The following is a 105,011-nucleotide window of genomic DNA, read 5'->3' as shown; positions in this document are numbered from 1 at the left end:
AATAAAATTTTTCGTTATTATCTTGCTTTACAGACGTATACGTATTCACATTTGCTAAAAATAATGTGTTTCTTCCATACACTCAAGTTTGAATCACGCTCCATTCGTTTTGTAATATTGTTTGTGTGATAAATCATATTTCAGACCCTGATATTTAACCACGACAAATACATTTTAGGGTTTGGAACTTTGAGGGGCGACGGTGCCACCCAACAACTTGGAAGGCCATCACTTCAATTCCCGGTAAAATAAGGGCAATATGGTAAACTCGATGAGTCCGTAGAAGAAGGACATAAAAGCAGCGACAATGACAACAAACAGTAAGCAACAACAAACTTTCAATCCAATAACTCCAACAGAAGAGGAGCGTCGATGACCGAAGCCATGGACGATCGAGATTGAATTTTGAAGGCCCTCCATCCAACTTCTTGATTGATTGTTGACTGATGAGATTATCATAAAAAGCATACAAAAGTCCCAGTTGCTGTTAGAGTTAACAGCGCGTACGTGTTCCTCTTGGAAAAAAAGCACTTCTGTGTTTTTTCACGGAAACCCCCTCTCCAAGCTTACCTTATTTGACCGCCAAATCTCTTGCTCTCTCCCCCTCTCTCTTTCTCCCCTTTTTCTCTTTCTCTGCAGCTCCTTGTTTTGTGTGTTATGAACAACACAAGCTCTATAAGTGGCCCGTTCACATCTGTGAGAAGCAGTTTATAAGTGCTTTTTTCTCAAGCGTTGAATAGATCAAACAACTCGTGGGGTTTGAACCAAAGAAAATAAAAAAGGGAAAGAAAACTCAAACGTTGAATCCAGAAAACTTTCACCTACCTTTCCCTCTTCTGTCTATCTTCCAATTCCACAGCAACCAAAAAACCCAAAACTTTTTGGTTGCCCTGGAATTCAAAGCGTTGGTCTTTTTCCAAATTTTCCATCTTCCAAGTTTCCAATTCCGTCGTTTTGACACGTCTTCCAAGGGGACTAGTGGGATTAGTTGTTTGTTGTTTGTTGTTTGAGGTATATATATTTATATATATATAGCAGTCAGACTCAACTCATATCCCATCCAATTCCATTCAATATCTCTTTGGAGTTTCGGAATTTCAAAAGCACTTTTTAGGACTTCGTGAAAATCCCATTTCAGGTTAGGTAATGATTAATCTCTCGAATCTGTTAACAACCCACTTTGTAGTTTGATTAAATTTAATTGGGTTTTGATTAAATCTTGGTGGTTTCAATCTTTACTCATAGATTTTTATGTTCTTACTAATTAGCAGGTGACGATTTTGCGCCTTTCGACTTGAACTTGTTAGATCTTATGGGTTTATCCCTCTCACTACTTGCCTCAGCCTGGGAAGAAATTGTGAAGCACAGATTCTTTCAATTGACCTACAACATCAGTATAACTCCCAGAGATGGAGGACCACAAGTTATTCTAAGAACACACAGCTTCAAGAGTGAATCCGAATCCTTGGCAGTTAATTCAGACAGTTCTAGCAAGTCGGGCACTACCAATTCGAGTCGCTTGAGTGAATGCAAACCCGAAAAAGTGATGCTCGACAGGAATCTTTCGTTTAAGGGTCTTGTTCAAGATAAACAAGACATGGAGTTAGAGTTCTGTAAAGGCAAAAATGAATTGAAGCACAAACCAATGCCTGCACTTGCTCTCCCTGAACCGGTGATTTTGTTTTCGCCAAGGCCGGTTAGCGAGCTTGATGCTGCTGCTGTTAAGCTTCAGAAGGTTTACAAGAGTTACCGGACCCGAAGAAACCTTGCTGATTGTGCTGTCGTGGTTGAGGAGCTATGGTGAGTCTTCTTGTAATTTCTTGCCATTGATTTGATCAAATTTTCAATTTTTTTTATTTTACGGTTTGATTAATTTTGGTTGTTTGGAATACTTTAGGTGGAAGGCATTAGATTTTGCAGCTCTGAAGAGGAGTTCTGTGTCATTCTTCAACGTTGAGAAGCCGGAAACTGCTGTTTCGCGGTGGGCGAGGGCTAGGACTAGAGCAGCCAAGGTTGGAAAGGGTTTGTCCAAGGATGAGAAGGCACAAAAATTGGCTCTTCAACACTGGCTTGAAGCGGTAAGTTCTTGCGAAAACTCGACAACATTTTATCTGAACTTGAAAAATTGATGATTTTTCGTGCTTATTTAAACACATTACGGGATTCATGATCTAACATTTAGATGTTTCTTGATATTTTATGCAGATTGATCCACGACATCGGTATGGACACAATTTACACTTTTACTATGACATCTGGTTTGAAAGTGAGAGCAGCCAACCTTTCTTCTACTGGTAAGTAGTAATATTTTTATTGTTCCTGTGTTTCCGAGATGATTTCCATGTCAATTACTGATCAATTTGTGTAATGTAGGTTGGATGTCGGAGATGGGAAAGAAATAAACCTCGAGAAATGCTGCAGGGCAGTTCTACAACGTCAATGCATCAAGTATCTTGGACCGGTTAGTCCAACCCCTAAACCCGAATTTCGTTTACAACCAACGTAAAATGCTTGCTAATTGCATACTTACGTGTGTTTTCTTTGTGCTTGCAATATGTTCAGATAGAAAGAGAAGCATATGAAGTAGTAGTCGAAAATGGGAAGCTTTTATACAGGCAGGGTGGGGTGCTTGTGAACACACATGAAGGTTCCAAATGGATATTTGTCCTCAGCACAACAAGGTCTCTGTATGTTGGTCAGAAGAAGAAGGGTCAGTTCCAACACTCAAGTTTTCTAGCAGGTGGTGCCACCACTGCAGCCGGAAGATTGGTTGCCCGTGACGGGATTCTTGAGGTACGAAATTTACCCCTGCACATGTGTGAGCGTGGGCCAAGAGGCTAGTAATACGTTTGTGTGTTTTCTTATAGTCCAAGTAACTTTTATGTCATGTCTTAAACTTAATTTCAACTGTTATTTCAGGCTATTTGGCCATACAGTGGTCATTACCACCCAACAGAAGAGAACTTCATGGAATTTATCAGCTTTTTAGAAGATAATCACGTCGACCTCTCCAATGTCAAGGTAAATGTTTCGTGTTTGTTTTCTTATCCAATGAGTATCGTTAATGAAGTTTGAATTCAGAACCTCGTTAGACCAAGTGTTCATGAGTGTGTGCTTGTTTGTTCACGTTCTAACTTATATTTCTCTTGATTTTCCAGAGGTGTGCAGTTGATGATGACTTCTCTTATACGAAGACCACTGAAGGGGAATCAACAAAGGAGGGTTCAATCAAATCTACCGATCCGACGGTGCAAACAAAGCTGATTCACATGACTTGGCCAGCAAGGCTCCAATCACAACCGTTCAAGAACAAACTAAGAAGGTTGACAGTGCCAATGCCAAGCCACCAGTTTTTGACATGCCCAGGCGCTTGTCATGCAAATGGACAACAGCAACCGGACCCCGAATCGGGTGTGTTCGGGACTACCCGACCGAACTACAATCCAGGGCACTTGAACAAGTTAACCTATCTCCTAGAGTCGGTCCTGGGCCGTCAGTACGTTATGGCCCAATTCCTTCTCCAAGGCCTAGCCCAAAGATCAGGCTCTCACCCCGGCTCGCATATATGGGCCTCCCTAGCCCAAGGACCCCAATCGCCGCTGCCAATTAAGCTAGCCGAAGGGCACATTAGGTTCGTGGGCTGGAGTTAGTTACAGTAGGTTAATAATGGGCCAAAGAAGCCGTACCTGGTGGGTAGTCATCTGCCGGAAGCATGGTGGGCCTTTTGCTGAGTTCAATAAGGATGAGTTAAGGGGACTAACCCAATTTTTTCGTTCCTTTGATTCTTTCATCAAGTTTATTTTGATCTAGGTCATTTAATTTTTTGTATATGCCTTGACTAATCCAAATTGCATTTTTTTTTCTTTCAATTTTGTACCGATTTAACTCATGTAATTTTGGGTCGGGTCGGGTTCAATTTATTCATTTGTATACCGGAAGTTGAGGCCAGTGAATGATACAATTATATTCAAAAGTTCATCCAAATACTAGAGTAAATTTACAGGCAATTTTAGAGATAAATTTTCAGACTATATTATGTATGTGATGTCACAGTTGATGATTGAATTTATTCTTTAAATTATTAAAAATAAGTCTAATTATTAATCGTCATATCATTTATTTTATCTATACGTATCTCACATATTACGTTGTATTTGTTCACGTTTCACATGTGTTACTTATGCTATTTTAACAGAGAAAATAAGCATTTTGCTTATTAAATTCCAGTATCATACATGCCATCTCTCTCCCTCCCCTCCCCCCCAACTCCCCGCCCTCCCCTCCCCCACGGCTCCGCACCCCCCCCCCCCCTCTCTCCTCTCTTCTGTTGATGTGAAGACTCTGTGTACAGCCTCATTCATAACTGCAGGATAGCCTGGGTTGGCTGCCGACGCTTGTAGGGACAAATTTGCAGATATTGTACGATATTTGTGCAAACTTGTCGGCAAGGAAAATAAATGGCTTTCATCACCACGTGTCAATATGTCATGCATCGCCTATATACTATGCAGTATATTTAGCGGTAGCTGCATGCAGGCTATCTGTCTCTCAGTCTCTGTGTGTCGAGGCCTGCGTTTCTGGAGACTGCATCTGCATGCATGTGCCAATTTACTAGTTTTCTTTCGCAATGTCCTCTTTGACTTCGATTTTGGGGTTTATAACTCGATACTATTGGATCATTGACGGAGGGAAAGACCACAACTTTGGATTTACGCGTAACCAATTGAGTTACAATCCCGCTTGATATGCGATATACATAATACATGTTTGGTACGTTTTCGTAAGGGTAATCGGAATAAGGAAAAAGAATTGAATTCCGATTATGGAGTATTCTGGTATTTATTAAATATTAAGAAATAAAGAAAGTGGGGGAACCCATATAAAACAAGGAATCCAATTTCTGAAATTGGAGAAACGAGATTCCCTAGTTTTGTGAGGTATTTGAATTCCTGGAGGGTAAGGGAATCGGGAATGCATCTTTTGTTCTTATTATGCCCTCACTTGTTTCTTATTATCCCCACATTGCCCTTCATTTGACACTCATTATGTCATTTTTAATAAATAAAAAAAAAACTATTTATATATATAGATAATTTTATTTTATAAATTTAATTAAGAATTTAATTTAATTAATTAGTATGAAAATAATTTATTTATGTAAGGGCAATTTAGTCATCAACTTAGTTTTCATTCCGATTGAAATGAATTAGTAAACAACTTATATAGACTCAACATCATTCTTGCCATCTTTTAATAAATAAATAAAACCTATTTATATATGCTCATATAGATGAATTTTATTATATAAATTTAATTAATTAGTATGAAAATAATTTATTTATGTAAGGGCAATATAGTAATCAACCTAGCTTTCATTCCGATTGAAGTAAATTAGTAAAGAACTTATATGGACTCAACATCATTCCTACTCCAATTCCAGACAATTTTAGTAAACAACTTCAAAAGGAATTTGATTCTGATTCCAACTCATTTCAATTCCTTCTCAATCCAATTCCCCCTCAATCCAATTCCTCTAAATTTGATTACAGATTAGTAAACGCGCCAGTTATACGTCATTCATACAAAGTCTCCTAACATGGTTGAGGGGCAGCTAACCGAAAGGAAAGCGGGTAGGCCGTCTACTTATTAAATCAAATTTATGTTTTTATGCAAGTACAAATTGGGCGGAGTAAGATATTTAATAATGTTGGGCTAAAAATTTTCCCTTTTTCATCTAAAGTGACTTGTGGACCTATTTTAATTTTCACTAATTGGATGAACTTCATAAGAATATAGCTCTAAAAAATTCATTTACCAAGATACTCCACCCTTGTGTACGAAAAAACTTAGTTGGCATAAAAAGTGTACACACTTGTAGAGGCAGATTCATGATTCTAACATTAGGTAGTCCCAATAAAAATGCTCTCATCGAAATAACATAAAAAATTAAACAATAAACTATTAACTTTTCATTCATAATCTTTTTACAAACAACATTATAAGTGTTTACCTAAAAAAAAAAACCATTAGAAGTTACAAAGACTAAATTTAATCTCGACGAGGTTTCATACTCTGAAAAACATGTTATAATAGTTTCATTGTTAATACAAGAAAAACCAATGGAGAACCTATAGCTGCTGCTCACTTCTCCTCCACCAGTCCTCAAAAGTCCTGACGGCCACTTATCCGGATTCTCTTTAATGCTTCTGCCGCTGCACTCTTGTGCCTACAACGCTCACGGAGTCTCGAGTTTATGTAAGTTTTTTTTACTAATGAAGCTTGTGTAGCTATGAACAAGAAAACTTTACCATAAATAGTTAATGAGATTTTGATGTGAGCTAGCAAAGTCCTGCTTACTCGCAGGAAATTGAATAAGTCGTTATTGCAACATCATTGAGACTCTGCAAGAAAAGCATCAATCCCAACCCAATAAAATCTTCGGAAAATTCAGACTTTGGAGTGCACAGCCAGATGGACTGTGTGTTCTCCATCTGCCCTTCCTGTTTGAAAACTGATCCCAACTTCAAACTTCATGTACTATTTAGTCGGCTAATTAAATCAGTGCATCGTATTGGTTTAATTAAATTCCAGCCTCTCATCAGTATCATATATGGTCATAGACCACGCTAATCAGTGCATCGTACTGGGTTCGCTACCGATGCTAGTAGGGACAAATTTGCAGATATTGTCCGATATTTGTGCCAAATTGTACGGCAAGGAAAAGAAATGGCTTTCGTCTCCACGTGTCAATATGTCATGCATCCTCTACATACGAGGCAGGCAGGTCCATATATGGTAGCCCGTAGGGCTCCTATGTAGTAGTAGCTGCATGCAGTCTCTGTGTGTGTGTGTGTGTTGAGGTCTGCGTTTCTGGAGACTGCATCTGCATGCATGTGCCAATTTACTAGTTTTCTTTAGCAATGTCCTCTTTGACTTCGTTTTCAGGGTTTATAACTCGATACTATAGGATTATTGGCGTAGGGGAAGACCACAACTTTGGATTTACGAGTAACCAAGTGATTTACAAATTCAGTTTGATATGTAATACACATAATACATATTATGCGTCGTTCATACATTAAATTCATAAATCAGATTTATGTTTTTATGCAAGTACAAGTTAGGGCGGAGTCAGATATTTAATAGCGTTGGGCTAAAATTTTTCCGTTTTCCATCTAAAGTGACTTGTGAACATGTTCTAATTTTCACTAATTGGATGAACTTCATAAGAATATAGCTCCGAAAAATTCATTTACCAAAATTACGAAGAAACTTAGTTGGCATAAAAAGTGTACATACCTGCAGAGACTGATTCATTATTCTAACATCGAGTAGTCCCAATAAAAATGCTCTGATGGAAATAACATTGAAAAATTAAATGATAAACTACTAACTTTTCATTTATAATCTTTGTACAAACAACATTATAAGCTGTTTACCCAAAAAGCTACAAAAACTAAATTTGTCCACAACTAGATTTCATACTCTGGAAAATATGATAGGTTCATTGTTAATACAAGAAAAACCAATGGAGAACCTGTAGCCGCTGCTTTCTTCTCCTTCACCACGTACCCAAACTTGAATGGTCCTCGAAGGCCATGACGGCCACTTGTCCGGACTTTCCTTAACGCATCTGCCACTGCACTATTGTGCCTACAACGCTCATGGAGTCTCGAGTATAGGTTTGTTTTTTTTTACTAATGAAGCTTGTGTAGCTATGAACAAGAAACTTTACCATAAATAGTAATGAGATTCTGATGTGAGCTAGCAAAGTCCTGCTTACTCGCAGGAAATTGAATAAGTCGTTATTGCAACAACATTAAGACTGCAAGAAAGGCATCAATCCCAACCCAATAAAATCTTTGGAAAATTCAGACTTTGGAGTGCACAGCCAGATGGACTGTGTGTTCTTCATCTGCCCTTCTTGTTTGAAAACTGACCCCAACTTCAAACTTCATGTACTTTTTAATTTACTATTTGCATATAATAAAACATGATTGTTTGGAAGACTGTAATCTTAGTGTTCTGATTTTGAATAAATCTCTCCAGTTGAAAATTCTTGTGCCCTTGACCAACTCGTCCAAAGGAACAGGGTCCCATACCTTCACATAAATCAGACAGTTTTCACATTTTCTATGGTATTTTTTGGCCTTTGACTGGAGTGTAGGACTGATTGAGTTGTCAAAAGAAAGAGCATTCCTATCGTGGATGCAAATTTTCGCTTTCTTATTTTTGGACAAAATTGCACCTTCAAAACAATTAACATCTTAGTTCAAGGCCAAGAGCTTCACACGTCCACGATGAATGAGAGGGGCTTTGGCCGAAGAATCTCCGATGCCAAAGTTAGAATTTGAGGGAAAAATGTTTAGAGAAATTTGAAAAATTTAGCAAGAGAGTTGGACTTAGGTTTTTGGAGAAATGAGGTGATGTTTATAGGGGTGTGGCCGGCCCCTATGGGAGAGATGGGAACCGGCCGCATTTGGTGGTTTTCTAGGTGTAATTGCAAGATCTTATGTCAAAATAATATCTTGCAATTACTTAGGAAATTAATCAATTAATTTAGGTAATTAATCCTATTTTGAATAAATATTTTAGAGGTTACCCTGGGGAGGATTTGATGAGATGGATGAAATAGGTTTTGAATAAATACCTATTTTGATCACTTTTGACCTTGATTGAGTTGTGATTGTCCGCTGCTCACGTGTGGGAGTTCCGGTGCCCCTCAAGGGTAATTTTATCTTTTGAACTCAAGAATCCGCATGTTACCTCCATATTTTTCTCGATTATTTTTAGCTCTACACCCATATTCCAATCTTGTCCATGTCATTTGGCTTCTTGGTTTAGGGTTCTGTTTGACAAGAAGGCAGAACAGATATACCTCTCTCTCTCTCTCCCCTGCATCTCCATCCCCCCTGCCTCTCTCTCTCTCTCTCTCTCTCTCCACATCAACAAGGTAACAACCTACTAATTACTGATCCCACAAAACAGTTCATCAATATTGCCATTTGGATATTTCCAACAAAAATGAAGAGAAAGACATGCTGCATTATTCTAGTTGCTACTCTTCTGTGTTGGGTTTCTCTTACAAGCAGGCCTTTTGCATCCTACGATGCTCCACATCAACAAGGTAGCAACCTACTAAATTACTGATACTATACTTCTGATGGGAGGTTCTTGGCTGTTTCCGGAAATTTATCACCATATCTCTATATTTCTTATCACGTGCCAGATATATCTTCGGTTTATGTTAGAATACTGTGTTTTCGTAAAGTTATATGTGTAATAATTGATTCCAAATACCTTTTCTTATAGCTAATCAAACAGAGAAAACCCCATATTCCCAAGGAGCTACATTTGACTCAAAACAGGTACATCCTTGAACTTTGGCCCTCCATATCTCTGGATATATTATATGGATAATTAGGGTTTGTGTTTTGGTATATGGATAATTAGGGTTTATGTTTTGGTATATGGATAACTAGGGTTTGTGTTTTGGTATATGGATAACTAGGGTTTGTGTTTTAGGGAGTCGAGGAAGGCATGGGAGGAAGAAGGTATAGAGGGCTGAGTAGGCTGGGGTCAAGGCCACCCAACTGTGAGCATATATGTGGAAGCTGTGAGCCATGTGTTCCAGTTCAGACACCCACAACCACTGACCACTTTGGACTTCAATATACCAATTACAAGCCTGAAGGATGGAGATGCAAATGTGGTTCTACTTTCTTCACTCCATGAAAGTATTGCTCTATTTCAAGCCGTTTTCCGGTATATGTTTCCGAATATAAGATACACCGGAACATATTATAATTTTTGCAAGCTATCTCAAGCTTCAAGCTCTTGCTATGTATAAACTGAACATTTTCGTTTTTGATGTTTTTTTTTTTTTTTTTTCCTTGAAGCTTTACACAGTTAGGAGTCTACACATTTGTAAATTATTGCAATTGGAAATTACTCCTGCGCATTTGTACAAAATGTTCTTCATCCTCCAAAAAAGTTGAACTTAAAGAAGGGAGTGTTAACCAAACGCTCTTGGTACTGTTCATTCTTAATGTTAATGATATTTTTACTTTAAAAATTCACTTATGATACTATTTACATACAACATCTTTTTGTCATTTTAGCAAACCTTTTTCATTAATTTTCTTTTTAAAGAAAACTAATTTCCCTAATAAGAAAAAAAATGGTTTTAGCAAAACAGTGTTTATTTTCTATTATTTACAGTTGACGCGTATAGACTTGACTAATTATTGCACAAATATTTGTTTTTTATTTTTATTTTTTTTATGATCATGCAAAACGATTATTTGTACGTAAAACATACCTTTTTAAGAAAATAAATTAAATATAAGTGTCCGAGTACGTTTTCTTGTGACGCATCTAACAAAAACATAAGACATTTATCTGAACGATCTCACTTACCAATTAAAAGTGATTTACACTTTTCCAAGTAAATTCGGACGGTGTAATTGAAAGAGAGGTGTGATATCTATACACCTTATTTTACTTCTTATATATCTTTTTAATTTTCGGCCATTTGATCGGTTGAATTGAAAAAGATCAATAGACAAAAATTATCAAGAGGAATGTAAAAAGTAAAATAAAGTGTATGAATAGCACATCTCTAAAAAGGTTATCCAAACTTGAATAAAATAAAGTATGTAAGACACGGCAAACGGAGTGCGTGTCACGTTTTTCATGGGTTAGTCGGTCTTTTGAAATTCAAAAGATCAGATTGAAATCACACACGGTTGGACCACGTGTCAAGATCTCTCTTGCTTTGCGAAAATGTCACGTGACATCATATTCCCAAAAAAAAAGAAAAAAATGAAATTGCTCTCAACCATCTATTTTCATTTTAGCATTCTCACTTCTGCACATACTAAACATAAAAAAGACATTTTCAATCCATTGAACTTTGTTTGTGTGTAATGATATATTTAATGGAGCCAGATAAATAAATTAATTATGAACTCGTTATCTCTAAAATTTGAATGTAAAAGTTAAAAAAAATAAAATAAGCATTTTTCATCTGCTGAACATTAAGCTTCCAAGTGAATCAAAAGTAGAAAAGTAGGATAGAAGCTACCATGCATTGACATGGTGGTATCCCTTCATGCTTTTGTTTTGTCGCGTTTCTTGCCGTGTCGTTATTTTTTGTGATTATATAATAATTCTTCTTGTTAATTCAACATATTCTTATATTGTATCGTGTTGTATTTTTGTGTCTGTGTATTGGATAGGAGGGGGCGGTGGTGGGTATAGATACGAATACTATAGATAACAATAGGCCAACAAGCCCGCTTCTGCTTTTGCTTTTGCCGCTTCTCCTTCTGTAATTTATAATCCAAAAGTGCTTTTAACCCAACAAAAGTAAATAAAATAAAATATAATAATTCAGAATAAAAAAAAGAAAATCTTAACCCTAGATCTCCAACAAGAAAGAACCCACCGAGGCCCCAGCGCATTGCTGTCCGTACAAAATTTGTTTGCTTTGCTTTGCTTTTGCGTAATAATTTTTTTTTTTTTCCTGCTTTGCTTATATTGGATGAACAATCCGGAGTCGTTGCGGTTGAGTCGGCCGACTGCCTTCTGCTGATGCACCTGCGGGGTCGTCGTCGTTGTTTTTGATGTGATTTTTTGGAATAATCTTCCAACTTCTCTCCGAATTTTTTTTTTTTTTTTTTTGGTTTTGTAATTTTAGGGTTAGGGTTTCGATTTCAATTGATTTGGGCTGCTCTGGAAGATATGGAACCTCGCGTTGGGAATAAGTTTCGGCTCGGCCGGAAGATCGGCAGCGGCTCGTTCGGAGAGATCTATCTGGGTTTGTTGCTTCTTTATTCTTCCTGTTAATTGTGGATTTGTATGTAATTTTGTATATTTATGTATGTAAGGAGGTGGTTAATTGTGGATTTGAATTTTTTTTTTTTTTTTTGCAGGTACAAATATTCAGACGAACGAAGAGGTCGCGATTAAGCTTGTGAGTGGCGTTTTTGTTCCAATTCAGCTACGAAGTTTTGATTTTATTTATTTATTTTTGGTTGATTTTGATGCCCATTTGCTAGTTTTTTAGTTACGTGTTAATTTAAGTTTAATCCGTGATCTGAGAATTTGTATGAATGATTCTTTAAGTTCATGGTCTGGTTTTCGTGCTTCGGCTTTCACTTTGCGTTAGTAATGCTGAGGAATCAAGGTTTTGTGGAACGACTGGTCCTTAGATCAATTGATTTTCCCGTTTATGTTGATGCTATTACTGCTAGGAGCTTGTGTTTCAGGTTCTTTCCTCTTTATGGGCAGAGTTCCGAGCAATGTATTGGTTTGATTGATTGATAAGCATCTAGAAACTAATCTTAGGAAGATCGTATTTTCTTGTAAAAAGTGAGGTCTTCAAGTTTTGGTGTTGGTGTTGAAGTTTCCTTTTTGAACTGTTATTAGCGTGAAATATTTGTGTGTTATGAAGTTAATTGTCGTGCTGTTTCTGATACTTAGGAAAATGTGAAGACAAAACACCCTCAGCTGCTGTATGAATCCAAGTTATACAGGATCCTAGCAGGAGGAAGTAAGTGAAACTGCTGCATTTGATAGTTCGTCAGCAGTTTCTGGTGCAAGTTTTTGCTGTAAGTTTTCTGATTTCTAAATTTGGTTTTTGCAGCTGGGATTCCAAATGTGAGGTGGTTTGGAGTTGAAGGAGACTATAACGTTTTGGTTATGGATTTACTGGGCCCTAGTCTTGAAGACTTATTTAACTTCTGCAGTAGGAAACTTTCTTTGAAGACCGTTCTTATGCTGGCTGATCAAATGGTAGGTGTGAGCCTATGCTCAATTGCACATCATTGTATTGGTTTTAGATATTTATGTGGGAGATACTGACCTTTGCTGTGCTTGACATTTATTTCAGATCAGTCGTGTTGAATTTGTTCACAGTAAGTCATTTCTACATCGAGATATCAAGCCAGACAATTTTCTTATGGGCTTGGGAAGGCGTGCAAATCAGGTTTTTTTATCTCAATTTGGTGTACATAGTTGTGTAGGTCTATGTTTCATATGCCATTGAGTCTTTATTAATACGGTAATTGATTTTTCGTTACATGTAGGTGTACATGATAGACTTTGGTCTGGCTAAGAAATACAGAGATAGTACAACGCGTCAGCATATTCCTTATAGGTGAGATTGATTTGTGTTTTTCTGTGTTCCCTAATATGGTCTTCGAATATGATTCTAGAGAAATGTAGCATAAGATAAACAAGAAAAGGACTCCAACTACGAGATATGTGGTTAATGATGTAACTGTACATGGGCATGAATGCTGCAGGGAAAACAAGAATTTGACTGGAACTGCAAGATATGCAAGCATGAACACTCACCTTGGAATTGGTATGTTTTAGACGTTTAGTCTTTCTTTTTGCCTTTTCTATTCCTATTATCTACTTTTGTTCTTGTTAAATCTACTATCTGGTTTGTTGACATTGATTTAGAATTTCTTTTATGCTATTCTGCGCTTTATAGAGCAAAGCCGGAGGGATGATTTAGAATCTCTTGGTTATGTCCTTATGTATTTCCTTAGAGGAAGGTGATTATTTCTGAAGACCCTATTTTTGTTATTGTAGTGCTGTCTGTTGGTGTTTTGTTTAATAATTGTTTTTGCCTTTAGTCTTCCTTGGCAGGGACTAAAAGCGGGAACTAAGAAGCAAAAGTATGAGAGAATTAGTGAGAAAAAGGTTTCTACTTCAATTGAGGTACGATGCTTGTGAATGTTATTGTGGTTTTATACAATTCAGGTCTCATGTCTCGCGTGTTGTGACTAGAGAATTAATGATTTCGCAGGCATTATGTCGGGGTTATCCGACAGAGTTTGCTTCGTATTTCCATTACTGTCGCTCTCTACGGTTTGATGATAAGCCAGACTATGTTTATTTAAAAAAAATATTCCGGGATGTCTTTATTCGTGAAGGTTTGAATTCTATTCTCATTACAATGAGCATTATAAGTGGATTTCCACATTACAGTGAGCATTCTATTTACACTGATTGTATCCATTGGGTTTTGCTTCAGGCTTTCAGTTTGATTATGTGTTTGACTGGACAATTTTGAAGTATCAGCAATCACAGCTGGCTGTTCCTCCAACCCGTGCCCTTGCTGGTGCTGGAACAAGTTCTGGGATGCCCCATGCTGCTGTTAATGCCGACAGACTGACAGGTACGTTGTTTAGGATTGGTCTAGATGAATTTAAACGGCATTCTTATCGATAAGTCTATTTGTTGCTGGTGCTAGAGGATGGTGGTGTTTTAGATTACCACATACATTTTTCACCTATTCGCTTATTTTAAGATTTGACTTCTGTCTGTATGTTAATATATAAATTTAAGGAATTCTTTGTTTATTTTCGAGTGATATAACTTATTACTAAAGGTTTTCTGATATCTGGGTGTCATTTCTCCCATATTATTAGCTTTGGATTTTATAACATTCTGCTTCATGGCTTCCTTGTAGGTGAGGAAGACGGGCGGCCAACTGGTCTAACATCATTGGATTCCTCTCGGCGGAGAATACCTGGACCGGCTCTCAATTCCATGAGCCTTTCGAGGCAGAAGAATCCAATTGCTAATGATGCTTCATTAACTAGAGAGGTGAGTTGTTTGGAATGCATTATTTTATGAATTGAAATCATTTTTGCGGGGTTGTATCAACTGGAATAGTTCTGTGTTTAATACCTTGCGACAAAAATCTCATGGGCATGCTTGGGCCTTGCAGACGTCAAATAGCAACATTTTTGGCCGGTCAGCCGGATCATCAAGGAGAGTCGCTGTTTCTAGCAGCCGTGATGCATTTGGCGGAAGTGAGTCTGACATTCGCCCTCGAACAACTGATGCTAGCCCTGGAGGACACAGAATTTCAAGTGGCCGAAGAAGTTCACCAGTCGAGTCATCGGACCCCACCCGGAGACATACATCTCAGACTAGGAACTACGAGACTACCCTTAAAGGCATCGAAGGTCTGCATTTAGACAATGAAGAGAGGGTTCATTATTAGCGATGCTGACCCTTGCAGGTTCTGTAAATCGAAATTCGATGGTTTTGCCTTGGGCTGTTTTAATATACGTCGAAGGTGAGAGGGTCCTTTCGAGGGAGGCGATTTCATTTGAACTCCGTTGTTTCCCCATGCAAGAGAGCTGCGAGTGTTTGTTGTTTTAACTTGTGCTTTTAACACGATACATTCATTTGCGTGATGAACAATGTAAATTTTCGTTTTCCAAAGAAAAATAACTGAATTGTTCAAACAGAAATGTTCCCCTTAAGCCCTTATTTGTGTGTTTAACAAAATTGGTAAAGAATTGTTAGAAGCTGCATGTTTCACTTTGTTCCCAAAACCAAAGGTCACGCAGCACAATCCTCGTACTCGTCTGATCGCTACGTGCAACCGGAACGCATATTTACGAATATGCATAAAGAACCGGTTACAAACTTTTAATCGAAAATAGAACTGAAGGGACGGAAATTGGGACTTGATAACTTTGGAAGGCCTTTTGACTTCGAAGTCCAAGCGTAGGAAGGAGAGACATCTATTAAGAAGGGTTGCATGATGCATGACCGAGCCTGACCAAATTTTACGCATCGGTTCTATTGCTTGCGTTGTAAGAACTTGGTTGTCCCGAAGGCGAAGAACTTCCATGTCACGAGTCTCCAAGTCGTTTACCGAAACTACTCACGTTAGCAAGATTTCTCATACCGAAACTACTCACGTTAGCCAGGCTCATTATCAAAGTTCGAAGCGGAAACCTCTACAAAAGCTCAATAACGCATACTTACCCCGACAACAGGAAGCCAGCCTTCTCAAACCCCCAACGTCCGCTGCCTTCATCCATTGCCCCCTAAACACACTCAATGCATCAACACAAAGAAGAGAGACGACTAAGGATGCAGAATAGCGAACATTCATCGTTAAATTCTACATATCATCTGCCCGAGTGGCTCTAACACGCTAAGACAACTACAATAAACTTAAAAGTTTCCGACAACATGAAACAGAACTAGTAAATGAGGTCCGACACCCTAAAGGAGATATCTTCTCCACTCTATTGTGAATCAGCCACTTCCATAACGTCGAAAAACCTTAATAACAACCTAATTGGACAAACTGAGCTTAATTGATACGAGAAAATCTATCCAGAAAACTCCGCATTGCCACTCGACAACTCGGTCTGCGTTTCTATCGCCATTTCGTTGCCACTTTCCCGGAAAACTTTCTCAAGAACAACAATTTTGGCAAGGGTTTGCATTCACGAGGGAAGCGGAAACCATTCTGAAATGCATGATATTGGCAAAAACCGAACCCTGAATTCATATTTCGAAACCTCATTCACACCCATTCGTTGAGGGATACGAGAAGTTAAAACACTAAGTTTGAAAGTTCTTTTAAAATGTCGTAAAGTGCTTTTAAAGAAAATATTTTTGAGCTCTAAAAGAACTTAGAAGTGTTTTTTGCAAGAAGTACATAAACAAATGACGCATCAAGTGTTTTTTAGGATTCACTTGCATTGTCACCAAGAATCGATTCCAAAAATATCTTCACAAAAAGCGTTTTTAGTTACAACAAGTTGTGTCCAAAAACAAAATTACTCAACAATAATATGAACCAGCAAAAGAGGCTTAAATTTCATTGATATGATTTCAGATTACCAAAAATCCACAATATACAAATATTCATCAACGAATCACATTAAAACTTCATAATTTCCAACATAATCTTATAAATTAAGAACACCAAGTCAGAAATTAAACAACCAAAAATAAATAAATCTTACCGATTTATATAACATTATATTCAGAAATGATGATTACCGCCCGTAGACGACTCTATCACAAGTTTCCTTGAGCCACCGGAAGCTCTTCCGGAGCGACCCTTTGAGCTTCCCTTCCACCGTATAAACTTTATAGCTCGCCACCCTCTTCTTCCTCTGCAGCTCCGGATCGCTCAAGCTCCAGCTCTTCGTCGCCGACCCGTTCGCCGACTTCCCCTTCCTGAACTTCTCGTCGTTGCTTCCGGCCTGGGTTTGCTGCTGCTGCTGCGGGTGCACTGAGGACGCGTAGGACGCGCTGTAGCACCTGAAATCCTGCATCCCATTGACTCCCGACGAAGCGCCGCTGCCGCCATTGTAGGTCTCCACCTCCGTTCTTCCGTGGCCGCACGATTTGGATCTGAAATCTTCCATGGTAGGATACTAGGATTTCAACGGAGCACGCAAAGATGTATGAGCTCCACCTTCAGTGCCTCGCACTCACTCTCTCTCCTCTCTCTCTGTGGAGCCAAGAGCTCCAGTGCAGCGGAGATTGTGCGTATTCGGTCAAACAGTCAAAGGAGCTTCGTTGGGGGTCGTGGAAATTTTGCATACCAATTATTTACATTTTCATTTCGGCGCTGACTCCCACCCAAGATGCTGATCATTCGTCGGTGATATTATTACAGTAACTTTAATCAAAAATTTTCGATACGATTTATTTTAACAAAAAATTATTTCTGATACTATTTATTTTAATATTTATTTTATCATTTTTATTAAAATTAAAAAATTTCAAATTATTTTCATTAATTTTTCTTATTATTTATTAGAATCTAGAATGTGCAGTGTACTACTACTGGAATCTTCCACGAACTGGAAAATTTTCACTTGATGTTAATGCTCACGAGAGAATCTCGTGTCCAAGGACAGTGGCCCTTATTACATTATTATACAAATTTAATAAATAGTTATGTGATTTAATTAAAAATAAAAAATATATGATTTTGCCTACTAGTACAAAAGTAATGGGCGTATATTTAATATCTATCATTATCTAAAAACTTTAATTTTCAGTCATTCCTTTCTTTTTTTTTTTTTTTAAATCGTTCTAGCTATTATCTGTTATATTTAATTTATGTTCTTTAAAAATTTTATTTTTCAGCCTTTCATTTTTTTTTATTTTTTATAATTGTGTTATAAATAATAATATTATTTAGAAACTTATTTTTTGTGACATTCGGAATTCTGTTATGGTTGGTTTTGGATCACTATACTGATTTTAATTGATTTTTCTGTTTTTAGCTAAAAAATGTGACTCAATACCTCAAGCTTTTTCTTAGTTCGTGTAGAAAAGATCTTAAACAAATAACGTTGAAATCACATCACATCCATATTAGATATCTAAACCTTTCAAGGTAACATGTACCCGGACCCTGTACACACTACTCGTCACACCCGAGAAATGGTTTCACCCCAAGCATCGGACCAATGATCACCCATGACTTCTATTTAACACTAGTGCCACAAAGGCCCTTGGTGGTCATATTGGTGCATACCACGATAGGGTCCTCCACCGGGGTGAAGTCGTAACAAGGTAGCAGAAGGGGAACCTATGGCTGGATTGAATCATTCGTGATGGAAATGCCCTCTTCCTTGAACCCAAACTCAACGAGGCGCAAGCACCTACTACTAACAAAATGAAAAGCAGCAAGCTGCGCAACAAAAGCGAAGCAAGCCCCGCTTGTAGCGTGCCTCCATTTTTCAGCTGGCGTCAAATCTAAGCTTCACTAATTTGGTTGTTTGTGGTTTTTGGAGAGAAAGGAGAGGGGGGGGGGAGGATATATGGAAAACTAATGAAAAATACTTGAAAACTTTGAGTTTTAATGATAAAGACAAAATAAAAGATAAAGTGAATAGTACCAGACTTGATTTTTTAGTGTAAAAATGTGATTCTTTGACAAAGTAAACAGTACTGAGAGCTTTTCGTTAAAGTTCCCAAGGATATAAGGAGGGAGGATGATGTTGACACGATTTCTTCAAATTTCCGAAACTAAATATATACCGGAAAAGAAAAAAAAAACTAAACTAGGATGAAATATATTTAAAAGATTTATATAAAGCCAACTGAATTAGCAAAACTATGTAAAAGATGAAAACCGTATGGAGCATGAAAACGTTGAAACCAAAGGAAGCAGCATGAGTTGAGTTGCCTCGGCGAAAGTATAAAAAGCCGGCATATTTTGTAAGGCAACACCGCTTCCAGAACGATTCGATCCATACTTACGAGACTCAAAACTTCACTCAAGTTGCCCCTTCCGATTCATCAAGTCGTGGTAATACAGAAGCAGGCACATCGGTTGACCGAGGATGCAAAAGATGAACCAGAAGATCATATTTCCGACCTGGAAATAAGATTAAAAAAAATGCGGTTAGAAGAAATATAATGAACATAACCAATATCAAAATCGTACACAGAAAGTATGTGCCCTCAGCAATTCATAGAGCACGAACAGAATCTCCGAACTAGTAAAAATATAAAAGGGCTATAGGAACTCTTGATCGTCGAGTTTACTTTCTAATATGTAGAATTGCCGAATTGGAAACCACAAACGGAAAGGTGGGACATGGAAGTTTGTAAGAAGGATGCTAGCATGATGCCTTGTACCCCTATCTCTCCAGCAGGACCGCCCCCAGGTTTTTAATTCTCTCTAGAAACTAAGACCCCTGTTTGGTATTCAATCCAAATACAGTTTTTATAACTCAAAAACAAGTTTTGAGTTCCAAACTGTAATTCTTGTTTGCCTGGCCTATTTCTAAAAACTGAATTTAAGGACCAACTTAAAAACGATGCCTATTTGATAAAATAACATTTTAAAGTTTTTAAACACAACCACCTCCAAACACAAAACTCTACAGCCCGACCTTCACCCTCTCTCTCCTCTACCCCTCTTCGTGATCTTCGATGCCAGCATCGATCAGGTCCCACTGTCCACAGGCAGTCATTTCGTGTTTGCCATGAGCGCCAACTTGACTCTGCCGTGGCTCCACTTAGTTATTGCTACGAGGAAAGGTTAAGGAGTTCCTGGCGTTGGATGGTTGCAAAAACGGTGAGGGAGGAGGTGGGGAAGGTAGTTGCCAATGAGATCCTAACTTACTTACCTGACCAATACGAAGAAACTGGACTGGAACTTTACTAATTTTAAGATCTAAAACAGTTTCTGAGTTCAATACCTTCGATTTTATATATTTAAAATAAATAAATAAACAAATAAAAATAAATAAATAAATAAATAACCTGTTCTGAAGAGAAGTTCTTAAGAATGATTAAAGGTTTTAAGCTGAATACCAAACGGGCCCTAAATTTTGAATAGAAGGCTAACGCCAACCAAGTGAGTAGGCAAAACTATGCAGCAATAATATGAGACAACATGTTTAAAAAAAGGACATACCATTGAGTTTCTGAATTTATCTTGCAGGAAATTTGTGATCAAGACAAGTGGTACCTGTACAAAAACGCAATAAAAGAAAATTAGGACAGATTGATCATCACTATGAGTAGGACTCCTAAATGAGGCAAGGAAACTACAATGTTCTTACCTGCAACATAATTCCAATAAAAGCCCACAACTTGAATATGTGGCAGGGAACAGCTATGCATAGCTGGAGACGAGTCGAACAATATTGGATAAGATAATAGAAACACAAACAGCTATGCAAGCTTCATTATAGAAACTAGCCATGAGAATTCAGATCCGAGTAAGGCATAAAACAAAAGGGAGAAATATTTCAGCTGACCCCCAGATAATGTTTCACGTGGAGTTTGCGTTGGTGATCATGATGAGGAGCTCTGTATTTAATATAATTATATATTTCCATGCTTGAACGTAGTCTATAGCTTTTGGCCAAAATCAAATGTAAAGAGTTCATTTTGCCATTACCGATGTCCTGACATCAGAATTCATTCTTATGTGTATGGGTATTCTACTCTTGTAAGGTAATCGGAGTGGGTAATCATCTTCCGATAACCAATGGTAGCATAGCCCTTCAAGGTTGTGCTTGATAGCAATTACTGTATCAAGCAAATTACCAAGTGTACACATTCCTGGATGATGTACACCTAAATAGCTAAAAGTCTTGGTTAAATACTAAGATGATGATTCACTTGTTTCTAATGACATGCTTCCAAAGTTATCAGTTTCAAGTCCTACCAACACTCACATTCCAAAGAGAAAGAATGCTAATTAGATTATAGACAACAGAATATGATGAAGGAAGAAGCGATAGAATAGTCGTTATCCAAAGGGAGAGGATCACTAAATAACAACATAAACTCACAGAAACAGAGCAATATACCTCATGAAATACAGCAGATACTAGAAAGGAGATGACGATGGCAACTCCCTGAATTCAAAGCCAGAACAAAAAAACAAATTAATTTTGAACATTCTAAAACAAATTAAAGTTCGTCCATCACGCATCACTTAACATTAAAATAAAGAGATATTAGATACCTTGGGTACTCCATGCCGTATGCATGGAAAATAGATATGGCGAACCATCCATTTATGAACAGGCTGAAATGAATACACCCAATCAGTATTACACTTTCACTTGGGCAGGAGAGGGGGGGGGGGGTTGTGGGTTTGTTATCATTGTAAAATGTAAACATCAGATACCATCTAACTGAGTTTTGTCACTACATGGCAACTTTGATAACAAGGAAATTAGGCTTATATAGCCTCTTTTCAGGCTTATAAGTTACAATGCTTATTAATGATAATGCTAATACACATATTGTTTGATGCAAATTCGAACACATTAAGAACCACATTCACTACAGTCCAATAAGCAACCTAGATTCAAAATGAATATCGAATAGAAGTCAAAACAATAATTTATTGTAGTACATTTTAGTATATGAGAAAAGATAACAACTGAATTAGAGTTCAACAGACATACCATATTCCACATTCTCCAATACTGATGACAGCCACCAGAAGAGCGATGCAACAAAAGTAAATAGTAAAAAATTTCAATTCAGAGCTGTAATAACATAACCTAAGAATAAATTGCATAAACATAAAACGCACCTCCTCAACAGTTTGTGCATTCCACCAATCTTTATAGAACTCCCGATCTCCAAAACAAAGCAGCTCAGCAAGAATATTTAACCTATATTTCTAACACCGGATGTAAGCATAAACTCAAGACTGAAAGTGCAAACTTAGTATAGCTACACATATAAATTGGGAACTGAAAGGTAGGGGATGAAGCAAGACGTACCAGAGGTGGAAAAAGCAATAGAACATGCATAGCCACACATATAAATTGGGAACTGAAAGCTTCAAAACCCTCTCTATGGCATATAACCAGTCCCCCTTCAAAGGATGTTGTGAATTCTTGACAATAGGGTTGATGTACTGCATAAATATACAGGTGTAATTATTAATAATCACAACGAAATAAAAGAGCACTAAAACCTAGTCGAAAACAACAAATGCCAACTTACTTGTTCTACTATAAATCCCATCACTCCAGTAAAAATTATCAACTTCACAAGTTGACGAAACACCCAACCTTTTCGCACAGAAGCTGTGCGAGGGTAACTAGTCTGAAATAAGGGTCAGATAAATCAAATTAAATTCATTTCTCCATTAATGATGTAATGTAAAAGTTAACCTCATAAGATAAGAACCATAAATTAAAGATTAAGTGTAATGTAAAAGTTAACCTCATAAGATAAGAACCATACATTAAAGATCAAGTTATGAGTTATCTATACATGAAAATTAGCCTTCTTTTAATTAGCGGTGCCAATAATACTGTAAGAAAATAATCATATAGTCTTGTGATGATTCATTTAATATCATATTTAAAATGAGAAAAAATAATTTAGTCATCTTAGACATACATATTACTTAAACAATAATGAGTCAAGTGAAAGATAGAAGAGTTATAAAGAAAGTTTGAGCAGAATTCAAACTTGTAACAGGAAAACTCACAACACCAGGTTGGAGCAGCTATGAAGTTTAAGTGACTGCATGACAGTCTATAATTGAGGCAAAATATTTGTTCTGTTTGTAATTAAAAGCCAAAAAACAGGCAAAGGAAAGGCAAACAACATAAAAGAAAAGGTGACTTAAACAGACTAAAGCATCAAAATTCATAAACTTGTACTTTCTGAATAAGGATTGATTAACGGATAAGAAAACCTAGGTTAATTTCTAAAAGAGTAATGCAATTACCTGGTAACATAATGTTGGAGCGACCATAAAGTATGCCAAACTTTTGAAGTTGTTATTATGAGGGTAATCTGTATTCAGAGAACTAGGTGTGGCATCCCCCTGCAATCAGTCAAAGGACTTCAAGAATTAGAAAACAATCATTTATTAAGAAAAAATTGTTGAAGCAAATTAAACATCTACTAAGATTTAGGACCTTTATAAACTTTCTTCAAACTTCATATTTAATCTAAAGCGGCAAAGGAAAAGACTATATTCACGTTAACTGAAAAACTTATTCACAAGTTCATAGCTACCTTCTCAACTGCTTTGTGAAGTAGCTCTCATATCATAGTTTGTATGCACAAAAGATACGAGTTTTAACCACACGATGCAAGCAAAGAGCATCAAAGTAACACCAGATAAAACTGCAGAATCACACCTGGAGAAAATGAAGTAAATCAAATAAATGCAACATTGTCACTGCTATTCACATATTAGCCAACTAAAAGATGCCATCAATCAAATAAAAAAAGGCCTCTCCTGTACTACATATACACACAATCTTTCAGACAGAACTACCATCCAATGTCAATTTCAGCTTAAGAATTTATCCCCTGAAGTTTCTAAGATCTCCACAAAAACAAGCCTATTTTAAGAACTGGGGACAACGGAGCATTCCAGAGTAGTAACCAAGATTGTAAATCCAGAAAATACGCTAATAAATGAATAGCACTTAAACACAAGTAATGGGCTAGAAACGAGAATGTAACAGTGATAGTTCAAACCTAAATCCTCCAATCAGCACCATGGCCAAAATGTAATAAATAGTTTCACCGACTAATACCAAAAAATTGTGGGAATGCAACTAAATGGAAACTTGATAGTAAGTTCAAACTGACCTGAGAATCACCAAAACCGGATACAAAATTGAAGTTGTGGTAATGACTATATGAAGAGAAACAACAGCCTGCAATGCCAGACCAGAAATTCATATTTCAGATACAGAGTTGCAGGAAGCTATTTTTGTTAAGTAGTACAAAACAAGTTGCTCACAGCTTCAGATATACACTTCCGTAGCACTAACTTCTCAACTACAAAGGCCGCAAGCGGAAATATAGGAAGAGTAAGGCTGCAAGTGAAAGAAAAGAGGAGCCGAATAAATATCCCATCACTTGTAATTCAAAGATGGTAATGATAATTAAGTACTTCTTTAACCAAACAGCATATCGAACCATAATAAAAGGAAATATTACCAGCACATAAGAAGTGGCCAATCACGCAATGATCTTGAACTAAACCAAAAACCAGTTTTAATTAACCAACCGTACTGCAACAATAATTGAACAGTAAGAAACCTCTATAAATGCCCTAATTTACAAGGGAAACACGAACAACCAAACAGTGTAAAATTAATCGAAAAAGCAGTGGACACGGGCACATGGCAAACCTTCATTAAATTCTCGATGATAAGCCGGCTGTTTACAGCAACAAGTACTACTATACACAGATTGAAGAGACCTGCATGGCTCTTCAAAAATACACACAGAAAAATAAAAAAAATCAAAGCTTGCAATCAGCATCTTGTTCAAGCTTCAGTGAAAGCTAAAAGACAAAAACTTGTTCATAGCAAACACATATTCATTACTGATAATTAATCATGGATTAGTGGCACTAATTAGAAGTGAAATTAAGCTACGCAAGGCTTAAATACCTGTCTGAAGATGGCATCAGAGCTGAGAGGGCTCTCCTTAACTCTCCGATGAGCAGGAACGGACGGCCGATACGTGAATTTCGCGGCGGAGGGATCAGCGGCCCGATTATTCTCGCCAAGTCCCTTCTTGTCTTGAACAGCATTGACGGACTCCGCACCGCCATCGCCGGCGTCGCAGATTTTGGCGCCAACCGAGTCATCACTCCCCGAGTCTCGAACCAACTGGTTCAAGGAATTGCGTCCTGGTTCGCGTTCGAGTCGAATTCCGCCACGGTGCCGGCTGAGGGTCTGCGACGTAGCGTGTGGTTGAGATCTGGGTCGGCGCGGGGGTTCGTGGTGGCGCCTGCGGTGGCTACTGCCTCAGGCGAATCCGCAATCCCATGAAACAACAGCAAATATATGTAATATATATATATACACACACACTCAGAGAGATGAAGAAAGAGGTGAACAGAGAGAGACTTCAGATAATCTTTATGGTTCGGATTCCAGAGAATTCATGGAGAGAGAGGGGAGAGAGAGATTTCAGATGGAAAAAAAGATATAGAGGAAGAAATGGGGGAGCGAGAAAATTCGCGTAGAGGCGGTGAATGAGTGGGAAGCTGAGAGGTCTTTATATAAAAAGCGACAAAAAACACAGAGGAAAGAGAGAGAGAGAGAGAGAGAGAGAGACGGTGGCGATTGCAGGTATGATGACGAAGCGATGATGTCAGGGGGGGCGGTAGGAGGCGGAGAAACGACAAGCGGCCGCTTGGGGAATTGGTGTGTGATGGTTATGGCGTTTAACCAAAAACTGTGTCGTCCTGTAAGAGTGTGACAGAGGGAGAGGGAGAGGGAGGGGGACGAAGATGCAGACCTGGTCCCGTGGAGCTTTCCGCATACAAACCGCTTCCCGGTTCTTGCCTTCCTTTCCTCGGCTCCCGCTTACCTCCCAACACAAATTAAGTAAACAAATTAGCTTTGGTTAGCATCTAATCGGATAATAAGATGCTGATTTTTAGGTACTTTTTATATTTATATGGGAAAGTACAACATGGGATGAATAAGTATAGAGGTGGATTGTTTGCCCTTTAATTTCCATGCTCTCCTCATGTTCTCTGTGATGTGTAGCAATGATTAAGTCACGTCAATATTTTATATTAATTTTTTATAGAAATAATAAAATAAAAAAGTAATAGGAATATAAAATGTTGATGTGGCTTAACCGTGACTACACAAACAGGAAGACATAGAAAGAGTATGAAAATGGAAAAGCAGACAATCACCTCTGATAAATATTTGTCAAGGGATGTCAGACTATGTGTCTGCACCTCCTAGAAAGAGACCCTTCTTATCATGGAAATTTTTGTGTGCTTTAGAGTATTCGATATTTTATGGAATTTAATCGTTGAATTTTTGTTTAAAAACATAAAATTTGAGATTTAACAGTTAAAATATTAGAGTATTCGGTACTCAAGAGCATTCAAATTTTTTTGTTGTACTATATTTAATCCCATTCGAAGTGAGATTCCTCCTACGATGTAGTTCTATTAACTATTTTCTCTATCTAAGATATTTTTCTAACGTCACTTAGTATTACGGTTAGTTCAATCATAATTTAAACATGTTTGAAACCTTTTCTTCTTGTTAGATTGAGATTTGTAATTAAGGGGTCAAATAATGTTTTACTTAACTAATCACGGTCTTAGAACAACGACATTTTTATTTCATATTAAGGTTTGGGATATGGGGTGTGGGTTAGATCAGAGTCACATAAATGATCATAATAATTAGTCGTCGAACGATATTTAAGTAAATTAAACTTAAAATCCATTATTTACGAATAAAAAAAATATAAATTAACTAAAATACTAGTGACAAGTGGCAAGTGACTAATCACTTGAGCTTTCTATTTATTTACAAATGTTGTTTTCACGAGTCAACTTGGTTAAAAGAATCGTACTGCAGATTACATGACGCAAATGAATATATAAAAATATTGTGCCACTAATCATGCTTTACACTTGGCCAAAGATAGATTAGCAGAAGCTTAGAGTTAAACCGAGAAATTTTTTATTGTGATGGGAACACGAGTAGTACATCATATGTTTTTATGTAATTGATGATAAATTTTATTTTTTAAGTTAATAACTTTTTAACACACATATCCCACCATTTGTATAGTAACATATGATGTACCATATGGTATGTCTGTCACGCTGAAAAATCTCTCGAGTTAAACCCAGGAAAAATGTTTTTTTTTTGTGGGACTTGATTCCTCATCGCATTGCCTTCCGTTTCGAGACTAATTGCAATTGGTGTGTTAATCCTAACGACTATACTTTAGTTAACGTCACCGCTAAGACTACGATAGAAAGCGACAAAAGGGTGAGGTACATGTGAAATCAAAACGCGACCATGTCGTTGTCGTTTCGTATTAGGATCAATGAGGCGGTTCTAAAAACATTTTCACCAATTCTAAATTTACATGGCTAGATTTCAAATTCAACCCAAAATATGTCTACATCCATTTTGGCCTGCCACAATTGATGTCGATTATGAGTCTAAGCCCAAATTCATAGTGCTAGCTTCCGTGGGGCCTTTAAATTCTTGTTGCACAAGTATGTGCACCACACGAGCCCAACCTGGAGAGTGGCACGACAGAATCTAAGCATCTAATATCCATCACAACGGTCGGCTAGGCTTCACTTGACACATGGTGTAATGTTAGATGTTCGATTCAAATTCTTTAATCCAACTGTTATTTTATTTTCTGTAGTAAAAATTTTATTACTACAGAAAATATTAAAATCAGGAAAAATCAAAAGAAAAAAATGAAAAATTTTCAGCAGCTATTTTAATTATTTTTTCTTCTAAATACCAAATCATATTTTTAACTTCCCACGCCAATACTCTACAATCATAGTCACATGACATAATTAGAGATTTATTTTAAATTATTTTTATCTGTGCAATAACTATATACGAGACATCAGGTGCATAAGAGAATACTTTTAAGCATATATAATAGTTGAATTATACAAAATTATATAAAGTTAAACTATGCAAAATTATATAATAGTTGAATTATACGAGACACCAGGTGCACGAGGAAATACTTTTAAGCATATAAAATAGTTGAATTATACAAAATTGACATCCTAGTCTCCTAGATCTAAATCCACCAAGAAGGATGGAAATGCTCTAAAGCATATATAAAAGGCCGACCCCACAAATTAGGTGTTGACTCCACCATCATAGTAAAACTTAACGACAAACCAACAGCCTTCTTCCCTAATCAAGGAAAACTAATGAACTTAAAAATTTTGAGTTTTAATGATAAAGAGGTAAGGTGTATAGTATTATGATTGACTTTTTAGTGTAAAAATATGATTTTTCATTAAAGTGAACATTATCAGAAATTTTTTTGTTAAAGTTCCTTAGGCTTGAAAACTTTGAGTTTTAACGATAAATACAAAATAAAAGGTAAAATGAATAGTACCATGCTTAATTTTTTAGAATAAAATTATGATTTTTCGTTAAAGTGAACAGTACTAGAAGTTTTTTGTTAAAGTTCCCTCAAGCAAAATGCCTTTTTCACATAAACTTTTCTTACTTCCTCTATATAAAAACGAAGAGAACGCTTTCCATTTGGACGTGTTACACCGTGATTTGAAATAAAAGAGAAACGACTCCTCGCATGAAAAGAGCCAATTGGTGTCATACATTTATCATCCCAACCAGATTTGACCATACATTATCGCATAAATTGTACTACTTGGTAGTCATCACTACAGTCAGTATTAAGACTTTAATGACACGAGTACACCGACACTGGCATCCTATGCCAATGATACGACAACATGTGCATGTTTCTCTCAACATGGCATTGTATTATTACCGCGGGACGCCATTGTGGCAATGTATCGTGCCATGTGAGTTGCTCTCATCCAAGGGCACAAAGAACATTCAAAACCAAATTAAAAGCACAAGAAAAATTCATACCTCAAAAGAATACATACATTAATAATATTAGTAGGTAGAAAGTATGCAACAACAGAGTGGCCACCACAACCAATTCAGGCAACGACGGTTTTCACATTGCAAGTTTAACTTGTACCACTTAAATATTAATCCAACAACCATAAATTAAGTAACTAGATCCTAAATAATATAAGAGAAGACACAAAATGGTGGGGGATGTGGAGGGCTCAAAGGACGAAAAACAGAAAATAAACTTCAATACAAAGCAACACTTACTACGCAGATACCGGCTTTTTCCTTGGGTAATTAAGAAGACAAAATCTCTTCACAGAAGATCCGCAACATTTGAAGGCAGCTCCTCCACAACCACGTTATAGAACTTCTGGATGTCAAACAGCATCCTCTCATCATCCTTCGTTACGAAGTTGATGGCAACACCCTTCCTTCCAAAACGTCCACTACGACCAATTCTGTGAAGGTAGTTCTCGGGCTGGGTGGGCAGATCATAGTTAATAACTAGGGAGACTTGCTGAACATCAATACCACGAGCCAAAAGATCAGTGGTGATCAAGACACGAGATGATCCAGAACGAAACTCCCGCATGATGATATCTCTGGTGTTCTGGTCCATGTCTCCATGAGTGGCAGAAACTGTATGGTCTCGGCTCCTCATCTTGTCAGTCAACCAGTCAACCTTGCGTCGAGTATTAACAAAAATGACACTCTGGGTAATAGCCAAGGTCTCATACAGATCGCAAAGAGTCTCAAGCTTCCATTCCTCCTTGTCGACATTGACATAGAATTGCTTTATACCTTCCAGGGTGAGTTCATCACGCTTCACAAGAATCCTTACGGGTTTGTTCATGAACTTCCTTGTGATCTCGAGGGCCTCAGGAGGCATTGTGGCTGAGAACACACCAACCTGAATCTTTGATGGAAGAAGCTGGAATATGTCGTAGATCTGGATCCCAAACAAAATTCGTATTAGATATATAAAATTTTAATTACAAAATTGGGTTGATTTCAGGAAACCAAAAGGAAATCAAATGGACGCCATATCTCAAGGTAGCCCAGGTCAAATAACAAAGCAACATACTGGTGGAGCAAACTACTGTTACTCGCTGCATTACAATCATGCATACAATGTGAAAGTATCTACACAGAACATGAAGACAGCTCAACTACTCAGCATATTTCACATTCCGAAATTTAAATGGATATTTCTAAAAAGCCCGGTAAGCAGAAACATGAGAAGTCGAAAGGAATATTAGGCTACAGTTACAAGATTTTTCCCACCCAACAACCGGGCAGAGTAATACTTAGTCACAAGATATACTATTTATTGTTTCATCATTGCACATGAGGAGTCCAATATTTACGTAAAACATCATTATTCAGAACATAATGCATCCACAAAAATCATGGAACTCATAAAACAAATGGACATAATTAAGTTGAAAACAGACCTGATCCTTGAAACCACGGGAAAGCATTTCATCAGCCTCATCCAAAACAAACATCTTGATGCTATTAGGACGAAGTGACTGCCTTCTAAGCATATCAAAAACACGACCTGGAGTTCCAACAACAACATGAACTCCATTTGACAGAATGCGTTGGTCCTCACGGACACTAGTTCCACCAACACAAGCATGCACCCTCACACCTAGATAGTCTCCAAGAGCCCTCATAACCTTCTCAATCTGTTGAGCAAGCTCTCGAGTGGGTGCAAGAACCAAGGCTTGGCATTCCGTCAAACTATAATCAAGCTGTTGAAGAATACCAGAACAGAAAGTTGCTGTCTTTCCAGTTCCAGACTGAGCCTGTTGAATCACATCAAGACCCTTGCAGAAGGGAACAATTCCTCTTTGCTGAATAGCTGAGGGCTTTTCAAAACCTGCAGAAAGAATTGCCGTTCATTCAATCATCCACCAGTCCAGAGAAAATACAGAAGACTAATTGAAAACTTCATGAAGACATTAAAGTACACCAGTTCTACAACTTTTCCTGATATCATAATACACATAACCAAATAAAAAGAGGGAAAAAGGTAAAGGCTAGTTGTGTATACCATAAGCATAGATTCCCCTCAGAAGATTCTCTTGAAGACCCATAGCATCAAAACTATCATAAACTTCATCATACGATGTAAAGAATTCCTGCCCATCAGTTGCAAGTCTGCAGCAAACAATTCACCAAACACGAGAGAAACACTTAGATCCCAATTTGATCTGACAAATTACATTTAACCACATAATAAAGAAAAAATGGGCAAAATAAACACATAACCACGACATTCAAAAACAGTATTCGTAAAGACCTAAACAGACAGTTAAAAAGTATAAAACGAGAGAATTCTTACATTTCGCTCATTTTGGTATCATACTGACGAGTGTCAAATTGCGATCCTTCAGGTGCTGCTGCCATGACTACAAAATTACAACAAAAACATATTTAAACAACGCCATGAATCTTCTCAACCTGTGCAGACAGCCATTCAAAGACACTTAATTCTCCAAATAATCCCATCGTCACGCTATTTTGAATTAAAAAAATTGTCTCAGATTTCAAAATTCCATGGTTGCCTCTCGAAAAACATACAAAAATGTTCATCGCTCCCCACTCTAGAAGGGTTTACGAACTCAGAACAAAATTTTACATCAAAACTCTTTTCGTCGCCACGAGAATATCAAAGAAAACATGGCCTAAACAGTATTACCAGCAATAATTCGAGAATTTCAAAGATTCACAGGCATAACAAAACGCAAAGATTCACACCAAAATATATGAACAGCACGAACGACAAGATTTATCTAAAACAAATTCTCAAATCTTAAAATCTTAAAACAATTAAAAAAAGCAGAAAATTATGCTACTCAATTTTTAGCAAAATTAAGAAATCAACATCAACGAACAGAAACCGATTCAGAATCTACAAATTCGGCAACAAAAATTGCGAATAAAAAAACAAAGAGAACCGGATCGAACAACAGCACGAGTGCAAAAGATAAAAGCGAAAAGGTGTGAAAGGAAAACCTGCGAGTGATGAGTGAGAGAGTTGAAGGCGAAGAGAGAGAGAGAGAGCGTCGCAAGAGATCTTTGTCCTGGTTTTCTGGGAATTAGGGTTTCCCAAACTCCTCGGATCTAAGCCGCGGAGTTGAGGAATGCAAGAGGGAGAAAGCGAGAGCGAGAGAGAAAGAGGAGTTGGGCGTCTGATGAGTGAAAACTCGGCGAGTGAGGGTTTGCGTATGGTCTTAGCGTCCCTCCAGATTCGATCCGGGTACGTGGCGGGTACTGATTAGCAGGACTGGAATCGGAGAATAAAACGGCCTCTTACACGCTCAAACATATTTGCACGTGTTTATGGGCCGCAAAAGAAAAAAAAATTAGGCCCAGTCGAAATTGTTTTGAAATCGTACAAAAATAATATAAAACTCGTATCCGACACTATTTTTCTTAACTGTTAAGTCACAGTTTAACATAAACACGACAATATATAATTAAAATTAACATTCATTTGTGCACGTTATTTTGACTTGTCTGCAAAGAGGAACCGACAAATATTTCTCTAATAATTGGCCATCTTAAACGGAATCTCGTTCCTCTCGACTTTAGAGTTCAAAAAAATTGCGGTCTTAATCTCATAATGGAAAAGAATTACATGCTACGACTTTTACTGTCCGAAAACTTTTTTCCCGCCAGGGGCAAAAAAGTGGGCCAATTAGTAATTTTACAAGTTTTACAGTTTTAAAATTCTTTCACTCTTCTTTCAAGTGCCCCTTTTAAACAGCAGAAGACGAGTGAACTCTTCCTAAACGCATCGGCAGCCGAATGTGCACAAGTGGCTTCCGAACTGCGAAATAACATCCACAAGACCACCGTAACCTCCTACTGCGGTAACCTGAACAAAACAACGGTTCAATGACGTGAGAACTGAAAAAGAGTTTTGCTAAGTAATGAAGTTAAAAGTTTCATTGCAGTGACCACGGGTGACCAGCCAACAAGGCTCCCCGCTTTGCGAGAGTCGGAGGAGAACGTCTATCGTTCGCAGCCTTACTGTAGTGACCGTGGCAGCTAAAAAAGAATGTTTAAGGTTTACGCTAGCCACACCTATTATTTATAGGAATGAGTCGAGGACAAAATCTATACAAAAGGATTCGAAAAGCCAGATGGTTTTGATTACTTGTGTCACTCAACCTACTTTGAGATACATAATCTTCAATCCAAGGATAATGCTGGTAAGACCAACATTTAAGACAAAACGCTTAAATATTATTAACAGATATCAAAGCGAAAGAGACAGCAAGTAAACATACCCCAGATGGATGTAATGAGACGGAAAAAGCAGACTGAGGAGCACATTGCATTTGTGAAAGAATCGCCCCATTAATGTCAAAACGGGAAAGCAGAGGTTCTGCTCCAACTGCTAATACCTGGAAAGGAGAGGTAACAGTGAGCTTTGGGATATTGGTTTTCCTTTGTACCTCCTAACTACAAACTAGGCATTTCTTTAGAAGTTATAACAGGCAAACTGGGCATAGTGTTATCTTATACTTATTGCTCCTCGTATCTATAAGTATTTAAACAATTTAATTCCCGCCTCATCCGTTGGCATTGAAGATTTAGTGACAGTATAACTGTATTATCATCTAATAGTCTAAAGAGAAATCATTGCTCATTCGCTGATATCTTACCAATTCAACTTATCCTGTTAAGAAATTTGGTTTAATATCCTTATGAAATGAAAACAACCAGAGTTACTGCTCACACCCTTTCTCTTGGAACTTAAATACGGGATATCGCACTATTAGAAAATTAACTAATAGAGGGCTGTGGTGGAAGCTCACTTGGTTTTCATCAAATACTACATCCTGTACGGATGCACATGTTGAAACCCTTGAAATGCATTCAGAAGCAGGAAGGTTCCAAACTGATAAACTCTGACCACTACCGCAAGCCTACGGAAGAAAAAAAAAAAAATTAGTACGTTATAGCAGCAAGCAACTTCAACAGAGAATTAGTTTAGAACACTAAAGCAACTACATTCTCATCACATAATTGCTTACCAACCAGCTTTCACTTGCATCAAGAGCAATGCAACTGACACACGAAAAAAATCCTTTCAACTTAATACCCTTGGCTGGCTCATATACTTGAACGCACTTTCCACTTTTGCAATCTGGGTGAAACCATAAACACATGCTTCTAAGAACAAGTCCATGTGATTTTATACAAAAACATACTAACTGTAAATTCTTAACAACTTTCTGCCACAATCCTTCAAAATTGAAAAATGCTAGGTTTTTACCCCATATCCGTGCTGTCCCATCCTCTGAACCAGTTATGATCTGAATATCGGAAAAGATCAAAAGATCACATTTAACATAACATTTGTCTAGTACCTCAGTGCACAGTGCTACTAATGTAATTGTAATTCTGATACTCGTCACTCTAAATGAACTAAAAGGGGTGGTTGTTTCCATAACATTTAACATAACTCAGAACAAAGAGAAGTGCCAGGAATGATTAACCTGAAGATAAAGAAGAATATGACCTAACCTGATTGGTAGAGTTCCGAGCAACTACAGAATGCAAGTAGTCTGAATGCCCCTTAAAAGTCATTTTGACTTGACCTCTTTCCTGAAAAATTTCAGATACAAATCATGCTATCAGTGCGGCTAGAAAATTATATCGAGAACAATGTAATATGTAAAAATGTTTCTCAACAGACACTTCATAACATGATTGAAAGATTCACCTTGAAAAAATACATACCACATCCCAGCAATAGACGCAAGAATCACCAGCAGCAGAAAAAATGCATCCCCCCTATCGTTGTCAAAGAGATGTTAAACACATTCGTTTGAAAACATACTACTTTCTAAGCTCATTAAATAATCAAAATAGAAAATAAAATATAAAGATGCATAGGACTAGAAAAACCTGCATACCTCGTTATAAACAGCTAGAGCATTGTTTTCTGGGATTGGAGATAAAGCCCCCCATGGACCTCTAAAAGGACAACAGTAATTTACAAGAAATGTCAAAGGAAGTAATGCTGGGGACTTATCATAACCGATGTTCAAATCAATATTAAGACATTCAGGGGAAAGGAAAAAAATTGCCCTCCGGCGGTTTTTCTTTTTGGTGACTTACTTATGTTGGGGATTCACAAGGTCAATTATGGGCTTCACATGCTTTCCTACATAAACAGCAAGAAATGTAAATCCAAAGAGTTAGAATCACATTCAATTTCCACTCGCCAAAACAACAGTATTTTAAGCTGTCAAAAACCGAAATCACCTTGCAAATGAATAGGCACATCTGATTCTTCCCAATCCTTCCACCTCCATCCTTGAATCCGTCCATCATCACCGCAACTACATGTAAAAAATCCGAGAAAACCAAATGGTGTAAACATGGTGAAACTAAAAAATTACTAAAAAAATAGTTCTTTCTAGTCAATAAATCTAGCATGAACATATAATCGAACCTCAACAAAACAGAATCTTCGCCATTTCCGTAAAACTTAACATCATAAGCAGGTCCTTCATGAGCTTGAAGGAAGCAAGTAGGTTCCGCCATTAGCGACCTACAAACACTACTCAAATTCACAAGTAAACCAACCAAAAATCAGCTGCTATCAACAGTCAATACAACGTCGTAGAATCACAAACAATGTAAAGGCCTGGAAATAATTACTTTGGCGATTTCACATTGCTGAAACCCAGTGGCTGCAACCAAAATTAAAAATTAAAAAATTACGAAAATTAATTAAAATTTAAAAACAAAATCATAAGAGGTTGAAGAATAAGGAACCTACGAGCTTGGAGATAAGGGAGGGGATGGAGTAGGAGGAAACCGATCCGTCGCTGGAGGCGACGACGACGGTGTCCGGGTTAGGGTTAAGCGACGGAGCCCAAACGGTTCGGAAAACTGTTCGGGTTTGGATCTCTCGCTCCTTCAATATGGATTCTCTGTATGCTTCTTCGTCCCAGTTCGTTGCGTCGCCGCACATGGTGGTTGATTTGGTTGCGGAAGGCGGGAAGTTCAGCTGAGCTTGGTGAAAATCTCTGAGCTTTCTTCACAGTGTTCGGCTATGGCTTTCGGTGGAGCGGAAATCAAACACGGACTAACCGGTTTGGCGCAAATCATAACCGGGCCGGATATGAAAAACCCAAGGGCTTTTCTTCGTGTGTGCTATGGGCCCGGGGCCCAATATTTGGTTCTGTAGTGGCCCACATGAGATCGAGGCCGAGGTTTGGTAACATGTTTTGTTGCTCCCTCAATCAAACTTCGTTATCCAACTTGCAACTTGCATTTCTCCCTCTTTCTTCTCACGTGATTTAGCAATTAGAATCAAAATTTCAAATACATTTTAATATAATTTTTATCTCATATTAACTCGAAATAATTGGAATAACTTTTCAGCATGATTGTCATGTCTTTAAGTTATATTACATATTCATTCACGTTGACAGTGTAATTGCAATATAAACCAAAATTAGGTTTGTGATGAGAATACAATCAGGTGTAACGATCAGATGACACACATTTTTTAATACATTTTTGTTAAGCCTACTCTATTATGTATTTTATTAATCAAACCGTCTTTATTTTAAATTTTTTTCTTAAAGATTATCTCTATCAAAATTTATATATATCCAAAATCATATAACCGTCGATGGTAACAAAGAAAAAACGATCAGTGACAAAAAAAAGTTGATTAGCAAAAGTAAAATGCAGTCGATGAAAATCATAAAATGCTGCAGTCCCTCGTTGGTTTAATATGTTGCGTTAACCGTACAACAACACACGCACTCCTCGTATTCTCCCAACCCCAGCGGCACCTTGAAAGCCGCTACCTTCCACCAAAAACCCTAGCGATTCTCATTCCTTTTCGACGAACCCTAATCGAAATCAAGATCTGTTCAGCCCTAATCGCAGCAATCTAACGGCATCCCGCGCTCCGTCCACTGAAACCGTGAGTGTGTTTCTTGCTCGTCGCGTTAAATTTCACAGATCTGTTAGCTTACTGCTGAATTGTGCTCTGAGATAATCAATACTTGTTTGTGTGGATTTTTACAGTTTGGGTCCGTTTTAACGTAGGAATTGGATTAGTAAAGATAAATCTTGGGGAGTTTTCTGTTAAATTTGCTATTGTTGAAATGTTGGTATGGTGAATTTTCCCGGATTATTTAATGGGTTGTGTTTGTTTTGCTTGTTCTTGATTTGAATCTGTTGTTTTTTAAATTCAGATAGCAAAGACTTTCGATTAGGAATCGATTCGATTAAGTAGTTGCAATGAGTGATAACAATTCCCCACCTGGGTCTCCTAAGGAGGCAGATCATGATTCTGATGCAAACCAAGCTGTTAAGGATGATAGCTCATTGGAAACCATAGTCCGAAAGTTCCAAGATTCGATGTCGGTTGGAAAAAGGCACACATTTTGGGAGACTCAACCTGTTGGGCAGTTTAAGGATCTTGGGGATGTGAGTTTGCCTGAGGGCCCGATTGAGGCCCCTACCCCTCTGTCTGAGGTCAAACAAGAGCCGTACAATCTGCCAACTCCATATGAATGGACCACGTGTGATCTGGACTCGGAAGATACCTGCACTGAGGTCTACAATCTGCTGAAGAACAATTATGTCGAGGATGATGAGAACATGTTTAGGTTCAACTACTCGAAAGAGTTTCTTAGATGGGCTTTGCACCCACCTGGTTACTATAAGAGCTGGCATATCGGGGTTCGTGCAAGGACTAATAAGAAGCTGGTTGCCTTCATTACTGGTGTTCCTGCTAGAATCCGGGTCCGTGATGCGATTGTGAAAATGGCTGAGATTAATTTCTTATGTGTGCATAAGAAGCTGAGGTCGAAAAGACTTGCACCGGTTATGATCAAGGAGGTGACAAGGAGGGTTCATTTGGAGAACATATGGCAAGCAGCTTACACTGCTGGAGTGGTTCTTCCAACTCCGATAACAACTTGCCAGTACTGGCATAGGTCTTTGAACCCAAAGAAGCTTATTGATGTTGGGTTTTCAAGGCTTGGTGCTAGGATGACTATGAGCCGAACCATAAAACTTTATAAGCTACCAGATTCACCCGCCACTCCTGGGTTCAGAAAAATGGAACTTCGTGATGTCCCTGCTGTTACTCGTTTGCTTAGGAACTACTTGAGCCAGTTTGTGGTTGCACCAGATTTCGATGAAAATGATGTCGAGCATTGGCTTCTACCAGAGGAGAATGTGGTGGACAGTTACTTGGTTGAGAGCCCAGAGACTCATGACATCACTGACTTCTGCAGCTTCTACACTCTTCCTTCGTCTATCCTCGGCAATCAGACATACTCAATCTTGAAGGCTGCATACTCCTATTATAACGTCACCACTAAGACTCCATTGCTTCAGCTGATGAACGATGCACTCATTGTTGCAAAAAAGAAGGATTTCGATGTTTTCAATGCACTTGACGTCATGCAGAATGAGTCGTTTTTGAAGGAGCTGAAATTTGGACCTGGCGATGGGCAACTTCACTACTATCTCTACAACTACCGGATGAGGAACGCGTTGAAACCCTCGGAGCTTGGACTTGTACTCTTGTAATTTTTCCGGTCTTGGTTTTTGCACTTTGAACTTGACAAACCATTCCTGTTTCTTTTTTTCGGTCCTTTTCTCGTGGCTAGCTGTTGTCTTTCATTTGCCTTTGCTCCTTCGGACTATCATCAAAGAATATGAGATTTTGCAATGCAGTTTAGAGACCTAAATGTTATGGTTATCTTACCTGTAAGCAAATGCTTATACAGTAAACACTGTTTGGTGTTTGTAGTTGAAATGGTTATTTTGGAACAAAGATTGAGTTTATATCTTGAACATGTTTTTGCATTTCATTCATCCTCCCCCTCGGCATGATGGCACGTTGATGGCGAGGAGAGGAAATCGAGCCTAGGTTCTCGGGTGCATGAGTAAAACACTCGTCACTCTCAAAAAGTCATCCCGAGGCACGAATGATAACAAATTCCTAACATTCTACTCGAGAAGGCTCGTCATTCATGTAAGTTGAACACAAGACCTTCCGCTTACAGGTGAGGAGGACTAGACCGTAGTGCTATAGTGGCGTCCGACAAAAAACAAATCCACAAAACAAGTGTTTAATGACTGTAGTAAAGCTATAGCTTAATTAGGTGGAATCATCAAATTACATCACTTAAAACCAATGATATTTCCGTACCACAAAAAATACAAGAGCGTGTGATCTCTGATAGATAATTCAAGAACAATTCTCCATATCCCCAACAGATCCAGTCTGAAGAGGCTGTATAACTACTATTATTAGCAAAATGAGCAAAAGATATTTTCGCTTCGGTTGCACCCCACTAGCGAAAGGAAGTATAGCGAAGAAACTTTACAAACGGTAATCATAGGATTCGTATCTCACCCCATCATCACGACTTCACCTTCTGAACCTGTCCAATTCGGAAATCGTCAACATATAGTCAAAAGGAAGTGGAAAATCTATGCAATAGGTGTAAACAAGTCGGAGTTTTGGATATTACATTGCTCCAAAATCTCGTTGGCGAACTGCAGCATTGATTCTGTGTCTTCAACCATGAAAGATATCCTCTCTGCCTCTTTCATTTGTTCTGCTGCCAGATATGATTTGTATTCTGCTTCGGCAATGCTCTGTGCAGCAGCTCGTGCCGATTCCTCTAATGTATCACTACCAACGGTCACATATACTGGACTCTGCGATTGCTTTGGTTGGATGTCATTTTGCATTGGAGCAGGTGCTTTCATCACACTCAAGGGATCGGTTTTCACCTTGTAGCAGTGTTGAATCTGCATTGGAATGACATAGTAATTTATATAAGCTAATATTCAATATCGATTTCGGCATGCAAAGTAATCTGGCAAAAAGTGCATACAAGACAAAGCTTGGGAAACAAACATCGATAGAGGCAGATTAAACCTGGGTTAGAAATATCAGCTAATAAGCATCACATTCAAGCAATCACCTTTTCAAGTTTGTCTTGCTGAACCAGCCTTCTCAACCTACCGGTTAATGACTTTCTAAAATTTTGGGGGACCTCCTTCCTTTGCTGCAGGAGTCATTTTATCATGAGAATTGAGTGGTTATAAAACGTGAAAATCACAATTAGCGTAACTTCATCAGAGACATCAACTATGAATTGGAAGCTTTTCTTCGTAAATTCTTTCAGACAATCTCGTTCTCACCAGCAAAAGAAGTATAAGAGATATTTCTGAAGGTAACCCAAATATAATGAGCTTGACGGGTATTGAAATGCTCATGATTATCCATCAAGTAACTAATATGAGACAGAAAAGGTCCATTGCTATTCTACAAAATGCTATATTTTCAAGAAGTAAAACAAAGTTGATGTTTTTCGAAGATCTAGCATAGGAACACGTGGTGTACCACAATTAATTGAAACATAAATCTATAAGAGGTTATATAGGAGCAAACTATTATCCTTCGTGACAATATTACTTCCCTTCAAGAGTTTATACAACTATTATCATTATTGACAATATTAGTCCCTTCAACATGCTAATATACAGCTTCCTCCGCAGTGAATCAATTAACAAAGTCTCAACGATTCTTTTAATTTCATTTCCAAGAAATAAAAGAAGAGAGCATAAATTTGAGACATACCTCGATAAAGCTAGCAATAGCAGTAGCGTCCAATCCATTTGGATCTGTCGAGGCAGAAAGTGCTTCAAAAATCATTGCATTGCACCTAATAATAGAAGAAAATGATTGACCAAAATGAAATTCAAAAAATAAAATAACTCATACAAAAATAATAACAATAATAAAAGCAGTCTGGCTATTGGAGGTACAGAATAGATAATATGAAATGGATAACAACTGTAGACATATAAAACACAATGTACAAATAAACCATTCAATATATTGTGTTCTTAATTGTAACCAAAAGATGCTATGTTTGACATGAGAGGATCAAAAGTAATAAAGCATAGGATTTATGGCTGAGACGAAAGTAAAGCATCATGTGATATGGTTCCGGGAAAAGATTGAAGCAAGATCTGCCCACTAGGCTAATTATTGCATCAGTGTAAGAATTGTCACAGAAAACAGTACTATAGTACAGATTATGATAATAGAGTTCCGTATGCTCCAGAATTGCACCTTCTATTAGTTGGGGTATTTCTTCATTGCCTTATTGGGGTTGTCTAAGAAACTATGCCATGAAACCATGCATTCTTATTGCATGCAAGAGGAAAGTGTACAAAGCTAAGAGGTCAGAAACCTTATCAACTTAGTACAACTATAATGTTTAAAAAGATGATCACCTGACATCTAGTTATTAATCGAAGAAACCTTGGCACCATCACCTATCAACTCCTCTCCTTTACCCTAACTGATTAGTCAGCTGCCCCCGCCCCATAATTGTGCCAATCAATAAGAGCCTAAAGAGTTATGTCATTCCACATTCTAATAGTTTTTTCCACTCATAATTCCTCATATGGGTTTTTCGCAGTATGTATAACTGCAAATACATTCTGCGAAAACCCCATGTACTAGCCACATATGATTTCTATTGAATTGATAAAAGACAAAGGCAAGGAGCAAAACAGATTCATACACTGGAGCAGGTATTGCATCAGATAAGCCAGTCGAGGAATCATCTGCAACTGGAGTTGTATCGCGTCTGACTGGAGTTTCTGTTGATGCCTCGCGTTTGAATGGAGTTGCCGCTGGTGCATCACGCCTGACTGGAGCTTCTGCTGGTGAATCACGTCCAACTGGGGCTGCAGCTGGTGAATCACGTCTGACTGGAGCTGCTGCTGGTGAATCACGTCTAGCTGGGGTTGCTGCTGCTGCTGCTGCTGCTGGTGAATCGCGTCTGACTGGAGCAGCAGAAGAAGTCTGGGGAACAGATACTGAAGCAACAGCAACATCTGGGTTTGTTCTTGCTTTGGGCCTTGATTTTTCCCGAGGCCCCGTGCTACTAACAGTCATATTCCTCCATTTGTCCTATACAAGCAAAAATCAATTTGAACACAAACCATAGACATAGTAATCATCTAGAAAATGTTTCATACCACATTAGATACAGTCTACCAATTGTTATGATATAAAGCAATATTAGTTCATTCAAATAGAATTCCGCAACAGGCAGGCAAATTGGCGAATCTGAAACGCTTTCAACATAAAATTACACCTTCCTACGATTTTGACACACCGTTCTCAAAATTCATTTCATGCCTAAATAACATTTAGCCAACTGATGAGGAAAAATGGAAAATCAAGTAACTCAAAGAGCGGCTTCCAACTTTCCGATAAGTGAGCGAATTTCGAATCAAAGTCCTGAATCAACAATCACTATGCCAGAAACAATTAGCTATTCGTAGCTCTAACAGGTTCACCACTTTAATCCAAAACTCCACAAATTCAGACTCGGCCATGCTGCCATGCATCATCATTGTAATTAATTTTAGTCACATCACAGGACCAGGCAATTTTCATTCAGTAATATTTCATTTGATCCAAAAAAAAATAAAAATAAAAACAAGCAAACCCATTATTTCAACAGCACAAAACATTCGAAAACAACCACCACAATATGCAGCAAATTCAAGTTCTGGAATTTCCATATTCATAGCGATATATTATATATAGATATCGAGAGAGAGAGACCTTGAGATCAATATTGGAGCGAGAAGAGAGAAAGGGGTTGAACTCGGGGTCCTTCTGGATGTCCTTCCACTTGCCAGTGCCGTGTTTCCTAACCCCCGCTCTCAGAGCTTCTTCTTCCTCCACGTCCATTTTTGCTTCGGATTTCCCATCTCCTCCCTCCCTCTCTCTGTATCAGGTATCAGGTATCAGGTATCAGCAGTACAGAGCCTGTGACTGCCGCGAAGAAGCTTTCACGTTTTCGTTCTCAAAAACGAGGGTTGGCTTTCGTACCACTTCTTCAACTACATATTGAATCATAGACCGCACTTAAAACGGCGCCGTTTTGATCTGGACTCTGTACACAACCCATAGGCCCGGTTCCATAAAAACTTCGGTAAACCTGATTTGCAGGACAGCTCTTACATCGTATGAGAAAAGCGTGGGGTCGAATGGGAGGAGAATAAAAAAAAGTTTTACATATTTATGAAATGTGCGAGACGCAATCGGACACTTTTAACTAATTTGTTCATTTATTTATAATAACAAAAAAGAATCAAGCCTCTTGCATGTAAATTTTAAAAAAAAAAAATTACAAAACGAAAGTTATTTTTTAAAATGTATTAAATATATTGTTTTGAGTAAAGATGCTTGCCACATGAAATAATGAGAAAAGGGAAGTTTCAATGGGAAAATGCTTGCCAGTATTTATCTTTTTATGGTATGTTTAGTTGTAAAGGATAAGAATATAAGGTATGAGTATCATATTTATTTCATATCACTCTCATTTTTAAAAGTGGAAGTAAATATGTTAACGTGAGAAGATGTTTCAAGTTTGAATTTCCGTTCTCAATTCAATCCTTTGAACCCTTGTCATCTTCATTCTCACGAAACATCTAATACTAATTAGAACGTGAGAATCTAGCACTAATTAACAATGGGCGGACAAATGCAAAAATATTTTGAGCACCATATGCAATACTTCTATCTCTAATGTACGGTATTCTCAACATATCCTTACACGTGCGATGTCTGTTTGTATCTAATATCTATATGATTCTTGTTGAGCGACAATTGAGTTGTGTTGAAACATTTGGTCTGTCACATAAATAGCATCAGGGGCAGTTCTATATATGGACTCGGGACTCTTTGGAGTCCAAACGGAACGCATGTGAAGGACCTATGGGAAGCCTGCCACAGATTTGGGTTTTTCGGCTGCCGCAGTGCCTCCTTTGTTCATTGGAGAAGAAGATCAATTTTTATTTTTTTTAAATGACATGGCCGAAACGAGACATCTTGAGTTTGGCAATTTAAAAAGGAAATTGTTATTAGCACTCAAAAAATCTCATTCTACACTCCAAACTTTCTATATTAGGAAAGAAAAATACACTTGTGAAGGGTGTAAAATAAGATTTTTGGAATGCAAATAACACTTCCTTTTAAAAAAATTCTTCTTTTCTGCTAAACAAACCCTACACCTGCTACCGTCCCAAATCAAAATTCTGAAATTCAAACTCCAAATTATAACCCTTCAACCCTAATCCTAACCCTAAAACCCCGCTAACTCTCTGCTCCACCACCACTTCTTCTTGTGCTGCCACTCGAGCTGTCATATTCAAACACCCCCTCTCAATGGTCAATGTCATTTCGTCTGAAATTTTCTTAAAACTTCTACATTAAACATCCTTGATGTTAAGATTATAAACTTGTTACTGTATAGCGTGATTTGATATAATATAAACATGAGATATTTTAACTCGAAAATCTTTTAAACGATGGACAGACAAAATTTTCAACATTTTATGCGAGACTTTTCCGTCTTCAATGCATAACATATCAATTGGTTGGTAGGTAGGGGGATTGGGGAAATCATTCATCTTACATGAGCAACGTAACTCCCACGCTCACCCACGCAAATTCAGACACATTCCAAGTTCCCAAAACGGCAGCTGAGAAGGGAACACAATCCGTAATGATAAGGCGCGCCTAGTTGAAGTTCCAGCCAATGATGTTTCTCCACGTGGCAAATTCGGATGACTTTCTTTGCAACGAGCAAATAAAACGCCAACCATTAACTTCCATTCCCTATCTCCAAGCGGTCAGTGTTTAAGCAGTGACAGCAGCTCTCTCAGAAACTCTCTGTCTCCGGTGGCTTTTCCGGCACTTCAACTCACCAAATCCACGTTCTCGAAATACCCTTTTGCTCTGTCCCCCAAAGACTCCAACTTTTTCGGAAAAAACCACTATAAATGCCAGGCTGTGAGTCCTGAAAGTTCTGAGGCGCGTTGGAGATATAAGCCGGTATGGACTGCGTTGCAGCAATGACGGCGTCGTTTTACCCGACCTGGAGGGTGAGGAGAAGAGGAGGACTGGTGGGTGGAAAGGAAGGTCCTTTTTTCCGGTATGGTTTGTGCAACAAGGTTTCTCTGCTGCGAGTGAGAGCGAGTGCAGGAGGCGAAGGGGGCGGTGTCGGCGTGGTGGTGAAGGAAGGTTTTGCGGACGAGGAGGATTTCATGAAGGGCGGCGGGCCGGAACTGCTCTTAGTTCAAATGCAGCAGAAAAAGGTCATGGAGAAGCAGTCCAAGCTCGCTGACAAGGTTTTTAACACACACACTGTCTCTCTTCTTCCATGGTTTTTATTTGTATTCATATTTTGGAAAATATGCGCGAATAAACTCGGCGAATTTTAAATGACACTACATCGTAGTTTATATGGCACATAGATTATTGTGGGATTACTTCGGACAAAAGTATTCTTTTGACTATGTTTGGTAGAAAAATGTAAAAGCACTTATGAGTTGTCTACACGAAGCACTTCCAAGTAAAACACTTAAATTTTTAATAAAAATTCTATATGTTTATAATAAAAACACTTGTTAGCGTAAGCACTTGCAAGCAAAAGTCAATTCAGTGCCTTTGCAGTTTTATTTTTGATTAAAAGTTTATAACTGGTTCAGTTTCCGCATATTTTCCGTTTGTATTGAAGCATGAATGTTGGAAACTTTAAATCCGGAAACCCCAAGCCCAATTTTGTGATGCTGCTTATGGATTAATTTTCAGCTACCGCCAATACCAGTAGCAGATAGTGTTCTGGATTTGGTGGTGATTGGTTGTGGTCCGGCAGGACTTGCTCTGGCTGCAGAATCAGCCAAGTTGGGATTAAAAGTTGGGCTTATTGGCCCAGATCTCCCTTTCACAAACAACTATGGTGTTTGGGAGGATGAATTCAAAGGTATTAAACTTGACAATCAGATCTGGTTAGCGGCATTATTTGTGAACTACCCAATTCAAAGGACTCAAAACTCTGCTCACATTCGATATTCGCTTTGATTTTTACATTTCCAGATCTTGGACTTGAAGGGTGTATTGAGCATGTTTGGCAGAACACAATTGTGTATCTTGACGATGATTCGGACCCCATTATGATCGATCGTGCTTATGGTCGTGTTTGTCGAGACATGCTACATGAGGAGCTCTTGAGAAAGTAAATACAACCCTATTCTACTACGTATCTACTTGTTTGACGCTTGCAGGCATTGTAATTCTTTGAAGATGCATAATTTGTATTAATTTTTATTAGGTGTGTGGAGTCAGGTGTTTCGTACCTCGATTCAAGGGTGGAAAGTATTGTTGAAGCTAGCAATGGGATTAGTCTTGTATCCTGTGGCCACAATATTGTTGTTTCGTGCAGGTACGATGGAATGGCATTTATTCAGTTCAAATTTTTGGTGATGGTTCTACTTCTTCCATACCTTGTTTCAAACATCTAACTAGTATTATAGGCTTGCTACTGTTGCATCAGGAGCTGCTTCGGGGAAGCTTTTGCAGTACGAGGTGGGTGGTCCAAAGGTGTCCTGTCCAAACAGCATATGGTATCGAGGTTGAGGTAGGAGTTATGTTTCTAAGTTTTGCTGTACTTGGGGATGACTAGTTCCTTAACTTCCCTTCGGGGCGATTGATGACTTTTTACTATGTCTACTCTTTCTTACAATTTCAGGTGGAAAATAACCCATATGATCCCGAAGTGATGGTTTTCATGGATTATAGAGACTACAAGAAACAAGAAGTTCGGTCTTTAGAAGCAGAATATCCAACGTTTCTTTATGTCATGCCCATGTCTCCGACTAGATTGTTCTTTGAGGTTAGCTCGATGGACATTACTTTGTTAATTGCATTACTTATTCGTGTACAAAGTATTTAGAGTAATGGATTTGCAGGAAACTTGCTTGGCTTCTAAAGAAGCCATGCCTTTTGATTTATTGAAGAAAAAGCTCTTGTCACGGTTACAGACAATGGGAATCCGTATTACAAAAACTTATGAAGAGGTAAGTTTTATGACAGACTACATTGCTTACAACTTCTGAGATGAACGATGATTTTGTTCTCGAAATATGTCCGAACAAGGCTTCATGCCTTGCCATGTAGTGGCACAACAATCACATTTATCTTGAAAGTTGACGCAGTTTTCTAATCTCCATTCTCATCAAGCTGATCAGGAGTTTGGTCTTGCTTACTTTCATAATTCAAGGCATAATCTTTCAGTAATTTATACAGGAATGGTCTTGGATTCCGGTTGGTGGCTCCTTACCAAATACAGAGCAAAAGAACCTAGCATTTGGTGCTGCTGCTTGCATGGTACATCCTGCCACAGGTAACGATTAAACCAAATAAATTCACCAGATCAGTTCGCAATTGTTCAGTCTACTGATGCTTACGTTTTACCATCAAACAGGATATTCAGTCGCAAGGTCTTTGTCGGAGGCTCCAAAATACGCTTCTGTGATTGCAATTATTTTGAAGCCAGATCATAATAAGGCCATTCACCGCAGCCAAATAAGTAATGAGAACATCTCGATGCTAGGTAAGCGTTGGTTTGGCATGTTTGGAATAGTTTTATAGTACTTACAAGAACTATGTGTTGTGAGCCTCATATACATTTTCGGCTCATTCCCTGTCATGATATTTGAAAGCTTCAATCCACATTTCCACTTATTCGTTAAGATCATTCGCTCTTTAAAGAAAGTGAGCTGCATCTACATGTTTCTCTCTTTAAACAACTTTCTGTATCATGTTTTTATGCTCGCTTTGTTATCACTGCTTAGCTAGCGTACTATGTTTCGAGTGTCTTCTGCTATTAAGATCATTCGCTGTCAATACACTATTTCGCTTTCAGCATGGAATACGCTCTGGCCGCAAGAAAGGAAACGCCAAAGATCATTCTTTCTTTTCGGACTAGCGCTTATTCTGCAACAGGACATCGAGGGCATCAGGATATTCTTTCACACTTTCTTCCGCTTACCCACCTGGTACGATCAATTTTCTATATCTCCGCTTCACGAAGAAAACTTGAACAGGTTTCTTTGGAAAAAAAAAAAAAAAACTAGACGAACTTGAATGATTGATCGATGTCTGTGCTTCGGTTGCAGGATGTGGCAGGGTTTCCTCGGCTCTACATTGTCCTCGGCTGATCTCATCCTTTTCGCGTTGTATATGTTTGTTTTAGCACCAAATAACTTGAGAAAGAACCTCGTCAGACACCTACTTTCTGATCCTTCCGGAGCCACTATGATTAGAACCTATTTCACATTCCCGTCCTCCGGCATAATAACACAGTTTAGAGTACCCTAAGAGATGAGGTCACTGCCTACTTTTGAAGGTCACTGTTTTTTTTTGGTGTAAATAGTACAAATGTGTGTTCCTTTGTTACCGTTTAGATTACTAAAGTGTTCCTAAAAGGGGTTTCAATATGTATCGAGATGTGATTAGCAATGTGGTAAATAAAGGTGGTTCGTGTGGATCCGATTTCACTATTGTAATTTGTAATTAGCAATTTTTGTGTTGATTGTTTGGCAAGCCGAAAATCCAGGATCTCAATATATAGCTTGATAATAATTTGAAGGGAGTTTTAACGAAAAGTCCGTGGTACTGTTTAGTTTAACGAAAAATCACATTTTATACTAAAAAGTCAAACCTGGTACTATTCACTTTATCCTTTACTTTGTCATTATCGTTAAAACTCAAAGTTTTCAAATTATTTTCATTAGTTTTTCTTAATTTGAAATGGCAACAATTATGTTATTTAGACGTCAACATTTCGTCGATAATGATATTAATATTTAATCAATTTATCAATAATTATTTGGTTTGATTTTGAAAATCTTCATTTTAATTAATTGCATAAAAATAGTTGAAATTTCACATCTCATGTCATCTATAAGATCTTGGAGTTGACTCAAGCTCTATCCATAATACTACAGATGTCAACTTTTATTTATCAACTAATGTGGAAATTTCTTGTTTGATGTAACGAAATAAGTTTTAAAGTAGGCATAAACAACTATATCGCTTCCAGGGGCGAATTTACCTTTGGACCAGATGGGTCAGCTGACCCCCGAAGCTCACAAACTTTCACGGAAGAGCTGGGTTCTACTTTTTGTAAATCTAAAATGCCATGAAAGATGCTCGTTCAAAAGCTATTGGCATCTGTTGACAGACATGCAATATAACTTGATAAATAACTTCAATTTTACCAAGTCTCGATGAAATGCCGATTTTCAAAAAAAATTGTGCGCGTACTATTCTTTATCGCCAATTATTAGTAGACACCAAACCAACAGAATATTGGACTTGAAAGAGACACTTGTCTCCATTCAAACATTAAGATTTTGAAGATATGGGGACATTGTATTAAAAATAAGAGCATCAAATATGGTAGTAATTAACAATTAAAAGGAGCACTCAAGCATGATACAAAGGAATGACGTCGATCGCTCTACCTATGTTTTTGCAGTGATTTATGCGAATCTTACAATTTCCATGGTTCAGCTGGTGCAGGTTAAGTTTGTTTTATATAACACAAGCATACAAGTTTTATGGATGCTACTTTTGTGCCAAAAGTATTATCCTTGTGAGGAGTATTAATCGAACTTGAAACATTTTTTAACATGATTTGTTAACTAACGGGTCGCTATTGGTTAATTTAACCGTTAATCACACAACCCGTTAAACTTGCGAATTTAAAAACTCATATATATAGAGTTTTTGCAGAATTTGAGTCATATTAACATGTCATGTACAATTATTTGCTAGTTTTAATGAGGGCACATGAAATTACTCTGGAGTAAGTTCTAACCTTTTTGTACCTTAATTTTTGCATTGATGATATATTCGACGAGGTATTAAACAATACCACAAAATAAAAAATTAGTTTAAACTTTTTAGTCAAAAAGATCTCCGAGATTGGCATAAACACTTACGTGTTAGACGTAAGCAAGAACCGAAGGTTCGACTGGTTGGCCTGGAATCTCTTGCTTTTCAGGGCAAGTGATTGGTTGCCGATTTCCAATAGCATTCAAGGGGAAGAAAATTTAACATATCTTTACCAAGGAGTCAAGGACGGGTCGATGCTTCTGATCCCCTATATAAATTAACCCTCTTAACCCTTTGTTTTGCACAAATCAGCTTCCTTAATTCACCCTAGCTACAAAGAGAAGAGGACGAAGAAGGTACGTGTTTCATTTAGTTCAACATGTATGCGTGGCTACATGTACGACCGGATACATATAATTCCGATACAGAATTACAGGTTTGTAAAGAAGGTGACAGAAGAGAGTGAGCACACGTGGTTCTTTTCTTGCATGAATCCATGTCGGAAGCTCTGTGTGTTCATTCTCTATCTGTCACCTACCATCCTTAACCCTCTCTCTCACTACTCTCCCTCAACTATACATATAAGATGATAGATATAGGGATGTGCTATCTACACATTCCTTTTTACTTCTCACACATCTTTTGTTAATTTCTGTTCGTTGATCTTCTTCAATTCATCTAACCGACAGCTGAAAACAAAAAAGATATGGAAGAAGTAAAAATGAATGTGTGGATATCACACCCCTACATATATATACACACACTATCGTTTGACTAGTCAGAGCAAGATATGATTCTTAAATCCTAAAATGCAAGAGATTATCCAATAAGCACCCCAAATCATGTATGTCAATAATTGTGCAGCCCAAATCATGTATGTCAATAATTGATATTAAAAAACTAAATAAAATTTAGTGGGTTTGGTGAGGTATTTTGGATGGCATTAGAAATAATTTTCGTTTTGTACTTTTTTTTTTTTTTTTTTTTTAAGAGGATCAGTTCATGGTTTTGCCATGACAGTTCATCATTTTAGAATTTGGAAAGACTTATAGACACATTGTAGTCTTTGCTAACCATATAAGCTAATCTCATACTTAGTTTAATCATATTAACACTAATCTCATGCCTCCTTTTACCATTAAACTAACCACCAAATATTAATCACATTGCGCCATGAATGATTAATTAATTGTTTAGATGTTAATTGATCTCTCACACTATAATCAATCCAATAATTTAGCCAAAAGCTACCTTACCTGCAGCCCTTTAAGTAAAACTTGTGATATCAAACGCCTGAGAGTATCTCCTCTCATACACAATTCATCCAACACATGGAGAGCAAAGATCAGAAGAAACTTCACATAGCCATGTTCCCATGGCTAGCCTACGGCCACCTAATGTCATTTCTGGAGGTCTCCAAGTTCTTAGCTCAAAAGGGTCACCAAATCTCCTTCATCTCCACCCCCAAAAACATCAATCGCCACCGATCCTCCTCCTTTTCCCCGCTCATCGATTTCGTCGAGCTTCCTCTCCCCGCTGTCGACGGCTTACCGGAAACCGCCGAGTCCACCTCCGAGCTACCAATCAACAAAGTACCTTACCTCAAAAAAGCCTACGACTTGCTCAAGCCTTCAGTCACGCATTTCATCCAACATTCGGGCGTCAACTGGGTCGTCCACGACTTCATTTGCTACTGGCTTCCCCGAGTCGCCAACCAGCTCGGAGTCAACTCGGTCCTCTTCAGCGTCACTAACGCCACTACCATGGCCTTCTTCGGTCCTCCGTCCGAGTTACTCAGCGACAAACTCCGGCGGCCGGAGGATTTTACGGTCGTCCCCGAGTGGGTCGACTATCCTTCCAACGTTGCTTTTAAGCTGCATGAGATGGTGAGCCACTGGGATTGCATGGACAACGAGGTCTCTGATTTTCAGAGAGCCGCGGGTGCGATTCAAGATTGTAATTTTGTGACTATGCGGAGCTGCACCGAGTTTGAATCTGATGCGGTGAGTCTGCTAAGGAAGATCTACGGCAAACCCATTGTTCCAGTAGGGCTGCTGCCGCCCGACTCAACGCCCCATCAGCATGGCGTCGCTGACGACCGAGGGGATGAGAAGTGGGAAGTGTTGAGAGAGTGGCTCGAAAATAAGAAACCGAACTCGGTGGTTTACATCGCATTCGGCACTGAGGTGACTCCTAGCCAAGAGTTGATGCACGAGTTGGCACATGGGATGGAGAAATCCGGGTTGCCCTTTATTTGGGTGGTCAACGATCGCCCGTTGGTGGAGGGTGTGTTGGGGGCCGATATCGTTCCGCTTGGGTTTCAAACTCGAGTAAAGGATCGAGGCTTGGTGTGGAGGGGTTGGGCCCCACAACTTAAGATTCTAGGTCATGCATCAGTCGGAGGTTTCCTAACTCATTGCGGTTGGAGTTCAGTTGTTGAGGCACTACGGTTTGGGCGGGTTCTGATTTTGTTTTCAGGTGCTTATTCAGACCAACCGTTGAACGCGAGACTAATGCACGATAAGCGGGTCGGGTTGGAGATACCGAGGGACGAGCGAGACGGATCGTTTACGAGTGACTCGGTGGCCGAGTTGATTAGGCGAGTGATGGTGGAGAAAGAAGGTGAGTCAATAAGGTCAAATGCATGGGCCATGAAGGAGATCTTTGGCAACGTAGAGTTGAACAACATGTGCTTGGATGAGTTCACTCGGGTCCTTGAAACCTGGCCAACTTTCACTTAGTCAACGAGAAATTTTTCACTGAATAAGAAATACGGTTCGGTACATCAAGTATTATAATACAAATGGTTGAATGCTTGAAAATTTTCAACTAATTATATTATAACATTTGATGCACCAGACTTTATTCCTAGCATACTGAAAATCTCTCATAATCAACTTTGTAGATTTCATGTGTTGGTGCCTCTTAGTTGGGATAATTAGATTGGTTGCTTACTTTTTAGTTTGTTTTTTATTTTTTTCTACCGTATTAAGAAAAGATCGTGTAATATTTTGTATAATATGTTTTCCTAAAAGTAGCTGTTGTGAAATCCCATTAAAAGAATGAATGGTATATTGCAGGTAGGCTGAATAGTTTTTCGTGTATTATTGCCAAGGTAGAAGTACAATATATATACACAACCAAGTCATCATCGTAAAGATATTTAGTTGACTTGATTGTGTATATATATTGTACTTCTACTTTGGCAATAATACACGAAAAACTATTCAGTCTACCTGCAATTTACCATTCATTCTTTTAATATACCCACACCAAAGTCATTGAATTGGCCTTGTATAAGTTTGCTTGTAATAAAAACTAAATAAAATTCAGTAATGTTATTCTTACCATATTAATATACCACATTAGTATAGCACATTATATGGCATCTGATGTGACTGTCAACATCATCTAAATTAATCATAATTTAATTTAATTTAAAAACTATTTAACAAACTAATAATAAATAAATAAAATCTGAAATTAAATGGTAATTGTGGCATACGATGAGTCTTCTCTCCTTCCTTCCTTCCCCGTTGCTTCTTCTCCCATTTCTTCTTCCACACCATTTTTTTGTTTCAGCCCAGATTTTAACCCCATGTGTTAGCTTGTGTACCAATCATTTCTTCATCGCAATCTATCCAGCCACACATAGTTCAATGTCCTAACTCACACAATTCAGCAACCAATTTAAAGCTTTAAACAAATATTAGCAAGATATGAACATGCCACCCGAAAGTTTGCAAATTTATCAATGCTGAATGGAGTCGAAGGGGCCCATGGCGGTGGAGGAGTGCTCGTATTGGAGCTCAACTTGTTGCTCATGGACTTGGTGTGCCTGGTTGGAATCCATAAAAACTCTGGCTTTGATGGGTTTTTTGGGTTTTATTCAATTTCATGATCTAGGTGTTCTTCGAAATTTGATGGGTTCGATGAAACCGGTTGTTTCTTGAAGATCTGAATCTCAAACCAAAAAGAATCGTATAGCTCTATTACTTCGCCTGCTTCCATCAATGGCGAGGCTGCTGAAAAAAATCTGGGCTGAAACAAAAAATTGGCGAGAAAGAAGAAATGGGAGAAGAAGCAACAGGAAAGGAAGAAAGGAGAGAAGACTCATCGTATACCACAATTACTATTTAATTTCAGATTTTTTATTTATTATTAGTTTATTAAATAGTTTTTAATTTAAATTAAATTATGATTAATTTAGATGATGTGGACAACCACATCAGATGCCACATAATATGGTATAGTAATGTGGTATATTAATGTGGTAAGAATAGCATTACTGAATAAAATTGCTTTTTAAGTGTTTCTCAAATATTGTTTGAAAGCCCAATCTATTAGGTGTGTTGCCCACTTATAGAATAACACGTAACGCAAATCACAAGAAATGTGATGAAATGTGAGACTTCTTTATCGTTTTATGTTTTTAGCATAATATTTTAAAATATTAGTTGAGTGTAACGTTAAGTTGTGAACTAACAAATAGTCATTACTTTGAGATTCTCCACAAATCACTACATATTAGATTTTTGGGGAAAAAAACATATCATTATATCAAATAAATATAGCTTCCTCTCACTTTCATCGCATGTACCATTACTTGCTAATCTTAAGAGGGAAGCAAAGGCGGCGTTGACCCAAAGAGAAAAAAGGCAGCTGCATCTCATAGAGTGGGTGGCAGTTGCTCTAGTGTGTGACAATGACATCAGTAGCGGTGGCAGTTAACAGCGGCGGGAACCCGAGAAGCCGATGCGTCGTGAATTGGGCTGCGGAGAATCGCTTTCACAAAGCAGATCGTTTCGTCTTAGTCCATTTCATCCCCAAAATCAACTTAATACCAACTCCATGTACGTATTTCCTATTTTCGCCGTAACTGAATCTTTGATTATTGCCCCACTCACTGTTTGGTTGTTGAGAAAATAATGGAAAATTGAATTCGTAATTTGAAGAAAAAAAAATTATTAGCAAAATGGGAGTGGGGCAACGTTTGATCGATAATGTATAGTTTATAAAAATTTCAAAATGTCAAGAATTATGTTATTTAGTCGTCAACATTTCATCGATAATGTATCAAGATTTAATAAATATATCAACAATTATTTTGATTTTATTTTGAAAATCTTCATCTTAATTAATTGCACAAAAATAGTTGATATTTCACAGCCTAACGTCATTCATAAGAAAATTTCACATCCTAATGTCATTCATAAGGTCTTGAAGTTACTCAAGCTCTATCTATAATATTAAAGATGTCAACTTTTATTTCTCAACTAATGTGGAAATTTCTTGTTTGATGTAAACAAATAAGTTTTAAAGTGGGTATAAACAACTCTATTGCTTCAAATGGAGAATTCACCATGGGACTAGATGGGTTAGCTGACCCTCCAAAACTCAGAAAATCTTCACAGAAAAGCTGGGTGTTGCTCTTTGTAAAACTGAGAAGGCTTGAAAGTTGTTTTCCAACTGCTCAACGAATTACATTGGGCAAGGTAGCTGCTAGGCTCATTTCTTTGTATTCGTTGCTATTGACATCTTTGATAGGCTCACTCAGCATATGTTGGCGTCAACATGCTCGTTCAAAAGCTATTGACATCAATCAACATGCTCGTTCGAAAGATGTTGGCATCTATCGACAGGTATGCCATATGAGACCTTCAGTCTACCCAGACTCAATGAAATACCAATGTGCATGCTATTCCACCCAAACAATTTCTTGTGCTGCATGTACTATTCTCACTGCCCCCATCCCCCGGCACCCCCAAAATAAAGTTTTTTAAGATCCGCCACTGCTCGCTTCGGTATGAATAAAGTGGGCATGAATAAGAGAAATAAAAGATTGGTGCATAAGTTGGCATCTTTATATTTATATATATATATATATATAAAAGAAAAAAAAAAGGACTAGCTGGTGTCTTTAACATCGCACAAGTTCTATTTTGTAAATGCCAATCATTATTCGGCACCAAACCAACAGAATATTGGACTTGAAAGAGACACTTGGCTCCATTCAAACATTAAGATTTTGAAGATACGGGGACATTGTATTAAAAATAAGAGCATTAAATCTAGTGGTAATTAACACACTACAACAAAAAAGGGCTAAGAACACAAAAGATACGTGCCCTTTACATTTTCATTGTGCACAAGTGCATATATAGTTGTGCTTTTTGAACTTCAGTGAGCACTAAACTATCTCAAATGTGCCCTCTAAACGAAAGGCACATTAGTTGGTGTTCTGCATTTGTGCCCATTAAAATGTTTGCACCAAAATTTGTGTCACTGTTTATAAATATCAGTAATCATAATTTCATGTTAATTTACGTACACACATAAATAATTTTTGTGCCCTTTGATTTAGTATATTTAAATTATTTAATTTTATACACATAAGTATCTTCTCTTACTTCAACAATCCGAAGACAAAATCTTATTTTAATATATTTTTATTGTTCAAAACCCTCCATACACCCCCCCCCTTTTGCTCTCTCCTCTCTCTCTCTCCGTCTCTCTCATTTCTCTTTTCCGGTCTCTCATCTTTCCTTCTCTTTTACTTTCCTTATATCTCTCGTTCATCTCTGCTTTCCCAGATTCAGTCCAACCACCCTTTCTATCTCTACCTTCCGCAGATCCAGTCTATCTCTCTCCATTTCCCGATCTTCTCTCATCTCTGCGTCCCTCAGAATCTCCTTCTCTCACCTCTCTCTCTCTCTCTCTCTCAACTCTGCCTCCTTTATACTCCATTGCTAGACGTTGGCAGTCAGATCGCAACCACCGCATCCGCTCAACAACCACCGCATCACCGACTCCTCTCACCCCTATCAGATCTGGGTTTTTTGTTTATTTTTTCGTTGATTTGTGCAATTTTTTAACAATTTATTTTTGTAGGCGGGTTTCTGTGAGCTCGTGTGCCCCACAATGGAAGTCCGAGTCGGTTTTCTGAAATAGGTTAGTCATCTTAACGATTCTGGACCGAGTTGATAAGGTCTTTGCTAGCTGCCATTTCAGTGTCGTCAACGAGAACAAGCTCTATAACCATACTTTGGACTCTCTCATCCCTTTCTTCCCTCACGGCGTCAAAAACGAAGATGGGTACTCTCTCTCTCTCTCTCTCTCTCTCTCTCTCTCTCTCTCTCTCTCTCCATTTTTCTGCTGTGTTCAATACCGACACCTCTCTCAGGTCTGGGCCTTTCCTTTGTTTTGTTTAATTTTTAATTTTTAATTTATTTTTTTTTGTATTTGATCCTGCAGGAAGCTCAACGTCACCTCAGTTAATGATTTTTGTTTGAAATTCTTTTTATTGTCGCCCATAAATTCATAAGTTTGATGGAACTCTGCTTGTGGGAATGATGAATTTATTTGTGGAATAACAAAGATGGGATGAACAAAGCTTTCTGGGGAAGATGCTGTTGTCCAGAACTGATTGTTTTCGAGTGTTATCTTAATTAGGGCTAAAATATGTAAAATGTTTGTTTTTAGTTTGTATGGTTTTTCGATTTTTTATATTTTTTTAAATTTAATTGATGGAGCATAATTACAAACTTAGTGCTAACATGGATGGGAAAGTCGTTTGACAATCTTGTCAGAACAAGGCACAAAAATGCTCTTATTTGTGCCAAGTCCATGAGCACAAACCTCTATATGGTGCCCTCTAACCAAAGATGACGCCCATAGAGGGCACAGATATATCATAGTAGCCGCATTGTTGCTATTGGTCTATGGACACGTATGTTAGTGCCCTTAAGTCTCATAGGGCACAAATATATTTTTGTGCACAGTGGCCATTTTTCTTGTAGTGACAATTAAAAGGAGCACTCAAGCATGATATAAAAGAATGGCGTCGATCTCTCTGCCTATGTTTTTGCAGTGATTTATGCGAATCCAGCAATTTCCATGGTTCCAGGCTTCCAGCTGGTGCAGGTTAAGTTTGTTTTATATATAACACAATAAGCATTTACGTTTTATGGATGCTACTTTTGTGCCAAACGTATTATCTTGGGTGAGGAGTACTAATCGAATTTGAAACATCTTTCTAACACAATTAAGATAACACAATTTATTTAACTAACGGGGTGCCAATAGGTATTAAACCGTTGTTCACACGACCGGCTAAACCTTACTCATACAGTTATATATATATTGAATTTTTGCAGAGTGAATTTGAGTCATATTAACATGTCGTGTACAATTATTTGCTAGCTTTAATGATGACATATGAAATTACCTTTGACAAAGTTCAAATATTTTCTTACCTTGATTTTCGCTTTGATGATATATCTGATGAGCTAGTAAAAAATAACACTAAACTGAAAATTAGTTTAGGATTTTTAGCTAAAATGGTCTATGATATTGACATAACTTTTCACTTTGGTCCATGACAATGAAAATTGTTAGAAGTGAACTGTGAGTTTGTTTATTGTAAATCATTTTGGTCATTTCTGAAAAGGCTATCAATATTCTTGTTAAATTGTCACGTGAACGACCACGTGACAACTTTTTGAGGGTATTTTTGTCAAACCAACCTCTTCACTTAACGAGGATATTGACAAATTTTTCACGAAATAAAATGATTCAAGATGGACAAACTCAGGAACCAATTCTATTCATTTTCAATGCTACGGACCAAAGTGAGAAATTATACCCATATCGAGACCATCAAATTTTGATTCTAGTAGGTGAACGATATGCATATATATAACTTGGTTGCATGCATGCATGAACTATTAAACACGTGAGTAGTAGACGTAAGCAGAATCTCTTGCATTTCAGCGCAAAGTGATTGGTTGCCTGCCGGTTTCCAACAGCATTCAAGGGGAAGAATTTAACATATCTTTACCAAGGAGTCAAAGACGGATCGATGCTTCTGATCCTATATAAATTAACCCTCCTAACCCTGTGTTTTTCACAAATCAACTTCCTTAATTAACCCTAGCTACAAAGAGAAGAGGACAAAGAAGGTGCTTGTTTCATTTAGTTCGAGATGTATGCGTGGCTACATCTACGATCGGATACATAAAGATCGGATACACGTGGTTCTTTTCTTGGATGAATTCATGTCGGAAGCTCTGTGTGCTCACTCTCTACCTGTCACCTACCATCTTTAAACCTCTCTCTCAACAACATATAAGATGATACGTACATACATATACACACACACTATCGTTTGACACCATAGTTTGATACTTGAATCCTAAAATGTAAGAGATTATCCAATTCGAAACAGGAAAACCTAAAATATCAGTAATTGTGCACCCAGATCATGTATGTCTCTAATTGATATTAAAGCTAAATAAAATTTAGTGGCTTGTGAGATATGTTGGATAAGTCCAGCGTCATAATCATAGAAGAATTCTCGACTTTTCTTGTAGGATTTGGATCCTCTCCTGAGCTAATGGAGAGGATCATCCTGACCCATTATCATGGATCGTTGGATTTTTATTCAATGGTTACAATTATTATAACTTTAAAGGGACCTCTTGTTTGTAGCCGTTGGATAAAAATCCAACGGTCCATGATGATGGGTCAGGAGGATCCTCTCCATTAGCTCAGGAGAGGATCCAAATCCTTTCTTGTAATGATCTTTACAGTTTGGTATAGAAAATGATTTTCGCTCTATATTTTACTTCGTATTTTGGTTACAACAGAAGATAGAATTCAACTCGAGAATATCTTAATCATATTAACTCATCTTCCCTCATCCAAACACTAGTCTCATATTTCCTTTTACCATTAAACTAACCTCCAAATATTAATCACATGCACCGTGATTGATTAATTTAATTGTTTAGATGTTAATTAATCTCTCACACCATAAAGCAATCCAATAATTTGGCCAAAACTTATTTTTTCTGTTGAAAAAATGGGACTAAAAGCAAGAGTCCAAACAAATGTACTCAATAACAAGTTTAGACTAAGACATTCCAAGTCGATTCTCTCACGAATGAAAGTAATTGAACAAGCAAGGGATTCTTTACTCCAGTAGTGAAAAAGTGTTGAGTCCTTACATGACGACGTGGATTCAAATCTCGTTAGTAGCTAATTTATCATCTAATCCAAACTGAAGATGTGTCAGCGGAAAAAATAAAATAAAAAATCTCAAGATGTTTGAAAGGTTTTGCGCAGGGCAATTATGTGTTGAATTGGAGGTCCTTCTTCCGTTGCCATTGCATATGTATTTATAGGACTGATGTACTTGCTTGGCACGGCCTGATCCTCGAGTAGAGTCATATTTCAAATTCCTATGTATCTGACATGACTTGATCTTTAAAGGATTGCATTTGATCTTTGGTGACGTGGCTTCACCACTTGTTTTCCTCCGTCCATCTTCACAGCACCAACCCGATAAAGATGCATTAAAAACCTAGCCTTTCAAAAAACCTATGTTTCTAAGCTTTATCTAAATGAATATTAAATTCATTTCTAATTATCAACATCTCATACTTTCATCCCATATCATGACTTTTCCAACATTATAATCAAAAGTCTAGCCTGTTTAGGCTGCTTATCTCATCATAACTCCATTACCATCAAATCCTAAGCTTGTCATATCACCGCATTCTCCATGATCTAACCATACACTCATCCAATTGATGCCATGCATATCCCAATATTCCATGTGGTCAAATTAGCTTGGATTTAGACAAATATTAGGTTCAAATAATTTAATATATTACTACGAGATAATATCATGATTAAAATCACAACATTATTTCTCAATAATAATTGAAAATTATTTCAACCACTTTATCATTTAACGGTTTAAAATTTTGTTCATCCAACGACCTCTATTACTCGAGCCGATAGTGTAAAATCGGGTTGAAACAATTATATTCTTGAAATATCCTACAGATTTACCAGTAGCTTATCAATTCTCCATACCAGTACTACCCTTTAATTACAATTTCTGATATCAAAAGCCTGAGAATCTCTGCTCTCACACCCAATCGTCGAACACATGGACAGCAAAGATCAGAAGAAGCTTCAAATAGCCATGTTCCCATGGCTAGCCTACGGCCACCTAATGCCATTTCTCGAGGTCTCCAAGTTCTTGGCTCAAAAGGGTCATCAAATCTCCTTCATCTCCACCCCCAAAAACATCAATCGTATCCGATCTTCCTCCTTTTCCCCGCTCATCGATTTCGTCGAGCTTCCTCTCCCTGCCGTTGACGGCTTACCGGAATCCGCCGAGTCCACCTCCGAGCTACCAATCAACAAAGTCCCTTACCTCAAAAAAGCCTACGACTTGCTCAAGCCTTCAGTCACGCATTTCATCCAACACTCGGGCGTCAACTGGGTTGTCCATGACTTCATTTGCTATTGGATGCCCAGAGTCGCCACTCAGCTGGGAGTCAACTCGGTCTACTTCAACATCACCAACGCCACTACCTTGGCTTTCTTCGGTCCTCCGTCCGAGTTACTCAGCGATAAACGCTGGCGGCCGGAGGACTTGACGGTCGTCCCCGAGTGGGTCGACTATCCTTCCAACGTTGCTTATAAGCTGCATGAGATGGTGAGCCCCTGGGATGGCATGGACGACGAGGTCCTCGATTTTCAGAGACTCGGGCGTACGATTGAAGATTGTAATTTTGTGACTATGCGGAGCTGCACCGAGTTCGATTCTGACGCGGTGAGTCTGCTCAGGAAGATCTACGGCAAACCAGTTGTTCCACTCGGGCTGCTGCCGCAGGTCTCAGCGCCGCAACAGCACGGCGTCGCTGACGATCGAGGGGATGAGAAGTGGGAAGTGTTGAGAGAGTGGCTCGAAAATAAGAAACCAAACTCGGTGGTTTACATCGCCCTCGGCACCGAGGTGACTCTGAGTCAAGAGTTGATGCACGAGTTGGCAGATGGGATAGAGAAATCCGGGTTGCCCTTTATTTGGGTGGTCAACAATCGCCCGTTAGTAGAGGGCGTGTTGGGCTCCGATATAATTCCACTCGGGTTTGAAACCCGAGTAGAGGATCGAGGCTTGGTCTTGAGAGGTTGGGCCCCACAACTTAAGATTCTAGGTCATATCTCGGTCGGGGGTTTCTTAACTCATTGTGGTTGGAGTTCAGTTGTCGAGGCGCTAGGGTACGGGCGGGCTTTGATTTTGTTTTCAGGTGCTAATGCGGACCAAGGGTTGATCGCGAGATTAATGCACGAGAAGCGGGTCGGGTTGGAGATTCCAAGGGATGAGCGAGATGGGTCGTTTATGAGTGACTCGGTAGCCGAGGTGACTAGGCGAGTGATGGTGGAGAAAGAAGGTGAGTCAATAAGGTCAAACGCATGGGCCATGAAGGACATATTTGGCAATGTAGAGTTGAACAACAAGTGCTTGGACGAGTTCACTCGGGTCCTTGAAACCTGGCCCACTTTCACCTAGTCAACAAGAAATTTTTCATTGAATAAGGAATACGGTACGGTATTTCAAGTGTTATAATACAAGCAGTTAGATATTTGAAAACTTTTAATTTATTATATTATAATGCTTAATCTACCTGTTGGCATGCTGAAAAACTGTCTCCTAATCAACTTTGTAGATTTCATGTGTTGGTGCCTCTTAGTTGGGATAATTAGATAGGTTGCTTTACTTTTTAGTTTGTTATTTATTTTTTCTACCAATAATGAAGTGTCATTGAATTGGCCTTTCTTGAAGGAAAGGGATCCTCTTCAGATCTCTTCCACCTAATTCTCTTCATTTGAAATTTAATTCAACAACTAAAAACAGGACCTCATGTTATAATAACTTATAAAACCTAAAGTATGTCAATAATTGTGCACCCAAATCGTGTATGTCAATAATTGATATTAAAGTTAATCAAAATCGAGTGGCTTGTGAGATGTTGGATAAGTCTGTTTTCGAACGTCACAATCATAGAAGAATTCTCGAATTTTCTTGTAATGATCTTTACAGTTTGGCATGGAAAATGATTTTCACTCTGTATTTTACTTTGTATTTTGGTTACAACAGAAATGGAATCCAACTGTTGACTATCTTAATCATATTAACTCATCTTCCCTCGTCTGAACACGGAAAATTATTCGCGATCGTGATCGTTCATCGTACATCATGCGGTCATTAATTCATTTGACTGTTTAGATGTGAATTAATATCTCACGCCATAGAGCAATCCAATAATTTGGCCAAAAGCTACTTTTTATGTTGAAAAAGGAGGCTAAAAGCAAGAGCTCAAACAAATTGACTCAATAATAAATTTAAACTGAGACATCACTATTAGAAAAGCAAGTTTTTAAAAAACGATAAGTGCTAGTCTAGCGGTAAATTGGGGCTTAACGCTTAGGTGGCTAGGTAAAGGCTAGACGGAGCCTAAGCGGACTAGGCAGATTTAAATAAGTTTATTGTATTTCATGTAAATAAGTGTATGTTTATATTTAAAATACATATAATTTCATCATAAATTAGAAAATAGAATGACATATATATTATAAAGTATTGGAACATAATGAAAATATAGGGAGCAATGTTTATTTAGGTGTTCAATATGTCTCTTACAATTTATTGGAAACAATAAAATGCAAAAGGAAAGTTATCTATTTTTTATCTAAGTGAGTTGCAACCTAAGTAAGTGTCTAGGTGGGTCTAGGCGGGTTAGGCCGGTGCCTAGGCGGTCTAGTCAGGTGCCTCAACAGATCTAGGCGCATTTTCTTAATTTTCAAACATTTAAGTATTAATTGGGGTTCTTGCACAATTGTCAATAATTGATTAATAACTTAAGAAAAGACTAATTAAACATAGGCTATGATTAGTTACATTTCTGATTTCTGTTATAACAAACTATAATAACCTAGCTATGATATTGCTAACTGTGCTGTTGACATGGAACTATATTGTTGATTTGTGTCTTTAATCCCAAATCGATTATCACGATTAAAACTAATTGAATAAGAAGAAAGATTATCAAACTAAAAATTACCTTAATTTAAATCAAGACTACAAATCGCTAAATTATTCATCACAAATTATTTTCTTTGTAGACGTGCAGAACTTCGTTTTGTCAGTATCTTGAAAGCAATCCCCGATGCAGGCCAAAACAAGGGATCCAAATAATGATTATTGTACTCACCAAAAATAAAAAAAATAAAATAACAGCTTGCCGCGTCATATGTACTATGACAGATGATTTACCACTAACTTGTGAATTCGTAATCGTCATGCCAAATAGTACCCTTTTATTACAACTTCTGATATCAAAAGCCCGAGAGTCTCTTCTCTCAATACCCAATCGTCGAACACATGGAGAGCAAAGATCAGAAGAAACTTCACATAGCCATGTTCCCATGGCTAGCCTACGGCCACCTCGTGCCATTTCTCGAGGTCTCCAAGTTCTTAGCTCAAAAAGGTCACCAAATCTCCTTCATCTCCACCCCCAAAAACATCAATCGTATCCGATCTTCCTCCTTTTCCCCACTCATCGATTTCGTCGAGCTTCCTCTCCCTGCCGTTGACGGCTTACCGGAATCCGCCGAGTCCACCTCCGAGCTACCAATCAACAAAGTCCCTTACCTCAAAAAAGCCTACGACTTGCTCAAGCCTTCAGTCACGCAATTCATCCAACACTCGGGCGTCAACTGGATCGTCCACGACTTCAGTTCCTACTGGATGCCCCGAGTAGCCACACAGTTCAGAGTCAACTCTGTCTACTTCAGCATTTTCAGCGCCAATTCCTTGGCTTTCTTCGGTCCTCCGTCCGAGTTGCTCGGCAATAAACGCAGGCGGCCGGAGGACTTTACCGTCGTCCCCGAGTGGGTCAACTATCCTTCCAACGGTGCTTTTAAGCTGCATGAGATGGTGAGCCACTGGGATTGCATGGACGACGAGGTCTCAGATTTTCATAGAGTCGCGGGTTCGATTCAAGATTGTAATTTTGTGACGATGCGGAGCTGCACTGAGTTCGAATCTGACGCGGTGAGTCTGCTCAGGAAGATTTACGGCAAACCAGTTGTTCCACTCGGGCTGTTGCCGCCCGGCTCAGTGCCGCAACAGCAAGGCGTCGCTGACGATCGAGGGGATGAGACGTGGGGAGTGCTGAGAGGTTGGCTCGAAAATAAGAAACCGAACTCGGTGGTTTATATCGCATTCGGCACTGAGGTGACTCCGAGTCAAGAGTTGATGCACGAGTTGGCAGATGGGATAGAGAAATCCGGGTTGCCCTTTATTTGGGTGGTCAACAATCGCCCGTTAGTGGAGGGCGTGTTGGGGGCGGATATCATTCCACCCGGGTTTCAAACTCGAGTGGACGATCGAGGCTTGGTCTGGAGGGGTTGGGCCCCACAACTTAGGATTCTAGGTCATGCATCTGTCGGAGGTTTCCTAACTCACTGCGGTTGGAGTTCAGTTGTTGAGGCACTACGGTTTGGGCGGGTTCTGATTTTGTTTTCAGGTGCTTATTCAGACCAACCGTTGAACGCGAGACTAATGCAGGATAAGCGGGTCGGGTTGGAGATACCAAGGGACGAGCGAGACGGATCGTTTACGAGTGACTCGGTGGCCGAGTTGATTAGGCGAGTGATGGTGGAGAAAGAAGGTGAGTCAATAAGGTCAAATGCATGGGCCATGAAGGAGATCTTTGGCAACGTAGAGTTGAACAACAGGTGCTTGGACGAGTTCACTCGAACCCTTGAAACCTGGCCCACTTCAACCTAATCAACTTTGCAGATTTTATGTTTTGGGGCCTCTTAATTGGCATAATTAAGAGAGAAATCGAGAAAGCTGAATCTTTATCTATTTGTAGTTGTGGTTGGCTTGAGGATTGTATTTTCTGAAAAGCATTACGCTTGTGTTTATGTTAAAAGTGTTTTCATTCTACTTCTTTTAATAATTTTGAGAATGAAAAAATAAAGATTAGTAAAAAAGTCATACTCTTTGTAGGCTAGACTTTCAAAAACAACCCTGATTTCAATATTAACATATTTGAAATTTTTTCTAAAAAAATCAAACTTCGAATTGTTTAAAAAGTCATACTGTTTGGTAGGCTAGAGTTCTGAAGAACCAAATTTCATTATTAACATATCAAAATTTTATTCTAAAAAATCGAACAGTAAATATTGTTTTAAAAAGTTATACACCTTGGTAGGCTAGACTTCCGAAGAGAACCTGATTTCATTATTAATATATTGAAATTTTAAAAAACTTGAACGTGTTACAGTCCTATTGGATTAGAAATGTGATTTTATAAATCCTAGTGTATCTAGGAGTATCTTGTATATTCTCTTCAGTAGTTTAATTCCTATTAGTGTTGTAATCCTGATAGGTTAAGGATTTAATTGTCCCTACCACTATAAATAAATGAGGTGAAATAACACACCTTAGAATTACATCTCTCTCTTCTTAATTATACAATTCAGTCAAATAGGCCTACAACATAACACTGATAAAAGCTATAATCAATTATAAGTTCAACATTTTATATGATTAATTTAGACTCAAATAGAAAACTTACTTAAATTTAAAAATAAGGGATCGTCACTTAGTAATATGATCTAGTGGTATTCATCTTCACTTGTAGATGAGGGATTCGATTCTCGTCAAAGACAAATTTGAATCAGATTATTGCTAGTCTATTTTGAGGCTAAGCTTTTTTTTTTTTTTTTTGATGTAGATAATATCGTTTATTAAAACAAAATAAAGAATTAAATAATGGTGGAGAAAAGATAGCAGACAGAATTAAAATTGCTAAAGTGGACAGTCAATTAGGAAGTTAGAATTAAAATTGAGAAATTGACCCCCTTTAAAGTCGAACACTTTAGTTTTTTTGATAAAAATTGGTGAGGCTTTCAGCCTCCTACGTGCTATGGGATGGAGTCATCTAACTGTATATCAAAGCGCTCATTTTTATTTAAATGACTTGGCCTAGACACACCGTTTCATTGAAGTCTTCTTTTCCTCTTGACTTGGCCAAAATACACCATTTCATCTCAAGAAAATGTTTAGTCTTCTTCTCCCTCTGGTTTAAAACTTTGGAGAAAACCAGAACATTGCAGTGCCGCTGCTCCTCCTCCACCATATATCCACATTTGGGTGGTCCTTGAAAGTCCCCACAACTACTTATTCAAGTATTCGGGTGGTTTTAGAACTACTTAGGTTCCTTAATAAATCTACCCATGCCTATATATAGACAAATTTTTCAATGTATTCGGTTTAAGATAATACATCACGTGTCATAACATGAGAAAAGTAATATTAAAAAATAAATCCTAAAGTGGAATATATCCGTCATGTTGTCCGCTTATATGATTACATGTTGTAGTGTATCATCTTGTATTCCAAGCACACATGAAACTTCTCATATATATGCATATGCATATATACCCTTTAAGGGAAGGGATCTCCATTTTTTCCACATCGAACTTCAACAATATGAACCGTTTGTTTTGTAATTTTTAATTCATAGACCATCCTTGCAAATTCATTTCAATATGAAACTATTTGTCCATTTTATTGTTACTATAAAATTTTAATATTTCTTATTTTTAACACCAAAACTATTGAGGCTAGCAAAGGTTGAATGGGTCAAGTGTTACCTTTGATGGATTTAGGCTTTGAATACAAATAGGAATAGGCACAGGATCTAAGTGTACCCATGAAAATTGGGCTACATCAACTGAGTCACTTTTATAAAGGGAGAATAAAGTTACAAATAACGTTCAGTTGATGTATTATAATTTCTCTCTCAATTCGTCTGACCCTCTCTAAGAAGTACTCATTATCCTTATATAGGCCCTTTTCCTAAGTCTTCAGCTTCTAGACTTAAGTATATCACTTCCTTTGTATTTAATGCGCCGAATGCACATATAGACATATGTTAATGGTCTTTTCATTGGTTGACACATGGCAACGGGTTGACACTTGCGCAAGTCCACATGTGTCCTTTCTTGGGACGATGCAGCCGAGCGCCTTACTTGGCCCTTGAGTTTGTGGGGACTCATATCCTAATGGCCTTTCTGTCAACCTTTATGTCCCTTTCTTGGCCTCTATCTTCTCGTCTAGTCATCTCGTGGCTCAGAATTGACATTTGAGTAAGCCTACTCTTTTTGCTCCTAGGCTCTCGTGCCTTAAAGTTGTTAATGGCCTATCTTGCAATCTTGTGCTTGGAAAACACTTTATGGTGCTTGACTTGATTGCTGATTGACTTGATTGCTAATTGGATTCTTGGAGGTCATGGGCTCCTTAAAGCGCTTGGCTTCATCTTCCCATGCTGATTGGACTTTAACTTTCCTTTGGGCTCGTGTTCTTTTAGGTTTATGTTCCTTTAGGCCTATCCAAGTTAGAAAGGACTTTGCGTTAACACTTGGAACATAGTGTTCGTCATTCTTTGAAGGATTTTTTAGATATAGATCCATACAATATATACCTTGGATAAATACCCACTTATGAATAAACGTTCAATAAAAATCCAAAATTTAAATAAATTGCCACGTAAGAAAACAAGTAACCTATTAATATAAGTTATTTACAATTTATGCTACAACTTTTTATAACTATTCTCATACAACCATTATCAGCCAACCATTATGGCCATAATGTTTTTAACAATTTCTTTTATCTGTCTAACAATGAATTAATATAATGCGCATTACCATATCTCTAAACTATATAACTTTAGATAAATTACAGAAACATATATATAATAGTTAAGCATAAAATTGAATATACATATTTTGCAAAGTTAAATTGTAGCTAAATTATGTTCATACAAAAATAAAATTCTAGATACATTATTGTTGTAAAAAAAAGGTAATTTTTTTTTGCATAAAATTGTAGATACATTATTGTCACAGTAGGTAAACTAGTTTCATATAAAATTAAAAAGTAGTTAAATTATATTCATACAAAAATAAAATTGCGGAAACATTGTTGTTAAATAAGAACAGGTAAATTTTTATCCTAAAAATTGAACAACAGATAAATTATTTTTATCCTCTCTGGATCCATTTTCATCAAATCCACCAAGTCCAGGATCCGGACCGTTGAAATTTGATCAAACGGCTATACAAAAAGGGACCCCTTTAAAAGTTATAATAACTGTAGTTGTTGGATCAAATTTCAACGGCCTGGATATTAGATCCCACATCGCCTAGGGGAGTGGATCCTCTATGCCTTATATGTACATACCCACCTCCATATAGCACGAGACCTTTTGGGAGCTCACTGGCTTTGGAGTTCATCGGAACTCTAAAGTTGAGCGAGTTCGCGCGAGAGCAATCCCAGGATGAGTGACCCACTGGGAAGTTCTCGTGTGAGCTTCCAAAAACAAAACTGTGAGGGCGTGGTCGGGGCCCAAAACTGACAATATCATGCTACGGCGGTAAAGCCGAGCCTGGGGTGTGGTGGAGCCCGGGTCGAGATGTGACAATTTGGTATCAGAGCCAATCCCTGGTCGGAAGTGTGCCGACAAGGATGTTGGGCCCCTAAGGGGGGTGAATTGTTAGATCCCACATCGCCCAGGGGAGTGGATCCTCTATACCTTATATGTATATGCCCACCTCCATATAGCACGAGGCATTTTGGGAGCTCACTGGCTTCGGAGTTTATCGAAACTCTGAAGTCAAGCAAGTTCGCGCGAGAGCAATCCCAAGATAGGTGATCCACAGGGAAGTTCCGTGTGAGTTCCCATAAACAAAATCGTGAGGGCGTGGTCGAGGCTCAAAGCGGACAATATCGTGCTACGATGGTGGAGCCGGGCCCAAGTTGTGGTGGAGCCTGGATCGGAATGTGACATTGGATCCCGAACTTGGTGAATTTGGTGGAAAGGGATCTGGACCCATTTTCTCACAACGTTCATGTTTTGCTTGCAATGTAAATTACATAATACTACCTCAACTTTGTGTCTCATACTAATCACATCTTGTAAACATTTCAATGTCATACATCAACTTATTAATTCATTGCAATATTATATTTCTATCAATTTTTCTGTTAAATGTTAATTGGTAAGCATGGAGCCCACCCCTAACCCAACTGGATTACAAAATTAATTTAATATTGTTAATTAAGAAAATTTAGTTATTTAAAAATGTTAAAAATCATAAAATTCAATTGAAAAAATACAATAGGTTTTGTGATTTATCGTTTTTCTTTCTTCACCATTTTTCATTTTTAGGTCGATTTCTACACCATCTTCTTCTCTGCTTGTTCTGATACATGAAATGGAGAATTAAATTAGGGATTGCTTATGGCTCAAACAGATGCCGTATATTAAATAGGAGAGCCATGGATGGGGGATCTACGAGGGTTCAAGGTGGGTCGGTTAACCCCTGGATTTCCGGAAGACGGCTGGGGATGAGAAGTGGGAAGTGTTGAGAGAGTGGTTCGAAAATAAGAAACTGAACTCGGTGGTTTACATCGCCCTCGGCACCGAGGTGACTCTGAGTCAAGAGTTGATGCACGAGTTGGCACATGGGATAGAGAAATCCGGGTTCCCTCTAGCAATAGGCAAAATACTCATAGATTTGGGTAACCGCAGTTACCTATTCATTTAAAGTTCATGGTTACGGTTATGGGTAACCGTTTAAACGAACAAATGGTTATGGGTATAACTATTTATCCGTAAAATTTAAATGGACGGTTATGGATATTACTCACGGTTATAACGGGTATCCATTTACTCATTTAATTTAATATATGTAAAATTTAAAAATCCTAAATTTTCCTCTGCCAGACTCAGAGTCTCAAATGCCCTGTCCCCCCACTCATCTCTCCCTCCTCGCTATGGTTATAACGGGAACTTGATGATTGTGACCAAGTACAGGCACACACAGATCATTTTATGACTTCGAAGAAGCTCAGGAGCAGATTTTCTCACCTCCTTTGCTAATGGACTCATCACTATTGGCAGATTATGAGGACTTACTTGGTATGTTTTTCTGGTCACCAACTAGTTCTGTTATATTGGCTTTTATACGTAGACGCTGTTATCGGTAACTTAATTTTATTATTGAATGCTTTCGTCATTCCAAGTATATGGTCATCTGTACTGGTTCAGCACTAGGTTTTGTACCTTTCATTGTTAAACCTTGGGGATAGCCATTATAGCCTTGAGATCAATCACCACATGACCTATATCATACGCGCAAGATTGTCTTTATCGTTAAAACATGTAGACGGGTGAAAAAAATGTAAATGGGTAAAAAAAGGATAAACGGGTTCAAAAAGGGTAATGGTTATGGTTAAATGGGTACACGTTATGAGTAAGGTTAACCGTTTATAAATGGTTATGGGTATGGGTATAACCGTTTATGCAATTACCCAATGAGTAAACAGTTATGAGGGTATGAATATAAACAGTTATGGGTAAATAACTGCGGTTACCCGCCCTCCATAACCGTTGCACATCCCTAGTTGCCCCTTATTTGGGTGGTCAACAATCACCCGTTAACGAAGGGTGTGTTAAGGCTCGACGTCATTCAACTCGTGTTTCAAACTCGAGTGCAGGATCAAGGCTTGATATTGAGGGGTTGGGCCCCATAACTTAAGATTCTAGGTCATCCCTCGGTTGGAGGTTTCCTAACTCATTGTGGTTGGAGTTCTGTTGTCGAGACGCTAGGGTTCGGGCGGGTTTTGATTTTGTTTTCAGGTGCGAATTCGGACCAAGGGTTGATCGCGAGATTAATGCACGAGAAGCGGGACAAGTTGGAGATACCAAGGGATAAGTGAGATGGGTCGTTTACGAGAAATTTTTCGATATGACCGGTACACGAAGTGGTACATTACGTGTTACTATACAAATGATGAGATATATATGTTAAAAAGTTAATAACTTCAAAAATAATTTTTTTCATCATTTATATAAAAACACATTATGTATCTCTCGTGTTCCGATCACAATAAAAAATTTCTCATCATTTACGAGTGACTTGGTAGCCGAGATGACTAGGCGAGTGATGGTGGAGAAAGAGGGTGAGTCAATAGGGTCAAATGCATAGGCCCTGAAGAAGATATTTGGCAACGTAGAGTTGAACAACACGTGCTTAGACGAGTTCACTCGGGTCCTTAAAACCTGGCCCACTTTGACCTTATCAAGACGTGCTTGGTCGAGTTCACTCGGGTAGTTGGCATAATTAATTGCTACCTGGCTTTTTAGTTTTGTTTTTATTTCTACCGACAATAATGTGGCATCGAATTGACAAAATGAAAACTAATAAGAGAGAAATTGAGGGAGCTGAATCTTTATTTATTTGTGGTTGTGATTGATTTGAGGATTGTATTTTTTGAAGGTCTAATCGAATAAACGGTGGTGTTAAAATAATCGGAAGATAGGTTCTATGGGATAAAAAAAAAAAAAAAAAAAAAGAAAAGGGATTTAAACCTTTTTAGTGGTACTATTAGTAAATTTAGTTCAAAAGTAAATTTCTGCTAAATGTCAGTTAAATATAGGATAAAAATGTAATTTAACGGAAAAATCACTTTTGGACTAAATTTGCTAACAGACTACACTATAAGGATTTAAATTCAATTTTTTTTTTCTCATTGGGGCTATCTTCTAATTATCTTGTCACCACGAGGACCATTTATCCGATTAGGTCTTTTTTGAAAAGCATTACATATGTGTTTATGAAACAGTTTTGAATATGAACGTAAAGATTGATTCTAAAAAAATCGAAAAGTAAAGATTATTTAAAAAGTCATACTACTTGATGGGCTAGACTTCTGAAGACAATCCCGCTTTCGTTATTAACATATTGAAATTTTATTACTAATATAAGTGCTCCTTATAAAAAGAACTTTCTAGTATTGAAACTTTTGGCATGTGTTTCTTTATAAAGCATTTATGTAAAGGTAGTGTTGTTCACGCACCTCTTTTTACTTTCTACACACTCTTATTAATTTTTCTCCATAAATTTCTTCATTTCATTCGATTCAACAACCTGAAATTAAAAAAATTTGTAGATAACACCATCCTTATATAATTCATAAGCATTTTAACTTTTTTAACAAACGCAATTAAAATGTTAACTGTGAAAAAAATGCTTTCAACATCCCTAGCAAAAATACTTTCAGTCATTTCAATTTTCCGCAAGCATAACTGAATCTCTGTGACATATATGGAAGAGCGGCAGCATCTCTTATCCTCGAAAGGCCTGTCACGTCGGATGCCCATTCCGCCCTCGGATCTCTTCGTCCTTCACAAATGCGACGGATGGGGCAATCAGTGGTGGTGGTTCACATCCGAGAGCACAGTCATGCACTTCAATTCTACTCTCTACATGAATGTCAATCAACGAAGAAATTAAAATTACACCATAAAATTAATTAACAATATAATGATAATATAAAAATCACCCCATTAGACCAACTCCAATGGTGGGCTAAAAGTCAAATTACCCTCCAAAATTTTCCCCAAACCCACTCCAACCCAAGGGGAAAATTGGGGCTAAATGCTAAATGCTAAACCAAGACCAAATTCCCCCCAAAATTTAGCCCAGAAATCAGAGTGGTCTCCACCCAATATTTATCGGAATTTAAATTTTTTTAGATTAAAATGTTCACAAAATTAATTTACGATAATCTACATATTTATTTATTTTTTTTAAATTTAATTTAACAAAAAAAATAGTCTAAGTTCATTCTTTAATAATTCCGGGCTAAAATTTTATGCTAGAACTGTTGGAGCAAAAAAGTTGTTTCTGGGCTAAAAGCTAAATTTTCCGAGCTAAAATATTTGGCTTTTAGCCCAACCATTGGAGATGGTCTTAGATAACAAAAATCACGTGAAACACTTGTGTTCCCCTCTGATACCATAAAAAAATTGGGATTTCAGAGTACCCAACAAAAAGAGGATCACAAAATCATTCTATATCCGCCGACAGGGGGTGCTGACCAGCAGTGGCTGCCTCTCGATAATCAAAATTAAGTACGTACTCCAAATAGCCACGCAATGCATGTACGTGAGAGATCTATTTTAGAAAATTTTAACAAAAAATTCTCGATACTGTTTATTTTAATAAAAAATTATATTTTTACACTAAAAAGTTAATTCTGGTACTATTCATTTTACTCTTTATTTTGTCTTTATCGTTAAAATTCAAAGTTTTCAAACATTTTTCATTAGTTTTTATTTTTATTTTTTTAATATGATCATATAAGAAGTGGTACATTACGTGTCATTATACAAATGGTAAGATATGTATGTTAAAAAGTTAATCACTTAAAAAATAAAAATTTTCACTACTTCTATAAAAATACGTAGTGTACCATTTGTGTTACTGTCATAATGAAAAATTTCTTCTTGTATAACGCTAAGCTACCTAAGCAAGCTGCTGCATGATTAGTTAGTAGCCGCCCTAATTAGGTGGCCTGTGTTAATATTGTAAAAGTCAGCAAAAATAAAACTCAACAAAAGATTTAGTACTAAAAGCAATAACCCATACAATTAAACTTTTTTTTTTGGTTGAAACCCATACAATTAAGGAAACTTTAAAGAAAAGCTCCCGATACTATTTAGTTTACTTTAACGAAAAATAACATTTTTATACTAAAAAGTCAATCTTGATACTATTCACTTTACCCTTTATTTTGTCCTTATCGTTAAAACTCAAAGTTTTCAAGCTCTTTTCATTAGTTTTTTTTACAATGAATCAATTCTACATGAATCCATTCCATATAGATTCGAATTTAGGTGTTTTTTAATAAATTCCCATTTCGTGTTTTTCTCTCGGTAAATACGAAACCAAACTTAAAGAACTCACAATGTGCATATTTAATCACTCAAACACAATTATCTATAAGGGAATATTTTTCGCAGGAAATTAAAATGATGTGGCATAATTGATTAATTCTTGCCATTTACCTGGAGCACTACAAAAGATAAAAAGATAAAGAATTCAAAACTCAAGGCATAGATAAAAAAATCTAGAGTAGAACCAAATAAACACATAAAACAAAGCGAAAATAATACACTCTCCAATTGTTTGAGAAATCATACAAAAAAAATAAGCCAAAAACACAAAGAATCAAATCTTACGAGAGAATATATGCAAAACCTAAATTTGAAAAGGGCCTTCACGAATTGGCTGTAGGAAAGGGATAAAATTTCATGAGCGAAGTCCTTAAAATCCTGCGAACAAAAATAAAAAATGAAAGCCCAACAAAAACCACAATCAAACCACTACAATTGACTGTGACTTGATTCTAATCGTACATAGTAAAAATGAAATTATGCAGTACAACAATCTGAAGCCTACCAAATAATGGAAAATGATCATCTCCAGATTTCTTCAACGTAATCTTCTTCATCAAATAATCCGAACTCTTGAAATTTGACCAAACGGTTAGAAACAGAAGCGCACTCTAAAAGTTATAATAATTTTAACTGTTTGATTAAATTTCAAGAGTCTAAATTATTTGATGAGGAGGATTAGTTAGAAGGGATTCGGAGAATCCGTTTTCCCAAATAATAAAGCGTAAAAGTGCATATTACTTCTCCATGGCAAAGCTTTTGTCGAATTCCTATTGAGAAACCTTGACTTTCATCTGAGTTTGTTGTACCACACTTGTAGCCTTAAACAATTTGACGGTCTGATTCAAATCTACACCTATTCTCCTTGGGTTTATTGCCCTTCACCCTGCAAGCATCGAAATAAAAAATAAAAATACTTACATGTCCAATTAACCAATGGAAACCGACACCAAATTTCAATGAACTCTTCCCTGTCAAAGAAAATCAAAGGCAAACTAAAAGGAAAAAAAAAACATAAATATGAATATGAATGCAAATTAAACTGCAATTAACCGCTTAAAAGTGTTGGTTTTTCTTTTCTGTAATCACAAATCGAAATGAACTCATGCAGCGGAGAAAGTGATGATAAAAGGTTGGAGTATGGGAGTCTGAAAACTGAACAGCAATTGTTGGTAGCAGTTGTAATATTGAACGAAACGTGGGAATCCTATCTCCCACGTTATTCTTTTTTAATTTTCCTTTGAGTTTTGTAACTGCAAGTCTGCATAACTTCATCACGTCTCCTTCTTTTCTTTTTTTCTTTTTTTAATTTATTTTGTTTTCCAATACAGTTTTTTGTTGAGTCATGATTTTTTACCAGCTTGTTCTCGTTTTTTGAATTTTCTGAATTTTGGTTGTAAAGAAAATAAATGGGCATCTTTAGTATTTTGGAAAGTTTCACCTGTCTGGGCTTTTCACTTCACTTTATATATAGAAGATATAGTTATATAGATGATTCGGCCTTGACACACCACTTCTCTTTTCCTTTTGGCTTGGCCAAAACACACCGTTTCATCTCAAGAAAATTTTAGTCTTCTTCTCCCTCTGATTTACAACTTTGCAGAATATCAGAACAATGTAGCGCCGCTGCTACTCCTCCACCATATTTCCAGACTTGGTGGTCCTCACAACCACTTATCCAGGTTTTTAGGTGGTCTCGAGACCACCCAAGTCCCTTAATAGATCTGCCCCTGCCTATTTATAGATAAATTTTTCAGTGTATTCGGTTTAAGATAATACATCATGTGCCATAATATAAGTAAAGTGATATTAGAAAATAAATCCTAAAGTGGAATATATCCGTCATGTTGTCCACTTATATGATTACACGTTTTAGTGTATCACCTTGTATTCGAAGCACACATGAAAACTTCTCATATATATACATATACATATACATATATACCCTTTAAGGGAAGGGATCTCCATTTTTTTCCACAACGAACTTCAATAATCCAAACCATTTATTTTGTAATTCTTAATTCATTGAACATCATTGCAAATTCATTTCAATCTGAAACTATTTGTCTATTTAATTGCTACGATGAAATTTCAATATTTCTTAGTTTTAACGCCAAAATTGGTGAGGCTAACCAAGATTGAATGGGTCAAGTGTTACTTTAATGAATTTAGGCTTTGAATACAAATAGGAATATGCACAGGATTTAACTGTACATATGAAAATTGGGCTACATCAACTGGGTCTCTTTTATAAATCGAGAATAACGTTACAAATATCGCTTGGCTGGTGTAGTATAATTTCTCTCTCAATTAGTCTGACCCCTTTTAAGGAGTACTCATCCTCCTTATATAGGCCATTTTCTGAGTTTTCAGCTTATGGACTCAAGTGTATCACTTCCTTTGTATTTAATGCACCAAACACACAAATGAGACATATGTTAACGGTCCTTTCATTATTTGGCTGACATGTGGCAATGCGGTGACACTTGCACAAGTCCACTTGTGTTCTTTCTTGAACAACGCGATCAAGTGCCTTACTCGGTCCAGGAGTTGGTGGGAACTCATATCCCAGTGGCCTTGTTATCAACCTTTATGTGTCTTTGTAGACCTTGGTCCTCTCGTTTAGTCGTCAAGTGGCTTAAAATTGACATCTGAGTAAGGCTGCTCTTTCTACTCCTAGGCTCTTGTGCCTTAAAGTTGTCAGTGGGCCATCTTGCCATTTTGTGCTTGGAAAACACTTTATGGTGCTTGACTTGATTGCTAATTGGACACTTAAAGGCCATGGGTTCCTTAGACCATCTCCAACCGAATGGTCCAGAGGATCAGATGATCGAAAATAGCCCGAAAACGTCTCCAACCGAGGGCTAGGCCAAAGGGCCAACTGCCCGGCCCAAAGCAGCCAGGCAGCCCCTGGGCCAGACCAAAATTCAAATTGCAACGGCTAGCTAGCTAAAGTCCACTAGACCTTTTTTTTTTTTTTTTTTACAAAATTTTTAATTTTTAATTTTTTAAGTTTTATTTTTTTCCTATAACTTCCTAAGTCATTAAATAACATTAAATTAAATTAAGTAACATGAAACAACATTAAATAACATTAAACAACATTTAAAAACATGAAACTTAAACAACATTTTTTCCTATGAATTTAAATTTTTGTAGTTTTTAAATTTAATTTGTAGTTTTTAAATTTAAGTTGTAGTTTTTAAATATCCATTGTAGTTTTTAAATTTAAATAATAAATTATGTTTTGCCCTTTGGCCTTCGGTTGGAGATGGTAAGAAATATGATCTTGCACTGTTCTTTAAAATATTAATTTCTTGGAGGGCCAGAGAGCTAAAACTAGCCCTTTGGCCCTCCTCGGTTAGGGATGGTCTTAAAGCGCCGACTTCATCTTCCCACACTAATTGGACCTTAACTTTCCTTTGGGCTGGTGTTCTTTTAGGTTTATGTTCCTTTAGGCATGTCCGGGTCAGAAAATATCTTGCGTTAACATTTCGAACATAGCGTTCGTCATTCTTTAAACTCAATTAGATGCCTCAGATATTTTTAATTTAACTAATATATTGCATGGATGATTTATGAAATGCATCTTAAAAAATAAACATTTTGAATCGTTGGAATTGTTGGAATTCAATGTAATGTGAGCTCTACAGCTAATCTTTATTTAAGAAAATTAGAGATTCCTTCTAAAAACTATGTATGTGTATATGTGGTTAATTGTTTGCTGCTCTACAGGCTACACGTCCCTTGGGCGCTAAAAATGCTTCACCAATTTTCTCACAACGTTCATGTTTTGCTTGCAATTAACTTCTTTTTCAACTCTTTATCACACTATAGTTACGCACAAATATTATAATTTAGTAATATTCATCTTAATTTGTACAGAAATAATGCCAAGTTCAACTCCTCTATATGACAATAGCCGATATAGCATTACATTATGAATCTATTATGTAACGTAACGTAAATCACTACATATCAGGTTAAATTATCATAAAACTAAATACATTAATAAATAAAGAAAAACTAATGAAACATATTGGAAAATTTTGAGTTTTAACGATAAAGACAAAATAAATGTTAAAATGAATAGTACCAAAATTAACTTTTTAGTATAAAAATATGATTTTCGTTAAAATAAACAATAGCACGAGCTTTTCGTTAAAATTTTCAATAAATAAAGATTCCACGACCTAAAAACATCAATCAATATAGATTCCTCTCACATTCATCGCCGTTACCTAATAATTATTTAAATAAAAGAAAACAAACGCGGTACGTTTAATATTTTGAATAAATTTACCAAGCACCCTTAATTTGATACGTTTTGCACCTAATCATCACAAGAGAACCAAGGGCGACTTTGACCCAAAGACGAAAAGGCGGCTGAATCTCGTGTAGCGCGGGCGGCAGTTGCTCTGCTACGGTGGCGATGTCGTCCGTGGCCGTGGCGGTTAACAGCGGCGGGAGCCCGGGAAGCCGACGCGCCGTGAATTGGGCTGCGGAGAACCTCTTACCCACGGCAGATCGCTTCGTTTTAGTCCACGTCATCCCCAAAATCAACTCAATCCCAACTCCATGTACGTATTTCCTATTTCTTTGATTCTTTCCCTGCAACTGAATCTCTGACCGTTGGCCCACCCCGCTCTGTTTGGTTGCCGGGAAAATAACGGAAAATTGAATTCGCAGTTCGAAAAAAAAAAAAAAAAAATCTCTTCTCGAGAATCAAACAGCTACTGAAGTAGTTGGAGCAGCGAACGTAATTTTCTGAACTCTATTTTCCGATGACCAAACGGAGCTGAGCGTTATGGTTTGCTCTGCGAGTCAAGTTTTGATTTTTTTGTTTGTTTTGGTGGTTGGTAACTGTGGTTCCGGCAGCAGGAGATCACATCCCGATCACAGAGCTGGATGCAAATTTGGTGGCAACGTATGTGAAGGACCAGAAACAAAAGTTTGAGGAAGTTTTTATTCCGTTTAAGAAGAAATGCAAAAATAATCAGAAGGTGAGCTTCTGTCTTTATCTTTGAAATTTTTGCTGAAATAAACCTACGAAGTGTCATAAATTTAGTCAATCCACGCAAAAAAAAAAAAAGACCCCGCGTTTTAATGGAGGAAATAAACTTAGAATTTCGACAGAAGTAAGGAATTTTTAAATTGACATACATCAATGCTCGTGTTTTGATTTGTAAACAAAGTAAAGACTTCAAATTTACAGTCTGATAATATGACTGTGTGTCCTAACTCAGAACCCGTAACTTTTGTAGGTCGAAACATTGGTGTTAGAGGATGATGATCCTGCAAATGGGATTCTAAGGTTCATATCTGAATCAGGGATCGATTGTTTAGTGCTCGGCGCCTACTCGTCAAATTACGTTACCAGGTATGTATGGTGATAAAACTTTTCAAATTTAATGTCACTGCATTCCTATTGAAAGTGTTGCGAATTTACTGTTGGGAGCTTTCTTTAGTTGAAATTACTCAGTTTGATATTTCGTGAATCGTGATAATGTATTATCTTTCACATTCTGTGAATTGGGGCGTTCTTGTCTTGATTTCCTTCTGTGTTAGCGTTTATGTGGCGAATGTGTTAGGAGGTCATGATTATGAATTTTGAAATTACCTCCGGTAGAAGTGTTTAACCGTACAAATTCACACTTTATCTTTGTCGTTTCTTTTCTCTCTTTTTCTCTTTCTCTACTTTATGAATCGATCTATTTGTCATTTCTTTTCTTGAGTATTAATTTTTCTCCAACTAATGTCTTCGATTAGAATGTTGCATTGTTTAATGATTTAAAGACTAAGTTTCTTGTGATAACTTGTTTAGGAAACTGAAAGGACAGGGTGTATCACCAATTGTGCTGAGAGGTGCTCCCGACACTTGCGAAGTTTATTCCATTTCCAAACATAGAATCATCACAAAATCAGATAATCCTTCTTCTGCTTGTGGTATGTTACAACTTACAAGTGCTTTTTTTAGTTGATACGTATATGATGACCTTAACTGTTTCTTTTCTCAACTCAGAGACTAGATCTGCTGGCCAGATGTCTACTATAAAAAACCGAAAGGGAAGTTCAAGTGATATCAATAAACAGATAAGCAGGGTTCATTCTTCCTTTGTAGAAACCAGATCTCATGAAGCTTATGGAGCATCTACAATGTCAGACCTTAGTTACCTAAGTTCTGAAGCATTCACGCGTATGAGCATTTCCTCAAATGTTAGTGTAGATCAGGAAAGGAATCATCAAAACTTGGGAGATAACCTGGATATTAGTTCTTTTAAGGATCGAAGTTCCTCGGGTTCTTCAATTACTGAGCTGGTGATTTTCACTGAGCATTTTTACCAACTGCCTAGTTCTGCTTTTAGAATTTTACAGCTATATCTGTCATCCTTGGATGATGCTTGGTTGAGTTTTGACTTTTGATTGGAACTTTTGTTGTGCAGTCAAATGTGCAGACGCAGGTAGAACAGTTGCGTCTGGAATTGCAAAATACTATTGCCATGTACAAACAAGCTTGTGAAGAGCTGGTCCATGCCCAAAGCAAGGTAAGAGTTTGGTTATGAGGTGTTCCAAACTTCTGCAAACATGATAAAAGTCAAGCAATTGAAACTAAATATGAACTTGAGCCGACCAAGGACAGAAGATTTTATTTAGTGACCTTCCGTTTTCTCTTTGTTGTTTATATTTTCAGGTGCAATTACTTTCTTCTGAATGCCTTGATGAAACAAAAAGAGTGAATGCTGCCCTTGAAAGTGAAGAAATGTTGAGAAAAATTGCTGCGGAAGAGAAAGCAAAGCATTTGGAGGCACTGAAGGAGATTGAGGAGGCCAAAGTTCTGCTTGCTAAAGAGGCTTATGAGAGGCAAATGGCCGAGCTGACTGCCATGAAAGAGTCCTCAGAGAAAAATAAATTAGTTGATGCACTCTTCTCAAGTGACAGGAGGTATAGGAGATACAGTAGGAATGAAATAGAGGTAGCAACGAGTTTCTTCTCAGAGGCTAATGTGATTGGTGAGGGAGGATATGGAAAAGTTTACAAATGCAGTCTTGATCGCACCCCGGTAGCTGTTAAGGTTCTTCGACCTGATGCAGTTGATAAGAAAGAGGAGTTTCTGAAAGAGGTATATATAAGCGTTGCAGATAATTGAGTAATGTTTCTGAACCTATTTGATTGCATTGGTTTAGTGTCATTGATGCTTTCTCGTTGCTTTTAAACTTATCTTATGGCTCCTTTCCGTTCATACCATTCGACCCTGAGTCATAGAATTAGTTCCTATCGATAATTTTTCTCATGCAGAGTGACCAACCTATTGCTGATGCTGAATATATCATGAGATCAAACTTTGTAGCTGCTTTCACGATGTATTTCTTATATTATGGTCCCTGCCTAATTTTGCAGGTTGAAATTCTTAGTCAGCTACACCATCCGAATATAGTTTTGCTGCTAGGTGCTTGTCCTGAGATTGGTTGCCTGGTCTATGAATACTTGGAAAATGGAAGCTTGGAAGATTATGTCTACTGCCAAAATGGAAAACCGCCACTCCCTTGGACTATTCGGTTCCATATAGTTTTTGAAGTAGCTTGTGGGCTTGCATTCTTACACAACTCTAAGCTGGATCCTATTGTGCATCGAGATCTAAAGCCGGGAAACATCTTATTAGACAGAAACTACATGAGCAAAATAGGGGATGTTGGGCTGGCTAAACTCATTTCAAACGTCGTGCCTGACAACATCACTGAGTACAGAGAATCAATTCTCGCTGGTACACTCTTTTATATGGATCCAGAGTATCAAAGAACTGGCACTGTCCGGCCCAAATCAGATTTGTATGCATTTGGTGTCATAATCCTTCAAGTACTGACAGGTCGCCATCCAAAGCGGCTTATATTTGTTACGGAGAATGCAATTGCAAGTGGGTCTTTTGCTGAAATCTTGGACAAGTCAGTTGCAGATTGGCCACTTGCAGAAGCAGAGGAGTTGGCTCGAGTTGCACTAAGGTGTTCCCAACTTAGATGCAGGGATAGACCAGATCTTGAAACTGAAGTTTTGCCGGTTCTCAAACGACTCGCTAATCTTGCAGATTCTAGCTTGAAGTTTGATAGAAACCCTATCAATGCACCAAACCACTTCTTTTGTCCAATACTTCAGGTAAAGTAGTTTGGTTAACACAAAAAAATGATACGTGAAAACAGATTTCAGATTTTCTTTTCGTTTGATTCACTTCGTGCATCATATTGTGCATAATGCAGGAAATCATGGAGGATCCACACGTAGCTGCAGACGGTTTTACATATGAGTATCGAGCGATCAAAGCATGGATTAAGAAACACAAAGTGTCCCCATTGACAAGGCTTAGACTAAACAATTTTGTGTTGACTCCAAACCATACATTGCGTTCTGCCATACAGGAATGGAGGTCAGGTTTGACTTAACTATCTAAATAAGATTAGGCAAGGATCTTGCAGATGAAGTGATTAAAAGCGTTTATCCTGGCGCCCAAAATGTTATTTTTGAGCTCCGCACCCAAAAAAAACATTGTATATAAAATAATTGTATTAGGTGTTGGCTTGAGTCACTGAGTGTAATAGGACCTGTTTCTGATTTATTCAGTTGTAATTAGATGCTAGAGAAGAATAAATATAACCGTAAATTGGTCCAAATTAGTTTCTCTGAAATCTGTTGACGTCTCTCTTGGAATACCCGTCTGTCGTGAAACCCCACGGGTGACGACACCCAAAACTGTCTTGGAAGTCGACGGACATCTGATGCCGCCCCTTCCAAGACCCCGACGACCGGCAGCATCATTTATCTCCTCTTTGAAGTAGGAAAAAGGGGACAGAGAGTCTTCAGGTCTTACTGTTAGGAGTTCAAGGACCAAGAAATCCGAACCATTCAAATTGAATCTGACGGTTTTCATTAACTCATTCCGCTGATCCATTTTACACAAACTAAGGGCATAGATCTCTCTTTTTTGAACAGTTCGGATTTCTTAGTCCTTAGGCTTTGGACAATGAGGTTCGGAGATTATCCAAATTAACAATTTATCATAATATGATATAATGAAGCTCTTTACACCAGCAGCCCATATAACAATGATCGTTTTACGTATAACATGTACAAAACTCTACTAATCTCAATTAGTGTGTCTAAACATAATGTAACCACGACGGGATCGATACATAAAGGTTAAGCCTGCAACTCTCAGCTATCAAACTTGAGTAAACTCCAGAGCATTTGCGTCCGGGTCTCGTGTAAAAATCGCGGGCCTCCCGGACTTGCTAAGCGTGTAGGTAATACCTGCAGCCGAAAACAGCCATGTAAGCCGTCCACATTCCTTCCATTGATCAAACATCCGTTCCAGAAGTTATCGAAAATGAAATGAACTGCAGATGAGAAAAAGATAAGCTTGCCAGCGTCGTCGAGGATTGCTTTGAGCTTCGACACGTCCTTGATTGCAATACAAGCATGGCGGTCGCGACCTCCATGGGCGGGTCTTCCGGGTAAAGGGTCGGGATTTGGAAGTTCCATGAGATGAATCATCTCTGAACCAACCCATAACCAGGCACCTCTGAAGGGGAGCTTGTCATGTGGCCTAGCCTCATTTATTTCAAGACCTATTTTTTGATCCATCAAATTTGTTACGTAGTTTTAAAATGCAAGTAAAAGATGAGGAATTCGATAATTTTACCTAAAATGTTCTGGTAAAAGCTGAGAGATCTTTCAAGGTTTTCACACAACAATCCGACATGGTGGACGCTAAGAACTCCAAAATCTGCATCAGATTAAAAAGATGAACAAGAGAATCTAGGTTAACATGGTCAACTTGCGTTTCTCCTCGCATGTAAATCACAAAATTCTCAAAGGAGCAGGATTTTCTTCTCTTCAAATTTCACTCCCCTCCTCTTATATTTAAATAGTCACGATTAAGCTACATAAACATCTTATGTTAATTTTTTAATAGAAAAGGACAGAGAAAGTGAGAAAGAATCATATTTCGTGTATGTAAGAGGGCAGGAAGAGATTTGGACATAAAAGAATCCTACTTCGTTTCGAAAGAGAGATTTTTTAGTGTGACCATCACACGAAGTGGTACACCACGTATCCCTATATAAATGGTGGATTATGTGTGTTAAAAAGTTAATAACTTAAAAATTAAAATTTTCTACCACTTGCATAAAAACATGTAATGTATCATCCATATTTCCATCACAACTAAACATTTCTAGTTTCGAAGACCCAACTTAGAAAACAATTAGTGAAAATCAAATAAAAAGTGACCACAGAATATAATGAGTTACCAATTTTGTCCTGAGCACCAACTGATTGTTTCTCCAGTACATCTTCTTCAACGGTCACCTTAGCTTTCGTGTCAAAACACCGTCCGTGACGTCTGCAACTTCTCAGATCGGTCCGGTCAATTTTAGACGATGGGTTCGTAAGCACAATGCTGACTCTAACCGCATCCTCCTGCAATCAATCAAATAAATAAAAGAAAAACTAATGAAAATAGTTTGAAAATTTTGAATTTTAATCGAAATGAAAAAAGATGTTACAAGTGAATAGTATCAGGAGTGATTTCTTATAATAAAAATGTTATTTTCGTTAAAAATGAACAGTACCGAAAATATTTCGTTAAACCTTTCATAAATAAAATCCAAAATTAAAGAAATTAAAATAAAATCATAAAATAAAGGGGAAAGGATAAAATAACCTTGAGTTGGAGAGGAAGAGTGGGTGGTGGGATGAGAAGGGACGCCATGGAAGAGCAGCTGCACATCTGGGTTTGTGTCAGTTCCTGCAGATATAGTAATATAAAATAATAAATTAGAAAATATGAGAGAAATCAAGCGCCATTACTTGATGTTTTGGGGTTTTCTAAAATGTGCAAAATTATTTGATGTAGATGTGAGATATTTTATTTCACGCATTTGCCCCACAACGAATTGTTTTTCACATATTGTAGCTTTTAATTTCTAAATTTGGCTCTAATAAAATTTGGAAATTAATTCTGTTGTATACACTTCTTGCCAGATCTTATGGTTGATGGTGAGGAGTTAATTTGCTTATTTTAAATATTTTAAGGGTTAATTTACTAAAAAATATTTCTGAAAATCAATTTCAACTGGAGTAATAGTTTAATGAGTCAAACATCAATTTACTCTCCTTACAAACTATATCTATTATATTAAAAATAACGCTATCATTGTACTTTGTGCTTAAAGACAAATAATATAATCTATTTTTAGTGAAAACACAAATCTTCTTGAGGTCTAGGTATTCTTCTTGTGCTTATAGTATAACTCACTTTTAAACTAAACATGCTATGGATTGTATTGATCACTTATGAGTCACGAGAATTATGTTTTTATGTCTCGATCTCACTCACCAGGACACAATAAGATCTCATGTTCATATTTACATTGGGCCACTATGAATAAAATTGGACTGGCCATTAAAAAATAATTATAACAATCTAAGAGCTGCCTTTTCAATCACTTGATCAACCATAAATATTAATATATATATATATATGGATATTTTAATTATAAACTAGATATCACCAATAAAGTAAAATTCAATTATTTCAGGTAGTGATGTCAACATATTTACTTTTACTTTTCGCATACTTTTTTCAATTTTCAATCGTCGGATTGAATAAATTGTAATAGATCAATAATATAAGTTAACAAAGTGCATGAGAACTAAAAATGAGTGTAAATAGTATTATCCTAATTCCAAATGGAAGAGGACTATAAAGGTTGTTGACATGTAAGTCAAGCTGCTAATAAAACAATGCAAAACTCAAAAACCTAAGGGGAAATTGTGGGAGACCAGCAAATTAGATCATGCTTTAGTTTGTCACTATATATTTTTATTTCTATTTAATATTTTACAATTATGATCAGCAAACTTATATTTTAAATTACTTCAATTTACGAAGAATGAAATTCAATCTCAAGTGAAGTAAGGCGGTCACTACTACTTTACCTGGCGTTTATGTTATTTGATTTCATCTTTGTATTTTCGGTCAACTGTGTTGGATTATATAATAATTCACACTAAAGACAGTTACACATGTGTATAAGTAAAGGGAAGAATTTGATAATTTTACCTAAAATGTTCTGGTAAAAGCTGAGAGATTTTTCAAGGTTTAACCAAAACAATCCGACATGGTGGACACCAACAACTCCAAAATCTGCATCAGAATCAAACCATGAACAAGAGAATCTAATCTAGGGTAACATGGTCAACTTGTGTTTCTCCTCACATGCAAATCACAGTTGACATGAATACAAAACCTTTTCTTTCCGTGATTTGAGCCATAGTCTATTCTAAAGTAAGTGGAGAGATAGCACACTGCTCTAAACTAACTTTTTAGTAGTATGTAACATAAGTGTCAAACTGTGATTTGTAGGCACAAAAGAAAGACTCATCCTTTCATGTAACAAGGCAAGCAATGTTCAAAACGAACATGTCTTGAAGATTGAGTTAAGTGCGCAATTTAGAGCGCGTTGAACAATATTGATCATATCATACAATTAAATTTCACTTTTCTTGGATGTGATGTTTTATTCAAAACATTATAAGATCATGCAAAAAAATAACCCAAATCCAAAACCCAAACGTGAAAACGATCCAATGAGTGACACCAAATTTCCAAGACCCAACTTAGAAAACAACTATGGAAATCAAATAAAATGTGACCACAGAATAAAATGAGTTACCATAGCACCAACTGATTGCTTCTCCAACACAATTCTTCAACGGTGACCTTAGACAACTACGACATTAATACCAGCACGACTACTCACATTGTGCTACAAATATCAATGGACACAAACTGTTCCGCCACTCCATGTTGAATTTGAAGAAGATGATCCATAATTTGAGCTTTTAATTCAAAAGATCGTTCTCATGCATGTCAATGATTACACACTTTTCATACCACACACCAAAACGCAGGACACATCACCGCATTGAAGGGAAACCAAGGCCAAAAGAGAGTAAAGCAACATAAAGAGGAACCAAAGCAATACCAATTCAAAACACACACACACACACACACACACACAAAAGCGATACCAACTCAAAAACACACACACACCAAGGCGATGCTCCAAAATGCTTGTACTAATCTACTAATTATTTGTCCCAACCAGCTGATCTCTAGCTTTTTTGCATGGTGGCGGCGCCAGGCTGCTTGTGTGGAAGAAGCTGCAAAATACTCCAACCGAGAGGGAGGAAGCTCCCATCTAAAGTGCCACCAAAACTCAGCGACTACAGACTTCAAGTGGTTTGCAGTGATTGAAAATGCTTCAACTTTTGATTGGGACACAAGGGTTGTAGTGCAGATAGGCAACTCAGAAAATGCGGCAGATTTCAATGCCCAAATTACAAGTTCTTCTCCATAGAAATCATTTTTCTCAAGGCATTTGTAAACACTTGTTGTTGCGCCTTCAGTAGTTGTGTAGCTCAAAGCAGTGCCTTGCCCGATGAACAGCATCTTCCGCAACGGTTCACCCTTTCGAATAATATACTCATCCCTAGTATACATGTTCGGCTTTAGATGCTCAGATATTTCTTTCAACCCTTTTTCACATATTCTCCCAAGAATTGGAACCTGCATACCAATGTTTAATTAGATACAATTAATTACGTACACATGACGAATATTATCTTTAGTGACTGTTACATTAAAAGATTTCTTGTTACATACTTCTGCAGTGAATTCATGCGGTGCGGGCTCTTGTCACGTATTTTTTTTATTAAGCTTGGATATATCTTTTTCATCTTCTGTCTCAATCTACGATGGTCGGCCATTTTTTCTAACCCCTGCATGTTTACCAACTCTATAAAGCAATTTCATGACGATTTCATTAAATCTAGAAATATACGTACGTGCATGAATACACAAAAAAATTGCATGGAGGAGCTTTAAGCCTTTAAGCTTAATTATTGACAAAAAATTTGCTTAACAGAGTACTGATCACCGCACCAACCTGTTGCACCCTTGAATTAAGATAGACTAAAAATAGTGCCAAGCCACTTATAGCGATCATAACTGAAAAGATGATTTCGGCCGCGTAGAAACTGGTCTGAAGGTTTGAACCAAAAGAACTGCAAAAATATGAAATGGAAGGATATCATCAAAGACGACATTGTTGAGAGGGTTAAATAGATAAACACGACATTATGAGTTTACAACATAAATATGCATATTAATTTATAGGTGATCAAACATGAAAAAGTCATACAAATACAAACCTCAAATTTCGCAGGCCGCACCAAAAACAGTGCAAGATCTTTCTTGAAAGATCTCTTGACGTTGTCATATTAGATTGGAGAGCAGACAGATATATACCATAATCGAAAGGGAACGATGTCATATTTTTTGGAAGTTCTACAAGGCATGATTGTTTTAAACCTGGGATACTGATCATCTCATTGTTTTTCTGAGAAGAATATCCACAATGGAAGGAATAATCAACTGTGCCAAGGTCGCATATTTTTTCATGTTTACAGATATGCTCCAGCCAACATTTGATCTCTCGATTCACAGCCAAAAAGTACCACATGGATCCGTAAAGCTGAAGGACAATATACATTGCAATTGTAATTAGTGTGTTTGAAAAGTATGGTGTTAGATTAGAACTAATTAATCTTGAATCGATCTCTGTGATTGTAGCATGTAATTTAGGAATGTAATTCTATATATATTGCAATATTTTCCCATATCAATACGAGGAGTCATAATTCTATATATTGAAAAAATATAAAAATATTGAAAGGCACCACACCCCTCAAATAGATGGCCTTTAAAGAAGAAGTAAACATGCTCTTACTCCTATTCAGTATTCTCAAATGTCTTCCCTTTGTTTATTCAAAACCATACGAGAAATTGTACCCTAATATATATAGGAGTGTTCAAGGAGTAACCAGTATATACGTATACATATATATATATATATATATTAATATGATACTAACTACTTGTTTAAGCCCATATTCCCTTTGTTTATTCAAAACCATATGAGAAATTGTACCCTAATATATATATATATATATAGGAGTGTTCAAGGAGTTAGGGGTGGGCACGATGCGGTTCGGTGCGGTTCCACCCCTAAACTGGAATCGGAACCGAAATATATTAACGGTTCGATTCGGTGCGGTTCCACTTAAATTTATGACTAGAACATTACGGTTCGGTCTACACCGGTTCCGATTCGGTTCTTGCCGGTTTACAGTTCCTAATAATAAATTATTTGAACACCAAATCATTATGCATTCAAATACATCTTCTAAAACTGATTACATAAAGTTGCATACAACACATCTTTTTAAATGCAAATGTCTTTGGTAGTGGCACCAAGTCAACAAAAAGAGACAACTAAAATACATATGCACTGGTCAATCAGTCAACAAACAAAAAAATGATGAAACAAATTGCAGGTTTTCAGACTTTAGAGAGCAAGCAAGAAGCAGCAGCTCCTGTATACAATTTTTCAACCTATTATACCATGACATGTGTGTATATATAATTTATTTATTTATTATTAATAAAACGGTTCGGTTCGGTTCGACCGTTTCTTGGTCATTCGAAACCGGAACCGGAACCGGTTTGAACGGTTCGGTTCGGTTTTTCACTCAAAGTTGACTTTTCCGGTCAACACAGTTTTTTTCGGTTTTTTTTCTTACGGTTCGATACGGTTTTGCGGTTTTGCGGTTTTTATGCCCACCCCTACAAGGAGTAACCAGTATATATATGATATTAACTACTTGTTTAAGCCCATATACAAAGTCATCTCATTATCCAACTGGCTCATTTTTTAGGTCAATTAAAAAATCAAGCTTGAAAAAGTTATCCAAATAGGACATCATTTCACTACTTGCACTGTTGACTGTTATTGTGAAAGTTTTCCTTATTTGGATGTTGATTTTAAAAATCATTGTTTAAAATTATGACGTTGTAGAGTGCCCTAAACGAGTAACTAACATCGTATTAACTTACTAATCTGTTAACGCTTGAGCATTACTATACCTATTGTTGGAGAATAGATCATCTCACATTTCCATACTTGCACTGTTGACTGTTATTGTGAAAGTTTTCCTTATTTGGATATGTCGATTTTAAAATTTGTTGTTTAAAATTATGAGATAACAACGTTGTAGAGTGTCCTAAATGAGTAGTTAGCATCGTATTAACTTACTAACCAATTAATGCTTGAGCTTAACTATACCTATTGTTGGAGAATAGATCGTCTCGCATCTAAGACTTAACAAGATAATTTACAGTTTATATGTGGAAGGTTCAATGCTAATAGCACGAACGCCTTTAGTGGAAAAAAACCTGCACTAATGATATGTGGTTACGTTAAGAACAATATTAGTAAATGTGTTGGTGGTGGACCATGCTAATTTTAAAAAGTTTATCATATATACACTCATATATCTCAACAATAAGGTTACAAGAAAATTTAGATTTTTTTCCCCATATCGGAAATAAGATTTGAACTTACATGAGAAGCAATGATGAACGGAAGGAAGTCTAATAGACCATTGAGCCATCTTATTCCATTCTCTACGTTAGCACGCCGATCAAGCCATATGTAGACGTTATAAGCCCTCAGCGTATATTGGAATGGAATTAGTAAAATAAGCATAGAATGATCAAAGTATGTATACTTTCCAATGAGCAATATTGCCTGGATACATCTCAACCAACAGTTAAATTGGGTTATCAGCTAACCAATGCTATTAAATCAATAATTTACGTAATAATCTATCTAATGTGCGTCAAATTTTTAAGTAGGACATAATCATAATAATTGAGACGGTGTGTGGATAGCGCCATCTATAATCAAAATTCTAGAGCATTTCTCAATTCTCTGGTGTTCAAGAATCCTATTTAAGAGTGATCATTCATGATCCCTTTTATTTATAACTTTCGCCATGTCACATTATAAATAGGTCATCTTGGCCTTATAGGTGTAATCAATTCAAGTTTAGAGTTTTTTCTATTTTTTGAAATATTCCCGATTGCTGATGGACTTCAACTTATTTGCTAGTGAATTCTAGCGTGGGAATTTCGTTCGATTTCCCTTGACATATATTCCGCTACATCAGGGGTGATTACTATATATATATATATATACATGTCAAATAAAATCTAGGTATCGAGCATGCATGGAATTAAATGTGAAATTTGATTACTTGCAACATATCACCTTCTCGTAGGTCTTACCTGTAGAATGGGAAGAGCAACCCAAATGCGAAATAACAAATTGGCTAAGAACCTATCTGATTTCTTGTATTTGAAAATACGATATCTTGTCACATGATGATCATCAATAGTTTCTGTGGAGGAGGCCGATGCAGAAGACTTGTCACTAAGTTTGGGGCGAAATCTCTTCAGAAAAACAGCAATGTCCAGTGCATAAAAGAGATCCCCGATTGATCGTAAAACGAAAAATGTCCACATCAACCATTTGTCCCAAAAGTAGCAAGTGTCTTTCTGGCCGATGGACGGAATATAGCACATCAAGGGATCAAGGAAGAGAGAAAATGCAGATGATACTGCAAATATAGTACCCCAGCTTGGCCGGAATATTTTTGGTTGATGACGTTGTGGCTTACTTCTGTGTCCTTCACCTTCCTTGGAAGCTTTCCCCTGCTCAGTATTCCGACGACCTGGATTACTGTACATGACACAATAAACATATTATAAATATTATTCAACATATTATAAATTGGGGTTAGAAAATGAATTACTCAAGAACAAAGCCGTCTCTGAGATTTTGGGGCCCTATGCGAAATTTATAAAAGGACCCTTCCCTAAGATAGTTTGAGAAAAGTCGGACAATGTATTGATGTAAAAAACAATCACTAAATCAAAACAAACTTTAGTACTCACTTATTGCAAGTTTACAAATGTCATTAATTATAAGTAAAAAGATATACAAATATAATATTCACTAAATGATCAAAAGCATTTCAATATTCAACAACCAAACACGAAAAAGAACTTCAAACCTCTAACTTTAAAGTTTCACTTGCATTTATAACATTATTATATAATAAAATTGAAAAATATCCCTTTTTAGGAGGTTACTATTGATACCCAAAATATCTCATTGCACTCCAAATTTTTATATTTAGAATAGACAAAAAAAAAACTATTTTAAGCAGTGCATAATGAGATTTTAAAGTGCATAATAAGATTTTATAGAACATTATTACATAATATTAGATGGCAAAAATTTGGGGCCCCTTAAAATTTGGGATCCTGTGCGACTGCACCTTTCGCTCCCCGTCAACGCCCCCTCTGCTCAAGAACAAATGTTATTCATTCCAATCCTCCCCAAATACGTGGATTAGGAGGGAGAAATTTTATTCATGTCTAATTCTCTTTCTATTCCTTTGAAATGAAAAATTATTCTCCTGAGAGTTATTCATTTCAATTCAATCCATTATAACAAGACTATATAAAACCAGCACATTCACTATACCACAACATCGTAGTACAAAGTGGCAAGATAAAGAGAGTTTTATATCCATCATTTATTTTCTTTTATGTTTTTCCTTCAAATCATTATTACTAGTACATGCGTACACACTTTATGTGTATGAACACTTTTTTACTTTTGTTTTTAAAATGGGAATGAGAGAGGGGGAAAGAGAACGTGTATGAGAGTAGGAGTGGGAGGTTTTTTTTTATTATTTTATTTTAATATTAGATATATCTTAACATTACATTATTGCCTCTTTTTTTTTTGGTGATAAATAATCATTTCACCTTCTTTTGATTGACAAAGAGGGTTCTATTAATAGGTAGTTCAAATGATGATGATGATTATTATTATTATTATTATTATTAAATAATAATATTATAAAATACATTAATAAAACCTGATTATGCAACCAAAACCCCATAAAATTACCATTTAACCCTCTAATCAAAACTAAGCAACAATAAAAAAATATTGGCAGTAATGTAATATAAAAAACAATAAAATTTGGACCTGTGAAATTACATTATAAAAGGCCTAGAATCGCATTAGAACAGGGGAACAAAAAGAGAAGTATAAGATCGTTCTATATTTTATAAACATTCTGAACAAATACTGACTTGAGCGTCGGACTGTTTTCTTGCAGGTCCCCTCCTTCATAATTGATGATGAATGAAGATGGTGTTGTGGGCTTCTCATCGTGGTTACAAGATTTATTTGTTGGAAGATTGAACGATCCGAATTTTTCCGCTCCAACACGTATGATTACAATTGAATCAGAATCGGATCCCGCCATAACTCAAGTTCATATGATAGTCTATATCCTCTGGTAACGAAATTCAGAAGCGAGCTAGCTTGGTAAAATACAAGTACCAGAAAATAATGTCAATTATTAGTAGTCAAATATGCATGTGCATGGCAAACTAAAACTTAGATACACCAATACAGAGACAAGTAGTGAAGCCCTACCAACCTTGTACGCAAGTGCTGAAGCTTACACCAATAGAAGAGAGAGAGACAGAGAGAGAGAGACAGAGAGGAGTATTGTTATTCAAATCTGAATTCAATTCCAAATATATGGTGAAAAAGGTAGAAAAGAAAGTATATATTTGTTATTCCTTGTCCCAAAAACGTATCCAGTGTTCTCCTGTAATTACTGTCTTTATTTTTCCTCAGTCATAGTATATAAAATTTCTGCTTTCACTGTGGTTTTACAATTTCTGCTTTATCAAAATTCTTTCTTAAGGCTACGTTTCCCAAGAGATTTCTTTCCAAATATTTGAGAAATTTTTCATTATGATTGGAACACGAATAATATATTATGTGTTTTTATATAAATGGTGAGAAATATTATTTTTTAGGTTATTAACTTTTTAACATAAATATTTTACTATTTATATAGTGATACGTGATGTACCATTCTGTGTTCCTGTTACACGAAAAATTTCTCCAAAAATTAAGCTCACAAAAATGAAGATAGGTAAAATTAGAAGAGAGCAACTGAAATTTCGGGGAGGAAAAAAAAAGTGGGACCCGTGTTTACCATGAATTATTGAGACAGTATACGTGATAACCAGCAACCATGATTACTAATTCATGGCGTGAGAAGAGAGCAACTGGAATTTCGGGGAGGGAAAAAAGGAGGCAGATTGTCTGCCTTCTGTTTGGATGTTCTTTCTATTCATTTTTATTTGTGCAGTTACGGTTAAGTTATGTCAACATTTCATATTCCTATTGTTTTTTGTCTTATTATCTCTATTAAAAAATCAATATAAAATGTTGACGTAGCTTAATCATGACCGCACAAAATAGGAGGGGATGGGAAGGCACCTAAACAGGAGGGCAGACAATCTGTCTAGGGAAAAAAAGCCAAAAGTTCACTATGCTTCTCTAGGTTTCAGCAGGGAGGAGAGAGAATGAAGGAATAGATCACCTCCGGATCTTTGAAATTTGATATAACGGCTAAAGTTATTATAATTTTTAAAATCGTTAGATCAAATTTCAAGAATCCGGATCACTTGATCCTATAGCCTTGGTGGAAGAAATCCTGAGAGAATCTCTTTCCAGAATGAAGAAGAGAAAAAGGTGTAAGAGAGAGAAAGTAAATCATAAAATAAATATTTTTAGTTAAAAACAAAAGTGGGACCCATATTTACCATTAACTCTTAAGAGTATACGTGGAGGGAGAGTCGTTAAGCATTTTCAATGGAGAGGGTTAAAAGTAAAAATGGTTTGATTTGTCAAAAAACTCATCTATAATTGATGACTGAGCTATAATTCTAGAGCCCACCATATCATTATTTGGTCAAAGAGGCATCAAGCTGGCTATATGTAGCCCTCTCTTAGCCTTTTTTTTGGGGCACATCTCCTCAATTGCAATTATTGATTTAAATTTAATGGTTAAATTTGAAAACATCCAAAGGTAGTTTAATTAAATTAATCAATAAATATAAAATATAAACTTAAAACAAATAAATTATTGAGGGGGTTATATTTAGACCATTCGGTTAGAAATTATATATGAGTATGAGCTGACATTGTTCATTTATAAATAATTTTTTGACTGGTTTATATTTAGTCATTTCGCTTGGAGATGGCCTTAATGACTTGCTATGTGGACAATTCCCCCGGCATTTCTCATTAGAAAAACTCTTCTCGAGAATTATAAAGCATGTAAGAAATATTGACGAAGGACACATTTTAAGTAGAATTTTGCTAATCCCAGACGCATACCTTTTTAATTAATGCTCATGAAGGGATCTTCTAATCTCTCATATCTAATTTTTTGTAAAAAATTTCTTGCTAACCTGACCTCAAATCTTTAGGGCCAGGAAATCCTTTACCCGCACATTGCTCAGTGTACGGACGAGATAGTGATAAGAAGAGGGGTCATCCATTCATATCTTTAATTCTCATGCATGTGTTGCATTGTGATTAAAGCAAAAAACTGATAAGACTTGCCACTTCTGTCTGTAAATTGTTCCTTTCGTTCCTGGAGTTTCTACGTTACAATGGGTTTTGTGAAAGGATAATATTTGTGTTCTGTTCACGAGAAACCCTACTTGTTTCACCACTTACGATTTACGTATTTTCACATTATGAATATCATAATCGTAATTGTTTATTTTCTTTATCATCCTGTAAATATCATATATGCAAAAAAAAAAAAAAAAAAAAAAATCAATTCATAGATCTTTTAGCCATTCATATGGATCAAATAAATAGATGGTTTATTATGAGGATGTTATTTATTACCTAAACTGTTGATTGGTTTGAGACATATCTATAACTGAATGACCTCTAATTTGCATTTTTTTACAAATATGATCTCCATATGATGATATAAATAATGAACGATTCCTATTATAATGTTCATACGTTAAAGATATGAAAATTGTAAGTAGAAGAAAAGCAAGTTATCTCAAACACAAGTATTATCAATGGTTAATACTATTTTGAACACCGACTTAATTAACTACTATTCTTTTGATATATACACCATCTTTAAAAGCAAAAAGTACAAAGAGAAAAATTAGTAACCCTTACATTTTCCTATAATATATTATTATAGATATTAATTATGCGACAGTACCTTTACTTGTAATTAACTTTTTAGCTACGTTATTTCTCCCAAAGGGAGAAAATTGGTCTTAGAGTTTAATAAATAGGAACTGGATTATCTCTCTGTTTGGAGTTATTGGATCAAAGTTTAACAGTCCGGATGGGCTACTCTGGAGGATTCCCATCCTGAGCTCAGGATAGGATCCAGTTCCTCATAAATAACCATGGAACCTTACTAATACAGTTGAGTTATACGCTAATTAACCAAATTAAGGATCTAAGTTGTTAAATTACAAGTACCACAAATTAATGAATCCTTAGCTTTCGTCACACAACACCGTCCCTGACGTCCGCAACTTCTCAGACCGGTCCGGTCAATTTAAGATGATAAGTTCGTAGGCACAGTTCTGACTCTAATCCCATCTTCCTGCAGTAGTTCAAATAAACAAAACCCTAAATAAAATAAATTAAAATAAAATCAGAAAAATGGAAGTGGATAAATGGGAATGATAAAATTACCTTGAGCTGGAGACGAAGTGTCGGTGGTGGGATGAGAAGGGAAGCCATGGAAGAGCAGCTGTTCATCTGGGTTTTTGTCGGTGCCTTGTGTTCTTCGTGACCATTTCCCTACAGCTCCAGGCTCCCAGTGTTTGTGTTGTGCCGATATAGTAAATATAAAATATAATAAATTAGAAAATATTAGGGAAATCATGAGGCATTACTTGATGTTTTGTATTTGCACTTAAAAGAAAGACAACTAGAAGCAAGCCACGGTTATCCTCTCTTTCCGGTTCCGGAAGGGCTTGGAAATCATGAGCCATTACTTGATGTTTTGGGGTTTTCTAAAATGTGCTGAGTTATTTGATGCGGATGAGTCTAAATAAATGTAACTTACGTATCTTGTTTCACTTCTTGCCAACTCTTATGAAGTTATGATTGATGGTGACATATATAATAACTTGCATGAGTAAATTGCGGTTTGATTTTTTAAATTATTATTTTGTTCAAGTTGACTTTCTCAACTATTTTTTGATAAATTAACCAACTTGATTATTTGAAATTAGTAAATTGACCCTTCATTGTTATAATTATGAAATTTTATCCAGTTTGCCATCAAATACTAACACGTGACCAATACGTGATTTATTCTTGAGGGTAAAGTGGTGCCAGTAGATGGCAAAGTGTATAAAATTTTATCAAATTTGATAATGAGTTGTTAATTTGCTAATTTCAAATAGTTTAGAGATTAATTTACCAAAAAAAAAAGTTCAGAATGTCAATTTCAACTAAAGTAATAGTTTCAAGGGTCAAACATCAGTTTACTCCACTTGCAAACTATGAGTCTATATAAAGACATGTTGAAAAAAAAAAACACAATAATTGTACTTTGTGCTTAAATACAATTAATATATTCTATTTTTAGTAAAAAAACACAAATCTTATTGAGGCATATATATTAAAGTAATAGTTTCAAGGGTCAAACATCAGTTTACTCCACTTGCAAACTACGAGTCTATATAAACACATGTTAAAAAAAAAAAAAAAACAAAACAAAAAAAAAAACACAATAATTGTACTTTGTGCTTAAATACAATTAATATATTCTATTTTTAGTAAAAAACACAAATCTTATTGAGGCATATATATACTCCTTGTGTTTGTAAGAGCTTGTAATACTATAGTATTAACTCATTTTTAAACTAAACATGTTATGGATTGTATCAATAAATTACCCGTCACAAGAATTATGCTTTTATGTCTTTATCTCACTCATCATCACATGATGATATCTCATGTCCGTGTTTACATTGGTCCACTATGAATAAAATTGCAATGGCCATTAAAAAATAATTATAACAATCTAAGAGTTGGCTTTTCAACCACTTGATCAAGGATTTGGATCCCCTCGGGATCTAAATTGTAGGGATTCTAAGGACTTCACATCTTAGTCATTCATCGTGCATGATGCAATTCGAAATTATTTACACAAATAGTACTTGACGAAAACTGACCGCACGATATACAATGAACGGCTAGGATGTGAAGATCATTATGATTCCCACAAAGTGGATCAGAAGATGATCCTCTTCCCTTGATCAATCATAAAGACTAATATATATATATATGGGTATTTTAATTATAAACTTGACATTACCTACAAATTAAAAGACAATAATTCCATGTAGTGTTATCCACACACCTACTTTTATTTCTCGTACTTCATTTTTCGATCATCAAATTAAATGAATTGTAGACATCAATAGCCAAAAATTAATAAAGGTGTGTGAGGGGTAAGTGTATTTTAAAAGAGAGAGGACTATGAAGGGTGTTGACATGCAGGTCAAGTTGCTAATAAAACAAAACAAAACTCAAAAACGTAAGGGGAAATTGTGGGATGACCAGCAAATTAGATCACGCTTTAGTTTGCCACTGTATATTTTTATTTCTATTTAATATTTTACAATTATGGATAGTAAACTTATATTTTAAATTATTTTAATTTACGAAGAATGAGATACAATATCAAATGAAATAAGGTCACACAACCTTACCTAACTGGCGTTGAAGTTACTTGATTTCATCTTTGTATTTTTGGTCAACCGTGTTGGATCATATAATAATTCACACTAAACACTTATCTTATATAGAAAGCCAACGGAAAGGGTAACAGTGCAGCACAGTTTTTTTTATGGCTAGATGACCAATTTACCCTTGCATAATTTGAAATATGATTTTGGGTAGGTTTTGAATTTTTTTGGCTGAGGGGCATTTTGGTCCACTTATTTTTGTCGAAGCGGATGACACCAATGGCTAACAATAATGTGATTAAATTAATTGTTTATTAAATATTATTTTTTCTATTCTTAATGTAAATTCTATATAGACCAATTTTATTATGTGAATTCAGCTGCTGTAATTGGTTTATGTGAGGTTGCTTCTAGTATGATCTAAAATTATTTATTTACTTCAAATATTTGACTTTTCTTTTATCAATACAGTGATAAACAATGTTTTAATATTTTACTATTTAATGTACAATGATAAACAGTTTTTTAATATATTTAACTTTTTCCTATACAATTTTTTTTTTAATAATTAGTACCTCACAATGGGTTAGCAATAATGTGATTCAATCAGTTGTTTATTAAATATTATTTTCTTTATTTTTAAACACGTTCAAAATATCTTAAGAGGCGTGTAGTACCGGTTATAAAAAAAAAAAAAAAAAAAAAAGGTCTTTCTCACGTGCATAACGCATAATTAATTATTTTTGTATATTTTTAAAATATAAAAACATTTAAAACGTGTACGTCCATCGTAGCACACCGTGTTTTTTTGTTTTTTTAATAATTAGTACCTCACAATGGGCTAGCAATAATGTGATTTAATTAGTTTTTTATTAAATATTATTTTCTCTATTTTTAAACACGTTCAAAATATCTTAAAAGGCGTGTAGTGCCGGTTATAAAAAAGATTTTTCGCACGGGCATAACGCATGATTAATTCTTTTGTACAGTTTCTTTTAACGTGTAAGTTCATCTTAGCACGTTGTGATTCAAAAAATGCCTTCTGCACGTGCTCACGCGCGTCATGAAGGCTAGTTTATATATAAAGTCAGAAAGCCCTTTTGGGGACACCAGCTTCATAAAAAAGTTTAGGACAAAAATACCCTTCAAATAAAAAAATTCAAAAGCAATCTAAAATAATGTAAGGGTATTTTCGTCATAGAAACAGTGTTTTTTAATAATTAATTCTTTTAGTGTTTTTTTTTAATTAGTATTTCACGATAGACTAGCAATAATGTGATTCAATCAGTTATTTATTAAATATTATTTCGCATGAACATAATAATACAATTTTAAAACAATTTTAAAACAATAATGTGTCTTTCGCATGAGCATAATAATACAATTTTAAAACATGTAAGTAGTGCGTAGCACGCCGTGATTCAAAAAATGTCTTCTGCACACATTCACTGGTTATAAAAAAAATCTTTCACACGCGCATAATAATACGTTTAAAACGTATAAATAATGTCTTATGCACGCGTGTGAATGCATGCATGAAGACTAGTGTGTATAATTATGATTATGATTAATTTTGGTTGTGATTGCAATGTTTTAGTCGACATTTAAGATGTCATACAACCTGATAATGTGGGCTTACGTACCACATGCTGGTCATCAAACTTGTACTTTTTATTTCTTCTTTCCGACTTTTACTTAAATATACTATCAATCTGCAAATAGACCAAAAAAATAATTAAGCATCAATAATTTTGAAAGTAACAACGTTGACCAATAGTTTTTGGGTCAATGAAATTTAAAGTATCCATTTTAATTTTGGAATTAAATCGAAGTCAGTAGAAACTAAGAAAAATTAATGAAAAGGGTTTGAAAACTTTAAGTTTTAATAATAAGGATAAAATAAAGGGTAAAGTGAATAGTACTAGAATTGACTTTTTAGTGTAAAAATATGGTTTTTCGTTAAAGTGAAGAGTACCGTGAGTTTTTCGTTAAAACTCTTTAGAAACTAAAGCTAAAGAGAAAGAACAAAGAACATTAACTTCATGTACTTATGATATATTTAAAAAACCATGAGGGCGAATCTGTGATTTCATTTTTTTATTCAACTTTTGACACATTTTTTTGGAGTCATTATGTAATGTATTTTAACGATCTGAATTGTCCACCTTTTAAAATATCATTTATAGATCATCTTTGCAAAAAATTAGACAAATCCAAAATCATTAAAACATTTATTTGTAGTGAAAAAAATTGACGAATACGGTTCTACATAGAAAGTCTAAACCCTTAATTCAACGGTCATATGATTTCAGATTTGAGTTTTCGTAAACATGATTTTTTTAGGAAATATCTAAACGATAGACAGTTCAGATCGTTGAAATACATTATGAAGTTGACCTCACAAAAAATGTGTTAAAAGTTGTGCAAAAAAATTAATGTTACAAATCCGTCTCCTACATTTATTGGTTAAATGCCAAAAATTATAGCAATTATTATTTACATGATATATATGGGTAATGTTAGGAAAACCATCTATTTAAACTATATCTTGTAAATCATATGACGTGGTTATTAATAATTGTATTATTATCAAGTATAAATTAACGTAATCATTTTCTATTTGTAACATATCACATGATTTATAAATATGATCTAAATTAATTCCTAACTATAATTTGCATAAATTTAATACAATCATCAGACACGACGTTGATTAGCCAAGTTCACTTTATCGAAAGCAAGATAGCTTCATGTTTCACTACCGGTAGTGGATTTTTATGGTTAGACCACAGAAATAAAAAGTGAAAAGTAAAATGTTTGGTAGAGTTTCGTTAGAAAGGAATCACGTTTTAAATTGTTTGCACTGTACGGCCACGGTAATAACGCTCATTTACCAGAAGCTCGTAATTTAATTACAAGTACATTGTAGAAAAATGATGGTTGATGGTTTTGACCTTTAAATTTAGGATAATTCTAGTCTCACCCCTCAATCTTTTTAAATGAATCACTTTAAATTTTTAATACGAAAAAGTACTAGTAAAGCCAAAGAATTTCAAATATCAAATTAAACTCATTTTAAATCACACCTCTCCAAACAAGCTCATTAGATCATTAGAGGCATATGATGAAAAGAAATTATTTTTTTCTCTAACAAATTGAACATAAAACTTTTCATCACTTCAAGTTTTTAGATTCATACACCATGATGTTTTGAGATTTTGTTTAGTACATCAGAATATAAAATAGATACTTTTTTATAACCATTTAATTCAAAAAAGTGAAGGATTTCGATAAAAATTTACTAAATATAATGTTAATATTCATCGTTTTGTTATTAAAGAAAATTTGTTGGTAAAACAACGTTGAATGCGTTTATGGATTGGTTAATATGTAAACTTAAATTGTGACATTCCACATCGCCCAGGGGACTGATCCTTAAATGTATATTCCCATCCCTACCTAGCACGAGACCTTTTGGGAGCTCACTGGCTTCAGGTTCCGTAGGAACTCCGAAGTTAAGCGAGTAGCGCGCAAGAGCATTCCCAGGATGGGTGACCCATCGGGAAGTTCTTGTGTGAGTTCCCAAAAACAAAACCGTGAGGGCGTGGTCGGGGCCCAAAACGGACAATATCGTGCTACGGTGGTGGAGTGGGCCTGGGCAGTGGTCCCCCCCGAGGCGGGATGTGACATAAATTATGTAAGGTTGTGTTTCAAGTAAGGAAATGCCTTCAATACATTTGAGGTAGACAATATAGAATTCACTACAGATTTTTAGAAAATGACTATGATCGGAGTTATTTATTATAATCCTCCAAAACATTTTTTTTGTTTAATTGAATAAAATTTTCAAGCGGCATAAAACTTCTTTAAAAAACATGATAATTGCAGGTTTAACAAACAATTTTTAGTACAAGTACTCGATACCTCACCACTTGCAAATGACAACACGTATCCAGAGCTTACTTCGTAACATTTTTGCTTCAAAACCTTCTTTGGCCCGAAAGTAAAAAAAAATAATACTCATTACTTGCAATTATTATTAAATGTGAGTTCACTAAATAATCCTACTAATTTTACAGTTACAAAGTCTATAAATATATCCGTACCACAAAACCTAAACAACTTAATTCAAAACCCTTATTTGGTGTCACTTAGTATTACGGTTCAGTGATATTCCTCTTTACTTGTAAGTGAGGGGTCCTAGGTTCGATTATTGTCAAATGAGAGTTTGAACTACATTATTGCTAGCTCATTGTGAGGCTAAGTCCACCTCCAACTCCTTATTGTACATAATATCATTTGTTAAAAAAAAAAAAAAAAAAAACCTTCTTTGGTGCGCAACATTCAAATTTACCTGACGCCTCATTATTAGCTTATAAATGACTAAAGGTACTCAAAGTTCACGAACCATCTTTTTACCGACTTCATTGAGAAAGAAAACTCTCAAGCACATCCAAAAACGAAAAATAAAAAAACACAAAATAGTGAACCCTTGGGGGATCTTTTTGGCGACAAAAAGTTGTTTTGCAATTGAGTACAAGCAAAGTCACCATTTCACTTATTCTCCCCCCTTTTCCCTTCTTTCTGTAAATTTGTATTGCAACTGATAAGACTTGCCACTTCTGTCTGTAAATTGTTCCTCTTGATGTTACATTTTCGTTCCTGAAGTTTCTACATTACAATAGGTTTTGTGAAAGGATAATATTTGTGTTCTGTTCATGAGAAACCCTACTTGTTTCACCACTTACGATTTACACATTTTCACATTACGAACATCATAATCGTAATCATTTATTCTTTTTATCATCTTGTAAATATCATATATGCAAAAATAAAAATAAAAATAAAATTAATTTATAGATCTTTTAGCCAATCATATGGATCAAACAAATAGATGGTTTATTATTAGGATGTTATTTATTACCTAAACTGTTGATGAGTTTGAGACGTATCTATAACTAAATGATCTCTAAATTGCATTTTTTTTACAAATATGATCTCCAGATGATAATATAAATAATGAACGGTTCCTATTATAATGTTCATATGCTAAAAATATGTAAATTGTAAGTAGAAGAAAAGCAAGTTATCTCAGAGGGAGAACACAAGTATTATCAATGGTTAATACTATTTTGAACACCGACTTAATTAACTACTATTCTTTTGATATATACACCATCTTTAAAAGCAAAAAGCACAAGGAGAAAATTTAGTAACCCTTGCATTTTCCTATAATATATTATTATAGATATTAATTATGTGACAGTACCTTTACTTGTAATTAACTTTTTAGCTACGTCATTTCTCCTAGAGGGAGAAAATTGGTCTTAGGGTTTCATAAATAGGAATGGGATCCTCTTCTGAGCTCAGAATGGGGATCTTTATGAGCAATTCATCTGGACTATTCAAATTTGATTCAACAATTGTAATTATTATAACTTTTAGAGGAGCTCCATATTTAAAGCTGTTGGATCAAATTTCAATGGTCCAGATGAGCTGCTCTGGAGGATCACCATCCTAAAGTCAGGAGAGATCCAGTTCCTCATAAATAACCGTGGAACCTCACTAATACAGTTGAGTTATACGCTAATTAACCAAATTAAGGATCTAAGTTGTTAAATTACAAGTACCACAAATTAATGAATCCTTAGCTTTCGTCACACAACACCGTCCCTGACGTCCGCAACTTCTCAGACCGGTCCGATCAATTTTAGATGATAAGTTCGTGGGCACGGTTCTGACGTCTGACTCTAACTCCATCTTCCTGCAGTCGGTCAAATAAACAAAACCCTAAATAAAATAAATTAAAATAAAATCAGAAAAATGAAAGTGGATAAATGGGAATGATAAAATTACCTTGAGTTGGAGACGAAGAGTGGGTGGTGAGATGAGAAGGGAAACCATGGAAGAGCAGCTGTTCATCTGGGTTTTTGTCGGTGCCTTGTGTTCTTTGTGACCATTTCCCTACAGCTGCAGGCTCGCAGTGTTTGTGTTGTGCCGATATTGTGAAACATAAAATATAATAAATTAGAAAATATTAGGGAAATCATGAGCCATTACTTGATGTTTTGTATTTGCATTTAAAAGAGAGACAACTGGAAGTAAGTCACGATTATCTACTCTTTTCGACTCCGGAATGACTTAGAAATCATGAGCCATTACTTGATGTTTTGGGGTTTTCTAAAATGTGCTGAGTTATATGATGTAGATGAGTATAAATAAATGTAACAAACACATCTTATTTCACTTCTTGT

At 36.7% G+C, this 105,011-nt stretch overlaps 14 protein-coding genes, 1 long non-coding RNA gene and 1 pseudogene across 15 annotated transcripts; 10 read left to right on the top strand and 6 right to left on the bottom strand.

Moving 5' to 3' along the window:
• The first annotated feature begins 514 nt into the window (after positions 1–514).
• Positions 515–3,978, top strand: LOC103951881 (IQ domain-containing protein IQM1). Its single transcript, XM_048575710.1, is given in 9 exon segments — positions 515–1,143; positions 1,272–1,800; positions 1,898–2,195; positions 2,197–2,294; positions 2,374–2,461; positions 2,563–2,793; positions 2,920–3,021; positions 3,159–3,248; positions 3,323–3,978. Coding segments are annotated over 8 exon segments (1,683 nt in total). The 5' UTR covers positions 515–1,143; positions 1,272–1,312; the 3' UTR covers positions 3,611–3,978.
• Positions 3,979–8,856: 4,878 nt separating this feature from the next.
• LOC108867559 (EPIDERMAL PATTERNING FACTOR-like protein 3) lies at positions 8,857–10,480 on the top strand. Its single transcript, XM_018648562.2, has 3 exons — positions 8,857–9,127; positions 9,313–9,368; positions 9,526–10,480. Exons 1-3 carry the CDS (start codon positions 9,025–9,027, stop codon positions 9,733–9,735), a joined length of 369 nt encoding a protein of 122 aa, XP_018504078.2. The 5' UTR covers positions 8,857–9,024; the 3' UTR covers positions 9,736–10,480.
• A 750-nt stretch (positions 10,481–11,230) lies between these two features.
• Positions 11,231–15,281, top strand: LOC103951882 (casein kinase 1-like protein 1). The gene is made up of 13 exons (XM_009363360.3): positions 11,231–11,821; positions 11,937–11,977; positions 12,487–12,556; positions 12,650–12,798; positions 12,896–12,991; positions 13,092–13,162; positions 13,311–13,372; positions 13,505–13,568; positions 13,650–13,734; positions 13,823–13,949; positions 14,051–14,194; positions 14,489–14,625; positions 14,750–15,281. Exons 1-13 carry the CDS (start codon positions 11,746–11,748, stop codon positions 15,026–15,028), a joined length of 1,401 nt encoding a protein of 466 aa, XP_009361635.1. The 5' UTR covers positions 11,231–11,745; the 3' UTR covers positions 15,029–15,281.
• On the bottom strand, positions 15,238–17,447 carry LOC103951883. Its single transcript, XM_009363361.3, has 2 exons — positions 16,800–17,447; positions 15,238–15,866 (listed from the first exon to the last, which is right to left on the bottom strand). The coding sequence occupies exon 1, from the start codon at positions 17,205–17,207 to the stop codon at positions 16,833–16,835; it is 375 nt and encodes a 124-aa protein (XP_009361636.1). The 5' UTR covers positions 17,208–17,447; the 3' UTR covers positions 15,238–15,866; positions 16,800–16,832.
• Positions 17,448–18,852: 1,405 nt separating this feature from the next.
• On the bottom strand, positions 18,853–25,204 carry LOC103951884 (diacylglycerol O-acyltransferase 1A; the record flags this gene model as incomplete). The annotated part of the gene is given in 18 exon segments (XM_009363362.3): positions 18,853–19,177; positions 20,225–20,278; positions 20,373–20,435; positions 21,129–21,176; positions 21,287–21,349; positions 21,735–21,755; positions 21,866–21,947; positions 22,059–22,195; positions 22,285–22,386; positions 23,021–23,119; positions 23,314–23,334; positions 23,336–23,438; positions 23,899–23,966; positions 24,053–24,128; positions 24,253–24,326; positions 24,447–24,527; positions 24,711–24,965; positions 24,968–25,204. Coding segments are annotated over 18 exon segments (1,689 nt in total), but the record flags the coding sequence as incomplete, so codon positions are not given.
• Positions 25,205–28,691: 3,487 nt separating this feature from the next.
• On the bottom strand, positions 28,692–35,784 carry LOC103951951 (DEAD-box ATP-dependent RNA helicase 3, chloroplastic). The gene is made up of 18 exons (XM_048575254.1): positions 35,497–35,784; positions 35,376–35,407; positions 35,167–35,265; positions 34,977–35,053; positions 34,830–34,875; positions 34,625–34,685; positions 34,449–34,502; positions 34,233–34,313; positions 33,982–34,021; positions 33,740–33,852; positions 33,521–33,631; positions 32,990–33,106; positions 32,487–32,574; positions 31,710–31,967; positions 31,036–31,102; positions 30,745–30,851; positions 30,140–30,570; positions 28,692–29,634 (listed from the first exon to the last, which is right to left on the bottom strand). Exons 1-18 carry the CDS (start codon positions 35,689–35,691, stop codon positions 28,999–29,001), a joined length of 2,613 nt encoding a protein of 870 aa, XP_048431211.1. The 5' UTR covers positions 35,692–35,784; the 3' UTR covers positions 28,692–28,998.
• A 624-nt stretch (positions 35,785–36,408) lies between these two features.
• LOC103951885 (glycylpeptide N-tetradecanoyltransferase 1) lies at positions 36,409–38,539 on the top strand. Its single transcript, XM_009363363.3, has 2 exons — positions 36,409–36,657; positions 36,932–38,539. The coding sequence occupies exon 2, from the start codon at positions 36,978–36,980 to the stop codon at positions 38,277–38,279; it is 1,302 nt and encodes a 433-aa protein (XP_009361638.2). The 5' UTR covers positions 36,409–36,657; positions 36,932–36,977; the 3' UTR covers positions 38,280–38,539.
• A 289-nt stretch (positions 38,540–38,828) lies between these two features.
• Positions 38,829–42,506, bottom strand: LOC103951888 (single myb histone 4). The gene is given in 7 exon segments (XM_009363368.3): positions 38,829–39,139; positions 39,230–39,512; positions 39,689–39,772; positions 40,348–40,432; positions 41,303–41,694; positions 42,358–42,479; positions 42,482–42,506. Coding segments are annotated over 7 exon segments (1,023 nt in total). The 3' UTR covers positions 38,829–39,107.
• Positions 42,507–44,405: 1,899 nt separating this feature from the next.
• LOC103951887 (lycopene epsilon cyclase, chloroplastic) lies at positions 44,406–48,135 on the top strand. Its single transcript, XM_009363367.3, is given in 12 exon segments — positions 44,406–44,930; positions 45,394–45,565; positions 45,679–45,817; positions 45,914–46,024; positions 46,116–46,188; positions 46,190–46,219; positions 46,331–46,474; positions 46,551–46,658; positions 46,888–46,984; positions 47,066–47,194; positions 47,507–47,639; positions 47,760–48,135. Coding segments are annotated over 12 exon segments (1,632 nt in total). The 5' UTR covers positions 44,406–44,636; the 3' UTR covers positions 47,962–48,135.
• Positions 48,136–50,813: 2,678 nt separating this feature from the next.
• LOC103951886 (UDP-glycosyltransferase 91C1-like) lies at positions 50,814–52,223 on the top strand. The gene has a single exon (XM_048575253.1). It carries the CDS (start codon positions 50,814–50,816, stop codon positions 52,221–52,223), a length of 1,410 nt encoding a protein of 469 aa, XP_048431210.1.
• A 3,741-nt stretch (positions 52,224–55,964) lies between these two features.
• LOC125473118 lies at positions 55,965–57,030 on the top strand. The gene is made up of 2 exons (XR_007255026.1): positions 55,965–56,577; positions 56,737–57,030. It is a non-coding gene; the product is annotated as an uncharacterized LOC125473118 (long non-coding RNA).
• Positions 57,031–60,439: 3,409 nt separating this feature from the next.
• LOC103942626 (UDP-glycosyltransferase 91C1-like) lies at positions 60,440–61,849 on the top strand. Its single transcript, XM_009352812.3, has one exon. The coding sequence runs from the start codon at positions 60,440–60,442 to the stop codon at positions 61,847–61,849; it is 1,410 nt and encodes a 469-aa protein (XP_009351087.2).
• A 1,872-nt stretch (positions 61,850–63,721) lies between these two features.
• Positions 63,722–65,131, top strand: LOC103951889 (UDP-glycosyltransferase 91C1-like). Its single transcript, XM_048575252.1, has one exon. It carries the CDS (start codon positions 63,722–63,724, stop codon positions 65,129–65,131), a length of 1,410 nt encoding a protein of 469 aa, XP_048431209.1.
• A 13,363-nt stretch (positions 65,132–78,494) lies between these two features.
• On the top strand, positions 78,495–82,822 carry LOC103951890 (U-box domain-containing protein 34). Its single transcript, XM_009363371.3, has 9 exons — positions 78,495–78,742; positions 79,041–79,165; positions 79,427–79,542; positions 79,987–80,108; positions 80,185–80,480; positions 80,606–80,707; positions 80,854–81,282; positions 81,561–82,310; positions 82,412–82,822. The coding sequence occupies exons 1-9, from the start codon at positions 78,595–78,597 to the stop codon at positions 82,592–82,594; spliced, it is 2,271 nt and encodes a 756-aa protein (XP_009361646.1). The 5' UTR covers positions 78,495–78,594; the 3' UTR covers positions 82,595–82,822.
• Positions 82,823–83,178: 356 nt separating this feature from the next.
• On the bottom strand, positions 83,179–85,034 carry LOC103951892 (glyoxylase I 4-like). The gene is made up of 5 exons (XM_009363372.3): positions 84,874–85,034; positions 84,461–84,629; positions 83,851–83,934; positions 83,573–83,776; positions 83,179–83,459 (listed from the first exon to the last, which is right to left on the bottom strand). Exons 1-5 carry the CDS (start codon positions 84,937–84,939, stop codon positions 83,371–83,373), a joined length of 612 nt encoding a protein of 203 aa, XP_009361647.1. The 5' UTR covers positions 84,940–85,034; the 3' UTR covers positions 83,179–83,370.
• Positions 85,035–87,305: 2,271 nt separating this feature from the next.
• On the bottom strand, positions 87,306–91,866 carry LOC103951953 (annotated as a pseudogene).
• Between the last annotated feature and the right edge of the window lie 13,145 nt (positions 91,867–105,011).

Source organism: the organism of the source record quoted next, unplaced genomic scaffold (genome assembly GCF_019419815.1).
Source record: "Pyrus x bretschneideri cultivar Hongxiangsu unplaced genomic scaffold, Pyrus_bretschneideri_v1 Contig8, whole genome shotgun sequence".
Taxonomy (NCBI): domain Eukaryota; kingdom Viridiplantae; phylum Streptophyta; class Magnoliopsida; order Rosales; family Rosaceae; genus Pyrus; species Pyrus x bretschneideri.
The sequence above is the reverse complement of the archived record's forward strand: the minus strand, read 5'-3'. Positions and strand labels throughout refer to the sequence as shown.

Excerpts from the sequence above, each read along its gene's own strand:
- LOC103951883 (XM_009363361.3), bottom strand. The coding sequence starts at position 17,207 with ATGGAAGATTTCAGATCCAAATCGTGCGGCCACGGAAGAACGGAGGTG.
- LOC103951951 (XM_048575254.1), bottom strand. The coding sequence starts at position 35,691 with ATGTGCGGCGACGCAACGAACTGGGACGAAGAAGCATACAGAGAATCC. Across the intron at positions 34,314-34,448 it reads GCGTCTATTGCTGGGATGTG|GAAAGAGGTCAAGTCAAAAT; the intron begins GTATGTATTTTT and ends GAAATTTTTCAG. Across the intron at positions 33,632-33,739 it reads ATGCAAGTGAAAGCTGGTTG|GCTTGCGGTAGTGGTCAGAG; the intron begins GTAAGCAATTAT and ends TTTCTTCCGTAG.
- LOC103951892 (XM_009363372.3), bottom strand. The coding sequence starts at position 84,939 with ATGTGCAGCTGCTCTTCCATGGCGTCCCTTCTCATCCCACCACCCACT. Across the intron at positions 83,935-84,460 it reads TGGTGCTCAGGACAAAATTG|ATTTTGGAGTTCTTAGCGTC; the intron begins GTAACTCATTAT and ends AATCTGATGCAG. Across the intron at positions 83,777-83,850 it reads CTTTTACCAGAACATTTTAG|GTCTTGAAATAAATGAGGCT; the intron begins GTAAAATTATCG and ends ATCAAAAAATAG.
- LOC103951886 (XM_048575253.1), top strand. The coding sequence starts at position 50,814 with ATGGAGAGCAAAGATCAGAAGAAACTTCACATAGCCATGTTCCCATGG.
- LOC103951889 (XM_048575252.1), top strand. The coding sequence starts at position 63,722 with ATGGAGAGCAAAGATCAGAAGAAACTTCACATAGCCATGTTCCCATGG.
- LOC108867559 (XM_018648562.2), top strand. The coding sequence starts at position 9,025 with ATGAAGAGAAAGACATGCTGCATTATTCTAGTTGCTACTCTTCTGTGT. Across the intron at positions 9,128-9,312 it reads CGATGCTCCACATCAACAAG|CTAATCAAACAGAGAAAACC; the intron begins GTAGCAACCTAC and ends CTTTTCTTATAG. Across the intron at positions 9,369-9,525 it reads CTACATTTGACTCAAAACAG|GGAGTCGAGGAAGGCATGGG; the intron begins GTACATCCTTGA and ends TTTGTGTTTTAG.
- LOC103951890 (XM_009363371.3), top strand. The coding sequence starts at position 78,595 with ATGTCGTCCGTGGCCGTGGCGGTTAACAGCGGCGGGAGCCCGGGAAGC. Across the intron at positions 80,708-80,853 it reads TGGTCCATGCCCAAAGCAAG|GTGCAATTACTTTCTTCTGA; the intron begins GTAAGAGTTTGG and ends TTATATTTTCAG. Across the intron at positions 82,311-82,411 it reads TCTTTTGTCCAATACTTCAG|GAAATCATGGAGGATCCACA; the intron begins GTAAAGTAGTTT and ends TGCATAATGCAG.
- LOC103951885 (XM_009363363.3), top strand. The coding sequence starts at position 36,978 with ATGAGTGATAACAATTCCCCACCTGGGTCTCCTAAGGAGGCAGATCAT.
- LOC103951882 (XM_009363360.3), top strand. The coding sequence starts at position 11,746 with ATGGAACCTCGCGTTGGGAATAAGTTTCGGCTCGGCCGGAAGATCGGC. Across the intron at positions 12,799-12,895 it reads TTATGCTGGCTGATCAAATG|ATCAGTCGTGTTGAATTTGT; the intron begins GTAGGTGTGAGC and ends CATTTATTTCAG. Across the intron at positions 12,992-13,091 it reads TGGGAAGGCGTGCAAATCAG|GTGTACATGATAGACTTTGG; the intron begins GTTTTTTTATCT and ends CGTTACATGTAG.
- LOC103942626 (XM_009352812.3), top strand. The coding sequence starts at position 60,440 with ATGGACAGCAAAGATCAGAAGAAGCTTCAAATAGCCATGTTCCCATGG.